We start from the raw sequence: 144,179 nt of genomic DNA, 5'->3' as shown, positions 1-144,179 counted from the left end.
CGGTCTGCCCAACGCATTACCGAGGGCAAAGTACCTGCCCCCCAGGACACCTACAGCACCCGATGTCACAGGAAGGCCAACAAGATGATCAAGGACATCAACCACCCGAGCCACTGCCTGTTCTGCTATCATCCAGAAGACGAGGTCAGTACAAGTGCATCAAAGCTGGGACCGAGAGGCTGTTTTTCAGTCTCTGGGTCCCAGCTTTGATGCACCTGTACTGACCTAAGGAATGGAACACTAGTCACTTTAATAATGTTTACATATCTGGCATTACTCATCTCATATGTATATACTGTATTCTATACTATTCTACTGTATCTTAGTCACTTAATAATGTTTACATATCTGGCATTACTCATCTCATATGTATATACTGTATTCTATACTATTCTACTGTATCTTAGTTTATGCCGCTCTGATATCGCTCATCCATATATGTATATAGTCTTAATTCATTCCTACATAGATTTGTGTGTATTGGGTATATGTTGTGTAATTTGTTAGATATTACTTGTTAGATATTTGTAACGTGTGCGCTGGGAGTCGGAAGCAAGTTCAGCGAGTGAATCAATTAATAAATAAATGAAAACATAATACAAAAAACATGAACAACGCACAGACATGAAACAGAAACAGAGTCAGAGCCAATAACACCTGAGGAAAGATCCAGAGGGACATATATAGGGAAGATAATCAAGGAGGTGATGGAGTCCAGGTGAGTGTCATGAGGCACAGATGCACGAGACGATGGTGACAGGATAATCAGCAGCCTGATGACCTAGAGGCCGGAGAGGGAGTATACGTGACAATATTACTGCACTGTTGGAGCTTGAAGCACAAGCATTTTGCTACACCCGCAATAACATCTACTAATCACATGTATGTGACCGATACAATTTTAATTGATTTTGAGCTCTGTCAGAGTGACCATTGGATTCTTGGTCACCTCCCTGACCAAGGCCCTTCTCCCCCAATTACTCAGTATGGCCAGGCTGACAGCTCTAGGAAGAGTCTTGGTGATTCCAAACTTCTTCTATTTAAAAATGATGGAGGCCACTGTGTTCTTGGGGACCTTCAATGCTGCAGACATTTTTTGGTACCCTTCCCCAGATCTGTGTCTCGACACAATCCTCTCTTGGAACTCTACGGACAATTCCTTCGACCTCATGGCTTGGATTTTGCTCTGACATGCACTCAACTGTGGGACCTTATATAGACAAGTGTGTGCCTTTCCAAATCATGTGCAATCAATTGAATTTACCACATGTGTACTCCAATCAAGTTGTTAAAACATCTAAACAACATTCTATGACTTTAATGTCGGTTGTAAAGTTTCTCTCTCGTGCACTACAGTATAGAGTAATCAAAAATCCTTTGTGTGTAAAGAGAGAATCTTGCCAAACCTTCAAACATCTAAAGATTGGGCATTGGAAGATTAGTTCTCAAATCCACATGCCTGGAATGGTTGGTGGGGATCCAAATGATGCAGCCTGTCAAAAGTGTATTGTTTTGTGATATCATTAAGGACGGTGTAACTTAATAACTGTACCTCTACAAATTAGTTATCAGGTTTACATGTCACGCCCTGATCTGTTTCACCCGTCCTTGTGCTTGATTCCAACCCCCCTCCAGCTGTCGCCCATCTTCCCCATTATCCCCTGGGTACTTATACCTGTGTTTTCTGTTTGTCTGTTGCCAGTTCGTCTTGTTTGTCAAGTCAACCAGCGTTTTTCATCTCAGCTCCTGCTTCTACCCATTCTATTTTTTTCTCGCCCTCCTGGTTTTGACCCTTGCCTGTCCCATCTCTGAGCTCGCCTGCCTGTCCACTCTGCCTGCCCCTGAGCCTGACTGCCGTCCTGTACCTTTGCCCCACCTCTGGATTACCAACCTCTGCCTGACCCGGCCCTAAGCCTGTCAGCACCTTTCCCTCACTACTCTGGTTATCGACCCCTGCTTGCCTTGACCTGTCATTTGCCTGACCTGTTGCCATAATAAACATTGCTACTCCGACACAGTCTGCATCAGGGTCTTACCTTAAAACCTGATAGTACATCTAAATGTTGTAAAACTTATATGATTAAATATTAAACTATTTTTACGAGAAGTTGAAATGTGATTTTAGCCTTCTAAATGAGAATTGTTTTTATATAAACTTTTGCAAAGTCAGTAACCACGCCCACGTGAGCACAGACATTGTGGCAACATGATGGAACCACCCTTCAAGGCGAGTACATAAAAGGACTGCTAACAAAATTTACATTAGACCAGTACATTGCTGGGTTGCTACTGGCGTGTAAAATGGTTGGGAGCTGAACCCTGAATAATCAACTATTGAGACCAAGCAGGCGGATGGTGTTGAGCCTTATGTCACGAATGGTTAGACTTTATCAGACCAACGTGTAGAGGTAGCTACGTGTGGCTACATGTTGAAATGGTTGCAATTTAAATACAGACCAGCGTGAGCTGAATGTTGCGAAATGGTAAGACCCTCTGAAACTCGACGACTGCAGAAGGCGAAGACTATACCAGACATTCTCAGTCTGCAGCTCGGTAATGTAAAGTAGTCTAGAACTTTGACCAAAGCCACAAGAAAGATGTTATCAATGGAATGAACAGTCAGAGACAAAGAGGCCTACAACTGAGGACATTGTGACCTCTGGTAGACAACGAGAGACTTACACAACCAGAGACTTTCTGTCTAACTATTTGTCACAGATGGATCGAGTGGTTTCAACAGAGAGAAGCTAAGCTAAATATATGTTGCATTTCTAAATCCGGATGACTGGTATGATAACATTATATTCTGATATATACTTGAGTTAATTCAGGAAACAGTAACTGATTAAAACTTTTTCCGTGGTACGCCAAGTTACTAATGAATTAATTGTTACATGATTAATTTAATCACGTAATAATTAAACATAGTTAATTTATTTGATAAAATAGCTGTCATCACATTAATGATAGTCACGTCACGACACTGGTCTGATGAAACCAAGATGTGGAAAAAGTCAAGGGGTCTAAATACTTTCCAAATGCACTGTATGTGTGTCACGTTCTGACCTTAGTTCCTTTGTTATGTCTTTGTGTTAGTTTGGTCAGGGCGTGAGTTGGGGTGGGTAGTCTATGTTCTTTTTTCTATGTTGTTTTTATGTGTTTGGCCTGGTATGGTTCTCAATCAGAGGCAGGTGTCGTTCGTTGTCTCTGATTGAGAATCATACTTAGGTAGCCTTTTCCCACCTGTGTTTTGTGGGTGATTATTTTCTGTTTTAGTGTTTTTCGCACCTTACAGGACTGTTTAGTGGTTTACCCACCTTACAGGACTGTTTAGTGTTTTACCCACCTTACAGGACTGTTTAGTGTTTTACCCACCTTACAGGACTGTTTAGTGTTTTACCCACCTTACAGGACTGTTTAGTGTTTTACCCACCTTACAGGACTGTTTAGTGTTTTACCCACCTTACAGGACTGTTTCTGTTTTAGTGTTTTACCCACCTTACAGGACTGTTTTAGTGTTTTACCCACCTTACAGGACTGTTTTAGTGTTACCCACCTGACAGGACTGTTTTAGTGTTTTACCCACCTTACAGGACTGTTTCGGTTTTCGTTTATTTTCACGTTGTTATGTTGTATTTTCAGTGTTCGGTATAATAAATCATCATGAACACATACTACGCTGCGCATTGGTCCGACATTTCATACTCCTCGTCAGAGGAGGACGAAGAATACCGTTACAATGTGTGTGGATATGTGTTTTTGTCCATAGTGGCAGTGGTGTTGACTAGGTAGCCTGTCTCCCACTCTGGCCATGTTATGTTGAAGCAGACAGCTGTGGTGTCATGGACCCTGGGGAGCTTGAAGCTGTTTGGTTTTAATTTGATTTGACAGACCAGTGGTGCTGTGGCTCTCTGCTCCCATCTGCAGCCTAGAATGAGGTAGGGAGGCAGACTGCTAGTCTGGCTGAAAATGAGCCTTTTTTTCAGTGTCGTTTTAAGGGGAACTTTCTGACCCAATCCCAAACGGCCCATTATCAATTATCTGACTGTTCAATCAGCTGACTGTTCAACCTGCTGACTGGTGAATCAAATCAAATCAAAGTTTATTTGTCACATGCGCCGGAAACAACAGGTGTAGACCTTACAGTGAAATACTGTACTTACTTTCAGGCTCTAACCAATAGTGCAAAAAAAAGGTATTAGGTGAACAATAGGTAGGTAAAGAAACAAAACAACAGTAAAAAGACAGACTACATACAGTAGCGAGGCTATAAAAGTAGCAAGGTTACATACAGACACCGGTTAATCAGGCTGATTGAGGTAGTATGTACATGTAGATATGGTTAAAGTGACTATGTATATATGATGAACAGAGAGGAGCAGTAGCGTAAAAGAGGGGTTGGCGGGTGGTGGGTGGCGGGTGGTGGGTGGCGGGACACAATGCAGATAGCCCGGTTAGCCAATGTGCGGGAGCACTGGTTGGTTGGCCCAATTGAGGAAGTATGTACATGAATGTATAGTTAAAGTGACTATGCATATATGATAAACAGAGAGTAAAAGCAGTGTAAAAGAGGGGTTGGGGACACACACAATGCAAGTAGTCCGGGTAGCCATTTGATTACCTGTTCAGGAGTCTTATGGCTTGGGGGTAAAAACAGTTAAGAAGCCTTTTTGACCTAGACTTGGCACTCCGGTACCGCTTGCCATGTGGTAGTAGAGAGAACAGTCTATGACTGGGGTGGCTGGGGTCTTTGACAATTTGCTGACTGTTCAATCTGCTGACTGTTGAATCTGCTGACTGTTCAATCTGCTGACTGTTGAATCTGCTGACTGTTCAATCTGCTGACTGTTCAATCTGCTGACTGTTCAATCTGCTGACTGTTCAATCTGCTGACTGTTCAATCAGCTGACTGTTGAATCTGCTGACTGTTGAATCTGCTGACTGTTCAATCTGCTGACTGTTCAATCTGCTGACTATTGACATTTCTGATGGTTGAATCTGCTGACTGTTCAATCAGCTGACTGTTCAATCTGCTGACTATTCAATCAGCTGACTGTTGAATCTGCTGACTGTTCAATCTGCTGACTGTTCAATCTGCTGACTGTTCAATCTGCTGACTGTTCAATCTGCTGACTATTGACATTTCTGATGGTTGAATCTGCTGACTGTTCAATCAGCTGACTGTTCAATCTGCTGACTGTTCAATCTGCTGACTGTTCAATCAGCTGACTGTTGAATCTGCTGACTGTTGAATCTGCTGACTGTTCAATCTGCTGACTGTTGAATCTGCTGACTGTTCAATCTGCTGACTGTTCAATCTGCTGACTGTTCAATCTGCTGACTGTTCAATCAGCTGACTGTTCAATCTGCTGACTATTGACATTTCTGATGGTTGAATCTGCTGACTGTTCAATCAGCTGACTGTTCCATCAGCTGACTGTTCAATCTGCTGACTGTTCAATCAGCTGACTGTTCAATCAGCTGACTGTTCAATCTGTTGACTATTGACATTTCTGATGGTTGAATCTGCTGACTGTTCAATCAGCTGACTGTTCAATCTGCTGACTGTTCAATCAGCTGACCTTTCAATCTGCTGACTATTGACATTTCTGATGGTTGAATCTGCTGACTGTTCAATCAGCTGACTGTTTAATCTGCTGACTGTTCAATCTGCTGACTGTTCAATCTGCTGACTGTTCAATCTGCTGACTGTTCAATCTGCTGACTGTTCAATCAGCTGACTGTTCAATCTGCTGACTGTTGAATCTGCTGACTGTTCAATCTGCTGACTGTTGAATCTGCTGACTGTTGAATCTGCTGACTGTTCAATCTGCTGACTGTTGAATCTGCTGACTGTTCAATCTGCTGACTGTTCAATCTGCTGACTGTTGAATCTGCTGACTGTTCAATCTGCTGACTATTGACATTTCTGATGGTGGTTGAATCTGCTGACTGTTCAATCAGCTGACTGTTCAATCTGCTGACTGTTCAATCTGCTGACTGTTCAATCAGCTGACTGTTCAATCTGCTGACTGTTCAATCTGCTGACTGTTCAATCTGCTGACTATTGACATTTCTGATGGTTGAATCTGCTGACTGTTCAATCAGCTGACTGTTCAATCAGCTGACTGTTCAATCTGCTGACTGTTCAATCTGCTGACTATTGACATTTCTGATGGTTGAATCTGCTGACTGTTCAATCAGCTGACTGTTCAATCAGCTGACTGTTCAATCTGCTGACTGTTCAATCTGCTGACTATTGACATTTCTGATGGTTGAATCTGCTGACTGTTCAATCAGCTGACTGTTCAATCTGCTGACTGTTCAATCAGCTGACTGTTCAATCTGCTGACTATTGACATTTCTGATGGTTGAATCTGCTGACTGTTCAATCAGCTGACTGTTCAATCTGCTGACTGTTCAATCAGCTGACTGTTCAATCTGCTGACTATTGACATTTCTGATGGTTGAATCTGCTGACTGTTCAATCTGCTGACTGTTCAATCTGCTGACTGTTCAATCTGCTGACTGTTCAATCTGCTGACTGTTCAATCAGCTGACTGTTCAATCTGCTGACTGTTCAATCAGCTGACTGTTCAATCTGCTGACTATTGACATTTCTGATGGTTGAATCTGCTGACTGTTCAATCTGCTGACTGTTCAATCTGCTGACTGTTCAATCTGCTGACTGTTCAATCTGCTGACTGTTCAATCAGCTGACTGTTCAATCTGCTGACTGTTCAATCTGCTGACTATTGACATTTCTGATGGTTGAATCTGCTGACTGTTCAATCAGCTGACTGTTCAATCTGCTGACTGTTCAATCTGCTGACTGTTCAATCAGCTGACTGTTGAATCTGCTGACTGTTGAATCTGCTGACTGTTCAATTTGCTGACTGTTCAATCTGCTGACTGTTGAATCTGCTGACTGTTCAATCTGCTGACTGTTCAATCTGCTGACTGTTCAATCAGCTGACTGTTCAATCTGCTGACTATTGACATTTCTGATGGTTGAAACTGCTGACTGTTCAATCAGCTGACTGTTCAATCAGCTGACTGTTCAATCTGCTGACTGTTCAATCAGCTGACTGTTCAATCAGCTGACTGTTCAATCTGTTGACTATTGACATTTCTGATGGTTGAATCTGCTGACTGTTCAATCAGCTGACTGTTCAATCTGCTGACTGTTCAATCAGCTGACTGTTCAGTCTGCTGACTATTGACATTTCTGATGGTTGAATCTGCTGACTGTTCAATCAGCTGACTGTTCAATCTGCTGACTGTTCAATCTGCTGACTGTTCAATCTGCTGACTGTTCAATCAGCTGACTGTTCAATCTGCTGACTGTTGAATCTGCTGACTGTTGAATCTGCTGACTGTTGAATCTGCTGACTGTTGAATCTGCTGACTGTTCAATCTGCTGACTGTTGAATCTGCTGACTGTTCAATCTGCTGACTGTTGAATCTGCTGACTGTTGAATCTGCTGACTGTTCAATCTGCTGACTGTTCAATCTGCTGACTGTTCAATCTGCTGACTATTGACATTTCTGATGGTTGAATCTGCTGACTGTTCAATCAGCTGACTGTTCAATCTGCTGACTGTTCAATCTGCTGACTGTTCAATCTGCTGACTGTTCAATCTGCTGACTATTGACATTTCTGATGGTTGAATCTGCTGACTGTTCAATCAGATGACTGTTCAATCAGCTGACTGTTCAATCTGCTGACTGTTCAATCTGCTGACTATTGACATTTCTGATGGTTGAATCTGCTGACTGTTCAATCAGCTGACTGTTCAATCTGCTGACTGTTCAATCTGCTGACTGTTCAATCAGCTGACTGAATCTGCTGACTGTTGAATCTGCTGACTGTTCAATTTGCTGACTGTTCAATCTGCTGACTGTTGAATCTGCTGACTGTTCAATCTGCTGACTGTTCAATCTGCTGACTGTTCAATCTGCTGACTGTTCAATCAGCTGACTGTTCAATCTGCTGACTATTGACATTTCTGATGGTTGAATCTGCTGACTGTTCAATCAGCTGACTGTTCAATCAGATGACTGTTCAATCTGCTGACTGTTCAATCAGCTGACTGTTCAATCAGATGACTGTTCAATCTGTTGACTATTGACATTTCTGATGGTTGAATCTGCTGACTGTTCAATCAGCTGACTGTTCAATCTGCTGACTGTTCAATCAGCTGACTGTTCAATCTGCTGACTATTGACATTTCTGATGGTTGAATCTGCTGACTGTTCAATCAGCTGACTGTTGAATCTGCTGACTGTTCAATCTGCTGACTGTTCAATCTGCTGACTGTTCAATCTGCTGACTGTTCAATCTGCTGACTATTGACATTTCTGATGGTTGAATCTGCTGACTGTTCAATCAGCTGACTGTTCAATCTGCTGACTGTTCAATCTGCTGACTGTTCAATCAGCTGACTGTTGAATCTGCTGACTGTTGAATCTGCTGACTGTTCAATCTGCTGACTGTTGAATCTGCTGACTGTTCAATCTGCTGACTGTTCAATCTGCTGACTGTTCAATCTGCTGACTGTTCAATCAGCTGACTGTTCAATCTGCTGACTATTGACATTTCTGATGGTTGAATCTGCTGACTGTTCAATCAGCTGACTGTTCCATCAGCTGACTGTTCAATCTGCTGAATCTGACTGTTCAATCAGCTGACTGTTCAATCAGCTGACTGTTCAATCTGTTGACTATTGACATTTCTGATGGTTGAATCTGCTGACTGTTCAATCAGCTGACTGTTCAATCTGCTGACTGTTCAATCAGCTGACCTTTCAATCTGCTGACTATTGACATTTCTGATGGTTGAATCTGCTGACTGTTCAATCAGCTGACTGTTTAATCTGCTGACTGTTCAATCTGCTGACTGTTCAATCTGCTGACTGTTCAATCTGCTGACTGTTCAATCTGCTGACTGTTCAATCAGCTGACTGTTCAATCTGCTGACTGTTGAATCTGCTGACTGTTCAATCTGCTGACTGTTGAATCTGCTGACTGTTGAATCTGCTGACTGTTCAATCTGCTGACTGTTGAATCTGCTGACTGTTCAATCAGCTGACTGTTCAATCTGCTGACTGTTCAATCTGCTGACTGTTCAATCTGCTGACTATTGACATTTCTGATGGTTGAATCTGCTGACTGTTCAATCAGCTGACTGTTCAATCAGCTGACTGTTCAATCTGCTGACTGTTCAATCTGCTGACTATTGACATTTCTGATGGTTGAATCTGCTGACTGTTCAATCAGCTGACTGTTCAATCTGCTGACTGTTCAATCAGCTGACTGTTCAATCTGCTGACTATTGACATTTCTGATGGTTGAATCTGCTGACTGTTCAATCTGCTGACTGTTCAATCTGCTGACTGTTCAATCTGCTGACTGTTCAATCTGCTGACTGTTCAATCACTGCTTGTTCAATCAGCTGACTGTTCAATCTGCTGACTATTGACATTTCTGATGGTTGAATCTGCTGACTGTTCAATCTGCTGACTGTTCAATCTGCTGACTGTTCAATCTGCTGACTGTTCAATCTGCTGACTGTTCAATCAGCTGACTGTTCAATCTGCTGACTGTTCAATCTGCTGACTATTGACATTTCTGATGGTTGAATCTGCTGACTGTTCAATCTGCTGACTGTTCAATCTGCTGACTGTTCAATCTGCTGACTGTTCAATCAGCTGACTGTTGAATCTGCTGACTGTTGAATCTGCTGACTGTTCAATTTGCTGACTGTTCAATCTGCTGACTGTTGAATCTGCTGACTGTTCAATCTGCTGACTGTTCAATCTGCTGACTGTTCAATCTGCTGACTGTTCAATCAGCTGACTGTTCAATCTGCTGACTATTGACATTTCTGATGGTTGAATCTGCTGACTGTTCAATCAGCTGACTGTTCAATCAGCTGACTGTTCAATCTGCTGACTGTTCAATCAGCTGACTGTTCAATCAGCTGACTGTTCAATCTGTTGACTATTGACATTTCTGATGGTTGAATCTGCTGACTGTTCAATCAGCTGACTGTTCAATCTGCTGACTGTTCAATCAGCTGACTGTTCAATCTGCTGACTATTGACATTTCTGATGGTTGAATCTGCTGACTGTTCAATCAGCTGACTGTTCAATCTGCTGACTGTTCAATCTGCTGACTGTTCAATCTGCTGACTGTTCAATCAGCTGACTGTTCAATCTGCTGACTGTTGAATCTGCTGACTGTTGAATCTGCTGACTGTTGAATCTGCTGACTGTTCAATCTGCTGACTGTTGAATCTGCTGACTGTTCAATCTGCTGACTGTTGAATCTGCTGACTGTTGAATCTGCTGACTGTTCAATCTGCTGACTGTTCAATCTGCTGACTGTTCAATCTGCTGACTATTGACATTTCTGATGGTTGAATCTGCTGACTGTTCAATCAGCTGACTGTTCAATCTGCTGACTGTTCAATCTGCTGACTGTTCAATCTGCTGACTGTTCAATCTGCTGACTGTTCAATCTGCTGACTGTTCAATCTGCTGACTATTGACATTTCTGATGGTTGAATCTGCTGACTGTTCAATCAGCTGACTGTTCAATCAGCTGACTGTTCAATCTGCTGACTGTTCAATCTGCTGACTGTTCAATCTGCTGACTATTGACATTTCTGATGGTTGAATCTGCTGACTGTTCAATCAGCTGACTGTTCAATCAGCTGACTGTTCAATCTGCTGACTGTTCAATCTGCTGACTATTGACATTTCTGATGGTTGAATCTGCTGACTGTTCAATCAGCTGACTGTTCAATCTGCTGACTGTTCAATCTGCTGACTGTTCAATCAGCTGACTGTTGAATCTGCTGACTGTTGAATCTGCTGACTGTTCAATTTGCTGACTGTTCAATCTGCTGACTGTTGAATCTGCTGACTGTTCAATCTGCTGACTGTTCAATCTGCTGACTGTTCAATCTGCTGACTGTTCAATCAGCTGACTGTTCAATCTGCTGACTATTGACATTTCTGATGGTTGAATCTGCTGACTGTTCAATCAGCTGACTGTTCAATCAGATGACTGTTCAATCTGCTGACTGTTCAATCAGCTGACTGTTCAATCAGATGACTGTTCAATCTGTTGACTATTGACATTTCTGATGGTTGAATCTGCTGACTGTTCAATCAGCTGACTGTTCAATCTGCTGACTGTTCAATCAGCTGACTGTTCAATCTGCTGACTATTGACATTTCTGATGGTTGAATCTGCTGACTGTTCAATCTGCTGACTGTTCAATCTGCTGACTGTTCAATCTGCTGACTGTTCAATCTTCTGACTGTTCAATCAGCTGACTGTTCAATCTGCTGACTGTTCAATCTGCTGACTGTTCAATCTGCTGACTATTGACATTTCTGATGGTTGAATCTGCTGACTGTTCAATCAGCTGACTGTTCAATCTGCTGACTGTTCAATCTGCTGACTGTTCAATCAGCTGACTGTTGAATCTGCTGACTGTTGAATCTGCTGACTGTTCAATTTGCTGACTGTTCAATCTGCTGACTGTTGAATCTGCTGACTGTTCAATCTGCTGACTATTCAATCTGCTGACTGTTCAATCTGCTGACTGTTGAATCTGCTGACTGTTCAATCTGCTGACTGTTCAATCAGCTGACTGTTCAATCTGCTGACTATTGACATTTCTGATGGTTGAATCTGCTGACTGTTCAATCAGCTGACTGTTCAATCAGCTGACTGTTCAATCAGCTGACTGTTCAATCTGTTGACTATTGACATTTCTGATGGTTGAATCTGCTGACTGTTCAATCAGCTGACTGTTCAATCTGCTGACTGTTCAATCAGCTGACTGTTCAATCTGCTGACTATTGACATTTCTGATGGTTGAATCTGCTGACTGTTCAATCAGCTGACTGTTCAATCTGCTGACTGTTCAATCTGCTGACTGTTCAATCTGCTGACTGTTCAATCAGCTGACTGTTCAATCTGCTGACTGTTGAATCTGCTGACTGTTGAATCTGCTGACTGTTGAATCTGCTGACTGTTGAATCTGCTGACTGTTCAATCTGCTGACTGTTGAATCTGCTGACTGTTCAATCTGCTGACTGTTGAATCTGCTGACTGTTGAATCTGCTGACTGTTTAATCTGCTGACTGTTCAATCTGCTGACTGTTCAATCTGCTGACTATTGACATTTCTGATGGTTGAATCTGCTGACTGTTCAATCAGCTGACTGTTCAATCTGCTGACTGTTCAATCAGCTGACTGTTCAATCTGCTGACTGTTCAATCTGCTGACTGTTCAATCTGCTGACTATTGACATTTCTGATGGTTGAATCTGCTGACTGTTCAATCAGCTGACTGTTCAATCAGCTGACTGTTCAATCTGCTGACTGTTCAATCTGCTGACTGTTCAATCTGCTGACTATTGACATTTCTGATGGTTGAATCTGCTGACTGTTCAATCAGCTGACTGTTCAATCAGCTGACTGTTCAATCTGCTGACTGTTCAATCTGCTGACTATTGACATTTCTGATGGTTGAATCTGCTGACTGTTCAATCAGCTGACTGTTCAATCTGCTGACTGTTCAATCTGCTGACTGTTCAATCAGCTGACTGTTGAATCTGCTGACTGTTCAATCAGCTGACTGTTCAATCAGCTGACTGTTCAATCTGCTGACTATTGACATTTCTGATGGTTGAATCTGCTGACTGTTCAATCAGCTGACTGTTCAATCAGCTGACTGTTCAATCTGCTGACTGTTCAATCAGCTGACTGTTCAATCTGCTGACTGTTCAATCTGCTGACTATTGACATTTCTGATGGTTGAATCTGCTGACTGTTCAATCAGCTGACTGTTCAATCAGCTGACTGTTCAATCTGCTGACTGTTCAATCAGCTGACTATTGACATTTCTGATGGTTGAATCTGCTGACTGTTCAATCAGCTGACTGTTCAATCAGCTGACTGTTCAATCTGCTGACTGTTCAATCAGCTGACTGTTCAATCTGCTGACTGTTCAATCTGCTGACTGTTCAATCTGCTGACTATTGACATTTCTGATGGTTGAATCTGCTGACTGTTCAATCAGCTGACTGTTCAATCAGCTGACTGTTCAATCTGCTGACTGTTCAATCAGCTGACTATTGACATTTCTGATGGTTGAATCTGCTGACTGTTCAATCAGCTGACTGTTCAATCAGCTGACTGTTCAATCTGCTGACTGTTCAATCAGCTGACTGTTCAATCTGCTGACTGTTCAATCAGCTGACTGTTCAATCTGCTGACTGTTCAATCAGCTGACTGTTCAATCTGCTGACTGTTCAATCAGCTGACTGTTCAATCTGCTGACTGTTCAATCAGCTGACTATTGACATTTCTGATGGTTGAATCTGCTGACTGTTCAATCAGCTGACTGTTCAATCTGCTGACTGTTCAATCTGCTGACTGTTCAATCAGCTGACTGTTGAATCTGCTGACTGTTGAATCTGCTGACTGTTCAATTTGCTGACTGTTCAATCTGCTGACTGTTGAAACTGCTGACTGTTCAATCTGCTGACTATTCAATCTGCTGACTGTTCAATCTGCTGACTGTTGAATCTGCTGACTGTTCAATCTGCTGACTGTTCAATCTGCTGACTATTGACATTTCTGATGGTTGAATCTGCTGACTGTTCAATCAGCTGACTGTTCAATCAGCTGACTGTTCAATCAGCTGACTGTTCAATCTGCTGACTGTTCAATCAGCTGACTATTGACATTTCTGATGGTTGAATCTGCTGACTGTTCAATCAGCTGACTGTTCAATCAGCTGACTGTTCAATCTGCTGACTGTTCAATCAGCTGACTGTTCAATCTGCTGACTGTTCAATCTGCTGACTGTTCAATCTGCTGACTATTGACATTTCTGATGGTTGAATCTGCTGACTGTTCAATCAGCTGACTGTTCAATCTGCTGACTGTTCAATCTGCTGACTGTTCAATCAGCTGACTGTTGAATCTGCTGACTGTTGAATCTGCTGACTGTTCAATTTGATGACTGTTCAATCTGCTGACTGTTGAATCTGCTGACTGTTCAATCTGCTGACTATTCAATCTGCTGACTGTTCAATCTGCTGACTGTTGAATCTGCTGACTGTTCAATCTGCTGACTGTTCAATCTGCTGACTGTTCAATCAGCTGACTGTTCAATCTGCTGACTATTGACATTTCTGATGGTTGAATCTGCTGACTGTTCAATCAGCTGACTGTTCAATCAGCTGACTGTTCAATCTGCTGACTGTTCAATCAGCTGACTGTTCAATCAGCTGACTGTTCAATCTGTTGACTATTGACATTTCTGATGGTTGAATCTGCTGACTGTTCAATCAGCTGACTGTTCAATCTGCTGACTGTTCAATCAGCTGACTGTTCAATCTGCTGACTATTGACATTTCTGATGGTTGATCTGCTGACTGTTCAATCAGCTGACTGTTCAATCTGCTGACTGTTCAATCTGCTGACTGTGACTGTTTCAATCTGCTGACTGTTCAATCTGCTGACTGTTCAATCTGCTGACTGTTGAATCTGCTGACTGTTGAATCTGCTGACTGTTGAATCTGCTGACTGTTGAATCTGCTGACTGTTGAATCTGCTGACTGTTCAATCTGCTGACTGTTGAATCTGCTGACTGTTCAATCTGCTGACTGTTGAATCTGCTGACTGTTGAATCTGCTGACTGTTCAATCTGCTGACTGTTCAATCTGCTGACTATTGACATTTCTGATGGTTGAATCTGCTGACTGTTCAATCAGCTGACTGTTCAATCTGCTGACTGTTCAATCTGCTGACTGTTCAATCAGCTGACTGTTCAATCAGCTGACTGTTCAATCTGCTGACTGTTCAATCTGCTGACTGTTCAATCTGCTGACTATTGACATTTCTGATGGTTGAATCTGCTGACTGTTCAATCAGCTGACTGTTCAATCAGCTGACTGTTCAATCTGCTGACTGTTCAATCTGCTGACTATTGACATTTCTGATGGTTGAATCTGCTGACTGTTCAATCAGCTGACTGTTCAATCTGCTGACTGTTCAATCTGCTGACTGTTCAATCAGCTGACTGTTGAATCTGCTGACTGTTGAATCTGCTGACTGTTCAATTTGCTGACTGTTCAATCTGCTGACTGTTCAATCAGCTGACTGTTCAATCTGCTGACTATTGACATTTCTGATGGTTGAATCTGCTGACTGTTCAATCAGCTGACTGTTCAATCAGCTGACTGTTCAATCTGCTGACTGTTCAATCAGCTGACTGTTCAATCAGCTGACTGTTCAATCTGTTGACTATTGACATTTCTGATGGTTGAATCTGCTGACTGTTCAATCAGCTGACTGTTCAATCTGTTGTTCAATCAGCTGACTGTTCAATCTGCTGACTATTGACATTTCTGATGGTTGAATCTGCTGACTGTTCAATCAGCTGACTGTTCAATCTGCTGACTGTTCAATCTGCTGACTGTTCAATCTGCTGACTGTTCAATCTGCTGACTGTTCAATCTGCTGACTGTTCAATCTGCTGACTGTTGAATCTGCTGACTGTTCAATCTGCTGACTGACTGCTGACTGAATCTGCTGACTGTTGAATCTGCTGACTGTTGAATCTGCTGACTGTTCAATCTGCTGACTGTTCAATCTGCTGACTATTGACATTTCTGATGGTTGAATCTGCTGACTGTTCAATCAGCTGACTGTTCAATCTGCTGACTGTTCAATCTGCTGACTGTTCAATCAGCTGACTGTTCAATCTGCTGACTGTTCAATCTGCTGACTGTTCAATCTGCTGACTATTGACATTTCTGATGGTTGAATCTGCTGACTGTTCAATCAGCTGACTGTTCAATCTGCTGACTGTTCAATCTGCTGACTGTTCAATCAGCTGACTGTTCAATCTGCTGACTGTTCAATCAGCTGACTGTTCAATCTGCTGACTATTGACATTTCTGATGGTTGAATCTGCTGACTGTTCAATCAGCTGACTGTTCAATCAGCTGACTGTTCAATCTGCTGACTGTTCAATCAGCTGACTGTTCAATCAGCTGACTGTTCAATCTGTTGACTATTGACATTTCTGATGGTTGAATCTGCTGACTGTTCAATCAGCTGACTGTTCAATCTGCTGACTGTTCAATCTGCTGACTGTTCAATCTGCTGACTATTGACATTTCTGATGGTTGAATCTGCTGACTGTTCAATCAGCTGACTGTTCAATCTGCTGACTGTTCAATCTGCTGACTGTTCAATCTGCTGACTGTTCAATCTGCTGACTGTTCAATCTGCTGACTGTTCAATCTGCTGACTGTTGAATCTGCTGACTGTTCAATCTGCTGACTGTTGAATCTGCTGACTGTTCAATCTGCTGACTCTGCTGACTGTTGAATCTGCTGACTGTTCAATCTGCTGAATCTGCTGACTATTGACATTTCTGATGGTTGAATCTGCTGACTGTTCAATCAGCTGACTGTTCAATCTGCTGACTGTTCAATCTGCTGACTGTTCAATCAGCTGACTGTTCAATCTGCTGACTGTTCAATCTGCTGACTGTTCAATCTGCTGACTATTGACATTTCTGATGGTTGAATCTGCTGACTGTTCAATCAGCTGACTGTTCAATCTGCTGACTGTTCAATCTGCTGACTGTTCAATCAGCTGACTGTTCAATCTGCTGACTGTTCAATCTGCTGACTGTTCAATCTGCTGACTATTGACATTTCTGATGGTTGAATCTGCTGACTGTTCAATCAGCTGACTGTTCAATCTGCTGACTGTTCAATCTGCTGACTGTTCAATCAGCTGACTGTTGAATCTGCTGACTGTTGAATCTGCTGACTGTTCAATTTGCTGACTGTTCAATCTGCTGACTGTTGAATCTGCTGACTGTTCAATCTGCTGACTGTTCAATCTGCTGACTGTTCAATCTGCTGACTGTTGAATCTGCTGACTGTTCAATCAGCTGACTGTTCAATCAGCTGACTGTTCAATCTGTTATTGACATTTCTGATGGTTGAATCTGCTGACTGTTCAATCAGCTGACTGTTCAATCAGCTGACTGTTCAATCTGCTGACTGTTCAATCAGCTGACTGTTCAATCAGCTGACTGTTCAATCTGCTGACTATTGACATTTCTGATGGTTGAATCTGCTGAATCTGCTGACTGTTCAATCAGCTGACTGTTCAATCTGCTGACTGTTCAATCAGCTGACTGTTCAATCTGCTGACTATTGACATTTCTGATGGTTGAATCTGCTGACTGTTCAATCAGCTGACTGTTCAATCTGCTGACTGTTCAATCTGCTGACTGTTCAATCTGCTGACTGTTCAATCAGCTGACTGTTCAATCTGCTGACTGTTGAATCTGCTGACTGTTGAATCTGCTGACTGTTGAATCTGCTGACTGTTGAATCTGCTGACTGTTCAATCTGCTGACTGTTGAATCTGCTGACTGTTCAATCTGCTGACTGTTGAATCTGCTGACTGTTGAATCTGCTGACTGTTCAATCTGCTGACTGTTCAATCTGCTGACTGTTCAATCTGCTGACTATTGACATTTCTGATGGTTGAATCTGCTGACTGTTCAATCAGCTGACTGTTCAATCTGCTGACTGTTCAATCTGCTGACTGTTCAATCAGCTGACTGTTCAATCTGCTGACTGTTCAATCTGCTGACTGTTCAATCTGCTGACTATTGACATTTCTGATGGTTGAATCTGCTGACTGTTCAATCAGCTGACTGTTCAATCTGCTGACTGTTCAATCTGCTGACTGTTCAATCTGCTGACTGTTCAATCAGCTGACTGTTCAATCTGACTGTTCAATCTGCTGACTGACATGATGGTTGAATCTGCTGACTGTTCAATCAGCTGACTGTTCAATCTGCTGACTGTTCAATCTGCTGACTGTTCAATCTGCTGACTGTTGAATCTGCTGACTGTTGAATCTGCTGACTGTTCAATCTGACTGTTCAATCTGCTGACTGTTGAATCTGCTGACTGTTCAATCTGCTGACTGTTGAATCTGCTGACTGTTGAATCTGCTGACTGTTCAATCTGCTGAAATCTGCTGACTGTTCAATCTGCTGACTGTTGAATCTGCTGACTGTTGAATCTGCTGACTGTTCAATCTGCTGACTGTTCAATCTGCTGACTGTTCAATCTGCTGACTATTGACATTTCTGATGGTTGAATCTGCTGACTGTTCAATCAGCTGACTGTTCAATCTGCTGACTGTTCAATCTGCTGACTGTTCAATCTGCTGACTGTTCAATCTGCTGACTATTGACATTTCTGATGGTTGAATCTGCTGACTGTTCAATCAGCTGACTGTTCAATCTGCTGACTGTTCAATCAGCTGACTGTTCAATCTGCTGACTATTGACATTTCTGATGGTTGAATCTGCTGACTGTTCAATCAGCTGACTGTTCAATCTGCTGACTGTTCAATCAGCTGACTGTTCAATCTGCTGACTATTGACATTTCTGATGGTTGAATCTGCTGACTGTTGAATCTGCTGACTGTTGAATCTGCTGACTGTTCAATCTGCTGACTGTTGAAACTGCTGACTGTTCAATCTGCTGACTTTTGAATCTGCTGACTGTTCAATCTGCTGACTGTTCAATCTGCTGACTGTTCAATCTGCTGACTGTTCAATCTGCTGACTATTGACATTTCTGATGGTTGAATCTGCTGACTGTTCAATCAGCTGACTGTTCAATCTGCTGACTGTTCAATCTGCTGACTGTTCAATCTGCTGACTGTTCAATCTGCTGACTATTGACATTTCTGATGGTTGAATCTGCTGACTGTTCAATCAGCTGACTGTTCAATCAGCTGACTGTTCAATCTGCTGACTGTTCAATCTGCTGACTGACATTTCTGATTTGAATCTGCTGACTGTTCAATCAGCTGACTGTTCAATCAGCTGACTGTTCAATCTGCTGACTTTCTGATTTGACATTTCAATGATGGTTGAATCTGCTGACTGTTCAATCAGCTGACTGTTCAATCTGCTGACTGTTCAATCTGCTGACTGTTCAATCAGCTGACTGTTGAATCTGCTGACTGTTGAATCTGCTGACTGTTCAATTTGCTGACTGTTCAATCTGCTGACTGTTGAATCTGCTGACTGTTCAATCTGCTGACTGTTCAATCTGCTGACTGTTCAATCTGCTGACTGTTCAATCTGCTGACTGTTCAATCAGCTGACTGTTCAATCTGCTGACTATTGACATTTCTGATGGTTGAATCTGCTGACTGTTCAATCAGCTGACTGTTCAATCTGCTGACTGTTCAATCTGCTGACTGTTCAATCAGCTGACTGTTCAATCAGCTGACTGTTCAATCTGTTGACTATTGACATTTCTGATGGTTGAATCTGCTGACTGTTCAATCAGCTGACTGTTCAATCTGCTGACTGTTCAATCAGCTGACTGTTCAATCTGCTGACTATTGACATTTCTGATGGTTGAATCTGCTGACTGTTCAATCAGCTGACTGTTCAATCTGCTGACTGTTCAATCTGCTGACTGTTCAATCTGACTGTTCAATCTGCTGACTGTTCAATCAGACATTGTTGAATCTGAAATCTGCTGACTGTTGAATCTGCTGACTGTTGAATCTGCTGACTGTTGAATCTGCTGACTGTTGAATCTGCTGACTGTTGAATCTGCTGACTGTTGAATCTGCTGACTGTTGAATCTGCTGACTGTTCAATCTGCTGACTGTTGAATCTGCTGACTGTTGAATCTGCTGACTGTTCAATCTGCTGACTGTTCAATCTGCTGACTGTTCAATCTGCTGACTATTGACATTTCTGATGGTTGAATCTGCTTCAATCAGCTGACTGTTCAATCAGCTGACTGTTCAATCTGCTGACTGTTCAATCTGACTGTTCAATCAGCTGACTGTTCAATCTGCTGACTGTTCAATCTGCTGACTGTTCAATCTGCTGACTATTGACATTTCTGATGGTTGAATCTGCTGACTGTTCAATCAGCTGACTGTTCAATCTGCTGACTGTTCAATCTGCTGACTGTTCAATCAGCTGACTGTTCAATCTGCTGACTGTTCAATCTGCTGACTATTGACATTTCTGATGGTTGAATCTGCTGACTGTTCAATCAGCTGACTGTTCAATCAGCTGACTGTTCAATCTGCTGACTGTTCAATCTGCTGACTGTTCAATCTGCTGACTATTGACATTTCTGATGGTTGAATCTGCTGACTGTTCAATCAGCTGACTGTTCAATCAGCTGACTGTTCAATCTGCTGACTGTTCAATCTGCTGACTATTGACATTTCTGATGGTTGAATCTGCTGACTGTTCAATCAGCTGACTGTTCAATCAGCTGACTGTTCAATCTGCTGACTGTTCAATCTGCTGACTATTGACATTTCTGATGGTTGAATCTGCTGACTGTTCAATCAGCTGACTGTTCAATCTGCTGACTGTTCAATCTGCTGACTGTTCAATCAGCTGACTGTTGAATCTGCTGACTGTTGAATCTGCTGACTGTTCAATTTGCTGACTGTTCAATCTGCTGACTGTTGAATCTGCTGACTGTTGAATCTGCTGACTGTTCAATCTGCTGACTGTTCAATCTGCTGACTGTTCAATCTGCTGACTGTTCAATCAGCTGACTGTTCAATCTGCTGACTATTGACATTTCTGATGGTTGAATCTGCTGACTGTTCAATCAGCTGACTGTTCAATCAGCTGACTGTTCAATCTGCTGACTGTTCAATCAGCTGACTGTTCAATCAGCTGACTGTTCAATCTGTTGACTATTGACATTTCTGATGGTTGAATCTGCTGACTGTTCAATCAGCTGACTGTTCAATCTGCTGACTGTTCAATCAGCTGACTGTTCAATCTGCTGACTATTGACATTTCTGATGGTTGAATCTGCTGACTGTTCAATCAGCTGACTGTTCAATCTGCTGACTGTTCAATCTGCTGACTGTTCAATCTGCTGACTGTTCAATCTGCTGACTGTTCAATCAGCTGACTGTTGAATCTGCTGACTTGAATCTGCTTGAATCTGCTGACTGTTCAATCTGCTGACTGTTGAATCTGCTGACTGTTGAATCTGCTGACTGTTCAATCTGCTGACTGTTGAATCTGCTGACTGTTCAATCTGCTGACTGTTGAATCTGCTGACTGTTGAATCTGCTGACTGTTCAATCTGCTGACTGTTCAATCTGCTGACTGTTCAATCTGACTATTGACATTTCTGATGGTTGAATCTGCTGACTGTTCAATCAGCTGACTGTTCAATCTGCTGACTGTTCAATCTGCTGACTGTTCAATCTGCTGACTGTTCAATCTGCTGACTGTTCAATCTGCTGACTGTTCAATCTGCTGACTATTGACATTTCTGATGGTTGAATCTGCTGACTGTTCAATCAGCTGACTGTTCAATCTGACTGTTCAATCTGCTGACTGTTCAATCTGCTGACTGTTCTGAAATCTGCTGACTGTTCAATCTGCTGACTGTTCAATCTGCTGACTGTTCAATCTGCTGACTCAGCTGACTGTTCAATCTGCTGACTGTTCAATCTGTTGACATTTCTGATGACTGTTCAATCTGCTGACTGTTCAATCTGCTGACTGTTCAATCTGCTGACTGTTCAATCTGCTGACTGTTGAATCTGCTGACTGTTGAATCTGCTGACTGTTCAATCTGCTGACTGTTGAATCTGCTGACTGTTCAATCTGCTGACTGTTCAATCTGCTGACTGTTCAATCTGCTGACTGTTCAATCTGCTGACTGTTCAATCAGCTGACTGTTCAATCTGCTGACTGTTCAATCTGCTGACTGTTCAATCAGCTGACTGTTCAATCTGCTGACTGTTCAATCTGCTGACTATTGACATTTCTGATGGTTGAATCTGCTGACTGTTCAATCAGCTGACTGTTCAATCAGCTGACTGTTCAATCTGCTGACTGTTCAATCTGCTGACTGTTCAATCTGCTGACTATTGACATTTCTGATGGTTGAATCTGCTGACTGTTCAATCAGCTGACTGTTCAATCAGCTGACTGTTCAATCTGCTGACTGTTCAATCTGCTGACTATTGACATTTCTGATGGTTGAATCTGCTGACTGTTCAATCAGCTGACTGTTCAATCAGCTGACTGTTCAATCTGCTGACTGTTCAATCTGCTGACTATTGACATTTCTGATGGTTGAATCTGCTGACTGTTCAATCAGCTGACTGTTCAATCTGCTGACTGTTCAATCTGCTGACTGTTCAATCAGCTGACTGTTGAATCTGCTGACTGTTGAATCTGCTGACTGTTCAATTTGCTGACTGTTCAATCTGCTGACTGTTGAATCTGCTGACTGTTGAATCTGCTGACTGTTCAATCTGCTGACTGTTCAATCTGCTGACTGTTCAATCTGACTGAATCTGTTGACTGTTCAATCAGCTGACTGTTCAATCTGCTGACTATTGACATTTCTGATGGTTGAATCTGCTGACTGTTCAATCAGCTGACTGTTCAATCAGCTGACTGTTCAATCTGCTGACTGTTCAATCAGCTGACTGTTCAATCAGCTGACTGTTCAATCTGTTGACTATTGACATTTCTGATGGTTGAATCTGCTGACTGTTCAATCAGCTGACTGAATCTGCTGACTGTTCAATCAGCTGACTGTTCAATCTGCTGACTATTGACATTTCTGATGGTTGAATCTGCTGACTGTTCAATCAGCTGACTGTTCAATCTGCTGACTGTTCAATCTGCTGACTGTTCAATCTGCTGACTGTTCAATCTGCTGACTGTTCAATCTGCTGACTGTTCAATCTGAATCTGCTGACTGTTGAATCTGCTGACTGTTGAATCTGACTGTTGAATCTGCTGACTGTTCAATCTGCTGACTGTTCAATCTGCTGACTGTTCAATCTGCTGACTGTTCAATCTGCTGACTGTTGAATCTGCTGACTGTTGAATCTGCTGACTGTTCAATCTGCTGACTGTTCAATCTGCTGACTGTTCAATCTGCTGACTGTTCAATCTGACTTTGACTGTTCATCTGGACTTTGACATTTCTGATGGTTGAATCTGACTGTTCAATCAGCTGACTGTTCAATCTGCTGACTGTTCAATCTGCTGACTGTTCAATCTGACTGTTCAATCTGCTGACTGTTCAATCTGCTGACTGTTCAATCTGCTGACTATTGACATTTCTGATGGTTGAATCAATCAGCTGACTGTTCAATCTGACTGTCAATGACAATTCAATCTGCTGACTGTTCAATCTGCTGACTATTGACATTTCTGATGGTTGAATCTGCTGACTGTTCAATCAGCTGACTGTTCAATCAGCTGACTGTTCAATCTGCTGACTGTTCAATCTATTGACATTTCTGATGGTTGAATCTGCTGACTGTTCAATCAGCTGACTGTTCAATCTGCTGACTGTTCAATCTGCTGACTGTTCAATCAGCTGACTGTTCAATCTGCTGACTGTTGAATCTGCTGACTGTTCAATCTGCTGACTGTTCAATCTGCTGACTGTTGAATCTGCTGACTGTTCAATCTGCTGACTGTTCAATCTGCTGACTGTTCAATCTGCTGACTGACTGACTTTCAATCTGTTGACTATGACTGACATTTCTGATGGTTGAATCTGCTGACTGTTCAATCAGCTGACTGTTCAATCAGCTGACTGTTCAATCTGCTGACTGTTCAATCAGCTGACTGTTCAATCAGCTGACTGTTCAATCTGTTGACTATTGACATTTCTGATGGTTGAATCTGCTGACTGTTCAATCAGCTGACTGTTCAATCTGCTGACTGTTCAATCAGCTGACTGTTCAATCTGCTGACTATTGACATTTCTGATGGTTGAATCTGCTGACTGTTCAATCAGCTGACTGTTCAATCTGCTGACTGTTCAATCTGCTGACTGTTCAATCTGCTGACTGTTCAATCTGCTGACTGTTCAATCAGCTGACTGTTGAATCTGCTGACTGTTGAATCTGCTGACTGTTGAATCTGCTGACTGTTGAATCTGCTGACTGTTGAATCTGCTGACTGTTGAATCTGCTGACTGTTGAATCTGCTGACTGTTGACTGCTGTTGAATCTGCTGACTGTTCAATCTGCTGACTGTTCAATCTGCTGACTGTTCAATCTGCTGACTATTGACATTTCTGATGGTTGAATCTGCTGACTGTTCAATCAGCTGACTGTTCAATCTGCTGACTGTTCAATCTGCTGACTGTTCAATCAGCTGACTGTTCAATCTGCTGACTGTTCAATCTGCTGACTATTGTTCTGATGGTTGAATCTGACTGACATTTCTGAATTTTCAATCTGCTGACTGTTCAATCAGCTGACTGTTCAATCTGCTGACTGTTGAATCTGCTGACTGTTCAATCAGCTGACTGTTCAATCTGCTGACTGTTCAATCTGCTGACTTCAATCAGTTCAATCTGCTGACTGACATTTCTGATGGTTGAATCTGCTGACTGTTCAATCAGCTGACTGTTCAATCTGCTGACTGTTCAATCAGCTGACTGACTGTTCAATCTGCTGACTATTGACATTTCTGATGGTTGAATCTGCTGACTGTTGAATCTGCTGACTGTTCAATCTGCTTGTTCAATCAGACTGTTCAATCTGCTGACTGTTCAATCTGCTGACTGTTCAATCTGCTGACTGTTCAATCTGCTGACTGTTCAATCTGCTGACTGTTCAATCTGCTGACTGTTCAATCTGCTGACTGTTCAATCAGCTGACTGTTCAATCTGCTGACTATTGACATTTCTGATGGTTGAATCTGCTGACTGTTCAATCAGCTGACTGTTCAATCAGCTGACTGTTCAATCTGCTGACTGTTCAATCAGCTGACTGTTCAATCTGCTGACTGTTCAATCTGCATTTCTGATGGTTGAATCTGCTGACTGTTCAATCAGCTGACTGTTCAATCTGCTGACTGTTCAATCTGCTGACTATTGCTGACTGTTCAATCTGCTGACTATTGACTGATGGTTGAATCTGCTGACTGTTCAATCTGCTGACTGTTCAATCTGACTGTTCAATCTGCTGACTGTTCAATCAGCTGACTGACTGACTGTTCAATCTGCTGACTATTGAATCTGCTGACTGTTGAATCTGCTGACTGTTCAATCTGTTCAATCTGCTGACTGTTCAATCTGCTGACTGTTCAATCTGCTGACTATTGACATTTCTGATGGTTGAATCTGCTGACTGTTCAATCAGCTGACTGTTCAATCTGCTGACTGTTCAATCTGCTGACTGTTCAATCTGCTGACTGTTCAATCAGCTGACTGTTCAATCTGCTGTTCAAATCTGTTCAATCTGCTGACTGTTGAATCAATCTGCTGACTGTTCAATCTGACTGTTCAATTTGACTGTTCAATCTGCTGACTGTTCAATCAGCTGACTGTTCAATCTGCTGACTGTTCAATCTGCTGACTGTTCAATCTGCTGACTGTTCAATCTGCTGACTATTGACATTTCTGATGGTTGAATCTGCTGACTGTTCAATCAGCTGACTGTTCAATCTGCTGACTGTTCAATCTGCTGACTGTTCAATCAACTGTTCAATCTGCTGACTGTTCAATCTGCTGACTGTTCAATCTTGACTGAATCATTTCTGACTGTTCAATCTGTTGAATCTGCTGACTGTTCAATCAGCTGACTGTTCAATCTGCTGACTGTTCAATCTGCTGACTGTTCAATCAGCTCTGTTCAATCTGACTGTTCAATCTGCTGACTATTGACATTTCTGATGGTTGAATCTGCTGACTGTTCAATCAGCTGACTGTTCAATCAGCTGACTGTTCAATCTGCTGACTGTTCAATCTGCTGACTGTTCAATCTGCTGACTATTGACATTTCTGATGGTTGAATCTGCTGACTGTTCAATCAGCTGACTGTTCAATCAGCTGACTGTTCAATCTGCTGACTGTTCAATCTGCTGACTATTGACATTTCTGATGGTTGAATCTGCTGACTGTTCAATCAGCTGACTGTTCAATCTGCTGACTGTTCAATCAGCTGACTGTTCAATCTGCTGACTATTGACATTTCTGATGGTTGAATCTGCTGACTGTTCAATCAGCTGACTGTTCAATCTGCTGACTGTTCAATCAGCTGACTGTTCAATCAGCTGACTGTTCAATCTGCTGACTATTGACATTTCTGATGGTTGAATCTGCTGACTGTTCAATCTGCTGACTGTTCAATCTGCTGACTGTTCAATCTGCTGACTGTTCAATCAGCTGACTGTTCAATCTGCTGACTATTGACATTTCTGATGGTTGAATCTGCTGACTGTTCAATCTGCTGACTGTTCAATCTTCTGACTGTTCAATCTGCTGACTGTTCAATCTGCTGACTGTTCAATCAGCTGACTGTTCAATCTGCTGACTATTGACATTTCTGATGGTTGAATCTGCTGACTGTTCAATCAGCTGACTGTTCAATCAGCTGACTGTTGAATCTGCTGACTGTTCAATCAGCTGACTGTTCAATTTACTGACTGTTCAATCAGCTGACTGTTCAACCTGCCAACTGTTCAACTGTCAGGTGACTTTTCAGTCTGCTAACAACACTACAGTATGTTGTATGTTGTTATTGTATGTTGTTGTAGCAGAGGTGATTTGAAATCACACCATCATGACCTAGCCCTGCCTGAGCCTCAACAGTAAAGCCCAATAGTTGGGCTATTGGTTAAGATGTTGGGTTCCCAAGCGAGAGTGAATCCCAACTGTTGCATACATATCCACTGATTCAATGAAGCAACTTGTCCTATGAGCTATTGGCCATATTTGCCCATCAAATACTGATTCAAATACAATTCCGTTGTGTCTGTCTGCTCCTGTTGCAGTTATATTTGTATTCTACGCTGAGTGGACAAAATATTAAGGACACCTTCTTAATATTGAGTTGCACCCCACCTTTTGCCCCTAGAACAGCCTAAATTCATCAGTACATGGACTCTACAAGGTGTCTAAAGTGTTCCATATGTTGACCCCAATGCTTCTCACAGTTGTGTCAAGTTGTCTCGATGTCCTTTGGGTGGTGGACCATTCTTGATACACACAGGAAACTGTTGAGCATGAAAAACCCAGCAGCGTTGCAGTTCTTCACACAAACCGGTACGCCTGGCACCTACTACCATACCCCATTCAAAGTCGCTTACATTTTTTGTCTTGCCCATTCACCCTCTGAATGGCACACATATACAATCCACGTCTCAATTGTCTCAAAATGTAAGAATCCTAATTTAACCTGTCTCCTCCCCTTCATCTACACGGATTGAAGTGGATTTAAGAAGTGACATCAATAAGGGATCATAGTTTTCACCTGGATTTACCTGGTAAATCTATGTCATGGAAAGAGCAGGTGTTCATAATGTTGTTTACACTAAGTGTATATCGGCAGTTGTTCCAGTATACATATTTACAGCTACATTATATTTGCCCATCATTCAGTTGTCCCCTTCTGGTAGCTTGCTGCTGCTAGCTTGCTGCTACTGCTCAGTGTCTGTAAGGCTGGAGTTAGGCCTGCAGTTCCCTCCATCACCAACAGGTGTCTCTGTGCAGTCTGTGTACTCTACTCAGCACATATTTTTCTCCTCATCCCTTTCACAGCCTTCATTCTAAATGACTTTTTTCTTGCACTACCTTCCATCTCTATCACATTTATATCACATGTCCCTTCGTCACTATTCCATTTATATCACACTTCCATTCGTCTCTATCACATTTATATCACACTTCCCTTCATCTCCATCACATTTATATCACACTTCCATTCATCTCCATCACATTTATATCAGACTTCCCTTCCATCTCCATCCCATTTATATCACACTTCCCTTCCATCTCCATCACATTTATGTCACACTTCCCTTCCATCTCCATCACATTTATATCACACTTCCCTTCATCTCCATCACATTTATATCACACTTCCCTTCCATCTCCATCACATTTATATCACACTTCCCTTCCATCTCCATCACATTTATGTCACACTTCCCTTCCATCTCCATCACATTTATATCACACTTCCCTTCATCTCCATCACATTTATATCACACTTCCCTTCCATCTCCATCACATTTATGTCACACTTCCCTTCCATCTCCATCACATTTATATCACACTTCCCTTCATCTCTATCACATTTATATCACACTTCCCTTCATCTCCATCACGTTTACATCACACTTCCCTTCATCTCCATCACATTTATATCACACTTCCCTTCGTCTCAATTCCATTTATATCACACTTCCCTTCATCTCCAACACATTTATATCACACTTCTCTTCATCTTTATTCCATTTATATCACACGTCCCTTCATCTTTATTCCATTTATATCACACTTCCCTTAGTCTCCATCACATTGATATCACACTTCCCTTCGTCTCTATTCCATTTATATCACACTTCCCTTAGTCTCCATCATATTTATATCACACTTCCCTTCATCTCTATTCCATTTATATCACACTTCCCTTAGTCTCCATCATATTTATATCACACTTCCCTTTGTCTCTATTCCATTTACAGTGGGGGAAAAAAATATTTAGTCAGCCACCAATTGTGCAAGTTCTCCCACTTAAAAAGATGAGAGAGGCCTGTAATTTTCATCATAGGTACACTTCAACTATGACAGTCAAAATGAGAAAAGAAATCCAGAAAATCACATTGTAGGATTTTTAATGAATTTATTTGAAAATTATGGTGGAAAATAAGTATTTGGTCAATAACAAAAGTTTATCTCAATACTTTGTTATATACTCTTTGTTGGCAATGACAGAGGTCAAACGTTTTCTGTAAGTCTTCACAAGGTTTTCACACACTGTTGCTGGTATTTTGGCCCATTCCTCCATGCAGATCTCCTCTAGAGCAGTGATGTTTTGGGGCTGTTGCTGGGCAACACGGACTTTCAACTCCCTCCAAATATGTTCTATGGGGTTGAGATCTGGAGACTGGCTAGGCCACTCCAGGACCTTGAAATGATTCTTACGAAGCCACTCCTTCGTTGCCCGGGCGGTGTGTTTGGGATCATTGTCATGCTGAAAGACCCAGCCACGTTTCATCTTCAATGCCCTTGCTGATGGAAGGAGGTTTTCACTCAAAATCTCACAATACATGGCCCCATTCATTCTTTCCTTTACACGGATCAGTCGTCCTGGTCCCCTTGCAGAAAAACAGCCCCAAAGCATGATGTTTCCACCCCCATGCTTCACAGTAGGTATGGTGTTCTTTGGATGCAACTCAGCATTCTTTGTCCTCCAAACACGACCAGTTGAGTTTATACCAAAAAGTATTATTTTGGTTTCATCTGACCATATGACATTCTCCCAATCTTCTTCTGGATCATCCAAATGCTCTCTAGCAAACTTCAGACGGGCCTGGACATGTACTGGCTTACGCAGGGAGACACGTCTGGCACTGCAGGATTTGAGTCCCTGATGGTAGGCTTTGTTACTTTGGTCCCAGCTCTCTGCAGGTCATTCACTAGGTCCCCCGTGTGGTTCTGGGATTTTTGCTCACCGTTCTTGTGATCATTTTGACCCCATGGGGTGAGATCTTGTGTGGAGCCCCAGATCGAGGGAGATTATCAGTGGTATTGTATGTCTCCCATTTCCTAATTATTGCTCCCACAGTTGCTTTCTTCAAACCAAGCTGCTTACCTATTGCAGATTCAGTCTTTCCAGCCTGGTGCAGGTCTACAATTTTGTTTCTGGTGTCCTTTGATAGCGCTTTGGTCTTGGCCATAGTGGAGTTTGGAGTGTGACTGTTTGAGGTTGTGGACAGGTGTCTTTTATATTGATAACAAGTTCAAACAGGTGCCATTAATACAGGTAACAAGTGGAGGACAGATGATCCTCTTAAAGAAGTTACAGGTCTGTGAGAGCCAGAAATCTTGCTTGTTTGTAGGTGACCAAATACTTATTTTCCACCATAATTTTCAAATAAATTCATAAAAAATCCTACAATGTGATTTTCTGGATTTTTTTTTCTCATTTTGTCTGTCATAGTTGAAGTGTACCTATGATGAAAATTACAGGCCTCTCTCATCTTTTTAAGTGGGAGAACTTGCACAATTGGTGGCTGACTAAATACTGTTTTGCTCCACTGTATATCACACTTCCCTTCGTCTCTATTCCATTTATATCACACTTCCCTTAGTCTCCATCACAGGTATATCACACTTCCCTTCGTCTCTATCACATTTGATTCATACTAGACCTAATCCTCCTTCACTTGTCTTATTCCACTTCAGTTTTCAATAAAAATCAAAACCAAACACAAAGATGATGGGTGATATCTTCAATCTGAGTTTGAATAACACATCTACTCATCAATCTACAATGTGTTTGTGATATCATCAATCTGAGTTTAAATAACACATCTACTCATCAATCTACAATGTGTTTGTGATATCGTCAATCTGAGTTTAAATAACACAACTACTCATCAATCTACAATGTGTTTGTGATATCGTCAATCTGAGTTTAAATAACACATCTACTCATCAATCTACAATGTGTTTGTGATATCGTCAATCTGAGTTTAAATAACACAACTACTCATCAATCTACAATGTGTTTGTGATATCGTCAATCTGAGTTTAAATAACACAACTACTCATCAATCTACAATGTGTTTGTGATATCGTCAATCTGAGTTTAAATAACACATCTACTCATCAATCTACAATGTGTTTGTGACAAGCTGTCTTAGTATTTCCTTTTATTGACCTCCTCCCTACAGAACAAAAGGTTTTAGGGTTCAGTAATGTTTTTGTACAATATATTGTGAGGGGGGTGAATGTTGAATTTTGGTTTTGGTTTTGGTAGCCTATCATTATGTATTGTATTAAGTGCATACAAGCATTATATGCAGTGCAGTGCTCCTGAACATTTGTGGTGAGCAATGGATTTTTTTTCATTTCTGTTTCAGAGTTATAAATCATGTCCTGTATTAAGTGCATACAAGCCTGCTAGTGTGCAGCTGTTCATCAACAGCCTGTGGGTCTGGACTGCTGCATCTGCTGTGTCTGCAATGTAACTGACTACTCAATTTAGATGATACTGGTAGCCTTCTGCAGATCTGTCACTGGCTGATGTTGATGATTGATTATAGAAGTGTCATATCTGGTGAAGATTGCTGATGCATTACTGAGATGTCACAGTATGAATGAGTCATCCATCACTTTTGCTTTGTAAACAAATAAGTCACAGTGATTCCATGCATTATGTAAAAGTGTTCACAATGCAGTAATGGCACTTTACACTGTACAAATGTAACTGTTAGTACACATCATATTTAGGTGCATCGAATGACAGCTGATACCATTTTAAATGATTAGAAAACACATTTGAACACATCCCCCTTTCAAAATCAATGAATAATGTTGCAGCTACAGTTGCAACAAGAGGCGCCAGTCTACTGGGTCGAACGGTTTGACGTTAGGATGACGACTTGAGCAGGCTAAGACGCAACGGAGCACACTTCTCTAAAGGATGGAGTGCTGCTGAATCACAAGAAGCACACAGCACTTTCTCAGAGGATTTAGTAGACTATTGCAGAAAGGAAGGGGAAGTCTACCTTGGTCTTAATTGCAGCGGTAGTGCATTCAGGATGCGGGTTTCACTTTTAGTCGCTGCTGATTCCATTATCTGGTATTGACAAGAGAGAGGTAACATATTGGAAATTCTCCGCTGGAGTTAACTTAGGAGCGGGAGAAGTAAAGATGGCAGGCGCTAAACTCACACCGTCTCCCTCGGAGATAGACCCAGACGTCAAGACCGAGGCCACGAAATCCTCAGAGGAGCCGACTTGGGTCAACCCGTCGATGCCGATACGGACGATGGGTTCTTTTGGGAGTGATGCTGGGCAAAGGTACCCCAGATAGACCCGCATGAAGCCGCTGCATGTCTCAGACTCAAGAGTACCAGTTCGATATCAAACCCGCAGCATCTTCACAAACCGATGTGGTGTCACGAGCGGTAAAGCGCAGATTAATGATCCCATATGACGTTATAGATCCTTATCTTTAGGCAAAGAATGTGCATTTATCATTAGACTAAATGTATATCGTATATATAGATTCAATAATCGACTATAAGGAAAATATTTGAATGACATAACCGTGGCGCGCCGGGAGGTAGCTGTCTCTGTTCTCATGCTGGTAATTTTGACACAGGATATGCTCGGTTCATGAAGCTGATTTGTGACAGATTGTCAACACCGACAGCACACAATGGCACTGTTACAGTAGCTCAAATTGGCTCAGTGTTTGACTGAACCATCCTCTTCCTGTCAGTCATATTTTTCTCAGCATCCTATTTAGGTTTGTCTGAGGTTTTCTTTATGTCTGCAGTACATTCTGTGCAAAGCTTATGTAATTCTGAAGATGCTGCAACTCTAACAATGCAATTATACATGTCAGAAGCAATATCATATATCATGGTAAATGGAGATGTATCGAAGATACAATCGCTGTGTTGGTTGCCACAGGTTGACACTTTGTATGAATATTTAGCTCATTCCAGTGAGTTAATATATTGTTATCAACATTATAGACTAGCTGCTTTGCAATGCAAACCTCAGGTGATTGTGTATGCATGTGAGTGTGTGTGCAGCCTACATGTCTGTCAGAGCAAATCAGAAATGGCACTGGAGTAGTTTACCTGGGTGCTGAACTTCTCAGCGTATTTGTAAGTCAAATGAGATGCAGCTCTCTGTGAATGGGACTACATGGTTTCATTAAGGGGGAGATGCAGCTCTCTGTGAATGGGACTACATGGTTTCATTAAGGGGGAGATGCTGCTCTCTGTGAATGGGACTACATGGTTTCATTAAGGGAGAGATGCTGCTCTCTGTGAATGGGACTACATGCTTTCATTAAGGGGGAGATGCAGCTCTCTGTGAATGGGACTACATGGTTTCATTAAGGGGGAGATGCAGCTCTCTGTGAATGAGACTACATGGTTTCATTAAGGGGGAGATGCTGCTCTCTGTGAATGGGACTACATGGTTTCATTAAGGGGGAGATGCTGCTCTCTGTGAATGGGACTACATGGTTTCATTAAGGGGGAGATGCAGCTCTCTGTGAATGGGACTACATGGTTTCATTAAGGGGGAGATGCAGCTCTCTGTGAATGGGACTACATGGTTTCATTAAGGGAGAGATGCTGCTCTCTGTGAATGAGACTACATGGTTTCATTAAGGGGGAGATGCTGCTCTCTGTGAATGGGACTACATGGTTTCATTAAGGGAGAGATGCTGCTCTCTGTGAATGGGACTACATGGTTTCATTAAGGGGGAGATGCTGCTCTCTGTGAATGGGACTACATGGTTTCATTAAGGGGGAGATGCTGCTCTCTGTGAATGGGACTACATGGTTTCATTAAGGGGGAGATGCAGCTCTCTGTGAATGGGACTACATGGTTTCATTAAGGGAGAGATGCTGCTCTCTGTGAATGGGACTACATGGTTTCATTAAGGGGGAGATGCTGCTCTCTGTGAATGGGACTACATGGTTTCATTAAGGGGCAGATGCTGCTCTCTGTGAATGGGACTACATGGTTTCATTAAGGGGGAGATGCTGCTCTCTGTGAATGGGACTACATGGTTTCATTAAGGGGGAGATGCAGCTCTCTGTGAATGGGACTACATGCTTTCATTAAGGGGGAGATGCAGCTCTCTGTGAATGGGACTACATGGTTTCATTAAGGGGGAGATGCTGCTCTCTGTGAATGGGACTACATGGTTTCATTAAGGGAGAGATGCAGCTCTCTGTGAATGGGACTACATGGTTTCATTAAGGGAGAGATGCAGCTCTCTGTGAATGGGACTACATGGTTTCATTAAGGGGGAGATGCTGCTCTCTGTGAATGGGACTACATGGTTTCATTAAGGGAGAGATGCAGCTCTCTGTGAATGGGACTACATGGTTTCATTAAGGGAGAGATGCAGCTCTCTTTGAATGGGACTACATGCTTTCATTAAGGGGGAGATGCAGCTCTCTGTGAATGGGACTACATGGTTTCATTAAGGGAGAGATGCAGCTCTCTGTGAATGGGACTACATGGTTTCATTAAGGGAGAGATGCAGCTCTCTGTGAATGGGACTACATGGTTTCATTAAGGGAGAGATGCAGCTCTCTGTGAATGGGACTACATGGTTTCATTAAGGGGGAGATGCTGCTCTCTGTGAATGGGACTACATGGTTTCATTAAGGGAGAGATGCTGCTCTCTGTGAATGGGACTAATTGGTTTCATTAAGGGGGAGGAGATACATATACTCTACATGTGCCTGCCTGAATAAAAGTTGGTCTGGGTGTTAAAATCCCCATCTTTATCCCAGAATGGTATGCATTTCCACACACTCACCATTCTCATCTAGTTTCTCGTAGCGCTCAACTGCAAAATTGAAACAATGGAGTTGGTTGGTCAGAAACCTGTAATAATGTTTCGAGTCTGCTACAGTATTTCTGCTGTTTAGCAAAAGCCGGAGGGGCAAAGCCAGGTTGGTGCAGGGTCAATTTAGTTCATTAGAGCGGTTTGCCACAGTTCTATAATGCCAGTGATGTTTAGTTTGATATTGCATCCACATACTGTACATGTACCCAGGTAGGCCTACTATAAAGACCCATGTCCTAAAGACCAGTGACATCATGAACCATTCACTCATTGTCATGCCTGTTAATCATTATCTCTTACCACAAGACTTCTGTGAAAGCTAATTAAATAAGAATGAGGCTATAGTATACTGCTTATATATACTGCCTTTGAATGATAGACAGTGTCCACTCCACATACAGTCCTTCTTATGTTAATTTTTCAAAGGCAGGATCTCACATCAATAATACAGGTAGAAAACGAAAGACACCATGCTACACCAACTCCATCTAAAAATGCTTCAGTGGATTTTTGGGGTCTGAGTGATGTAGCTTGTATACCGTAGAACAACTGTAGCTGTTCACAAAGCCTCTGGAGTACCTCCTCTACTCTCCTCAACCCTCACCTCTCCTCACCCCTCTCCTTTCGTCCCCTCTCCTCCCTTCCCCTCTCCCCTCCTCTCTTCTCTCCTCCTCTCTCATCCCCTCTCCTCTCCTGTCTTCTCCTCTCTTTACCCCTCTCTTCCCTCCCCTTCCCCTCTCCCCTCCTCTCCTCCCCTCTTCTCTCTTCAGCCCTACCCTCACCTCCACCGTCCTCTCCTCTCTTCACCCCTCTACTGCCTTCCCCTCCCCTCCTCTCTCCTCTCCTTGCCTCCCCTCAACCCTCTCCTCCCCTCTCTTCTGTTCTCTACCTCCCCTCCCCACTCCTTTCCTCACCCCTCGCCTCTCCTCCCCTGTCCTGTCCTCTCCAGTCCACCCTGCCTACTTAGTTTGTAACCCCTGTTGTTGTTTATCCACCTGACAGACTCACAGAGATGCAGAGAGATGTCATGGTGTGTTAGAGATCCAGGGATGTCACTCTAAACGGAGATGCAAGAGGCAGAGAGAGAGAGAGAGAGAGAGAGAGAGAGAGAGAGAGAGAGAGAGAGAGAGGAGAGAGAGAGAGAGAGAGAGAGGGAGAGAGAGAGAGAGAGAGAGAGAGAGAGAGAGAGAGAGAGAGAGAGAGAGAGAGAGAAAAAAAAAACTTTGTCAGCCCTAGGATCTGAGACAAGATAACATTTGGGAAGCTTATAGAGAAGCCCGGTCTGTCTGTGCGTGCATGTTTCACACATAGTCCCCATCACAGCTAGCAGGAACAAGATGGTTGTTTTTAGATGATGATGATATTGATGGTGTTTATGACTGGGAGCCCATGCAGCTTTACATACTCAGTCACCAAAGCCTCTTGAGTGAGTTTGATGAAACAAAAAAGACAGAGAAAGTTGGTTTATCTGTATCCCTACAGAACCAATTGAGATGTTACTCAAGTTTGATACATTAGGGATACATTATATAATGATTATGGGAATATGCCATGTGTTATGCTTCCGGAACTTGTGCCCCATGCCTGGTAACTTAAAATACAGATTAAGTTACTCATGTTTCATATGCACCAGGGGAAAATAATGTTCCTAATCATGGAAAAATATATGAAGTGCGTGGACATCTACAAGCTCTGTTGAGATGTTACTTACTCATATTTGTTACGCTATAGGGAGGGATAGAAAAATGTATACTGTAGCTAACTACCTCCTCCAGATTCCTCCTCCAGATTCTAGAGCACCAAGCAACTGGGCTTTTATCTCATTACAATCCTCATCATTAGATCTTCTTTACTACCACTCACCCATTCCCCCACTCACCCATTCACCCATTTACCCATTCCCTCACTCACCCATTCACCCATTCACCCACTCACCCATTCCCCCTTTCACCCACGCACCCATTCACCCTCTCACCCATTCCCCCTTTCACCCACTCACCCATTCCCTCACTCACCCATTCACCCATTCACCCACTCACCCATTCCCCCTTTCACCCACGCACCCATTCACCCTCTCACCCATTCCCCCTTTCACCCACTCACCCATTCCCCCACTCACCCATTCCCCATTCACCCACTCACCCATTCCCCCTTTCCCCCACTCACCCATTTACCCTTTCACCCACTCACCCATTCCCCCACTCACCCATTTACCCATTCCCTCACTCACCCATTCAGCTGTTCCCCCACTCACCCATTTACCCTTTCACCCACTCACCCATTCCCCCACTCACCCATTTACCCATTCCCTCACTCACCCATTCAGCTGTTCCCCCACTCACCCATTCACCCATTCCCTCACTCACCTATTCCCCCACTTACCCATTCACCCACTCACCCAGTTCTACAACTGAACATCAAGAAACAACAAAATGCCTATCCTGACACAAAATTCTGAGTAGCACAGGTTTTTTATATTATTAGAGTTCAGGGCTCTACGCTGACATTTTTGACAAGGAGTACTAAGTACAAGGAGTACTAAATAAATCTAGGAGAACAATTAAAATATTTGAGTGTTTTAATGAAAAGAAATACCAAACATTCATGAATAAAAGTTGTTGGGAGTAATCCATGCTCAATCAAGCGCAATCATTAGGTGAGACAATCATTTTCAGATGCCCATTTAAGGGATGGGTTGTTACCATGGTAACCTGGGGACCAGCTTGTCTGTGATTTAAAAAAATCTGCCTAGCAGCAGACCGTTGCAGCAAACTCAAACTAACATTGAAAAACTACCTAGCGAGTGAACAAAACGATGTAATGCAGTCAATCTGTCCTCTACTTTGAGCCAGGAGAGATTGACATGCATGTTATTGATGTTAACTCTCTGTGTACATTTAAAGGCCAGCCGTGCTGCTCTGTTCTGGGCCAACTATAATTTGCCTATGTGCCTCTTTGTGGCACTTGTATCAAGTTTCAGTACTGCTGTCACAGATCCCTCTGGAACTTTCATTACACACACCTGGCCCCTATTCCCACTGATTGTATTCGTATTTATGTGCCCTTTGGTTTCCATTGGGCGGTCCATTATTGTTACTATGTCCGTTGGTGCGTGTGAGTACCTGTGCTGTGTGTTTTGGGCTTTCGCGCCCTTATGGATTGCGCAGATGATTACGTGTCTCGTCCCGTGTGGTATCATTGAGCGCGTGTGTTATTTATTTGAGGTGCTCCTCACTCTTTTGTTTGGGTTTCTACCCTGTGTTTTGTTACGTATTTGTTTGGTCTTCGTCCCCGTTGCCTTTACACGGCACTCCGTCATTTGGGTATAATAAAAAACCTATTACGCATTCCTGCATCTGTCTCCCTACCCTTCATACCAACATGACAACCGGAGTTTCAGTATCCAGAGTCCAAAAATATCGGAAGTTCCCATTAAAGCCTTTAAAACCAAAATGTGCTCACTATGCCAGGGTTCACCCCAAATAAGAAGGTCACTGTGCCACATTTTCGGCTTGGCTGCACCACTAGTAAAGATTTTAGAGCAAATGAAACTGATAACCTATGTAGTAATGATAAAGTAACTATCTTTGATCGACATTGTTGTGAATTGCGAAACAGGCCGTTCATAAATTCCCATCGTTATCATGTTCCTCAACTAATTCATCACATTTCAGCAGGAAGCTATCACCACACAGAGTGTGCACAGGATGCACATAGCACATCCAACGCATAGCGTTGTCCAATCGTAATAACTTTGTAACGGCACTCAGACAAAATTCAAATGACCGAAGTTGCTAAGCCAGTTAGATAACCTCCTTCAAAATATGATAGAATATCTCTTATCAGAATATCTCTTATTGTTGGAAAAATCAAGTTGATGATTATACGGATAGCAGATCAGCTCATGAATAACAGAGAGAGGACATGTTTTAAATGTCAAGGTATCTTAACGGGGACCAACTGTTTACCATATGGAGAGGGGAGGGGAGGGGAGGAGAGGGGAAGGGGAGGGAGGAGTGGAGTGAGGAGTGGAGTGAAGAGAGGAGAAGAGAGGAGAGGAGAGAGGAGGAGAGAAGAGAGGGGAGGAGAAGCGAGGGAAGGAAAGGAGGAGTGAGGAGAGGTGAGGGTTGAGGAGACGGGAGGGGAAGGGAGGGGTAATATCCATATCTACTCTCATACCGTTTGTTGATTAGAATTTTTATACCAAAGCTCCTCTTATGGGCAGCAAGTATGAGACAGCGCAGAGAAGCGGAGGAAATTAAATTGCGCTATTTTGACATGTATAGTAGGCCAGAGACATGCTTTTATAATGCAACCTATGGATTACAGAAAACAGGAGTCAGGGATTTGTGTTTCAGTAGGATTGGGACTGGAAAGGAAACTAGCCTAGACCTCATGCCTCTGAATTGTTATCAGACTTCATGTCTGTGACAGAGATGCCTGTAGTGAATTGTGCATAGGCCTGTCACATTTGTGACTGTGAAGAGTCACAAGGGCAGCTCAAAGAGGCACATGTTATTTAATAGACTGTATTGTAGGGGTTTCCTGTAGCGTTTATTAACTGCATTTGTGTCCCGTGTGCAGTCTGCTTGGGTCAGTTATGCATGTGGCAACTTTGTGTGAAGACTTCTATTAAAGAACACCCACTCACCCATTCCCTCACTCACCCATTCACCAACTCCCCCACTCACCCATTCACCTATTTCCCCATGGGTGAGTGCACCCATTCCTTCATTCACCCATTCCCTCACTCACCCATTCACCAACTCCCCCATTCCCACACTCACCCATTCACCTATTCCCCCATGGGTGAGTGCACCCATTCCTTCATTCACCCATTCACCAACTCCCCCATTCCCACACTCACCCATTCACCCACTCCCCCATTCCCTGTTTTATACCACAGCCTCAGATATAATAGCCATCTCCTTCACATGGCTTGACAGTTGGCACTGCCTCTCCAACTACAGCCGGACATTGTAATGATAATGATGGTAATGATGATATATTTCATTTTAAGTGTAGAGCTTTTTCGGATCCCAAGGACACTGTGCCCATACATGTCATGACAGTGAAGACTGGCTGGATCACACTGCTCTGGTGTACAAAAGCTTATGTCTAGGAAAGTCTGCAGGGATAGGAAGGGCTGGATGGATGCTGGTGAGGGATTGCAGAGGAATTTTTGTTTGTTGCTCTGCTGGCTGTGGCTGCTCCCTAAGTGAGGAGAGGGCTATGACTGAAACACAATGTCCTTTCTGTTTGTTAATTCTCTGCCCTCCTTTAATATCTTACAACATCACACATCCTTTCTAAGGCCCCTGCACCACAATAAATTATTGCATATTGGCCTATTCTATTCCGATATTGTTCAATATATGGCCACTATCATAATTTACATAATGTACTGTATGTTGTGCCAGTCGGTATACATTAAGGCTCATTGCCTGTACAGTTGGCAGTATGTTTTTTATTTTGCAGATACAAATGATATCCCCACACCTCCAGAGCACCTTGTTAAGGGGTTACCTTGTTAAACACAAGAGCTTCTTCTTAGTCGATTGAACTCAATGCTGTATTTTTTTCCTTTAGAGGGAAGAGAGCGCGACCCCAAGTTATTATATATGATCTCTTCTATGATCAAGGATATATTATCTATGATCTCTTCTATGATCTATTATTTATGATCTCTTCTAGGGTCTCTTCTAGGATCTATTATCTATGATCTCTTCTAGGATCTATTATATATGATCTCTTCTATTATCTCTTCTATGATCTATGATCTCTTCTATGATCTCTTCTAGGATCTATTATCTATGATCTCTTCTATGATCTATTATCTATGATATCTTCTAGGATCTATTATCTATGATCTCTTCTAGGATCTCTTCTAGGATATAGTATCTATGATCTCTTTTAGGATCTATTATCTATGATCTCTTCTATGATCTCTTCTAGGATCTATTCTATGATCTATTATCTAGGATCTCTTCTAGGATCTATTATCTATGATCTATTATCGATGATCTCTCCTAGGATCTATTATCTATGATCTCTCCTAGGATCTATGTTATATGATCTCTTTTATGATCTAGTATCTATGATCTCTTCTAGGATCTATTATCTACGATCTCTTCTAGGATCTATTATCTATTCTATGATCTCTTCTATGATCTATTATCTATGATCTCTTCTATGATCTCTTCTAGATCTATTATCTATGATCTATTATCTATGATCTTTCCTAGGAACTATTATCTATGATCTCTTCTAGGATCTATTATCTATGATCTCTTCTAGGATCTATTATCTATGATCTCACCTAGGATCTCTTCAATGATCTTTTATCTATGATCTCTTCTAGGATCTCTTCTATGATCGCTTCTGGAATCTATTTTCTAGGATCTCTTCTAGGATCTATTATCTAGGATCTTTTCTAGGATCTATTATCTACGATCTCTTTTAGGATCTATTATCTAGGATCTCTTCTATGATCTATTATCTATGATCTCTTATAGGATCTATGATCTATGATCTCTTCTATGATTTCTTCTAGGATCTGTTATCTATGATCTCTTATAGGATCTCTTCAAGGATAGCATGTCTTATCAATTAATCTGTAATCATGTATATGCCTATTAAACTGGCCATTTACTCAATTTAATTGCGATTTTGGTTGCTTCTTTAACTGCCTTAATTAGCCTACAACTTATTTGATATTCAACAAGATCTAGAACTCTTCAACTCAATTACCTGCTGCCTCTTTCCCTCAGTGTTACTGAAGCTACAGCCTTCGACTTGCAACTGAAATGTCCATCTATGTTGCTGTGCTGGTGCATATTTAAAGCGGGTCTTTCTTAATATAACTGTACAGTTATGATGTCCTTGCTTTTGAGCAACTCCATCTTAATGAGCTGTTTTAATGTGGTCCGCTGGGTAAATTATGTAACATTTGTTATCATTAAGGCAATGTTGAACTGGGGCGGAAGCACTTTCTCATCAATTGACTTGAAAGGCGAAGTAGCCCCCATGGAAACATAGTCGTGATTGGTGCGTTGCGACTTCCTACCCACAATCCCACATTCCTTGACGAAAATGTGCTTTTTAAAAAAGGCTTAATGGTCAAGTGGAGCTAAAAGATTGCCACAAATACTCACTCAGTATAGAAGTGTGTGTGTGTGTGCCATGTGTGTGCGTGTGTGTGAGCGTGCGTGCGTGCGTGTAACCCACGTGCGTCTCGGCTGTTTATGTGTGTCCACACAAACTACTGTCTATATTACACCCATCCCTGTGCCTGAAAGCATCCGTCAGAGGAGAATCAATAGAGAGAGAGGGCATGGCGTTGTCTAACTCAGTCAGACACCACAGTGAGGGAGTTTTATTCCCAGCACAGCCAGTTGCAATGTGAGCTGGATTCCAATGCTAACAGGGAGAGCTGAAATCATGGGAAATCATAGGTAGGTAGAACTACACACAGGACATTCTAGGATCTCGAAAGAGCATGGTTATAGACATTGATGTTAAGGAGAGGTCAGAAACACAACATAGAGGAAGGGTACAGTGCATAGCGTTCTGAATTAACGGGACAGCCTACTTATACAAGGGCTATTATGGATTAAGATGGTCTATTTAATGTGTTCTGACAGAGACAAGGAGCTACCGACACATTTCATAAAAGCAAATGCTCTCTTTCTTATGTCTCCGTTCTCTCGCTGTTATCTCTCCCTCTCAGGGACACACACACATGCTCAGACAGAACACATGCATGTACACACTTTATGCATATGCCTTTCATTGCATATTTAGGTCACTGTACTGTGGATGTTCTGTCCCTTTGGACTATAAGAACAGAGAGTCATTCTTCAGAGATGTTGCCAGAGGTAGGTGTGACTTCAGGAAGCCTTGTTCCAGTGGGCATGATGAGCTGTGTCTTTCCCTTGGCTTGTACACCTCTGGAGCACTCAATGCCAAATGCTACTCAGGCTTAGGAAGTGTAGTTTTGGGAAACAGATAGAAAACTACAAGTCCCAGCAGCCCTCTAAATGACTGCAGAGACTCATGTGGTCGGATAACATTTCAATAGGTCCTTGAGAGGACAGGTGACAGAGGACTCAGACAGATTCAGCAGCATGGATCTATGTTATTTCTCCAATACTTGCAGTGTTTAGCACCAGTTTAGCACTAGCAGTTGTTGTTTTTGTATCAATTAGTTTGCCAGATCTACTGTCAAGGTGAGGTGAAAATCAATTTGTCCCTGCGTTGCATGCCTTGGGGGCTAAAGAGTGTGGCAGTGTTTATGATAGGTTACCTGCATGATTACCAAGACAACAGAAACGTGCAGGCTCTTCTATCGCTCTGTGATGCCTCTGATAGCAGAGGCAGAGATAGAGACGGTGTTTGATGCGGTAGCAGCAGATATGGAATCGACAGCGCTAATTACAGTAAGAACATCTCAGGTATTATGTTTATGTTAATTTCAGAGCCCTGAACTACTGCCATCAAACAGACTGACACTCAAAAAGAGTTGGTGACAGCAACACCCTGTTACCATGGTGACATTGGTCTCATTTCATTTAGATAGTTTCAACCTCGATACAGTAGATGGTCTGTACCTTGCTCGGACTATCAACAGACTTTCAGTTTCAGTTGGAATTTTAACTGATTTGAACCAATTTAATAAATCAAACTGACTGTTTTGATTGATTAGGTGAACATCTTCGTTCTATTCCTGGACAAGAACACCTGACTCAATCACTCAGCTGGGTCATTCCACGAATAGAGTGCCTTTTGGCTAGTGTAATTTAGTCGAAAATGACTATTTCACCTAATTTTAAAATTCTGTCACAAAGAGTAATGTTCAACTAAATAAAAAACATGTATTCCCATCTCAAGAGGTTAAATTAAGAAAAATTGCTATAAAAGACCAATGAAAGTAACAGTTAAGCGTAACAGGGTTGACGATTTCACTAAATTAGCCATAACAGGTGCGGTGCCTAGTTGGAACAAGATCCTGCAGTACCTGCAGGACTCCAGGAACAGGGTTGCCCACCCGTGATGCGGGACATGCCAAAATTGGGATTTTCAGGGCAAACAACAAATATATTTGAATGAAAACACTGAAAATCACTGGTGTAATAGATAATATGTTGGAGAATGTGGAAATAAAGAGGTTCAGATAAGTTTTGCAGTGTGTGAAGATGTTTATTTTGGCAGTCACAGATGGCTTAAGAGACTCAGAAGGTCCTGAGTTGTAGTTTAGAGTTGTGTTGGTAAAACGTATTGTCTTCCATCCCTGTTCACACCTGAGTGGTTATTGGCAGCAGGTTGCCTAGTGGTTAAGAGCGTTGGGCCAGTAACCGAAATCCCAGAGCAGGTGAAGAATCGGTTAATGTTCACTTGAGCGAGGCAATTAACCCTAATTGCTCCTGTAAGTCGCTCTGAATAATACTAAAATGTTAAATGTACTGGACCTCTCTTGGGTCCTGAGTACTTCCTGATTGTAATGTGCAGAACGTCATCCTTATCCCGGCTGAATAGAGTGTAGCTCAGGCATTTAGGTTCAGCTCTAAAGAGTTTGGCCTCAGAAATGCTTCGATCAGGAATGGGTTCCAAAAATAGATTTAAATGCTCAATTAACAGTTGAAACAATAACAAAGGGGACACCTCCCAATGTTCCCTCAAATTATTTTGGGGCACTGAGCAAATGTCACGTCTTCTGGCTTACTTTTACTGTGAACACTGAGGCTCTACCCGCTTTAAGTTAGTTATAACAGCCTACATGAGTGGCCTACCATCAGAAACAATGGAGAAAATGCATCCCATAACATTTTAATATGGAAATAGCTGTTCTATCATTCAGCCTGTAGTAGCAGCCAATGTGTGGTGTTCAATGTAGGTTCTACATTCTGTGAGACTATAAGAAGTGACAAATCCAAAAAGGGTTTTATCTCTTTGGATTTGAAGAAGATCATATTTAGTGATGTCACGCTCGTCATCGTAAGGAAGAGTGGACCAAAGCGCAGCGTGGAAAGTGTTCATGATCTTTATTGTCAAGAATCACTCAAACAAAAATAACAAATACGAAACCGAACAGTTCCGTCAGGCACAGATACTAAACGGAAAACAACACCCTACAAAACCCAAACGGAAAATGACAACTTATATATGATCCCCAATCAGAGACAACGATAGACAGCTGCCTCTGATTGGGAACCACACTAGGCAAAAACAACAAAGAAATAGAAAACATAGATTCTCCCACCCGAGTCACACCCTGACCTAACCAAACATAGAGAATAAATAAGGGTCTCTAAGGTCAAGGCGTGACAAGTGAACTGGTCATACAGAGCACTCTTCATAATAATTCAACTGGTCCATATTCATTTATTCTTATGACTGTTTGATCAAAAGTACATTGTAAATATAGGAATGGTGTGGTTGATTCTCGATTCTCATGATTCATATTAGCAAACCGCTAGAGGTTTATAACCTTAACTACCATCTACCTGAGTATGAAGTGTGATACAGATCTAGAAGAATCTGACGTTTTCACGTTTGACAGTGTCTCTGATTCTCAACATGTTCTTAACATGATCATTCTCTGTTTGTTGATTGATTTCAATGTCACCCGATACATCCATTCAAGCTGCTACAGTATGGAATCTGTCCGATTTGTCGTCATTTGAACGTGGAAGCCATTGAGACCGACCCAGTAGGTTTTGCTTCCTGCTGCTGTCCTCTGGTCTCCTGTGGTTTGCATTCAGAGTCTCCCGTCTGTTCCCAAACGAATCAAATCATTTTATCCGAGAATCCCTGTCAATCCTAAAGTGATCCTAATCTAGGGTTGAGTTCTTCCGGGTCGTTATCCTAGATCGACACTCCTACTCTGAGACGCTTCTGTTTCTCTGTTTTTGCATGTCCTCTGTGAAAGCATGCCGCCTTCCCTCCCTTCCTGCCTCCTAATGACCTAACCTGTCCCCTATCTGTCTACTGTGCCTATAGGTATCAGGAAGAGTACAGTATGGACTCTACCAACGCCCAGTAAGTCCCAGGATGCATCCCAAATGGCACCCTATTCCCTATATAGTGCACTACTTTTGACCAGGGCCCAGGTCAAAAGTAGTGCGCTATGTGAGGAATAGGGTGCCATTCGGGACACAGTTCCAGCATCATGCTAGCATGGCATGGCATGTGTCCTGTGACTCCGGCCTCTTACGGGAGGTTGATTAACACACACAGCTTGTTGTTCTTCTATCCTTGGGGTAGCCTAGTGGTTAGAGTGTTGGGCCAGTAACCGAAAGGTTGCTGGATCGAATCCACAAGCTGACAAGGTAAAAATCTGTCAGCCTTCCCCTGAACAAGGCAGTTAACTCGCTGATAGTAGGCTATCATTGTAAATAAGAATTTGTCCTTAACTGACTTGCCTAGTTAAATAAAAGTTACAAATAAAATAATCCCTGGCCTACACTATGGGCCCTGATCAAAAGCAACTGTAAAGGGAACACACACTGCTTGAATCAATGTTGTTTCCATGTCATTTTCAATGAATTTACATCTGTGGGTAGTGTTTCATTTGTAATGCATCTATAGTCTCAGCACCAGATTAAACTACAGCCTTACTCTCAGCACCAGATTAAACTACAGTATTAGTCTCAGCACCAGATTAAACTACAGTATTAATCTCAGCACCAGATTAAACTACAGCCTTACTCTCAGCACCAGATTAAACTACAGCCTTACTCTCAGCACCTGATTAAACTACAGCCTTACTCTCAGCACCAGATTAAACTACATCATCAGTCTCAGCACCAGATTAAACTACAGACTTAGTCTCAGCACCAGATTAAACTACAGCCTTACTCTCAGCACCAGATTAAACTACTGCCTTACTCTCAGCACCAGATTAAACTACAGCCTTACTCTCAGCACCAGATTAAACTACAGTATTAGTCTCAGCACCAGATTAAACTACAGTATTAGTCTCAGCACCAGATTAAACTACAGTATTAGTCTCAGCGCCAGATTAAACTACAACCTTACTCTCAGCACCAGATTAAACTACAGCCTTACTCTCAGCACCAGATTAAACTACAGTATTAGTCTCAGCACCAGATTAAACTACAGTATTACTCTCAGCACCAGATTAAACTACAGACTTAGTCTCAGCACCAGATTAAACTACAGCCTTACTCTCAGCACCAGATTAAACTACAGCCTTACTCTCAGCACCAGATTAAACTACAGCCTTACTCTCAGCACCTGATTAAACTACAGCCTTACTCTCAGCACCAGATTAAACTACAGTATTAGTCTCAGCACCAGATTAAACTACAGTATTAGTCTCAGCACCAGATTAAACTACAGTATTAGTCTCAGCGCCAGATTAAACTACAGCCTTACTCTCAGCACCTGATTAAACTACAGCCTTACTCTCAGCACCAGATTAAACTACATCATCAGTCTCAGCACCAGATTAAACTACAGACTTAGTCTCAGCACCAGATTAAACTACATCATCAGTCTCAGCACCAGATTAAACTACAGACTTAGTCTCAGCACCAGATTAAACTACAGCCTTACTCTCAGCACCAGATTAAACTACAGCCTTACTCTCAGCACCAGATTAAACTACAGCCTTACTCTCAGCACCAGATTAAACTACAGTATTAGTCTCAGCACCAGATTAAACTACAGTATTAGTCTCAGCCCCAGATTAAACTACAGCCTTACTCTCAGCACCTGATTAAACTACAGCCTTACTCTCAGCACCAGATTAAACTACAGTATTAGTCTCAGCACCAGATTAAACTACAGTATTAGTCTCAGCACCAGATTAAACTACAGTATTAGTCTCAGCGCCAGATTAAACTACAGCCTTACTCTCAGCACCAGATTAAACTACAGCCTTACTCTCAGCACCAGATTAAACTACATCATCAGTCTCAGCACCAGATTAAACTACAGACTTAGTCTCAGCACCAGATTAAACTACAGACTTAGTCTCAGCACCAGATTAAACTATAGCATTATTCTCAGCACCAGCCTCAGTCTCAGCACCATATTAATCTGTTGAGCCTCTGTGATTGATTCATTTATAGAAGTACACTATATGACCCAAAGTATGTGGAAACCTGCTCGTCAAACATCTCACTCCAAAATCATGGGCATTAATATGGAGTTGGTCTCCCTCTTTGCTTCTATAACAGCCTCCACTTTTCTGGGAAGGCTTTCCACTAGATTCTCGAACATTGCTTCCATTCAGCCACATTAGTGAGGCCGGGTACTGATTTTGGGCGATTAGGCCTGGCTTGCAGTCGGCGTTCCAATTCATCCCAAAGGTGTTTGATTGGGTTCAGGTCAGGGCACTGTGCAGGCCAGTCAAGTTCTTCCACACTGATCTCGACAAACCATTTCTGTATGGACCTGTCTTTGTGCACGGGGGCATTGTCATGCTGAAACAGGAAAGGGCCTTTCCCAAACTGTTGCCATAAATTTGGAAGCACAGAATCATCTAGAATGTCATGGATATGATGTAGCTTTAAAATGTCCCTTCACTGGAACTAAGGGGACATGAAAAACAGCCCCAGACCATTATTCCTCCTCCACCAAACTTTACAGTTGGCACTATGCATTGGGGCAGGTAGTGTTATCCTGGCATTCAGCATTCGGCGGTCCCGTTCTGTGAGCTTGGCCATTCTACTGTCAATGTTTGCATGTGTGTGTGTGCTTGATTTTATACACCTGTCAGCAACATCTGTTTCTGAAATAGCCAAATCCACTAATTTGAAGGGGTGTCCACATACTTTTGCCGTGGGCAACACCAACGCCTCCAGATTATTGGGTTTAGTTCAATGGTGCAGTCAGTGGATATGGTTTCAAGTTTTAATGTCACAAGTACAGAAATGTCTTTCTTGCAAGCTCTAACCCCAGAAATGCAGTAATCAATAACAATGTAATGCTAAAAATAGCAAGGTAGAACAAAAACACACAAGAGTTAAAAATCTGAAATAAGAAGAATACGATAAAGTAAAGAAGCACACTATATACAGTGTCAGTTCCACTACCATATTTACAATGTGCAGGGATACTGGATCGATAGATGTAGATATATATAGGGGTAAGGTGACTATGTGAGTGTATAAACAGAGTAGCAGCAGTTTGTATGTGAGAGTATAAACAGAGTAGCAGCAGTTTATATGTGAGAGTATAAACAGAGTAGCAGCAGTTTGTATGTGAGAGTATAAACAGAGTAGCAGCAGTTTGTATGTGAGAGTATAAACGGAGTAGCAGCAGTTTGTATGTGAGAGTATAAACAGAGTAGCAGCAGTTTGTATGTGAGAGTATAAACAGAGTAGCAGCAGTTTGTATGTGAGAGTATAAACAGAGTAGCAGCAGTTTGTATGTGAGAGTATAAACAGAGTAGCAGCAGTTTGTATGTGAGTGTATAAACAGAGTAGCAGCAGTTTGTATGTGAGTGTATAAACAGAGTAGCAGCAGTTTGTATGTGAGAGTATAAACAGAGTAGCAGCAGTTTGCATGTGAGAGTATAAACAGAGTAGCAGCAGTTTGTATGTGAGTGTGTGTAGAGTGTCAGTATAAATGTATATGCATTTGTGTGAGTGAGCAGATGATGCAGTGAGTGTTCGCGTGTGTTTTGGAGTATCAGTGTGTGTAGTGTGTTGTGCCCTGTGAGTGTGCATAGAGGCAGTGTAAAAATAATAATGAAATACACGGGTCAACTCAGTCCTTGTAGCCATATTGTTAGCTCTTTAGTTAGTTATTTAGGAGTCTTATGGCATGGGGATAGGAGCTGTTCAGGAGCCTGTTGGTGTCAGACTTAATTCACCGGCACCGCCTTCTGTGCGGGCGCAGAGAGAATAGTCTATGGCTTGGGTGGATTTTCCAGGTCATGCTGATATAGAGCTTGGCCCCAGTTATATACAGGGCTGTCCGCACAACCCTCTGTAGCGCCGTGCGCTCGAGGGCAGCAGTGATGCAGCCAGTCAAGATGCTCTCAATGGTTAAACTGCAGACCTTTTTGAGGATGTGAGGTCCGATGCCAAACTGTTTCAACCTCCTGAGGAGGAAGAAGTGCTGTTGCGCCTCTTCTTCACAACTGTGTGCATGTGTGTTTACGTTCTTAGTGATTTGGACACTTGGTTGGAGTACTTTGACTGCCTGCCTGTTTGCTCTCTGCCTGTTTGCCTGTCTGTCTGTCTGTCTGCTGTTTGTTTGCCTGCCTATTTGCTGTCTACCTGCCTGCCTGTCTGCTGTCTTTTTGCCTGCCTGTCTGCCTGTCTGCTGTCTGCCTGTCTGATGTCTGTCTGCCTGTCTGCTTGCCTGTCTGCTTGCCTGTCTGTTTGTTTGATTGCCTGTCTACTGTCTGTCTGTCTGTCTGTCTGCCTTTCTGCCTGTCTGCCGCCTGTCTGCTGCCTGCCTGTCTGCTGCCAGTCTGTCTGTCTGCTACCTCCCTGTCTGCCAGTCTGCTGCCTGTTTATCTGTCTGCTATCTGCCTGTCTGCTTCCTGTCTGTTTTTTTGCCTGTCTGTTGCCTGTCTGCTGCCTGTCTGCTGCCTGTCTGATGACTGTTTTAGGGATTTGGACACCGAGTACTTGGTTGGAGTACTTTGTCTGCCTGCCTGTTTGCTGTCTGTTTGCCTGTCTGCCAGTCTGCTTGCCTGTCTGTCTCCTGTCTGTTTGACTACCTGTCTGCCTGTCTACTTTCTGCCCGCCTGTCTGCCTGCCTGTTTGCCTGCCTGTCTGTTGTCTGCATGTCTGTTGTCTGTCTGCTACCTGTCTGCTGTCTGTCTGTCTGTCTGTCTGTCTGCCTGTCTGTTGTCTGCATGTCTGCTGCCTGCCTGTCTGTCTGCTGTCCGCCTGTCTGCTGCCTCCCTGTCTGTCTGCTATATGTCTGTCTGCTACATGTCGGCTGTCTGTCTGTCTGCTACCAGTCTGTCTGCTGTCCACCTGTCTGCTGCCTCCCTGTCTGTCTGCTGTCCGTCTGTCTGCTGCCTCCGTCTGTCTGCTACCTGTCTGCTGTCTGTCTGTCTGCTACCTGTCTGCTGCCTCCCTGCCTGTCTGCTTTCTGCCTGTCAGCCTGTCTGCTTTCAGCCTGTCTGCTTTCTGCCTGTCTGCTGCTTGTCTGCTGCTTGTCTGCTGACTGTCTGTCTCTCTGCCTGTCTGCCTGTCTGCTTGGCTGTCTGTTTATTATGTTGTCACCCCAGGCATTGTAATGGTACTTGGTACATACTGTACTATCTGGAAGTGCAAATGATTGATTGTCTTCATTGTGGAATGACAGCCGGTTTGATAGGCGCTTCCTCAGCATTTTATTCAATTATCAAGGTGGCCTAAAGCGTCTATGGACGATGACTACATCTAAAATCAGATCAACACAGTGCCGGTCCGCTCAACAATTGCCAACTCTAAGTCAAAAAGCAATTAGTCTTTAATGTGTGTGTGGTACATTTTTGGGGGGGTTACTATCCCTGGTGGGCTGGAAGTGATAACATGCTCTCTATTCTCTCTGTGGTTTCTGTACTATCTCTGTCGGGGAAATGGATGGTGCATGGGGTTCCTTAGGGATGCTGTAAGTGCTGGTGGTTCAGATTCAGAAGCAAACAGCTTGGCCTACTGTAAGTGTTGGCACGAGTGTTGTCTCATATGTTCTTTCCCCTATGGAGGTGTGGCTGGAAGAGGGAGGGAGGGGAGAGATGGGAGAGGGAGGGGAGAAATGGGAGAGGGAGGGTGGGATGTAGAGAGGGAGAAATGGGAGAGGGAGGGAGGGAGGGAGGGAGGGAGGGAGGGAGGGAGGGAGGGAGGGAGGGAGGGAGAATGGAGAGAGAGAGGGAGAGGGAGAGAGATCTGTTCATAATGGTTGTCATCCTGCTGGATTTGTTTTGAGTGCAGTGTGATCCCTGTCCTGACTTCCTCACCCGAGGCCATAGAGGTCCCTGAAGTGTGTGTGTGCCAAGTGCAAACCTACTGCTGTGGGTAGAAGTTGCCCTTAGGCACTGATTAACTTAGAGCTTGCCCTCGATCTTGCCCTCTATCATGACCTTTAGGGTGAACCCGCAAAACTGACGTTATATCAGTGTCTGCGGGAAACTTCTTCCATACTCCACAGTATGGATTTTTTTTTTGTCTTAGAAAATACTTTGTTGCCACAGCTCAACTTCAGAGTGCAGTCAGTCTGCACAAACACTAGTCAAGCTCTTCTAATCGGAATGTATATGTCTTCATCATATGTCTTCATCATGTCTTCATCATGTCTTCATTATGTCTTCATCATGTCTTCATCATTATGTCTTCATCATGTCTTCATCATTATGTCTTCATCTTTGTCTTCATTATGTCTTCACCATGTCTTCATTATATGTCTTCATCATTATGTCTTCATCTTTGTCTTCATCATATGTCTTCATCATTATGTCTTCATCTTTATGTCTTCATTATGTCTTCATCTTTATGTCTTCATTATATGTCTTCATCATATGTCTTCATTATGTCTTCATCATAGTCTTCATTATGTCTTCATTATGTCTTCATCATATGTCTTCATTATGTCTTCATCATAGTCTTCATTATGTCTTCATTATGTCTTCATCATATGTCTTCATTATGTCTTCATCATAGTCTTCATTATGTCTTCATTATGTCTTCATCATATGTCTTCATTATGTCTTCATCATATGTCTTCATTATGTCTTCATTATGTCTTCATCATGTCTTCATCATGTCTTCATTATATGTCTTCATCATGTCTTCATCATGTTTTCATTATATGCCTTCATCGTATGTCGTCACTATATGTCTTCATCATGTCTTCATGTTTTCATTATATGTCTTCATCGTATGTCTTCACTATATGTCTTCATCATAATGTCCTCATCATATCTTCATTATATGTCTTCATTATATGTCTTCATCATATGTCTTCACTATGTCTTCATCACGTCTTCATTGTGTCTTCATCACGTCCTCATCATATGTCTTCATCTTATGTCTTCATCTTATGTCTTCATCACATGTCTTCATCACTATGTCTTCATCACTATGTCTTCATCACATGTCTTCATCACTATGTCTTCATCACTATGTCTTCATCATATGTCTTCATCATATGTCTTCATCGTATGTCTTCATCATCTTTTCATTCTCAGGTGTCGGCTAGTCCAGCCACAGATTTTATCAGCTTAAATGATCTTTCTTTTATTATACATGTCAATATTTTAGAGTGCTTGCTGTCTTTCTGCAATTTGATCAAACAGAATCTGATGCTTCCTAGACAGACAGAGCTTTTCTGTTAGTGAAAAAATGTTTGTTTGCCATTTATAGAGAGAGAATCAATTAAGCAGTGTGTGGAATTATTTGGAAACAGAGTTTTCCTCACAGTATTTCCATATTATGCTTTTGAGATTTTGAGTAAAAACGGTTTCGCTCTGTAGAAGATGCTATTAAATCTGTTAATTGAATGTACGACTAGTTCAAATTCAAATTACTTTTGGAATGGTAGCTTATGTCATAACAGACATTTGGTTTAAACTAACAACAGCTGTAGTTCACTGATATAGTAATAAAATGGTGTTTTGTTCTTGTGGTCAAAGTGGATAGCTGAGATCCCACAGGATGTGATATGTGACCAGGCTTTGGAATTGACTCAGAAACACCACTCTAGAATGGAAAAACATGATTCTAATCGATCTTGATCGTGTTACCAAAGAGGTGGTAAAAACCAGCTAACCGCTAAACGCAGTAGTGTTTCTTGAGGATGTGTCATCACAGTCTACTGCAGGAGTCTGAACAAGGGAAGATAGATTATGTCATGTATACTGTACATTCCTATTGACTGAATGTGGAGCATGTGGAGGAGTCGTTAATTAGAAGGCAATTCTAATTACAGTACAAGTAGAAGGTGTCAGACATACAGGGGGCGACTGGCTTGTTCTTCCTCAGAGCTGGTGTCTCTGTGTCGTGATACACCTCCAGTTTGGTGAGCTGAAGGATCCACACCATCACGCCCCGCTTTCATCTACTTGCAGTGTCTCTTAACATACTTCGTGTTTCGAGGACGCACCACTATTTTAAGTAGGTTGACTGGAGTGCAGTGGAGCTAGTTGGCTGGTCAGGGAGGGGGAGGGAGGGGGGGGATAAAGAGAACGTGAGAGATGGAGAGATGAAGAGAGATATGTAGAGGGGGATGGAGGGGGATAAAGAGGGCGAGAGAGATGGAGAGATGAAGAGAGATATGTAGAGGGGGATGGAGGGGGGGATAAAGAGAGCGAGAGAGATGGAGAGATGAAGAGAGATATGTAGAGGGGGATGGAGGGGGGGGGGGGAGAGAGAGAGAGTTCCTGTTTTAATATTCATGTCTGTTCTTGATATTTATAGAAGTCCCTGCTGCCCTTACACAGTATCTGAAGTTCAACAGCAGAAACTGATTAGTGCTGCTTGTTACTGGACTGTTTGTGTGTCAAAAGGATAAAAGAGAGCAAGTTTAAAATCTCACATATTGCCTGGACTAATATAGACAATTCATGTAAATAGATTCATAGAATAGTAAGAACGCAAGAACTGAAAGGGAAACTATATTTCTGTAATGATCTGAGAATTGAGATGAAATTGAGTTGAAATAGTATGAGATGTAAGACATAGAAATTGAAATAGTTTCACAGGGAAGAATATGAACGTGAGAGGTCAGATGTTACTGTATGAAGAGGAGTGCTGAGAGGTCAGATGTTACTGTATGAAGAAGAGTGCTGAGAGGTCAGATGTTACTGTATGAAGAGGAGTGCTGAGAGGACAAATGGTATTGCTGTAATGGTCTGAGAATTTAAATGAAATTATGGACAAGTGACTACATTTTGGGTCTCAAATGGTTTGAAAATAGAGCAAGATATAAGACAGAAGAAATGCAAATAAATCACAGAGGAAGATGACAATGTCAATGCATTTATGTAATGGTCAGAGAATTGAAATGGAATTGTGGCCAAATGACAGTGTAAGTCTCAAGTCCAGACGGGCTAAGTGCTGTCATGCCCTAAGCAAGACAACACAGGGAAGTCAACACAGCTGTGTGTCTCATATCAAACAATCTTCAGCCAATGGGATAACTGATCTGATTGTGATTTGAGTAGTTATCCAAGTGTGCAACAACTGTTTGGATGTGTTTCAGTCATTCCCCATGATTACAATCACTGACCTGTGTATGAAACATCTCTCTTCTATTTATCACAGTTTCATTGACTTCTCCCATCAGATAACAGTGAGTCAGATAACAGTGAGTCAGACAACAGTGAATCAGATAACAGTGAGTCAGATAACAGTGAGTCAGATAACAGTGAGTCAGATAACAGTGAATCAGATAACAGTGAATCAGATAACAGTGAGTCAGACAACAGTGAATCAGATAACAGTGAGTCAGACAACAGTGAATCAGATAACAGTGAGTCAGATAACAGTGAGTGAGATAATCATGGTTTCATTGACTTCTCCCATCAGATAACAGTGAGTCAGACAACAGTGAGTCAGATAACAGTGAGTCAGATAACAGTGAATCAGATAATCATGGTTTCATTGACTTCTCCCATCAGATAACAGTGAGTCAGATAACAGTGAGTCAGACAACAGTGAATCAGATAACAGTGAGTCAGATAACAGTGAGTGAGATAATCATGGTTTCATTGACTTCTCCCGTCAGATAACAGTGAGTCAGACAACAGTGAGTCAGATAACATTGAGTCAGATAACAGTGAATCAGATAATCATGGTTTCATTGACTTCTCCCATCAGATAACAGTGAGTCAGACAACAGTGAGTCAGATAACAGTGAGTGAGATAATCATGGTTTCATTGACTTCTCCCATCAGATAACAGTGAGTCAGATAACAGTGAGTCAGATAACAGTGAGTCAGATAATCATGGTTTCATTGACTTCTCCCATCAGATAACAGTGAGTCAGACAACAGTGAGTCAGATAACAGTGAGTCAGATAATCATGGTTTCATTGACTTCTCCCATCAGATAACAGTGAGTCAGATAACAGTGAATCAGATAATCATGGTTTCATTGACTTCTCCCATCAGATAACAGTGAGTCAGATAACAGTGAGTCAGATAACAGTGAGTCAGATAATCATGGTTTCATTGACTTCACCCATCAGATAACAGTGAGTCAGATAACAGTGAGTCAGATAATCATGGTTTCATTGACTTCACCCATCAGATAACAGTGAGTCAGATAACAGTGAGTCAGATAACAGTGAGTCAGATAATCATGGTTTCATTGACTTCTCCCATCAGATAACAGTGAGTCAGATAACAGTGAGTCAGATAACAGTGAATCAGATAATCATGGTTTCATTGACTTCTCCCATCAGATAACAGTGAGTCAGATAACAGTGAGTCAGATAACAGTGAGTCAGATAATCATGGTTTCATTGACTTCTCCCATCAGATAACAGTGAGTCAGATAACAGTGAGTCAGATAACAGTGAATCAGATAATCATGGTTTCATTGACTTCACCCATCAGATAACAGTGAGTCAGATAACAGTGAGTCAGATAACAGTGAGTCAGATAATCATGGTTTCATTGACTTCTCCCATCAGATAACAGTGAGTCAGATAACAGTGAGTCAGATAACAGTGAATCAGATAATCATGGTTTCATTGACTTCTCCCATCAGATAACAGTGAAGCAGATAACAGATGTTAATTTACAGTCCACAGTGCATATATACAGTATGTCTTCCCTATCTTCTCGTAGGCAATGGTGTGTGCATGTATGTTGCATCTTGATAGCTTTTAGCATGTGTGTTAATGTAGACACTAACAGTGCACCTCTACAGTATCAATCCATATGTTCATTTGATAAAAGACAATCAAACTGAACTGCAGGTGGAAGGAAAGAGAGGCGTCTGTGTCTATGGTTACGTGGCCCATTCTAATGAGTACTTTCTTCTGAAGGGGTGTGTCTGCTGCCTCACTATTCCTTTACATGTAGATCATGTTTTCCTACCGTAGTTTATTACTATGGATTGCTTTTGAACCAGGTCTTTTCATGGTTTATCATGTGTGTTGCCACCATATAAACGTGTAATTAGGTCTGTGACGAAGGTGACTAGCTCATAAAGCTGGTTGAGCGAATGCCAAGAGTTTGCAAAGCTATCATCAAGATAAAGGGTGACTACTTTGAAGAATATAAAATATGAAATATATTTTGATTTGTTTAACACTATTTTGGTTACTACATGTTTCCATAGGTGTTATTTCAGAGTTTTGATGTCTTCACTACAATTCTACAATGTAGAAAGAAGTACAAAAAATAAGTAGGTGTGTCCAAACTTTTGACTGGTACTGTAACAACAGGGATGTATGGTAACAACAGGGATGTATGGTAATAACAGGGATGTATGGTAACAACAGGGATGTATGGTAACAACAGGGATGTATGGTAATAACAGGGACGTATGGTAACAACAGGGATGTATGGTAATAACAGGGATGTATGGTAACAACAGGGACGTATGGTAACAACAGGGATGTATGGTAACAACAGGGACGTATGGTAATAACAGGGATGTATGGTAACAACAGGGATGTATGGTAACAACAGGGACGTATGGTAACAACAGGGATGTATGGTAACAACAGGGATGTATGGTAACAACAGGGACGTATGGTAACAAAAGGGATGTATGGTAACAACAGGGACGTATGGTAACAACAGGGATGTATGGTAATAACAGGGATGTATGGTAACAACATGGACGTATGGTAACAACAGGGATGTATGGTAACAACAGGGATGTATGGTAACAACAGGGATGTATGGTAATAACAGGGACGTATGGTAACAACAGGGATGTATGGTAACAACAGGGACGTATGGTAATACCAGTGATGTATGGTAATAACAGGGATGTATGGTAATACCAGTGATGTATGGTAATAACAGGGATGTATGGTAATACCAGTTTTGTATGGTAATAACAGGGACTTATGGTAACAACAGGGACGTATGGTAACAACAGGGATGTATGGTAACAACAGGGACGTATGGTAACAAAAGGGATGTATGGTAACAACAGGGACGTATGGTAACAACAGGGATGTATGGTAACAACAGGGACGTATGGTAACAACAGGGATGTATGGTAACAACAGGGACTTATGGTAACAACAGGGACGTATGGTAACAACAGGGATGTATGGTAACAACAGGGACGTATGGTAACAAAAGGGATGTATGGTAACAACAGGGACGTATGGTAACAACAGGGATGTATGGTAACAACAGGGACGTATGGTAACAACAGGGATGTATGGTAACAACAGGGACGTATGGTAACAAAAGGGACGTATGGTAATAACAGTGATGTATGGTAACAACAGGGATGTATGGTAACAACAGGGATGTATGTTACAACAGGGACGTATGGTAACAACAGGGACGTATGGTAATAACAGGGACGTATGGTAATAACAGGGATGTATGGTAACAACAGGGATGTATGGTAACAACAGGGACGTATGGTAACAACAGGGATGTATGGTAACAACAGGGATGTATGGTAACAACAGGGATGTATGGTAATAACAGGGATGTATGGTAACAACAGGGATGTATGGTAACAACAGGGACGTATGGTAACAACAGGGTCGTATGGTAACAACAGGGACGTATGGTAACAACAGGGACGTATGGTAACAACAGGGACGTATGGTAATAACAGGGATGTATGGTAATAACAGGGATGTATGGTAATAACAGGGATGTATGGTAATGTAGAGCAAGGGGAACAACTACTCCAAGTCTCAGACCGAGTGACGTCACCGATTTGAAACGCTATTAGCGCGCACCCCGCTAACTAGCTAGCCATTTCACATCGGTTACACCAGCCTAATCTCAGGAGTTGATAGGCTTGAAGTCATAAACGGCTCAATGCTTGAAGCACAGCGAGGAGCTGCTGGCAAACGCACGAAAGTGATGTTTGAATGAATGCTTATGAGCCTGCTGCTGCCTACCACTGCTCAGTCAGACTGCTCTATCAAATATCAAATCATATACTTAATTATAACATAATAACACACAGAAGTACGAGCCTTTGATCATTGATATGGTTGAATCCGGAAACTATCATTTAGAAAAAAAAAATCTTTCAGTGAAATACGGAACTGTTCCGTATTTTATCTAACGGGTGGCATCCCTAAGTCTAAATAGTGCTGTTACATTGTACAACCTTCAATGTTATGTCATAATTATGTACAAATCTGGCATATTAATTATGTTTTTTGTAAGGAATAAATGTACTTCACCCAGTTCGCAATGAGCCAGGCGGCCCAAACTGCTGCATATACCCTGACTGCTTGCACGGAACGCAAGAGAAGTGACACAATTTCCCTAATTATAAGAAATTCATGTTAGCAGGCAATATTAAATAAATATGCAGGTTTAAAAATCTATACTTGTGTATTGATTTTAAAGAAAGGCATTGATGTTTATGGTTAGGTTTGGTGCTACGACAGTGCTAAATCATCACCCGTTTGGCGAAGTATTCTGTGAATCGATGAGAAATTAACAGGAACCGCATCGATTATATGCAGCGCAGGACACGCTAGATAAACTAATAATATCAACCATGTGTGCCGTGGAAATTTCCTGTATTTACCAAATCATGAGAGCAAACCACACAAGTCAGAGTTATCATAAAGTCCATCTTTAATTATATGAGCTCCATCACAACCCTGTGACTCTCAGATCAATTCAGTGTCAATCAATGAATTCTCTGAGAGTCCCTTACACATTGCAACTGAGATCCTTTATATCAAAGACACACATAGCCAGACAGCATTGGCCATAATTTATCATTCAGCTTTGTCTCCTAAACTATGTTATTTTCTCAAACTCAGAACCATAAAACAAATCCTCACATCAACAGGCATATATCAAATCCACCCCTCCTTGACAAGATCACAGAGACACATTGACTGGCACACAGACATTGTGGAGCCAAGAGATACACGCTTGACCTCTCCCCTCTCTGCGGCCCAAGTAACTTATTCCTGACAGAGAACAGATAACTGCACAGATAAACAGATAAAGTATTATACAAAAATAAACATTCTGATGAGAAGTAACTTACAAACATATGATGAATATAAAACATCTTACCTATGTTACCAACTAATTCTGATTATTCCCCAACATGTGTAGTTAACTAGTGATTATGTTAAGATTGATTGTTTTTAATAAGATAAGTTTAATGCTAGCTAGCAACTTACCTTGGCTTCTTGCTGCCCTCGTGTAACAGGTAGTCAGCCTGCCATGCAGGCTCCTCGTGGAGTGCAATGTAAGGCAGGTGGTTAGAGTGTTGGACTAGTAAACGGAAGGTTGCAAAAACGAATCCCCAAGCTGACAAGGTAAAAATCTGTTGTTCTGCCCCTGAACAAGGCAGTTAACCCACCGTTCCTTGGCCTTCATTGAAAACAAGAATGTGTTCTTAACTGACTTGCCTCGTTAAATAAAGGTGTAAAAAAAAAAAAAAGCCAAATCGGTGTCCAAAAATACAGATTTCCGATTGTTATGAAAACTTGAAATCGCCCCTAATTAATCGTCCATTAATCGACTTCTCCTCTATATACCTGTGTCTTAGTGCCTCTGTGTCTCTATGTACCTGTGTCTGTGTCTCTATGTACCTGTGTCTGTGTCTCTATGTACCTGTGTCTGTGTCTCTATGTACCTGTGTCTTAGTGTCTCTATGTACCTGTGTCTGTGTCTCTATGTACCTGTGTCTGTGTCTCTATGTACCTGTGTCTGTGTCTCTATGTACCTGTGTCTTAGTGTCTCTATGTACCTGTGTCTCAGTGTCTCTATGTACCTGTGTATCTTTGTAATTGTGTTTCTGTTTCTCTATTTACTTGTGTCTCTATGTACCTGTGTCTCTATGTACCTGTGTCTCAGTGTCTCTATGTATCTGTGTAATTGTGTTTCTGTTTCTCTATTTACTTGTGTCTCTATGTACCTGTGTCTCTATGTACCTGTGTCTATGTGTCTCTATGTACCTGTGTCTCTATGTACCTGTGTCTCAGTGTCTCTATGTACCTGTGTATCTGTGTAATTGTGTTTCTGTTTCTCTATTTACTTGTGTCTCTATGTACCTGTGTCTCTATGTACCTGTGTCTATGTGTCTCTATGTACCCGTGTCTCTATGTACCTGTGTCTGTGTCTCTATGTACCTGTGTATCTGTGTAATTGTGTTTCTGTTTCTCTATTTACTTGTGTCTCTATGTACCTGTGTCTATGTGTCTCTATGTACCTGTGTCTCTATGTACCTGTGTCTGTGTCTCTATTTACCTGTGTATCTGTGTAATTGTGTTTCTGTTTCTCTATTTACTTGTGTCTCTATGTACCTGTGTCTCTATGTACCTGTGTCTATGTGTCTCTATGTACCTGTGTCTCTATGTACCTGTGTCTGTGTCTCTATGTACCTGTGTATCTGTGTAATTGTGTTTCTGTTTCTCTATTTACTTGTGTCTCTATGTACCTGTGTCTCTATGTACCTGTGTCTATGTGTCTCTATGTACCTGTGTCTCTATGTACCTGTGTCTGTGTCTCTATGTACCTGTGTATCTGTGTAATTGTGTTCTGTTTCTCTATTTACTTGTGTCTCTATGTACCTGTGTCTCTATGTACCTGTGTCTATGTCTCTATGTACCTGTCTCTGTGTCTCTATGTACCCGTGTCTGTGTCTCTATGTACCTGTGTCTGTGTCTCTATGTACCTGTGTCTCTGTGTCTCTATGTACCTGTGTCTGTGTCTCTATGTACTTCTGTCTGTGTCCCTATGTACCTGTGTCTGTGTCTCTATGTACCTGTGTCTTAGTGTCTCTGTGTACCTGTGTCTTAGTGTCTCTGTGTCTCTATGTACCGGTGTCTGTGTCTCTATGTACCTGTGTCTTAGTGTCTCTGTGTCTCTATGTACCTGTGCCTCTGTGTCTCTATGTACCTGTGTCTGTGTCTCTATGTACCTGTACCTTAGTGTCTCTGTGTCTCTATGTACCTGTGTATCAGTGTATCTGTGTCTCTATGTACCTGTGTCTGTGTCTCTATGTACCTGTGTCTGTGTATCTATGTACCTGTGTCTTAGTGTATCTGTGCCTCTATGTACCTGTGTCTCTGTGTCTCTATGTACCTGTGTATCAGTGTATATGTGTCTCTATGTACCTGTGTCTCTGTATCTCTATGTACCTGTGTCTCTATGTACCTGCGTCTCTATGCACCTGTGTCTCTGTGTCTCTATGTACCTGTGTCTCAGTGTCTCTGTATCTCTATGTACCTGTGTCTCTATGTACCTGTGTCTCTGTATCTCTATGTACCTGTGTCTCAGTGCCTTTGTGTCTCTATGTACCTGTGTCTCTGTGTCTCTGTGTACCTGTGTATTAGTGTCTCTGTCTCTATGTACCTGTGCCTCTGTGTCTCTATGTACCTGTGTCTCTGTGTCTCTATGTACCTGTGTCTTAGTGTCTCTGTCTCTATGTACCTGTGCCTCTGTGTCTCTATGTACCTGTGCCTCTGTGTATCTATGTACCTGTGTCTTAGTGTCTCTGTCTCTATGTACCTGTGCCTCTGTGTCTCTATGTACCTGTGCCTCTGTGTCTCTATGTACCTGTGCCTCTGTGTCTCTATGTACCTGTGTCTCTGTGTCTCTATGTACCTGTGTCTTATTGTCTCTGTCTCTATGTACCTGTGCCTCTGTGTCTCTATGTACCTGTGCATCTGTGTCTCTATGTACCTGTGTCTTAGTGTCTCTGTCTCTATGTACCTGTGCCTCTGTGTCTCTATGTACCTGTGCCTCTGTGTCTCTATGTACCTGTGTCTCTATGTACCTGTGTCTCTGTGTCTCTATGTACCCGTGTCTTAGTGTCTCTATGTCTCTATGTACGTGTGTCTTAGTGTCTCTGTCTCTATGTACCTGTGCCTCTGTATCTCTATGTACCTGTGCCTCTGTGTCTCTATGTACCTGTGCCTCTGTGTCTATATGTACCTGTGCCTCTGTGTCTCTATGTCTCTATGTACCTGTGTCTCTATGTACCTGTGCCTCTGTGTCTCTATGTACCTGTGTCTCTATGTATCTGTGTCTCTATGTACCTGTGTCTTAGTGTCTCTATGTCTCTATGTACCTGTGTCTCTATGTACCTGTGTCTCTGTGTCTCTATGTACCTGTGTCTTAGTGTCTCTGTGTCTCTATGTACCTGTGTCTCTTTGTACCTGTGTCTCTGTGTCTCTATGTACCTGTGTCTTAGTGTCTCTGTGTCTCTATGTACCTGTGTCTTAGTGTCTCTGTGTCTCTATGTACCTGTGTCTTTGTGTCTCTGTGTCTCTATGTACCTGTGTCTTAGTGTCTCTGTGTCTCTATGTACCTGTGTCTTAGTGTCTCTGTGTCTCTATGTACCTGTGTCTTAGTGTCTCTGTGTCTCTATGTACCTGTGTCTTAGTGTCTCTGTGTCTCTATGTACCTGTGTCTTAGTGTCTCTGTGTCTCTATGTACCTGTGTCTTAGTGCCTCTGTGTCTCTATGTACATGTGTATCCATGCTGTGATATTGATTATGTCAACATGCATATCAAGTCAAATCAAATTGTATTAGTCACTTGCGCTGAATACAACAGGTGTAGACCTTACAGTGAAATGCTTACTTACGAGCCCCTAAACAACAATGCAGTTTTAAAAAATACAGATAACAATAAGAAATAAAAGTAACAAGTAATTAAAGAGCAGCAGTAAAATAACTGCTAGTAGTGAGACTATATACAGGGGGGTACCAGTACAGAGTCAATGTGCGGGGGCACCGGTTAGTTGAGGTAATATGTACATGTAGGTAGAGTTATTAAAGTGAATATGCATAGATGATAACGGCAGCGGTGTAAAAGAGGGGAAGGGGGCAATACAAATAGTCTGGGTAGTCATGTGTAACCTTTATTTAACTAGGCAAGTTAGTTAAGAACTCATTCTTATTTACAATGACGGCCTACCGGGGACAGTGGGTTAACTGAACGATAGATAGATTCATAGCTTGTCAGCTCAGGGATTTGATCCAGCAACCTTTCGGTTACTGGCCCAACTCTCTAACCACTAGGCTACCTGCCACCCCAGCTACCAGCCATTTGTTTAGGTGTTTAGGAATCTTATTGATTAGAATCTGTTTAGAAGCCTCTTGGACCTAGACTTGGCGCTCCGGCACCAGAGGAAGCAGTCTATGACTAGGGTGGCTGGAGTCTTTGACCATTTTTAGGGCCTTCCTCTGACACCGCCTGGCATAGAGGTCCTGGATAGCAGGAAGCTTGGCCCCGGTCCCTCTTTCTTTGCTGGGTGTTTCTATTGTGAGCATGTGTGTGTAATGTGTACGAGTGGTTCCTGGCCTTTACAGCACCTATACAGTTATTGGTTTACCACATGAGAGTGGAGTGTACGTTTCCTGCCTGGAGGCAGTCTCCATGTGGTAAAGAAATAGAGGGATGGAGGGAGGGAGGGAGAGAGAGAGAGAGAGGAAGGCCAAAAGGAGAGGAGGATTGGACAGCAGGTTAAGCTACACATTTCTTAGTATGCAGACCCTCCCTCTCTCTCTCTCTCTGCTTCCCTCAGGATAAGGCTCCAGTAATTGCTCTCCTCCTTTTCTCTCCTCTTCATACCTTCCTCTCCTCCCTATTAATCTTGTCAGAAGGCTCCAAGGGCCCTGCAGGAGTTTTACAGCCCTTTATCGCTGTCATTAGGGGAGGCAACCACACATCAAATAGATCACTTTCACCCTCACTCTATTCGTGATAGAGAAGTCAAAGTTAGCTCTCCCTTCATTTATAACCACCCAGACACACCCCAATATTCAGTTTATGGGCCTTTATTAATGTACTTGCTTTAACATCAAAGTGTTTCATTAGATTGCGTAGACCAGTGTTTCCCAACCCCAGCCCTTGTCTACCCCCAACAGAACACATTTTTGTTGTAGCCCGGACAAAAAAACTTGATTCAACCTGTCAAGGGCTTGATAATTAGTAGACAAGTAGAATCAGGTGTGCTTGTCAGGGGCCACAACAAAAATATGTAATGTTGGGGGTACAGGAGGACCGTATAAAATGAAATATATATTTTAAAGTGACAAGCTTGTCAAGAATGAATTAATTGCACCACAGAGGTGATCCATAAGTCACAGTCACTACACTGTTCCTTTTGACTTATTCATGAAATGATTGAATAGGATAGTCCAATCAGGAATATATGGAATAGCTGAGGGACCAATGAGAGTGCAGGATATAAATATTTAGAACCTCTGGTCTGTGGTGATGTCACACACAGGAAGTGGTGGGTAGGTAGGGAGGGGCTTTCTACAGCTAGAATCTACAGTCTATGTGATGTGTTTATAAATAGCATTATGAGGAGAATATGATCTAATGTTGACTCAAATGATTAATGAGCATTCCTACTTCCTACATGATTAAAGCTACACTGCTATGTACAGTATCTAAGTTGCTGGGGGATATTGTACTGTAGGCCTACTAAGGGGTTGGATGGGTGCTTAGTGAATTGCATCATGGGAGAAGAAGTCAACTATAATTATGCTCGAAGCAGCAATGTAAAATAACTCATTTGGTTGGAGGAGCCTTCGCAGTTTAGAGGCATACATAATTTAAGGCTCTTTTAAAATCCTCCATGATAATGATATCACCATAGCTACGTAGCTATCAGAGCTTCAAATGGAAGTTGGTGTGGCTTTAACCTCAGCTGCACATCACACATTTCAACAGTCAGGCAGCAGTCTTCTCCAACCAGACAGACAGTGGTGTTGAAACAGATTGCGTGCCTCGTGTCACATCAGAATTTCTGCTTGGTTATCTTCAGAGTCATATCAACACAATATTCACTCTCTAATAGATAGTTCCAAATTACTATGGTTACTCTACATCTCCTTGTTGTCATGAGTAATTGGTAATCAGTAATTGGCCACTGTGGGTAATATAGGAGACTATAAAGGGGTAATTTATGATTGACGTTTTTTACACTAAACCCAATCCAGGAAAGGGGTCATTACGATTGTTTTTTGGTTTTTACACTAAACCCATTCCAGGAAAGGGGTCATTACGATTGTTTTTTGGTTTTTACACTAAACCCATTCCAGGAAAGGGGTCATTACGATTGTTTTTTGGTTTTTACACTAAACCCATTCCAGGAAAGGGGTCATTACGATTGTTTTTTGGTTTTTACACTAAACCCATTCCAGGAAAGGGGTCATTACGATTGTTTTTTGGTTTTTACACTAAACCCATTCCAGGAAAGGGGTCATTACGATTGTTTTTTGGTTTTTACACTAAACCCATTCCAGGAAAGGGGTCATTACGATTGTTTTTTGTTTTTTTTACACTAAACCCATTTTACACTAAACCCATTTTTTCATGTTACATGTGATGAAGTATCCTGTTTTACCTGTACCTCTGCTGCTGTTCTTCATTTTGGCTGTTGGAGCACTGTGTTCAGTGTCTCACACTGCTGAAGGCCTTCGAGGTAACAGATAAACAAAGAGACCCGAGCCTTCCAGCATTCAACAACACAATGCATCATGGTTAAGCTTGTCTACTTACTGATATCTCAAAACAGTTCAATCAAATAACCATGGTCCTTATATATGGATGCATGAGTACTTCTATGGTAGATGGGCTGATTGTCTCTGTCTCTGTCTCTCTCTCCAGGGTTCAGGTGGAATTCTATGGTAGATGTTCTGACTGTCTCAGTTTCTCTCTCAAGGGTTCATGAGTTCTATGGTAGATGTACTGACTGTCTCTGTTTCTCTCTCCCGGGTTCAGGTGGAGTTCTATGGTAGATGTACTGACTGTCTCTGTTTCTCTCTCCAGGGTTCAGGTGGAGTTCTACGGTAAATGTACTGACTGTCTCTCTCTCTCTCTCCAGGGTTCATGAGTTCTATGGTAGATGAACTGACTGTCTCTGTTTCTCTCTCCAGGGTTCAGGTGGAGTTCTATGGTAGATGAACTGACTGTCTGTTTCTCTCTCCAGGGTTCATGTGTTCTATGGTAGATGTACTGACTGTCTCTGTCTCTCTCCAGGGTTCATGGGTTCTATGGTTGATGTACTGACTGTCTCTCTCTCCAGGGTTCAGGTGGAGTTCTATGTGAATGAAAACACCTTCAAGGAGAGGCTCAAGCTGTTCTTCATCAAAAACCAAAGGTCAAGTAAGTAGAGCACAGAGAAGTTTGGACTTTATTACTGTCTCATGTAACACAACAGACCTAGGAAGTCATAAAGGTCCTCCTAATGCAGGGTAATACTGTAACGTAAGTCATTAAGGTCTATTGCAGATCCAATTTCAGCTCCAGTCTGGGTCTTTAATTAGTTGTCTTGACGCATGGTGCTGTGTCTCAGGTCTGCACACCATGTTGCTGTGAAGAGGACAATGCTTTAGGTATTTTGTTAACTGATAGGGTATTATCATTTCTTATTAGGACTTAAGGCATGGATACAGCCAGCGTGGGATTTCTCCTGCATTCTGAAAAAGACATTGGAACTGTGTGTGTTTGTAAATACGCGTGTGTGCCTGTGTGTGTTTTCGTGTGCTGTGTGTGTTTTTACATGTGTGTATTTGTGTGTGTGCGTGCGTGTTTTTGTGTTTTTACATGCATGTGTGTGTGCGTGGGTGTTTTTGTGTTTTTACATGTGTGTGTGTGTGTGTGTGCGTGTTTTTGTGTTTTTACATGTGTGTGTGTGTGCGTGCGTGCATGTGTAATGGCTGCAGTATGTTGTTAGTGCTTCCTATGTGCTTGTCAATATCTCTGAACAACTTCCCATCAGTTACAGAGAAAACATTAGGGCCAAATAAGAAAGGCCAACCCAACTCTATAGAGCTTCCTGCTGAGTCAGATTGTTTTGGCCCCTGTACAATACAAACTCATTGTGAAGCATTTGATGTGGGTGTTTTTCTTGCAACTGTGTCACTGCTGTGTTAATACTGCAAAGAGATGAAATGGGAGGCTTGGTTGATTGAAATGTGAACAATGTTTAAGGCAGCTGGCGCCACCCTCTGACTGACATGTGTATCTGCAGTCAGGTAAATTGTGTGGGTGATGATTTGTGTGTGTGTGTGTGTGTGTGTGTGTGTGTGTGTGTGTGTGTGTGTGTGTGTGTGTGTGTGTGTGTGTGTGTGTGTGTGTGTAGGCTGTGTTGTTGTAATGGCTTTACTGACAGCATGTCGTGTTATTGGGTCTTAATCCTTATATATCACAATAAGCCGTCCTCTATTCCACTGCTTTATATACCTGCCACAACATCCAGCATCTCCCCCCACAGGGTGTCATATCGTTGTGGATCTGACACATAGCTGTTCACTGCACAACTGAATGCATTCAACCAAAATAGGTCTTCCGTATTTAACCCAGCCCCTCTGTATCAGAGACATCAGTTGTGATGGTCTGCCAGACCAGCATGAAGCCTGATAGTCACGGCTCTGTGCATAGCCAGATATAGTCACTTTAGACCTGACAGCAACACAGCCTGGACAACACCATGACACTTAAACAGGTAGGGTTGTGGTATATAGAGATGTCCAGTAGGGTAGAGACACCAGTTCTGAGGAGAGATGTACAGTAGGGTAGAGACACCAGTTCTGAGGAGAGATGTCCAGTAGGGTAGAGACACCAGTTCTGAGGAGAGATGTCCAGTAGGGTAGAGAGACCAGTTCTGAGGAGAGATGTCCACTAGGGTAGAGACACCAGTTCTGAGGAGATATGTCCTGGTGTAGGGTAGAGACATCAGTTCTGAGGAGAGATGTCCAGTAGGGTAGAGACACCAGTTCTGAGGAGAGATGTCCAGTAGGGTAGAGACACCAGTTCTGAGGAGAGATGTCCAGTAGGGTAAAGACACCAGTTCTGAGGAGAGATGTCCAGTAGGGTAGAGACACCAGTTCTGAGGAGAGATGTCCAGTAGGGTAGATACACCAGTTCTGAGGAGAGATGTCCAGTAGGGTAGAGACACCAGTTCTGAGGAGAGATGTCCAGTAGGGTAAAGACACCAGTTCTGAGGAGAGATGTCCAGTAGGGTAGAGACACCAGTTCTGAGGAGAGATGTCCAGTAGGGTAGAGACACCAGTTCTGAGGAGAGATGTCCAGTAGGGTAGAGACACCAGTTCTGAGGAGAGATGTCCAGTAGGGTAGAGACACCAGTTCTGAGGAGAGATGTCCAGTAGGGTAGAGACACCAGTTCTGAGGAGAGATGTCCAGTAGGGTAGAGACACCAGTTCTGAGGAGAGATGTCCAGTAGGGTAGAGACACCAGTTCTGAGGAGAGATGTCCAGTAGGGTAGAGACACCAGTTCTGAGGAGAGATGTCCAGTAGGGTAGAGACATCAGTTCTGAAGAGAGATGTCCAGTAGGGTAAAGACACCAGTTCTGAGGAGAGATGTCCAGTAGGGTAGAGACACCAGTTCTGAGGAGAGATGTCCAGTAGGGTAAAGACACCAGTTCTGAGGAGAGATGTCCAGTAGGGTATAGACACCAGTTCTGAGGAGAGATGCTTTACCTGTCGGACTCACTAGCCAGCTCATTTCATTGGTCTGTGATAAGTTCAGTTTCTGGGCAGTTAAAAACAAACTTTCTAGACATTCCCATACCAATGTGTCTTGCATTACAAAAACATGACTGTAAACATTAGCCAGATTTACTCATATGAGCCTGATTAAACAGATTCGTTTTTCAATATAAATCAGCACAAATTCAGTTACACTTTTCTTTTCCATGGTATGTTATTCCTTCCCATAAGCTTTATTTGACCTTTGTCAACTATAATTGTTCAAATCCCTCTTCAAATCCCCCCTCTACGATTTACTCCCAATGCAATTACTTAGTAAATCTGGCCTTTAGTGTTCTCTATTGCGTTTGTTTCCATGTAGGCCTGAGGATCCGTCTGTTTAACTTCTCCTTGAAGCTGTTGACGTGTGCCCTATACGTCCTCAGAGTGTCTCTGGACGATCCCGAACAGGTCACTGGTGTATGGTGAGTAACTGCTAATTTAACCTCCTGATAAAGTCCTGTTATTTAATTTATTACTAGTGACCGTAGCATTTCTTAAACTGTGATTTCTAATTTGGGTGTTTGAGATTGAGGGCAGAATAAGTGCATCAGCATCTCGTATTATAATATGGACAATAATATGGAAATGACCAAATTCTCCTCTGATATATTGATATATACTGAACAAAAATATAAATGCAATATGAAACAATTTCAATGATTTTACTGAGTTACAATTCATATAATGGAACTTGGTCAACTGAAATAAATAAATGAGGCCCTTATCTATGGATTTCACATGACTGGGCAGGGGCACAGGCCTTCCCACTGAAGAGCCAAATCCAGCCAATCAGAATGAGTTTTGCGGGCTTTATTACAGACAGAAATACTCCTCAGCACCCACCATCCCCCTCCTCAGACGATCCCACAGGTAAAGAAGCCAGATGTGGAGGTCCTAGGCTGGCATGGTTACATGTGGTCTGTGGTTGTGAGACCAGTCGGATGTACTGCCAAATTCTCTAAACGATGTTAGAGGTGGCTTATTGTAGAGCAATTATCATTCTCTGGCAAATTCTCTGGCAACAACTCTGTTAGACAGTCATGCAGTCAGCATTCCAATTACACGCTCCCTCAAAACTTGAGACATCTGTGCCATTGTGTTGTATGACAAAACTGCACATTTTAATGTCCCCAGTTCACAAGGTGCACCTGTGTAATGATTACCTTAACAAAGGAAAAATGCTCACTAACAGGAATATAAACAAATGTGTGCACAACATTTTAGAGAAATATGCTTTTTGTGCGTATGGAATATTTCTGGGTTATTTTATTTTAGCTCATGAAACATGGGACCAACACTTTACATGTTGCGTTCATATTTTTGTTCAGTAGTCAGATCAATTCTAAAAAAGATGGTATCTATTCAGGTATTGTATGATTCAGAGAATCTACCTCTGACTTTTACCCAAAGTTGAAAATAAAATTGTATTTGGCCATGATAAGATAGATCCAGAGTTTGGAATTCATTTAGTATCTGTCTGAGACACAAAGGGCTTTAAATAGCAGCAGCGATGGTCTCTCTCAGTGTAGTGATATGGAAGCAGCATATGGTCTTTATTGTATACACTGCTGCCGGCAGCTCTTAAAGAAACTGTCCCTCTGCCTCCCGTCCGTCACCATGGCAACATGCAGAGTGGAGGATAAATATTTCACCACACATTCTGTCTGAACGACTTCCCTTTGCTATGGATTTCCTCTGCAGTGTGAACTGTCAGAACCGAACAAGCACCACAGCAGAATCTACAGAAAGCACCGAAATCAACTGGTGAGTTGTGAGGGTCTAACATTGACGTGCTGTCCCGGGCTTCGAGTGTGTTTCTGATTGTGGTCATCTCATAGCTATCAGGTGGTGTTTGAAATGAGTCTTGTCTAACCCATACAGTGTAATTCATCATCAATAACACTGTTTTGTCTTATGAAAGGGATCTGATTTTCTGGGTGAACAGAAGGGTTCCTGTATGGGCGATACAGGTAAAGGAATACTGACATTCACTAACACTGCTTTGGTAATACAGTACTGGATTCTCAAGTCTTCCATTCAACAGTAGCCACTATGGGACAAACTCACAAGTGAACATTTCATTGACAATCTCCCCCTTCCCCTGTGGCCAATACATTAGAAAAACAAGAAATATTTGACAACAGAAAACACTTTACAGCACATCTTTTCCCCAGTGATATGTAGATTGCCTGAGAGGTTATGTGGCCAGATTGCAGCCCTGGTAATGTGTGTGCCTCCACTCTGCTCTGCTCCAGGTGATCGTGGCCTTAATCAGTTTCCTGGAAGCCATGCTCCTTACATATCTCAGCTACAAAGTAAGACACCTCAGCTCTACTCCTTTCACACTGATCACCGCCACAAAGGAAGTCATTTCATTCATTCTATCAGGCAGAGTCGTGTGGCGTGTCTGTGTGAGATTGCAATTAATTGGCAAATTTTCTGGCATGTGTTTTAACCGCGAGCCTCCGCTCTAGCCTGAGCCAGAAGAACAGGTCATTAATACACTTTACAAATGAATCAAAAATGAGGTGTCCGTCCTACTTTCTTTCCTTAAATAACTCATTAGTGCTGCAGTGCTACTTCCCTTCTTTTCTTTAAATTGGGCTCTTTCCTTAAATAACTCATTAGTGCTGCAGTGCTTACTTCCCTTCTTTTCTTTAAATTGGGCTCTTTCCTTAAATAACTCATTAGTGCTGCAGTGCTACTTCCCTTCTTTTCTTTAAATTGGGCTCTTTCCTTAAATAACTCATTAGTGCTGCAGTGCTACTTCCTTCTTTTCTTTAAATTGGGCTCTTTCCTTAAATAACTCATTAGTGCTGCAGTGCTACTTCCCTTCTTTTCTTTAAATTGGGCTCTTTCCTTAAATAACTCATTAGTGCTGCAGTGCTACTTCCCTTCTTTTCTTTAAATTGGGCTCTTTCCTTAAATAACTCATTAGTGCTGCAGTGCTACTTCCCTTCTTTTCTTTAAATTGGGCTCTTTCCTTAAATAACTCATTAGTGCTGCAGTGCTACTTCCCTTCTTTTCTTTGATCAATTAGCCTGTTTTACTTTTACTTTAGGAAGACAAATAACAGTCTGTTTTTTGTTTTGCTTCGTTTTGGCAGATGGCTTCAATTCCTAATTGTTTTAACGAATCCTGTCATTGTGTTCTCGCCTGTCTGGAGCGCCAGATGGGCGGGATTAGCAGAATTAGTTCCATTGTGCCAGGCACACTTAGAACCGAGGTCTGATTATTCCAACAATATTGACCTCGTTTTTGGGGAATTCGTTTCATATCACTATCATTGTAATTAGTCCACAGACAGAGCCAGTAGCTTATTGCCTTGACTCACACGTTGATTGTGTTTCTCTCTTTCAGGGAAACATCTGGGAGCAGATGTTCCAGATCTCCTTCATCCTGGAGATGATCAATACCGTGCCGTTTATAATCACTGTGAGTCTTCTTCCACCTGATCTCACACACACACACACACACACACACACACACACACACACACACACACACACACACACACACACACACACACACACACACACACCTTGTTTTCCATCTGTGCCATATTCAATTATTATTATTTCAAATAGTCTATATACCTTCTTAAATGAATGGGCTTCAGGCATGCTGATAATACATGTACATGAGGAATGTGACAGGATACACCATGAGGAATGTGACAGGATATACCATGAGACATGTGACAGGATACACCATGAGGAATGTGACAGGATACACCATGAGGAATGTGACAGGATACACCGTGAGGAATGTGACAGGATACACCATGAGGAATGTGACAGGATACACCATGAGGAATGTGACAGGATACACCATGAGGAATGTGACAGGATACACCATGAGGAATGTGACAGGATACACCATGAGGAATGTGATAGGATACACCATGAGGAATGTGACAGGATACACCATGAGGAATGTGACAGGATACACCATGAGGAATGTGATAGGATACACCATGAGGAATTTGACAGGATACACCATGAGACATGTGACAGGATACACCATGAGGAATGTGACAGGATACACCATGAGGAATGTGACAGGATACACCATGAGGAATGTGACAGGATACACCATGAGGAATGTGACAGGATACACCATGAGGAATGTGAGGAATGTGACAGGATACACCATGAGGAATGTGACAGGATACACCATGAGGAATGTGAGGAATGTGACAGGATACACCGTGAGGAATGTGACAGGATACACCATGAGGAATGTGACAGGATACACCATGAGGAATGTGACAGGATACACCATGAGACATGTGACAGGATACACCATGAGGAATGTGAGGAATGTGACAGGATACACCATGAGGAATGTGACAGGATACACCATGAGGAATGTGACAGGATACACCATGAGGAATGTGACAGGATACACCATGAGGAATGTGAGGAATGTGACAGGATACACCGTGAGGAATGTGACAGGATACACCATGAGGAATGTGACAGGAAACACTATGAGGAATGTGAGGAATGTGACAGGATACACCATGAGGAATGTGAGGAATGTGACAGGATACACCATGAGGAATGTGACAGGATACACCATGAGGAATGTGAGGAATGTGACAGGATACACCGTGAGGAATGTGACACGATACACCATGAGGAATGTGACAGGATACACCATGAGGAATGTGACAGGATATACCATGAGACATGTGACAGGATACACCATGAGGAATGTGACAGGATACACCATGAGGAATGTGATAGGATACACTATGAGGAATGTGACAGGATACACCATGAGGAATGTGACAGGATACACCGTGAGGAATGTGAGGAATGTGACAGGATACACCGTGAGGAATGTGACAGGATACACCATGAGGAATGTGATAGGATACACTATGAGGAATGTGACAGGATACACCATGAGGAATGTGACAGGATACACCGTGAGGAATGTGAGGAATGTGACAGGATACACCGTGAGGAATGTGACAGGATACACCATGAGGAATATGACAGGATACACCATGAGGAATGTGAAAGGATACACCATGAGGAATGTGACAGGATACACCATGAGGAATGTGACAGGATACACCATGAGGAATGTGAGGAATGTGACAGGATACACCATGAGGAATGTGAAAGGATACACCATGAGGAATGTGACAGGATACACCATGAGGAATGTGACAGGATACACCATGAGGAATGTGAGGAATGTGACAGGATACACCATGAGGAATGTGACAGGATACACCGTGAGGAATGTGACAGGATACACCGTGAGGAATGTGACAGGATACACCGTGAGGAATGTGACAGGATACACCGTGAGGAATGTGACAGGATACACCATGAGGAATGTGACAGGATACACCATGAGGAATGTGACAGGATACACCATGAGGAATGTGAGGAATGTGACAGGATACACCATGAGGAATGTGACAGGATACACCATGAGGAATGTGACAGGATACACCATGAGGAATGTGACAGGATACACCATGAGGAATGTGACAGGATACACCATGAGGAATGTGACAGGATACACCATGAGGAATGTGAGGAATGTGACAGGATACACCATGAGGAATGTGATAGGATACACTATGAGGAATGTGACAGGATACACCATGAGGAATGTGACAGGATACACCGTGAGGAATGTGAGGAATGTGACAGGATACACTGTGATGAATGTGACAGGATACACCATGAGGAATATGACAGGATACACCATGAGGAATGTGAAAGGATACACCATGAGGAATGTGACAGGATACACCATGAGGAATGTGAGGAATGTGACAGGATACACCATGAGGAATGTGATAGGATACACCATGAGGAATGTGAAAGGATACACCATGAGGAATGTGACAGGATACACCATGAGGAATGTGACAGGATACACCATGAGGAATGTGAGGAATGTGACAGGATACACCATGAGGAATGTGACAGGATACACCGTGAGGAATGTGACAGGATACACCGTGAGGAATGTGACAGGATACACCGTGAGGAATGTGACAGGATACACCATGAGGAATGTGACAGGATACACCATGAGGAATGTGAGGAATGTGACAGGATACACCATGAGGAATGTGACAGGATACACCATGAGGAATGTGACAGGATACACCATGAGGAATGTGACAGGATACACCATGAGGAATGTGACAGGATACACCATGAGGAATGTGACTTGATACACCATGAGGAATGTGAGGAATGTGACAGGATACACCATGAGGAATGTGACAGGATACACCATGAGGAATGTGACAGGATACACCATGAGGAATGTGACAGGATACACCATGAGGAATGTGATGAATGTGACAGGATACACCATAAGGAATGTGACAGGATACACCATGAGGAATGTGACATGATACACCATGAGGAATGTGAGGAATGTGACAGGATACACCGTGAGGAATGTGACAGGATACACCGTGAGGAATGTGACAGGATACACCATGAGGAATGTGACAGGATACACCATGAGGAATGTGAGGAATGTGACAGGATACACCATGAGGAATGTGACAGGATACACCATGAGGAATGTGACAGGATACACCATGAGGAATGTGAGGAATGTGACAGGATACACCATGAGGAATGTGACATGATACACCATGAGGAATGTGAGGAATGTGACAGGATACACCATGAGGAATGTGACAGGATACACCATGAGGAATGTGACAGGATACACCATGAGGAATGTGGTGCTGACAAATAGATTCATTTCAGTGGCTCAAACCATATTCCACAAAGCAAACAAGGCCAATTAGTGAACATCAAATCAAATTGTATTTGTCACATGCGCTGAATACAACAGGTGTAGTAGACCTTACTGTGAAATGCTTACTTACAAGCCCTTAACCAACAATACAGTTCAATAAATAATGTTAAGAAAATATTTACTAAATAAATTAAAGTAAAAATAAAATAAATAGTAACACAATAAAATAATAATAAGGAGGCTATAAACAGGGGTACCGGTACAAAGTGGATGTCATTTGTACATGTATGTAGGTAGGTAGGTAGGTAGGTAGGTAGGTAGGTGTAAAGTGACTGCATGGATAATAAAAAGTGAGTAGTAGCAGTGTAATAACAAAAAGGGGGGGGGGGCATTTGATTAATTGTTCAACAGTCTTATAGCTTGGGGGTAGAAGACAACAAATGACCTTTGCAATGTTTATGTTTATATTATGAGTATAGCTCTAGAGACCTGGGAGGATGGTAATGTGGGACTGTGAGTGTTGAAACCTGATGATGGGAGTGTACACTGCACACTGTGCATATGAATTCATCCCAATTGTCTCTTCAGATCTTCTGGCCTCCATTGAGAAACATCTTCATCCCAGTGTTTCTCAACTGCTGGTTAGCCAAGTGTGCCCTGGAGAATATGATTGTGAGTATATGCTACAGCCACGACGCAGCAGTCAAAACTGGACAGAACTGGTTGCAATGATGTCATAATGATGTAGTTTTGTTGGCAGGGAATACATGGGTTCTTCCTATTAAAATGCTTCAGTTTTCAGATTATGCTGTATATAGCCTGCTTGCAGAATAGTTGCTATAGAATAACTTAACTCTGCATTATGTGGGTGTAGAAGCGCCCTGGTAAGAATTCCCTGGTTATGAATAGTCTGTAGATTCCCTGTCAGTTTAAGAAAAAAAGTTTTAGGAAGGCAATGAGTATAGATTTGAGCAAGAGCCTGCATGTATCTCTGTGGACAGATGGTTAGGTCCAGGGCCGAGGAGACCAGTTCTGAGAGGGAGAACAGGTCCAGCCTGGAGAGGTTGAAGGGGAGGCTTCAACCAAACAGAAACATTAACAAGGGACATGGTGGATAGGTAGCTTGAAGAGACTGAAGTGGGGCTTCAGCCAAACAGAAACATTAACAAGGGACATGGTGGGTAGGTAGCTTGAAGAGACTGAAGTGGGGCTTCAGCCAAACAGAAACATTAACAAGGGACATGGTGGGTAGGTAGCTTGAAGAGACTGAAGTGGGGCTTCAGCCAAACAGAAACATTAACAAGGGACATGGTGGGTATGTAGCTTGAAGAGACTGAAGTGGGGCTTCAGCCAAACAGAAACATTAACAAGGGACATGGTGGGTAGGTAGCTTGAAGAGACTGAAGTGGGGCTTCAGCCAAACAGAAACATTAGCAAGGTATGAAGGGGCATGGTGGGTATGTAGCTTGAAGAGACTGAAGTGAGGCTTCAGCCAAACAGAAACATTAACAAGGGACATGGTGGGTATGTAGCTTGAAGAGATTGCAGTGGGGCTTCAGCCAAACAGAAACATTAACAAGGTATGAAGGGGCATGGTGGGTATGTAGCTTGAAGAGATTGAAGTGGGGCTTCAGCCAAACAGAAACATTAACAAGGTATGAAGGGGCATGGTGGGTAGGTAGCTTGAAGAGACTGAAGTAGGGCTTCAGCCAAACAGAAACATTAACAAGGTATGAAGGGGCATGGTGGGTATGTAGCTTGAAGAGACTGAAGTGGGGCTTCAGCCAAACAGAAACATTAACAAGGGACATGGTGGGTATGTAGCTTGAAGAGACTGAAGTGGGGCTTCAGCCAAACAGAAACATTAACAAGGGACATGGTGGGTATGTAGCTTGAAGAGACTGAAGTGGGGCTTCAGCCAAACAGAAACATTGACAAGGTGTGACATGGGCTGCATGTTCACTGCAGCCCATGTATGCTGTATGTAAGGTTGACTGCATCAGTATCAAAGTAACCAGCAAGGCAGATAGGTTTTAAAGCGAGATAAATAGACAGATAGATGGTGCAGACTGACAGACTGACAGACTAGCCAGGACAGCAGACCAACTGACTGACCAACCGATTTAACATGAACCCTAACCCTCTCTCTGTATCTCTCCTACCCTCGCTCTGCTTCTATCCCTCCCCCCTCTTTACCCTCAGAATGATCTCCATCGTGCCATTCAGAGGACCCACTCAGCCATGTTCAACCAGGTTCTCATCCTCATCTGCACCCTACTCTGTCTGGTCTTCACTGGGTATGTGTCCTCTGATCCCAGCCTCTCTTCCCTGGAGCTTCCTAAATCTGGGCTCATGGGCCGCAACTCATTCCACAAAGCTGTTCCCTGCCATCTGCCCTTTTTCATTCCCACTCACAGATCTGATAGAATCTGGTTAAGGGTAAGTAACATTGAAAAAAGGAGGTGGACTTGGTTGTTATGACAACATCAACAACCATCATGGCACACAGATAGTTTTCTCATGCCCAGTTGTTTCAGATCTGTGAAGGGGAGTGAACAAGGGTATCTAGGAGGAAACAACTTTCTGGAATGAAATACAGCCCCTGATCTCCCCCTTCATCCCTGGGACCTTCTCCTCTCCTCTCCTCCATCCACTGACATCTTGACTCCTCATTATCCAATACAGGAAATGAACTGAGGAAGTCAGGCAGAACAGATAGCAGAATCAATGGTGTGATTCTCACTGATTCAACAGGTCAGAGCAGAAGTGTTGTGGTGCATCGATCGTTGGGAATGTAGGGTGTTGATCCTTAATCTGCCAGGCTGAATTTCAATGTGGATAGTATATGTATGTCTAACTGTCTGTTTAAATATCACAAGTGATGAGATCAGTAGGACTCAGGCCAAGTTGTAACAGTAAGTTAGGTTACATTGGATCATCATTATGTGTAATTCACCTTTCTCTTAGACTTTTTGATTTGTAATTTTATTTCACCTTTATTTAACAAGGCAAGAAAGTTAAGAACAAATTCTTATTTACAATGACGGCCTACACCGCCAAACCCGGACGATGCAGGGCCAATTGTGAGCCGCCCTATGGGACTCCCAGTCACAGCCTGTTGTGATACAGCCTGGATTCAAACCAGGGTGTCTGTAGTGACACCTCAAGCGCTGAGATGCAGTGCCTTAGACCGCTGTGCCACTCGGGAGCCATTGATCATTCAATGTGTCCATGTTTTAATTGAACCAGTCCTTATTCAAATAAGCTCACTGCTCTTTCCTCGTGCAAACAGATGCCGGATCTTCCTCACAGGAGGAAAATAATCCTGCTGCAGGAGGATTTGAATAAAGCCAGGGGGCAACTGGAAGCAGTGTTTGTTATACAATGCAGTAGCGTACCTAGGGGGCTATACAGGCTATACAATGCAGTAGCGTACCTAGGGGGCTATACAGGCTATACAATGCAGTAGCGTACCTAGGGGGCTATACAGGCTATACAATGCAGTAGCGTACCTAGGGGGCTATACAGGCTATACAATGCAGTAGCGTACCTAGGGGGCTATACAGGCTATACAATGCAGTAGCGTACCTAGGGGGCTATACAGGCTATACAATGCAGTAGCGTACCTAGGGGGCTATACAGGCTATACAATGCAGTAGCGTACCTAGGGGGCTATACAGGCTATACAATGCAGTAGCGTACCTAGGGGGCTATGGTTCGGGGAAGGCTCCGCTAACCAACCGACCTCATACCATCCAGTATCCTCAAGGCTTGCTAGAGCGTTGTGACCTGACATAGTGCAGTGGTCTGAGCAGCAAGCTTCAGTGCCGAGTATCAGAAGTTCACGCCCGGTTCTGGCCAATCATTTTAACACTTTGTGTGAAAGGAAACTAATGTTGGTGTAGCCTACTGACTCTCATCATTCTATTCGTTCCCTATTTAAGTTATCCAACAGTGTCTGATACGGTCATTTCTTATCAAGATCGGGGTATAATAACCTTGGACTGTCCATATTTGAAATGTGTAACTACATCAAGTCTATCTGGGGATTGAGTTATTTGTGCCAGAAGGCCCGTGGGCCGGAATCAAACCCACGCAGACACAGTAGGCCTATATGTTTGCACTGAAGGCAGCAGCCCTAACTGCTAGACCACCCCAGGCCACAATTGAACTCCATTTTGACAGTTCATTCGTAACTTTGACAGTTCATTCGTAACTTTGACAGTTCATTCATATTGCCTACCTCCTCATGCCATTTGCACACACTGTATATAGACTTTCTTTGCTCCATGTGTAACTCTGTGTTGTCTGTGTCACACTTCTTTGCTTTATCTTGGCCAGGTTGCAGTTGCAAATGAGAACTTGTTCTCAACTAGCCTACCTGGTTAAATAAAGGTGAAATAAATAAATAAAATAAAATAAAAAACTTGAACATACACTTGACACTGTATATGAAACGACGGTTGTTGATGTGTATGGCTGTGTTTCAGATAGATTTTATAAGTTTGAATGTTGCAGTAGTAGGAGCTAGCGTTAGCGTTTGAGCGAGCGAGAGAGAGAGAACATCATTTTGATAGCAAACCCTGATCCCAATGACTCGACTGCCCCCGCATGGAGAGAAAGAGAGCTGTTCATTTTCAGCCACGCACGGAGCTCATTTAAAATTGCATCTGGAAAATTCCCTGTAACTTAAGGATCGATCAAGTCCAGATCCGACATCTGAAGCTCTGAGTTCCGGCATTATAGTGGTTCTCCATAACGCAAATTCAGCAACATACGATGTCAATCATCTGTGCTCGCGAGACTACCTTGTGCAAAATGTCACCCCTAAATGTGAAATCCCTCTCCTCCTTCCAGGGCGTGTGGTATCCAGCATCTTGAGAGAGCATCCAATCAGAACCTGACTCTGTTCAACTCTCTGTATTTCTGCATCGTCACCTTCTCTACCGTGGGCTACGGTGACGTTACACCTCATATCTGGCCCTCTCAGCTGCTGGTGGTTATTCTCATCTGTGTGGCTCTCGTGGTCCTCCCGCTACAGGTATGACACTGTATATAACAGTGCTTACACAATAGCCTATTACCACAGCTGTTTTCCAAGGATAATTGAGGCTGAAAGATTTCACAAGATTTAATTTGTTTTTGTATTTATTAGGGTTCTCCATTAGTTCCTGCCAAGGCAGCAGCTACTCTTCCTGGGGTTTATTATGGATCCCCATTAGTTCCTGCCAAGGCAGCAGCTACTCTTCCTGGGGTTTATTAGGGTTCTCCATTAGTTCCTGCCAAGGCAGCAGCTACTCTTCCTGGGGTTTATTATGGATCCCCATTAGTTCCTGCCAAGGCAGCAGCTACTCTTCCTGGGGTTTATTAGGGTTCTCCATTAGTTCCTGCCAAGGCAGCAGCTACTCTTCCTGGGGTTTATTATGGATCCCCATTAGTTCCTGCCAAGGCAGCAGCTACTCTTCCTGGGGTTTATTATGGATCCCCATTAGTTCCTGCCAAGGCAGCAGGTACTCTTCCTGGGGTTTATTAGGGTTCTCCATTAGTTCCTGCCAAGGCAGCAGCTACTCTTCCTGGGGTTTATTATGGATCCCCATTAGTTCCTGCCAAGGCAGCAGCTACTCTTCCTGTGGTTTATTATGGATCCCCATTAGTTCCTGCCAAGGCAGCAGCTACTCTTCCTGGGGTTTATTAGGGTTCTCCATTAGTTCCTGCCAAGGCAGCAGCTACTCTTCCTGGGGTTTATTATGGGTCCCCATTAGTTCCTGCCAAGGCAGCAGCTACTCTTCCTGGGGTTTATTAGGGTTCTCCATTAGTTCCTGCCAAGGCAGCAGCTACTCTTCCTGGGGTTTATTATGGATCCCCATTAGTTCCTGCCAAGGCAGCAGCTACTCTTCCTGGGGTTTATTAGGGTTCTCCATTAGTTCCTGCCAAGGCAGCAGCTACTCTTCCTGGGGTTTATTATGGATCCCCATTAGTTCCTGCCAAGGCAGCAGCTACTCTTCCTGGGGTTTATTAGGGTTCTCCATTAGTTCCTGCCAAGGCAGCAGCTACTCTTCCTGGGGTTTATTAGGGTTCTCCATTAGTTCCTGCCAAGACAGCAGCTACTCTTCCTGGCGTCCAAACGCATTAAGGCACATTATATAAGATACAAGATAAATCATATAACATTATTACACCACTACATATCTACAATACAACAGGTATAATACCACCATACAACAATATTACAATGTACGTGTGTGTAGAGTGTGGGTGCTAGCATGTGTGTGCGTATACCTGTGTCTGTTCCTGTGTGTGTAGAGTGTGGGTGCTAGCGTGTGTCTGTTCCTGTGTGTGTAGAGTGTGGGTGCTAGCGTGTGTCTGTTCCTGTGTGTGTAGAGTGTGTGTGCGTATGCGTGTGTCTGTTCCTGTGTGTGTCTCAGTCGCTGCTGTTCCATAAGGCTTATATTTTTTTATCTGAGTCTATTGCTTCCCTCAGTTGCCTGATGTGGAATAGAATTCCATGCTCTATGTAGTACTGTGTGCCTCCCATAGTCTGTTCTGGACTAGGAAGTTCGGGGTGGCAGGGTAGCCTAGTGGTTAGAGCGTTGGACTAGTGTCCGAAAGGTTGCAAGATCAAATCCCCGAGCTGACAAGGTAAAAATCTGTTGTTCTGCCCCTGAACAAGGCAGTTAACCCACTGTTCCTAGGCCGTCATTGAAAATAAGAATGTGTTCTTAACTGACTTGCCTAGTTAAATAAAGGTTAAAAACAAAGAATGGCCTGATAAGTACTGTTTTGAAATTATAGATGTATAGTAGTAACCAGTCATGAAGTAACATCCTCAACGCTAAGACTGCTTGAACAAACTTCATGTTCTTCATGTTCTAGAACAAACAAACAGACGTAGACGTCCTGTGTAAACAATGCCAACGTATGACGGCAAACTTTCTGAGAATGAACATCATTTGCTTGTCATGCTCCGACCTCACATGCACCGTCCATCGTCAGTAATGAGAACACAACTCAAAGCTTTGTTCTCGCTGAGAGTGAGGCACAACAACACCTTGTTAGTTATCCTCCTATATCTTAGTTCCAGCAGCAGCCCTCCTCATTAAACCTTTTTATACAGTATGTGGACTAAATCCCCACAGTATAAATTAACTGATGAATAGAATCCATAGAAATACATTTGATGAACCTTCCTGCAGCATCAGCAGTTTAACTCCCCACTCTGTCACCCTTCTCTTTCTGTCACCCTCCTACCTCTGTCACCCTCCTACCTCTGTCACCCCTTCTCTTTCTGTCACCCTCCTACCTCTGTCACCCTCCTACCTCTGTCACCCTTCTCTTTCTGTCACCCTCCTACCTCTGTCACCCTCCTACCTCTGTCACCCTTCTCTTTCTGTCACCCTCCTACCTCTGTCACCCTCCTACCTCTGTCACCCTTCTCTTTCTGTCACCCTCCTACCTCTGTCACCCTTCTCTTTCTGTCACCCTCCTACCTCTGTCACCCTCCTACCTCTGCCACCCCTTCTCTTTCTGTCACCCTCCTACCTCTGTCAACCTCCTACCTCTGTCACCCTCCTACCTCTGTCACCCTTCTCTTTCTGTCACCCTCCTACCTCTGTCACCTTCCTACCTCTGTCACCCTTCTCTTTATGTCACCCTCCTACCTCTGTCACCCTCCTACCTCTGTCACCCTTCTCTTTATGTCACCCTCCTACCTCTGTCACCCTTCTCTTTCTGTCACCCTCCTACCTCTGTCACCCTCCTACCTCTGTCACCCTTCTCTTTCTGTCACCCTCCTACCTCTGTCACCCTCCTACCTCTGTCACCCTCCTACCTCTGTCACCCCCTATCTCTGTCACCCTCCTACCTCTGTCACCCTTCTCTTTCTGTCACCCTCCTACATCTGTCACCCTCCTACCTCTGTGACCCTCCTACCCCTGTCACCCTTCTCTTTCTGTCACCCTCCTACCTCTGTCACCCTCCTACCTCTGTCACCCTCCTACCTCTGTCACCCTTCTCTTTCTGTCACCCTCCTACCTCTGTCACCCTCCTACCTCTGTCACCCTTCTCTTTCTGTCACCCTCCTACCTCTGTCACCCTCCTACCTCTGTCACCCTTCTCTTTCTGTCACCCTCCTAACATGTTATGCCGTAAGTGTATTACAAACCGTACAGTAGATTGTTGTAACCTCAAATATGTGTGTGCGTGTGTGTGTGTGTGTGTGTGTGTCAGTTTGAGGAGTTGGCCTATCTGTGGATGGAGCGTCAGAAGTCAGGAGGGAACTACAGCAGACACCGTGCCCAGACAGAGAAACATGCCGTCCTGTGTGTCAGCTCTCTGAAGATAGACTTGCTCATGGACTTCCTCAATGAGTTCTACGCTCATCCTAGATTACAGGTCGGTCTACAGTAATAGAGAGGCAATGATATAGGTAGGTCTCTACAGTAATCGAGGAAGACTATGATATTGGTAGGTCTCTACAGTAATAGAGGAAGGCAATGATATTGGTAGGTCTCTACAGTAATAGAGGAAGACTATGATATTGGTAGGTCTCTACAGTAATAGAGAGGCAATGATATTGGTAGGTCTCTAGAGTAATAGAGAGGCTATGATATTGGTAGTCTCTACAGCAATAGAGAGGCTATGATATTGGTAGGTCTCTACAGTAATAGAGAGGCAATGATATTGGTAGGTCTCTACAGTAATAGAGAGGCTATGATATTGGTAGGTCTCTACAGTAATAGAGAGGCAATGATATTGGTAGGTCTCTACAGTAATAGAGAGGCTATGATATTGGTAGGTCTCTACAGTAATAGAGAGGCTATGATATTGGTAGGTCTCTACAGTAATAGAGAGGCTATGATATTGGTAGGTCTCTACAGTAATAGAGAGGCTATGATATTGGTAGGTCTCTACAGGAATAGAGGAAGACTATGATATTGGTAGGTCTCTACAGTAATAGAGGAAGACTATGATATTGGTAGGTCTCTACAGTAATAGATAGGCTATGATATTGGTAGGTCTCTACAGTAATAGAGAGGCTATGATATTGGTAAGTTTCTACAGTAATAGAGAGGCTATGATATTGGTAGGTCTCTACAGGAATAGAGAGCCTATGATATTGGTAGGTCTCTACAGTAATAGAGGAAGGCTATGATATTGGTAGTCTCTACAGTAATAGAGGCTATGATATTGGTAGGTCTCTACAGTAATAGAGAGACTATGATATTGGTAGGTCTCTACAGTAATAGAGGAAGGCTATGATATTGTTAGGTCTCTACAGGAATAGAGGACGACTATGATATTGGTAGGTCTCTACAGTAATAGAGGAAGACTATGATATTGGTAGGTATCTACAGTAATAGAGAGGCTATGATATTGGTAGGTCTCTACAGTAATAGAGGAAGGCTATGATATTGTTAGGTCTCTACGGGAATAGAGGAATACTATGATATTGGAAGGTATCTACAGTAATAGAGAGGCTATGATATTGGTAGGTCTCTACAGTAATAGAGGAAGGCTATGATATTGGTAGTCTCTACAGTAATAGAGAGGCTATGATATTGGTAGGTCTCTACAGTAATAGAGAGGCTATGATATTGGTATGTCTCTACAGTAATAGAGGAAGGCTATGATATTGGTAGGTATCTACAGTAATAGAGGAAGGCTATGATATTGGTAGGTCTCTACAGTAATAGAGGAAGGCTATGATATTGGTAGGTCTCTACAGTAATAGAGGAAGGCTATGATATTGGTAGGTCTCTACAGTAATAGAGGAAGGCTATGATATTGGTAGGTCTCTACAGGAATAGAGAGCCTATGATATTGGTAGGTCTCTACAGTAATAGAGGAAGGCTATGATATTGGTAGTCTCTACAGTAATAGAGGCTATGATATTGGTAGGTCTCTACAGTAATAGAGAGGCTATGATATTGGTAGGTCTCTACAGTAATAGAGAGGCAATGATATTGGTAGGTCTCTACAGTAATAGAGAGGCTATGATATTGGTAGGTCTCTACAGTAATAGAGAGGCTATGATATTGGTAGGTCTCTACAGTAATAGAGAGGCTATGATATTGGTAGGTCTCTACAGTAATAGAGAGGCTATGATATTGGTAGGTCTCTACAGGAATAGAGGAAGACTATGATATTGGTAGGTCTCTACAGTAATAGAGGAAGACTATGATATTGGTAGGTCTCTACAGTAATAGATAGGGTATGATATTGGTAGGTCTCTACAGTAATAGAGAGGCTATGATATTGGTAAGTTTCTACAGTAATAGAGAGGCTATGATATTGGTAGGTCTCTACAGGAATAGAGAGGCTATGATATTGGTAGGTATCTACAGTAATATAGGAAGGCTATGATATTGGTAGGTCTCTACAGTAATAGAGGAAGGCTATGATATTGGTAGGTCTCTACAGTAATAGAGGAAGGCTATGATATTGGTAGGTCTCTACAGTAATAGAGAGGCTATGATATTGGTAGGTCTCTACAGTAATAGAGGAAGGCTATGATATTGGTAGGTCTCTACAGTAATAGAGAGGCTATGATATTGGTAGGTCTCTACAGTAATAGAGAGGCTATGATATTGGTAGGTCTCTACAGTAATAGAGAGGCTATGATATTGGTAGGTCTCTACAGTAATAGAGAGGCTATGATATTGGTAGGTATCTACAGGAATAGAGAGCCTATGATATTGGTAGGTCTCTACAGTAATAGAGGAAGGCTATGATATTGGTAGTCTCTACAGTAATAGAGAGGCTATGATATTGGTAGGTCTCTACAGTAATAGAGAGGCTATGATATTGGTAGTCTCTACAGTAATAGAGGAAGGCTATGATATTGGTAGTCTCTACAGTAATAGAGAGGCTATGATATTGGTAGGTCTCTACAGTAATAGAGAGGCTATGATATTGGTAGGTCTCTACAGGAATAGAGAGCCTATGATATTGGTAGGTCTCTACAGTAATAGAGGCTATGATATTGGTAGGTCTCTACAGTAATAGAGGCTATGATATTGGTAGGTCTCTACAGTAATAGAGAGGCTATGATATTGGTAGGTCTCTACAGTAATAGAGGAAGGCTATGATATTGGTAGTCTCTACAGTAATAGAGAGGCTATGATATTGGTAGGTCTCTACAGTAATAGAGAGGCTATGATATTGGTAGGTATCTACAGGAATAGAGAGGCTATGATATTGGTAGGTCTCTACAGTAATAGAGAGGCTATGATATTGGTGGTCTCTACAGTAATAGAGAGGCTATGTTATTTGGTAGGTCTCTACAGGAATAGAGCTATGTTATTTGGTAGGTCTCTACAGGAATAGAGCCCTTGTTCAGGGCTATGTTATTTGGTAGGTCTCTACAGGAATAGAGCCCTTGTTCAGGGCTATGTTATTTGGTAGGTCTCTACAGGAATAGAGCCCTTGTTCAGGGTTATGTTATTTGGTAGGTCTCTACAGGAATAGAGCCCTTTGTGACGGCTTTCTTCCTGGGAAGGAGAGGCGGACCAAAAAGCAGCGTGGTTATAGTTCATGTTATTTTAATATGGTAACTCAACATGAACAGAATACAAAACAATAAACGTGAAAAACCGAAACAGTCCTAACTGGTGAGGAAACACAAAGACAGGAAACAACCACCCACAAATCCCAACACAAAACAGGCTACCTAAATATGGTTCCCAATCAGAGACAATGACTAACACCTGCCTCTGATTGAGAACCATATCAGGCCAAACATAGAAATAGACAAACTACACACACAACATAGAATGCCCACCCAGCTCACGTCCTGACCAACACTAAAACAAGGAAAACACAAAAGAACTATGGTCAGAGCGTGACACCCTTGTTCAGGGCTATGTTATTTGGTAGGTCTCTACAGGAATAGAGCTATGTTATTTGGTAGGTCTCTACAGGAATATAGCTATGTTATTTGGTAGGTCTCTACAGGAATAGAGCTATGTTATTTGGTAGGTCTCTACAGGAATATAGCTATGTTATTTGGTAGGTCTCTACAGGAATAGAGCTGTGTTATTTGGTAGGTCTCTACAGGAATAGAGCTATGTTATTTGGTAGGTCTCTACAGGAATAGAGCTATGTTATTTGGTAGGTCTCTATAGGAATAGAGCTATGTTATTTGGTAGCTCTCTACAGGAATAGAGCTATGTTATTTGGTAGGTCTCTACAGGAATAGAGCTATGTTATTTGGTAGGTCTCTACAGGAATAGAGCTATGTTATTTGGTAGGTCTCTACAGGAATAGGGCTATGTTATTTGGTAGGTCTCTACAGGAATAGAGCTATGTTATTTGGTAGGTCTCTACAGGAATAGAGCTATGTTATTTGGTAGGTCTCTACAGGAATATAGCTATGTTATTTGGTAGGTCTCTACAGGAATATAGCTATGCTATTTGGTAGGTCTCTACAGGAATAGAGCTATGTTATTTGGTAGGTCTCTACAGGAATAGAGCTATGTTATTTGGTAGGTCTCTACAGGAATAGAGCCCTTGTTCAGGGCTATGTTATTTGGTAGGTCTCTACAGGAATAGAGCCCGGTATCTACCCTGCTCTCCTGATGTTAGGTATCTAACAGGTATCTACCCTGCAGGACTACTATGTGGTGATCCTGTGCCCTACGGAGATGGACATCCAGGTGCGTCGTGTCCTCCAGATCCCCCTGTGGTCCCAGAGGGTCATCTATCTCCAGGGCTCAGCGCTCAAAGACACAGACCTCATGAGGGCCAAGTGAGTGACCCACCGCCCACTGGGCCTAAAGAGTCTCAACGGAAGAGAAGTGCAGTGTTCCGCAGGGAAACGTTGTGGAATACATAGAACGAAATATCTCTTTGACAGCTCCATTCTATAACATATTTATTTGCAAAAAGAGGGTTCCAAAACGGTTCTTCGGCTGTCCCCATAGGAGAACACTTTTTGGTTCCAGTTAGAACCCTTTGTGGTTCCAGGTATAACTATTTTGTGTTCCATGTAGAACCCTACGACAACCTGGAACCCAAAAGGTTCAAGTTCTAAAAAGCATATTTTTTTCTAAGAGTGTAAAGGGAAGCAAGGGGTATCAGAGAAGATCATAACACCATTAGTTGAGGTCACAGAGGCCTGAGTTGGTAATTGCAGATCAGATTAAACCTCTAATGAGCCTGTTGAAGATCATAACACCATCAATTGAGGTCACAGAGGCCTGAGTTGGTAATTGCAGATCAGATTAAACCTCTAATGAGCCTGTTGTTGAGTCCTCACAGTTCAGTTACTGGTTGATAGACTTTCTGATCTGTGAGTGAGTTTGTGCACCTTGTGCTGCTGACAGATAAGAGAGTGGTAAAGTCAGGAAAGGTCAGTCAAAGGTGTTAATTCAGTTGGCTGTCCTCTCCTAGTATATCAGTGTAATGGGATTTCTCCGTACGGCTCACTCTCATCACAACAGCCAAGTTCATATGCATCAACACAAATCATAGCTGAGATCGATCACATCAAATCGTGTTGGCAGTGTTGGCAGTGGCAGAAGTTGCCCTGTCAGGAACACAATACAGGAAGCCATTGATATATGCAGCTGCTCTGATTTTATTGTAGTCGTAGGGTGGATGTTAAGGGGTGGTGATGGATGGTTGAATTGTGGTAATACTGCTTGTCCCCATGAGAGGAAACTGGGATGGCATGACATTTACCCTGTCCACTGCAGCACAGGACTGCATGGTCGTTCAGTGATAACAGTCATAAATTCACCCAGCAGCTCACCCATCCACTCTGCCGTTATCACATGAAAATACTCTGATGAAAACCATGACAGTAATGCAGTGTGACAATACGGTGAACATTACAACAGCATGCAGATTTAGCCTCTTAGCTTTTCTCTCGGACAGTTCTCACTAATATTACCTGTCCGAAGCTTCCCTGGCCCTGGTGTGTGTGTGTGTGTGTGTGTGTGTGTGTGTGTGTGTGTGTGTGTGTTTCTGTTAAACCAGTTTGTTTCCTACAGGATGGATGATGCAGAAGCTTGTTTTATCCTGAGCAGTAGGAATGAGGTGGACCGCACTGCGGCTGTAAGTTCATTATCAGGCTCATGACTTCATAATTAGCGCATTGCAATCCTTACTCAATACATTAATTGAGTTGTGATTGCAATGAACTGAATATTTCCACTCTAACTCAGTGAGATTGTGCGTATTGGACCTGTGGCTTAAGAACTAGTTTACTTTTCCACTCAGCTGATTTTACAAAATGGACAGAAATGAAAAATAAGTATTGGATTTATAAACTCATATTGTATGCACATAACAGTCCAGCTGGCCTAATAAAATGACTCATAAAATCAGAATTACATTTCCGGTTGAGTGAGGGTGAAAGTGTTGGAAGTAGCAGATGGAAATGAATGTTGTTTTGTCCTGCAGGACCACCAGACCATCCTCAGAGCCTGGGCTGTGAAGGACTTTGCCCCAAACTGCCCCCTGTATGTCCAGATCCTCAAACCAGAGAACAAATTCCATGTGAAGTTTGCTGGTGAGCTTTCCTTGCTTTCTTTGTCTCTGTCTCTTTCTATCAGTCTCCCTGTCCCTCTCTCTCTCTGTCTCCCTGTCCCTCTGTCTCTTTCTATCAGTCTACCTGTCCCTCTCTCTCTCTGTCTCCCTGTCCCTCTCTCTCTTTCTGTCAGTCTCCCTGTCCCTCTCTCTCTCTCAGTCTCCCTGTCCCTCTCTCTCTTTCTATCAGTCTCCCTGTCCCTTTCTCTCTCTGTCTCCCTGTCCCTCTGTCTCTTTCTATCAGTCTACCTGTCCCTCTCTCTCTCTGTCTCACTGTCCCTCTCTCTCTTTATATCAGTCTCCCTGTCCCTCTCTCTCTCAATCTCCCTTTCCCTCTCTCTCTTTCTATCAGTCTCCATGTCCCTCTCACTCTCTCAGTCTCCCTGTCCCTCTCTCTTTCTATCAGTCTCCCTGTCCCTCTCTCTCTCTCTCTCTCAGTCTCCCTGTCCCTCTCGCTCTCTCTCTCTCTCTCTCAGTCTCCCTGTCCCTCTCTCTCTTTCTATCAGTCTTCCTGTCCCTCTCTCTTTCTATCAGTCTTCCTGTCCCTCTCTCTTTCTCTCAGTCTCCCTGTCCCTCTCTCTCTTTCTATAAGTCTCCCTGTCCCTCTCTCTCTCTCTGTCTCCCTGTCCCTCTCTCTCTTTCTCTCAGTCTCCCTGTCCCTCTCTCTTTCTATCAGTCTCCCTGTCCCTCTCTCTCTCTCTCTCTCAGTCTCCCTGTCCCTCTCGCTCTCTCTCTCTCTCTCAGTCTCCCTGTCCCTCTCTCTCTTTCTATCAGTCTTCCTGTCCCTCTCTCTTTCTATCAGTCTTCCTGTCCCTCTCTCTTTCTCTCAGTCTCCCTGTCCCTCTCTCTCTTTCTATAAGTCTCCCTGTCCCTCTCTCTCTCTCTGTCTCCCTGTCCCTCTCTCTCTTTCTCTCAGTCTCCCTGTCCCTCTCTCTTTCTATCAGTCTCCCTGTCCCTCTCTCTCTCTCTCTCAGTCTCCTGTCCCTCTCGCTCTCTCTCTCTCTCTCAGTCTCCCTGTCCCTCTCTCTCTTTCTATCAGTCTTCCTGTCCCTCTCTCTTTCTATCAGTCTTCCTGTCCCTCTCTCTTTCTCTCAGTCTCCCTGTCCCTCTCTCTCTTTCTATAAGTCTCCCTGTCCCTCTCTCTCTCTCTGTCTCCCTGTCCCTATCTCTCTTTCTATCAATCTCCCTGTCCCTCTCTTTCTCTCACTCTCCCTGTCCCTGTCCCGCTCTCTCTTTCTCTCAGTCTCCCTGTCCCTCTCTCTCTTTTTTACTCTCTTTCTCCAACTCTGTGTTTTGCTCCCTCCCCTCAGTCCCCCCCAGTCTCTCCATCTCTGTCCGGTGCACTCCTTTCAAAACAAAGTTGTTACATCACCTATTTGCACTGATTGCAGTATTCTGTTTTATTTGTTAGATCACGTAGTCTGTGAGGAGGAATTCAAGTTCGCCATGCTGGCCCTGAACTGTGTGTGTCCAGCCACATCCACACTGGTCACACTCCTGGTGCACACTTCCAGAGGACAGTGAGTACACCCATTAAAACACTGATGATTCTCTCCTCCTACTGAAAACCCCACAATGAGGTATCACTATTGAAACCATAAACCTCAATCTTTGGGTTTGTGAGAAAGCGTTCTACAAATAAAATGCCTTATTATACAGAGATCGTTGCAGGTTTTGTTTTGTGAAACAGTAACCTATACATTGAGGTCAGTGGAGGCTGCTGAGGGGAGGACGGTTCATAATAATGGCTGGAACAGAGCTAATGGAATGCCATCAAACACATAGAAACCATGTGTTTGATGTACTTGATACCATGCCACTCATACCTCTCCAGCAATTACCACAAGCCCATCCTCCCCAATTAAGGTGCCACTACCTCCTGTGAATGAGGTGTCCTCCTTTGTAAACAAGTCCCAAGTTGCTACGACAACAACAACAGGCACATTTGTCATTAGTCTAAAGCATGTACCTAATTAATGACTCCTCCCTGAAATCTACTGCGTTGCCATAAACTTTACCTTGGGCCTCCACACTCATCAATCTCACAGCGCGCTGCCATCAACACCAAGCCAAGATGATAAAATCTGTTCAGCATCGTTATAATATCAACAGCTTGACGCAGCAGAGAATCCATTCTTATCCTCTTTATGGAAATAATTAGAAAGGCTATGTCATAAATGGTGACAGGTTTTTGGGAAAAGACAACTCCAATAAATGAGTTTTCTCTGAAGTCATCAGATTGATTAAAAGGTAGAGAGAAAGAGAAGAGAGAGAGTGAGAGAGAGTGAGAGAGAAAGAGAGAGTGAGAGAGAGTGTGAGAGAGAGAGTGAGAGAGAGAGTGTGTGAGAGAGAGTGAGAGAATGAGGAGAGAGGAGGAGAGAGAATGAGAGAGAGAAAGAGAGTGAGAGAGAATGAGAGTGAGAGAGAGTGAGAGAGAAAGAGAGTGAGAAAGAGAGAGTGAGAGAGAGTGTGAGAGAGAGAGTGAGAGAGAGAGTGTGTGAGAGAGAGTGAGAGAATGAGGAGAGAGAATGAGGAGAGAGGAGAGAGAATGAGAGAGAGAAAGAGAGTGAGAGAGAATGAGAGTGAGAGAGTGAGAGAGAATGAGAGAGAGAGTGTGTGAGAGAGAGAGAGAATGAGGAGAGAGAATGAGGAGAGAGGAGGAGAGAGAATGAGAGAGAGAAAGAGAGTGAGAGAGAATGAGAGTGAGAGAGAGTGAGAGAGAAAGAGAGTGAGAAAGAGAGAGTGAGAGAGAGTGTGAGAGAGAGAGTGAGAGAGAGAGTGTGTGAGAGAGAGTGAGAGAATGAGGAGAGAGAATGAAGAGAGAGGAGGAGAGAGAATGAGAGAGAGAAAGAGAGTGAGAGAATGAGAGTGAGAGAGTGAGAGAGAAAGAGAAAGAGAGTAATTGCTGTGTTGGGATGACCTTATTCTCAACAAGGTAATTATTGGTTGGAGATTTAGATGGCGGGACTTACAAGCTCATAAAAGTTCAGAAGCAATTTGTTTGATGGAGCTGTCAATCAAGACAAGGAAAGGTGCTGAGTTGCAAATCAAGTCAGGAATTACAATGAGTTGGGAGATAACTGGTCTAACTTAATTGATAGCCTGAAATGACTTCTTGGTAGCTAGTTATGAGGTTGGGAGATGGGTAACCTATCTGGGCTAAACACAACTTCATACAATTCATATGTGGCTTGTAGTATTACAGAGAAACAACAACAAAAAATTCTACCAGAAAAGACTAAATATATATATTTTTACATTTAACGTTTTTAACAGGACAAATTTGAGGGGCCACGTGCCCCTACGCCCCATATGGGCATGACCTCTGACTATAGTTCCTGGAAATGTGCTGGAAAGAACAATGTGAAAATAAAATATCTCAAACAGCACATTACGGGTCAGGTGGAGACAGTAATGTGAAAAGGGTATCAGAGTCTCTACATGATAGCTAAGTAGTTCATCACTGTCACAGGCCCTCACATTGCTCTAACAGTCCTTCAGTCCTTCAGTCCTTCACGTTTCTTTAACATCTCAGGTCAAGGCTTCATCACTCATCTTCATCACCTTACTTAATCAGTCATCTTCATCCCCTTACGTCATCAGTCATCTTCATCCCCTTACTTCATCAATCATTTTCATCACCTTACGTCATCAGTCATCTTCATCCCCTTACTTCATCAGTCATCTTCATCCCCTTACTTCATCAATCATTTTCATCAACTTACGTCATCAGTCATCTTCATCCCCTTACTTCATCAATCTTCTTCATCACCTTCATCAGTCATTTTCATCCCATTACTTCATCAGTCATCTTCATCCCCTTACTTCATCAATTATTTTCATCCCCTTACTTCATCAGTCATATTCCTCCCCATTGGGACATAAGGCCACAATGAGTTCTCCACTTCTTCTGTTTTTGACTACAGGGAAGGCCAGCTGTCTCCAGAACAGTGGCAGAGGACGTACGGACGGTGCTCGGGGAACGAGGTCTACCATATCCGCCTCTGTGACAGCAAGTTCTTTGGGGAGTATGATGGGAAGAGTTTCACATATGCCTCCTTCCACGCACACAAGAAGTGAGTAGACTTCCTCCCATGGCTTGTATAAGACCTTCTTGCTGTTCTCTGACACTCTGCAAACCTTGATGACAGCAGGCTTAGTGTCCGTTTACCCTGGGACTTGATTAATACATCTGTAAATATGTGGCATATTCTTGGGTTTCGATTAGATAGGCTCTCTGGGTATTTGTCTCTTGGTTCATGGCTTCGAGGTTAATCACTCTCTGTCAAACCAAGGCAAACCGGCATAGCCTGTAGCCAGAAGCCCTTTAGAACCAGAGTTGTGCACCACTGGATTACACTAAGCACAGCATACCAGATGGCTGTTCTTCATCTCCCCTCAGGTATGGTGTGTGTCTAATCGGGGTGAAGAGGGAGGACAACAAGAGCATCCTGCTGAACCCTGGTCCTCGCCACATCATGGCTGCCCCAGACACCTGCTACTACATCAACATCACCAAGGAGGAGAACAGCGCCTTCATCTTTAAACAGGAGGAGAAGGACAACAAGGGCCTGCCGGTGGCCGGGCTGTACGATGCCCCCTCCAGGGTGCCTGTACACAGCATCATCGCCAGTATGGGTGAGGAACGAAGGGAAGGGAGGGAGGGATAGCTTAGTAAAGGGGAGCAGGTGAGGGGGAGGAGGGATGGGTGAGCCTCAGTGTTGGGAGGTAATGAACTACATGTAATGTAACAACTAGTCATTTAATTACAGTACATTTTGCACTAGCTTGGTTGTAGTTGATCTAAATTCTAGTCTTTGTAGTGTTTTGTTCAGTAATTAATAACTTGTTTTGCCATGTAGTGGTGTAGCTAACTATTTGAAATACACACAACTTTTTGGGGGAATCGGGGCTACCTAATTCTCACTTTCTGTGTTTTTTAGGCTAAATCACACATTATGTTGACATCTGACTACAGAGTGATCTGTTCTTGCAATTTGTAGTCTATGACATTTTTTATAATTTTTCTTAAGGGTAGCTTTAGTGTAGCTTAACTTATCCCAGTGTAAAGTAATTGGTAGCTTGGTAAACTATATTTTCAGAGTAGCTTCCCCAACACTGGTGAGCCTAATGCAGAATGAGAGTCGAGTAGGGAGTGATGAAGAATGGCAGAGTCTTATAAAGATCAGGGAGGGAGGGAGGGAGTGAGGAGGAATGGCCGAGTCTTATAAAAATCAGGGAGGGAGGGAGTGAGGAGGAATGGCCGAGTCTTATAAAGATCAGGGAGGGAGGGAGGGAGGGAGTGAGGAGGAATGGCCGAGTCTTATAAAGATCAGGGAGGAAGGGAGGGAGGGAGTGAGGAGGAATGGCTGAGTCTTATAAAGATCAGGAAGGGAGGGAGTGAGGAGGAATGGCCGAGTCTTATAAAGATCAGGGAGGGAGGGAGTGAGGAGGAATGGCCGAGTCTTATAAAGATCAGGGAGGGAGGGAGGGAGGAGGAATGGCCGAGTCTTATAAAGATCAGGAAGGGAGGGAGGGAGGGAGGAGGAATGGCCGAGTCTTATAAAGATCAGGGAGGAAGGGAGGGAGGGAGGAGGAATGGCCGAGTCTTATAAAGATCAGGGAGGAAGGGAGGGAGGGAGGGAGGAGGAATGGCCGAGTCTTATAAAGATCAGGAAGGGAGGGAGTGAGGAGGAAAGGCCGAGTCTTATAAAGATCAGGAAGGGAGGGAGTGAGGAGGAATGGCCGAGTCTTATAAAGATCAGGAAGGGAGGGAGGAGGAATGGCCGAGTCTTATAAAGATCAGGGAGGGAGGGAGGAGGAATGGCCGAGGCTTATAAAGATCAGGGAGGAAGGGAGGGAGGGAGGAGGAATGGCCGAGTCTTATAAAGATCAGGGAGGAAGGGAGGGAGGGAGTGAGGAGGAATGGCTGAGTCTTATAAAGATCAGGGAGGAAGGGAGGGAGGGAGGAGGAACGGCCGAGTCTTATAAAGATCAGGGAGGGAGGGAGGAGGAATGGCCGAGTCTTATAAAGATCAGGGAGGAAGGGAGGGGGGGAGGAGGAATGGCTGAGTCTTATAAAGATCAGGGAGGAAGGGAGGGAGTGAGGAGGAATGGCCGAGTCTTATAAAGATCAGGAAGGGAGGGAGTGAGGAGGAATGGCCGAGTCTTATAAAGATCAGGGAGGAAGGGAGGGAGGGAGTGAGGAGGAATGGCCGAGTCTTATAAAGATCAGGAAGGGAGGGAGTGAGGAGGAATGGCCGAGTCTTATAAAGATCAGGGAGGGAGGGAGTGAGGAGGAATGGCCGAGTCTTATAAAGATCAGGGAGGAAGGGAGGGAGGGAGGAGGAATGGCCGAGTCTTATAAAGATCAGGAGGAAGGGAGGGAGGGAGGGAGGGAGGGAGGGAGGAGGAATGGCCGAGTCTTATAAAGATCAGGAAGGGAAGGAGTGAGGAGGAATGGCCGAGTCTTATAAAGATCAGGAAGGGAGGGAGGGAGGGAGGAGGAATGGCCGAGTCTTATAAAGATCAGGGAGGGAGGGAGGAGGAATGGCCGAGTCTTATAAAGATCAGGGAGGAAGGGAGGGAGGGAGGAGGAGCGGCCGAGTCTTATAAAGATCAGGGAGGGAGGAGGAATGGCCGAGTCTTATAAAGATCAGGGAGGAAGGGAGGGGGGGAGGAGGAATGGCTGAGTCTTATAAAGATCAGGGAGGAAGGGAGGGAGTGAGGAGGAATGGCCGAGTCTTATAAAGATCAGGGAGGAAGGGAGGGAGGGAGGAGGAACGGCCGAGTCTTATAAAGATCAGGGAGGGAGGGAGGAGGAATGGCCGAGTCTTGTAAAGATCAGGGAGGAAGGGAGGGGGAGGAGGAATGGCCGAGTCTTATAAAGATCAGGGAGGAAGGGAGGGAGTGAGGAGGAATGGCCGAGTCTTATAAAGATCAGGAAGGAGGGAGGGAGGGAGGGAGGAGGAATGGCCGAGTCTTATAGAGATCAGGGAGGAAGGGAGGGAGGGAGGAGGAATGGCCGAGTCTTATAAAGATCAGCGAGGAAGGGAGGGAGGAGGAATGGCCGAGTCTTATAAAGATCAGGGAGGAAGGGAGGGAGGAGGAATGGCCGAGTCTTATAGAGATCAGGGAGGAAGGGAGGGAGGGAGGGAGGAGGAATGGCCGAGTCTTATAAAGATCAGGGAGAAAGGGGAGGGAGGAGGAATGGTCGAGTCTTATAAAGATCAGGGAGGAAGGGAGGGGGGGAGTGAGGAGGAATGGCCGAGTCTTATAAAGATAAGGGAGGGAGGGAGTGAGGAGGAATGGCCAAGTCTTATAAAGATCAGGGAGGGAGGGAGTGAGGAGGAATGGCCGAGTCTTATAAAGATCAGGGAGGAAGGGAGGGAGGAGGAATGGCCGAGTCTTATAAAGATCAGGGAGGGAGGGAGGAGGAATGGCCGAGTCTTATAAAGATCAGGGAGGAAGGGAGGGAGGAGGAATGGCCGAGTCTTATAAAGATCAGGGAGGAAGGGAGGGAGGGAGTGAGGAGGAATGGCGAGTCTTATAAAGATCAGGGAGGGAGGGAGGGAGGGAGGGAGGGAGGGAGGAGGAGGAATGGCTGAGTCTTATAAAGATCAGGGAGGGAGGGATGGCGTGAGGAGGAATGGCCGAGTCTTATGACGATCAGGGAGGAAGGGAGGGAGGAGGAATGGCCGAGTCTTATAAAAGTCAGGGAGGAAGGGAGGGAGTGAGGAGGAATGGCCGAGTCTTATAAAGATCAGGGAGGGAGGGAGTGAGGAGGAATGGCCGAGTCTTATAAAGATCAGGGAGGAAGTGAGGGAGGGAGTGAGGAGGAATGGCCGAGTCTTATAAAGATCAGGGAGGAAGGGAGGGAGGAGGGAGGGAGGAGGAATGGCCGAGTCTTACAGAGATCAGGGAGGAAGGGAGGGAGGGAGGAGGAATGGTCGAGTCTTATAAAGATCAGGGAGGAAGGGAGGGAGTGAGGACGAATGGCCGAGTCTTATAAAAGTCAGGGAGGGAGGGAGGGAGGAATGGCCGAGTCTTATAAAGATCAGGGAGGGAGGGAGGGAGGGAGGGAGGGAGGGAGGGAGGGAGGGAGGGAGGGAGGAGGAGGAATGGCCGAGTCTTACAGAGATCAGGGAGGAAGGGAGGGAGGGAGGAGGAATGGTCGAGTCTTATAAAGATAAGGGAGGGAGTGAGGACGAATGGCCGAGTCTTATAAAAGTCAGGGAGGGAGGGAGGAGGAATGGCCGAGTCTTATAAAGATCAGGGAGGAAGGGAGGGAGGGAGTGAGGAGGAATGGCCGAGTCTTATAAAGATCAGGGAGGGAGGGAGGAGGAATGGCCGAGTCTTATAAAGATCAGGGAGGGAGGGAGGCAGGGAGGGAGGAGGAATGGCCGAGTCTTATAGAGATAAGGGAGGGAGGGAGGAGGAATGGTCGAGTCTTACAGAGATCAGGGAGGAAGGGAGGGAGGGAGGAGGAATGGTCGAGTCTTATAAAGATAAGGGAGGGAGGGAGGACGAATGGCCGAGTCTTATAAAAGTCAGGGAGGGAGGGAGGAGGAATGGCCGAGTCTTATAAAGATCAGGGAGGAAGGGAGGGAGGGAGTGAGGAGGAATGGCCGAGTCTTATAAAGATCAGGGAGGGAGGGAGGAGGAATGGCAGAGTCTTATAAAGATCAGGGAGGGAGGGAGGCAGGGAGGGAGGAGGAATGGCCGAGTCTTATAGAGATAAGGGAGGGAGGGAGGAGGAATGGTCGAGTCTTATAAAGATCAGGGAGGAAGGGAGGGAGGGAGTGAGGAGGAATGGCCGAGTCTTATAAAGATCAGAGAGGGAGGGAGGGAGTTAGGAGGAATGGCCGAGTCTTATAAAGATCAGGGAGGAAGGGAGGGAGTGAGGAGGAATGGCCGAGTCTTATAAAGATCAGGGAGGAAGGGAGGGGGAGTGAGGAGGAATGGCCGAGTCTTATAAAGATCAGGGAGGAAGGGAGGGAGGGAGGGAGGGAGGGAGGAGGAATGGCCGAGTCTTATAAAGATCAGGGAGGAAGGGAGGGAGGGAGGAGGAATGGCCGAGTCTTATAAAGATCAGGGAGGAAGGGAGGGGGGAGTGAGGAGGAATGGCCGAGTCTTATAAAGATCAGGGTGGGAGGGAGGGAGGGAGGGAGGGAGGGAGGGAGGGAGGGAGGAGGAATGGCCGAGTCTTATAAAGATCAGGGAGGAAGGGCTGAGTCTTATAAAGATCAGGGAGGAAGGGAGGGAGTGAGGAGGAATGGCCGAGTCTTATAAAGATCAGGGAGGAAGGGAGTGAGGAGGAATGGCCGAGTCTTATAAAGATCAGGGAGGAAGGGAGGGGGGGAGTGAGGAGGAATGGCCGAGTCTTATAAAGATCAGGGAGGAAGGGAGGGAGGGAGGAGGAATGGCCGAGTCTTATAAAGATCAGGAACGGAGGGAGGGAGGGAGGGAGGAGGAATGGCCGAGTCTTATAGAGATCAGGGAGGAAGGGAGGGAGGGAGGAGGAATGGCCGAGTCTAATAAAAGTCAGGGATGAAGGGAGGGAGTGAGTGAGGAGGAATGGCCGAGTCTTATAAAGATCAGGGAGGAAGGGAGTGAGGAGGAATGGCCGAGTCTTATAAAGATCAGGGAGGAAGGGAGTGAGGAGGAATGGCCGAGTCTTATAAAGATCAGACGGAGGGAGGGAAAATCAGAGGAGTGACACCCAGTGTTGCAAGGGCGTGAGAGAATACTTCCTTTCACAGTGCAACGCTACCTTTCACAGGTCAATGCTACCTTTCACAGTGCAACGCTACCTTTCGCAGTGCAACGCTACCTTTCACAGTGCAATACACCCTTTCACAGTGCAACGCTACCTTTCACATTGCAATGCTACCTTTCACAGTGCAATGTTACCTTTCCCAGTGCAATGCTACCTTTCACAGTGCAATGTTGCCATTAACATGTTGGTGGTGATGGTTGTTTTGTATTCTTGTGACTTCATGCATGTGTTCTTGTCTGACTATAGTTTTTTTTCCTTTTCTGGGTTGACTTGTTTTCTGTTGTTGTTGTTGTTTTTGTTGTTGTTGTTTTGCTACGACGTGTTAAAGTTGATCAGGCCACTTCGTATGGTAAGTTTGTGCATGTTGCTACTATTGAATTGTCCTGTTGTAAGGCAACACCGTAGTGTAGTTGGAGAAGGATTTCTGTCAACACAGTTGTTCTGTTGTATTGGTATAGGTTGATGTTTTCCGTAAATGTGTTGCAGTGGAGGCTGCTGAGGGGAGGACGGCTCATAATAATGGCTGGAACGGAGCCAATGGAATGGCATCAAACCATGTGTTTGCTGTATTTGATGCCATTCCAGCTATTCCGCTCCAGACATTATCACAAGCCCGTCCTCCCCAATTAAGGTGCCACCAACCTCCTGTGATTTGCTGTTAATCAGTTCTTTGCAGGCTTTTTGCACATAGTTTGGCATCGTTTTAGTTCTGTTTATCAAAAAATGTACTTGTACTTGCGTTGGATGCTGCTACCTCCCAGTACAACAAGATTAAGATATGCCCGATGTTTAACCTTTCAGAAATGAGATACAAGGTAGACACATCGAAATGGATTGAAGGCTTTAGAATATGTAATTTATCACGAGGACAAAAAACTCAAGGACATTCATTCAGTTGACACAATCTATGAAAAACATGTTGTATTCAACTGCTCGTTGTCCAGGTACTGTATAGTACAGCTGTCTTATATGGATACATGTACTTTTTGTTCAACTAGATGGGGGGTAGATCGGATAGTGTTGAATAGATAACATTGAGGACATTCGTCTGTAAAGTCTAATAAAATTCAGTGCATCGAGGACACATGAGTTTGATGGATGAGTGTGCTGCTTTGGACAAGGACAAAAGACTAAGTGACTTCACTAATTCAACCAGAAGCAATGACAGTGCAGTTAGCACGTCAGCTGGTTCATTTCACACGAAAAGATGATTAGATAATGAATCATGCAAGGCAAGGCAACATAAAATGTGCTTACACTGCACTATAGAGTATAGAGTATTCATAGGAAATCATAGTATATCAACTTAAGGTTTCTGTAAACAATTACAACAACTAATCTATCTATCTATCAGTGGTGCCCAATTCCATCACACTACCGCCCCATTGTACCGACCAACTATCTTACCAACCATTCAACCACCTCTTTCAGGGACGGTCGCCATGGACCTCCAGAACCCGACGGACCCCCCAGAGGACAGCAGCAAGCTGACCCTGCCCACAGAGAATGGGTCTGGAAGCAGACGGCCCAGCATCGCCCCCGTCTTGGAGATCGCTGACTCCTCCTCCATCCTGCCCTGCGACCTGCTCAGTGACCAATCAGAGGACGAAACCAACCAATCAGATGAGGAGAGCTCGTCGGTGTCCGAGTGAGTGTCCAATCAGAGATGTCGTGGAGGGCAAAGGGAAGTTGGAAGGGCTTGGGCTGTGTTTCCGAAATGGTGTATCAGCCCTCACTGGTTTCAACGCTACAGGCCATGGCTTATGGCTGGGCTGTAGCTAGAATGATTGTTTTCATTATTAACTGACAGTCAATATGATAACAGTCAATATGGCTTTTATAACGTCTGTTCAGCTCAATGTTGAGTCACACAGCTACTCTATCCATTCCATCACCAAAGGAAAGAGAAGATGTGTGGGGGGGTTAGAGTGGATCCTTTCTTTCTTTCTTTTCTTATTTTCTCTCTCTCACTCTATTTCTTTCTCCCTTTCTTTACATCTTTCAATGCATACCATTGAAGCCCTTAGACAACAGTTACATAAGTAACACACTGTGGTATGGCAGACTGCTGCATGGAAGAGAGAGAGAGAGAGAGAGAGAGAGAGGGGGAGAGAGGGAGAGAGAGAGAGAGAGAATTTTATATTGTGTTCTGGTCATGAGCCATACAGTCATCTCTTGAAGTCCCACAGTGCCCCTGTGTGGTCATGATAAACAAGCCTTTGAGAAAAGGCTACACTCGGTCTCGATACTGTATGTAACAATCCATCAATCCTTTGTGTTAACCTTCAACATGTGTGCAATACTTTACACTGACAAATAGCTGTGTCAATGACACAATGACAAATGGATGGTGTCAATGATTGACATTGAAACATTATTCAATAGATTGCCTTGTCGCTAAAGTTTTTGGTTCATTGCCTCTTCTAAAGTCTCTCTGACTGAAAGTGTGTGTATTTGTTGTTCATTTAAATTTTTCAACTCAGTTTTGTGAAAGGATATCCTCCCAACTCGCCCTACATTGGCAGCTCTCCAACCCTGTGCCATCTCTTACCCCAGAAAGCCTCGTTCTGCTGCCTTCGTCTGGACAAGGTGAGTAGAGACAAGGATGTAATGAAGTCTATAGTTGACAAACAAACTTGGTTTTGTTCTCTCATGTAGTAACTATTAAGCCACACAGTCTTGTTCCAAAGACAGCAAACAACATATTATATCTTATTGTGTTGAGCTGTGTTGGTTGTACCATGTCTTAACAATGGTTACATTAGCTTGTAAACTTGACTGTATGAATAGAAAGTGTACGTATCTTTGAATAATAGAATACAGCAGACAAACCTAACTGTTTAGTGTTGTCACAATAGTTCATGGAATATCATATGTTTATGGACAAAAAAACGTGCCTTAGACTTCACTCAGTAACACTGACAAACATTTAAATCATTATAACAAACCTGAAACATAATGACCTTTTACCTAACTTTCCATGACATCCAGGGTTGCAGGCACAACAGTTTTGAGGATGCCAAGGCCTATGGTTTTAAGAACAAGCTGATCATAGTATCTGCAGAGATGGCAGGGAACGGCCTCTATAACTTCATCGTCCCTCTGCGGGCCTACTACCGCCCCAGGAAAGAGCTCAACCCTATCGTCCTGCTATTAGACTACCCGTAAGTAGTTTCACGCACCGGACTGCACTGGGCGAAATAGCTTGAGGGTGAGGTTACACCATAAGCAACCACATGACTGGTCTGTGCCTCTTTATAATGGTTTTAGATAACATATCATGTATCCACCTGTGTGTAATGCATTTAATCAGACTAAATGCATAATAACACCTATACATGTTTTCATAATGCATTACACTTGCTGAGTAAGACTTGAAAAGGTATATGACTTGGTATATGATGTGGTATATGATGTGGTATAGGTCTTGGTATATGACTTGGTATATGATGTGGTATATGATGTGGTATATGATGTGGTATATGATGTGGTATATGATGTATAGGACTATATGATGATGGTATAGGATATGATTGGTATATGATGTGGTGTGATGAAGTGGTATATGATGTGTATGAAGTGGTATATGATGTGGTATATGATGTGGTATATGATGTGGTATATGATGTGGTATATGATGTGGTATAGGACTTGGTATATGACGTGGTGTATGAAGTGGTATATGATGTGGTATATGATGTGGTATATGATGTGGTATATGATGTGGTATATGATGTGGTATAGGACTTGGTATATGACGTGGTGTATGAAGTGGTATATGATGTGGTATATGATGTGGTATATGATGTGGTATATGATGTGGTATATGATGTGGTATATGATGTGGTATATGATGTGGTATAGGACTTGGTATATGACGTGGTGTATGAAGTGGTATATGATGTGGTATATGATGTGGTATATGACTTGGTATAGGACTTGGTATATGACTTGGTATATGATGTGGTATAGATCTTGGTATAGGATGTGGTATAGGACTTGGTATAATAATGGGTATAGAATGTGGTATAGGACTTGGTATATGATGTGGTATATGACGTGGTGTATGAAGTGGTATATGATGTGGTATAGGGCTTGGTATAGGTCTTGGTATATGACTTGGTATATGATGTGGTATAGGATGTGGTATATGATGTGGTATAGAATGTGGTATAGGACTTGGTATATGATGTGGTATAGGTCTTGGTATATGATGTGGTATATGATGTGGTAGAGGACTTGGTATATGATGTGGTATATGATGTTGTAGAGGACTTGGTATATGATGTGGTAGAGGACTTGGTATAATAATTTACATTTACATTTAAGTAATTTAGCAGACGCTCTTATCCAGAGCGACTTAATAATGGGTATAGAACTTGGTATATGATGTGGTATATGACTTGGTATAATAATGGGTATATAATGTGGTAGAGGACTTGGTATATGATGTGGTATATGATGTGGTATAGGACTTGGTAAATGATGTGGTATATGATGTGGTATAGGCCTTGGTATATGATGTGGTATATAATGTGGTATAGGACTTGGTATATGATGTGGTATATGATGTGGTAGAGGACTTGGTATATGATGTGGTATATGATGTGGTAGAGGACTTGGTATATGATGTGGTATATGATGTGGTAGAGGACTTGGTATATGATGTGGTATAGGACTTGGTATAATAATGGGTATAGAATGTGGTAGAGGACTTGGTATATGATGTGGTATATGATGTGGTAGAGGACTTGGTATATGATGTGGTATATGATGTGGTATAGGACTTGGTATATGATGTGGTATATGATGTGGTATATGATGTGGTAGAGGACTTGGTATTTGATGTGGTATATGATGTGGTAGAGGACTTGGTATATGATGTGGTATATGATGTGGTATATGATGTGGTAGAGGACTTGGTATATGATGTGGTATATGATGTGGTAGAGGACTTGGTATATGATGTGGTATATGATGTGGTAGAGGACTTGGTATATGATGTGGTATATGACTTGGTATAATAATGGGTATAGAATGTGTTATAGGACTTGGTATAGGACTTGGTATATGATGTGGTATATGACTTGGTATAATAATGGGTATAGAATGTGTTATAGGACTTGGTATATGACTTGGTATAATAATGGGTATAGAATGTGTTATAGGACTTGGTATAGGACTTGGTATATGACTTGGTATAATAATGGGTATATGATGTGGTAGAGGACTTGGTATAGGACTTGGTATATGACTTGGTATAATAATGGGTATAGAATGTGGTATAGGACTTGGTATATGATGTGGTATATGATGTGGTAGAGGACTTGGTATATGATGTGGTATATGATGTGCTAGAGGACTTGGTATATGATGTGGTATAGGACTTGGTATATGATGTGGTATAGGAGTTGGTATAATAATGGGTATAGAATGTGGTATATGACTTGGTATAATAATGGGTATAGAATGTGTTATAGGACTTGGTATAGGACTTGGTATATGACTTGGTATATGATGTGGTAGAGGACTTGGTATATGATGTGGTATATGATGTGGTAGAGGACTTGGTATATGATGTGACTTGGTATATGATGTGGTATATGATGTGGTAGAGGACTTGGTATATGATGTGGTATATGATGTGGTAGAGGACTTGGTATATGATGTGGTAGAGGACTTGGTATATGATGTGGTATATGATGTGGTAGAGGACTTGGTATATGATGTGGTATATGATGTGGTATATGATGTGGTAGAGGACTTGGTATATGATGTGGTATATGATGTGGTAGAGGACTTGGTATATGATGTGGTATATGATGTGGTAGAGGACTTGGTATATGATGTGGTATATGATGTGGTAGAGGACTTGGTATATGATGTGGTATATGATGTGGTAGAGGACTTGGTATATGATGTGGTAGAGGACTTGGTATATGATGTGGTATATGATGTGGTAGAGGACTTGGTATATGATGTGGTAGAGGACTTGGTATATGATGTGGTATATGATGTGGTAGAGGACTTGGTATATGATGTGGTATAGGACTTGGTATAATAATGGGTATAGAATGTGGTATAGAACTTGGTATATGATGTGGTATAGGACTTGGTATAGGACTTGGTATATGACTTGGTATAATAATGGGTATAGAATGTGGTATAGGTCTTGGTATATGATGTGGTATATGACTTGGTATAATAATGGGTATAGAATGTGGTATAGAACTTGGTATATGATGTGGTATATGACTTGGTATAATAATGGGTATAGAATGTGGTATAGGACTTGGTATAGGGCTTGGTATATGAATTGGTATAATAATGGGTATAGAATGTGGTATAGAACTTGGTATATGATGTGGTATATGACTTGGTATAATAATGGGTATAGAATGTGGTATAGAACTTGGTATATGATGTGGTATATGACTTGGTATAATAATGGGTATAGAATGTGGTATAGGACTTGGTATATGATGTGGTATATTACTTGGTATAATAATGGGTATAGAATGTGGATATAGGACTTGGTATATGATGTGGTATATGACTTGGTATAATAATGGGTATAGAATGTGGTATAGGACTTGGTATATGATGTGGTATAGGACTTGGTATAATAATGGGTATAGAATGTGTTATAGGACTTGGTATAGGACTTGGTATAATAATGGGTATAGAATGTGGTATAGGACTTGGTATATGATGTGGTATATGATGTGGTAGAGGACTTGGTATATGATGTGGTATATGATGTGGTAGAGGACTTGGTATATGATGTGGTAGAGGACTTGGTATATGATGTGGTATATGATGTGGTAGAGGACTTGGTATATGATGTGGTAGAGGACTTGGTATATGATGTGGTATATGATGTGGTAGAGGACTTGGTATATGATGTGGTATATGACTTGGTATATGATGTGGTATATGATGTGGTAGAGGACTTGGTATATGATGTGGTATATGATGTGGTAGAGGACTTGGTATATGATGTGGTATATGATGTGGTAGAGGACTTGGTATATGATGTGGTATATGATGTGGTAGAGGACTTGGTATATGATGTGGTATAGGACTTGGTATAATAATGGGTATAGAATGTGGTATAGAACTTGGTATATGATGTGGTATAGGACTTGGTATAATAATGGGTATAGAATGTGGTATAGAACTTGGTATATGATGTGGTATAGGACTTGGTATAGGACTTGGTATATGACTTGGTATAATAATGGGTATAGAATGTGGTATAGGACTTGGTATATGATGTGATATATGACTTGGTATAATAATGGGTATAGAATGTGGTATAGAACTTGGTATATGATGTGGTATATGACTTGGTATAATAATGGGTATAGGATGTGGTATAGGACTTGGTATAGGCCTTGGTATATGACTTGGTATAATAATGGGTATAGAATGTGGTATAGGACTTGGTATATGATGTGGTATATGACTTGGTATAATAATGGGTATAGAATGTGGTATAGAACTTGGTATATGATGTGGTATATGACTTGGTATAATAATGGGTATCGAATGTGGTATAGGACTTGGTATATGATGTGGTATATGACTTGGTATAATAATGGGTATAGAATGTGGTATAAGACTTGGTATATGATGTGGTATATGACTTGGTATAATAATGGGTATAGAATGTGGTATAGGACTTGGTATATGATGTGGTATATGACTTGGTATAATAATGGGTATAGAATGTGGTATAGGACTTGGTATATGATGTGGTATATGACTTGGTATATTATGTGGTAAATGACTTGGTATATGATGTGGTATATGACTTGGTATAATAATGGGTATAGAATGTGGTATAGGACTTGGTATATGATGTGGTATATGATGTGGTATATGACTTGGTATAGGACTTGGTATAGGACTTGGTATATGATGTGGTATAGAATGTGATAGAGGACTTGGTATAGGACTTGGTATATGATGTGGTATAGAATGTGGTATATGATGTGGTATATGACTTGGTATATGATGTGGTATATGATGTGGTATATGACTTGGTATATGATGTGGTATATGATGTGGTATAGGACTTGGTATATGATGTGGTATATGATGTGGTATATGATGTGGTATATGACTTGGTATATGATGTGGTATATGATGTGGTATAGGACTTGGTATATGATGTGGTATATGATGTGGTATATGACTTGGTATATGATGTGGTATATGATGTGGTATATGATGTGGTATATGATGTGGTATAGGACTTGGTATATGATGTGGTATATGATGTGGTATATGACTTGGTATATGATGTGGTATATGATGTGGTATAGGACTTGGTATAGGACTTGGTATATGACTTGGTATAATAATGGGTATATGATGTGGTAGAGGACTTGGTATAGGACTTGGTATATGACTTGGTATAATAATGGGTATAGAATGTGGTATAGGACTTGGTATATGATGTGGTATATGATGTGGTAGAGGACTTGGTATATGATGTGGTATATGATGTGCTAGAGGACTTGGTATATGATGTGGTATAGGACTTGGTATATGATGTGGTATAGGACTTGGTATAATAATGGGTATAGAATGTGGTATATGACTTGGTATAATAATGGGTATAGAATGTGTTATAGGACTTGGTATAGGACTTGGTATATGACTTGGTATAATAATGGGTATAGAATGTGGTATAGGACTTGGTATATGATGTGGTATATGATGTGGTAGAGGACTTGGTATATGATGTGGTATATGATGTGGTAGAGGACTTGGTATATGATGTGGTATATGATGTGGTAGAGGACTTGGTATATGATGTGGTATATGATGTGGTAGAGGACTTGGTATATGATGTGGTAGAGGACTTGGTATATGATGTGGTATATGATGTGGTAGAGGACTTGGTATATGATGTGGTATATGATGTGGTATATGATGTGGTAGAGGACTTGGTATATGATGTGGTATATGATGTGGTAGAGGACTTGGTATATGATGTGGTATATGATGTGGTAGAGGACTTGGTATATGATGTGGTATATGATGTGGTAGAGGACTTGGTATATGATGTGGTATATGATGTGGTAGAGGACTTGGTATATGATGTGGTAGAGGACTTGGTATATGATGTGGTATATGATGTGGTAGAGGACTTGGTATATGATGTGGTAGAGGACTTGGTATATGATGTGGTATATGATGTGGTATATGACTTGGTATATGATGTGGTAAATGACTTGGTATAGGACTTGGTATATGACTTGGTATAATAATGGGTATAGAATGTGGTATAGGACTTGGTATATGATGTGGTATATGACTTGGTATAATAATGGGTATAGAATGTGGTATAGAACTTGGTATATGATGTGGTATATGACTTGGTATAATAATGGGTATAGAATGTGGTATAGGACTTGGTATATGATGTGGTATATGACTTGGTATAATAATGGGTATAGAATGTGGTATAGGACTTGGTATATGATGTGGTATATGACTTGGTATATTATGTGGTAAATGACTTGGTATATGATGTGGTATATGACTTGGTATAATAATGGGTATAGAATGTGGTATAGGACTTGGTATATGATGTGGTATATGATGTGGTATATGACTTGGTATAGGAATTGGTATAGGACTTGGTATATGATGTGGTATAGAATGTGGTAGAGGACTTGGTATAGGACTTGGTATATGATGTGGTATAGAATGTGGTATATGATGTGGTATATGACTTGGTATAGGACTTGGTATAGGACTTGGTATATGATGTGGTATAGAATGTGGTAGAGGACTTGGTATAGGACTTGGTATATTCATTGTTATAGGACTTGGTATAGGACTTAAATGCATTACACTCAGATGGTTATTGTAATATAAAGTTTTGCCAAGATTTAGTGTTGCATGAAATCTAGTGACATAAAGTAATTGTAGAGAGAGTAAGGTGATTATACAGCTGCAGCCTGAAGTTAACTTAACTGCTGCAGGATGAGAAATCATTTCTTCATTATTCATATTGCTGGCTGTGCCTCTCTGTTGGATAAATGGAGCTCTGGGAAGCTTCAGGGGTGTGTGTTTGTGTGATGTTTTTGCCTATAATAATTCAGTGTGGATTTCATTACAGTAACTTCAGAGGACTCTCCAGGGAAGTGTGTGTAGCTAAACAGAAAGCCATGGAGCTCTGTAATCCCATATAGTCTGGGGCAGAGACTAACATTTCACACTGGTGGCGTATCTATCCTAGTCCCACTATACAGTTATCTACTTCCTGAGGAGTTACCATGGCAACATGTTATATTGCATATCTGGAGGAGTTATCAGGAAGCAGTATTTTGTCATAGAAACAAAAAACAGAATACATATTTGCTGCATATGTACAGTATTTTAGGACATTATGTAGTTAAAAATTGTTTTAAGGAAAATTGTTTGTCTGCAAAATTTGCTGAGGCTTCTAATAGTTTAATACCCATTAGTATGTATGTACTGTACTTTATGTGTGGTTGCAGTTGTCTATGTCCTGCCCCTTGTCATGGAATTATTCTAATCAAAAGAGAGAGGCTTAGATTTCTTCAAAACAATGCAACTTTATAATTTAATTACTACACTAACGGAGTTGGTCGGTAACCACCCTTAAGGTAATCACTGAGAACTCTAAGAGCAGAACTAAGCCACAGCATTTCATAGTTAAGACATATTCTCCTGAATATGTGACAAACAACAGATTTGTGAAATTATACAAAGGTACATTGTGCTATCATGCAACATTTACATTGCACCAGGTTTCTGTCTCTAGGTCATTTAACTACTTTGTTAAACAAACATACTAATGCAACATAGGACACCAGGTCCTTCCCTTAATTCATGAAGTCCAGTATTCATCTGCCACGTGGGAGAAATAAACTGGAGGGAGGTTCTGCCTGGCACCGGCAGTCAGGCACACAGACACTAATCATGGATTGGAATGCAGTCTTTAGGTTTTATCACCTAGGCATCTTAAATCAACTGTCAACGTTAATCCTCAGAGACTCATTTCAGAAGAACAGACATTGTGAAAATACTAATATGAATACATTGTAATATAAAAGTAATGTGATTAACATAATGATGTAATTCTACTACACCCTATTGATATAGTGTTGTGATTCCTGCAGGCCTGACAACCACTTCCTAGAAGCCATCTGCTGTTTCCCAATGGTCTACTTCATGGCCGGAACTATAGATAAGTAGGTGTTCATTACTCTTTCGTTACTGGAACGCCTCACTTCACAGAATTCCAATGACCCTGGTCAATTCCAATGACATCCCAATGACATTATGCAGTGCCCCCTCATTTACACATTAATTAGCTATACAGTGCATTTGGAAAGTATACGTTACAGCCTTATTCTGAAATTGATGAAGTTGTTGTTTTTCCGAATCAATCTACACACAATATCCCCTAATGACAAAGCAAAAACACAAATTGTTGCAAATGTATTCAAAATAAAACATTTAAAATATCATATATATATTAGTATTCAGACCCTTTACTCAGTACTTTGTTGAAGCACCTTTGGCAGCGATTACAGCCTCGAGTCTTCTTTGGAATGATGCTTCAAGCTTGGCACACCAGTATTTAGGGAGTTTCTCCAATTAACATTAACATTTAACATTTAAGTAATTTAGCAGACGCTCTTATCCAGAGCGACTTACAAATTGGTGCATTCACCTTATGACATCCAGTGGAACAGTAGTGCATCTAAATCTTTTAAGGGGGGAGAGGGATTACTTTATCCTATCCTAGGTATTCCTTAAAGAGGTGGGGTTTCAGGTGTCTCCGGAAGGTGGTGATTGACTCCGCTGTCCTGGCGTCGTGAGGGAGTTTGTTCCACCATTGGGGGGCCAGAGCAGCGAACAGTTTTGACTGGGCTGAGCGGGAACTGTACTTCCTCAGTGGTAGTGAGGCGAGCAGGCCAGAGGTGGATGAACGCAGTGCCCTTGTTTGGGTGTAGGGCCTGATCAGAGCCTGGAGGTACTGAGGTGCCGTTCCCCTCACAGCTCCGTAGGCAAGCACCATGGTCTTGTAGTGGATGCGAGCTTCAACTGGAAGCCAGTGGAGAGAGCGGAGGAGCGGGGTGACGTGAGAGAACTTGGGAAGGTTGAACACCAGACGGGCTGCAGCGTTCTGGATGAGTTGTAGGGGTTTAATGGCACAGGCAGGGAGCCCAGCCAACAGCGAGTTGCAGTAATCCAGACGGGAGATGACAAGTGCCTGGATTAGGACCTGCGCCGCTTCCTGTGTGAGGCAGGGTCGTACTCTGCGGATGTTGTAGAGCATGAACCTACAGGAACGGGCCACCGCCTTGATGTTAGTTGAGAACGACAGGGTGTTGTCCAGGATCACGCCAAGGTTCTTAGCGCTCTGGGAGGACACAATGGAGTTGTCAACCGTGATGGCGAGATCATGGAACGGGCAGTCCTTCCCCGGGAGGAAGAGCAGCTCCGTCTTGCCGAGGTTCAGCTTGAGGTGGTGATCCGTCATCCACACTGATATGTCTGCCAGACATGCAGAGATGCGATTCGCCACCTGGTCATCAGAAGGGGGAAAGGAGAAGATTAATTGTGTGTCGTCTGCATAGCAATGATAGGAGAGACCATGTGAGGTTATGACAGAGCCAAGTGACTTGGTGTATAGCGAGAATAGGAGAGGGCCTAGAACAGAGCCCTGGGGGACACCAGTGGTGAGAGCACGTGGTGTGGAGACGGATTCTCGCCACGCCACCTGGTAGGATCGACCTGTCAGGTAGGACGCAATCCAAGCGTGGGCCGCGCCGGAGATGCCCAACTCGGAGAGGGTGGAGAGGAGGATCTGATGGTTCACAGTATCGAAGGCAGCCGATAGGTCTAGAAGGATGAGAGCAGAGGAGAGAGAGTTAGCTTTAGCAGTGCGGAGCGCCTCCGTGATACAGAGAAGAGCAGTCTCAGTTGAATGACTAGTCTTGAAACCTGACTGATTTGGATCAAGAAGGTCATTCTGAGAGAGATAGCGGGAGAGCTGGCCAAGGACGGCACGTTCTCCCATTCTTCTCTGCAGATCCTCTCAAACTCTGTCAGGTTGGATGGGGAGCATCGCTGTACAGCTATTTTCAGGTCTCACCAGAGATGTTCGATCGGGTTCAGGTCCAGGCTCTGGCAGAGCCACTCAAGGACATTAAGAGACTTGTCCCAAAGCCACTCCTGTGTTGTCTTGGCTGTGTGCATCTCAAGGATGATCAATGGAAACAGGATGTCCAAAACCTTTTTTCGCTTTCTATTTATGTTAAATAGTTTTAATTCATCCATTTTAGAATAAGCCTGTAACTTAACAAAATGTGGAAAAAGTCAAGGGGTCTGTATACTTTCCGAATGCACTGTATATTATGTATATTACTATCCAGGGGATTTGCAATTAACGAGTGTCATTAATGACATATTATAGGTCAGGTAAAAGTCATGAATGTCATAATATGATATATTGTGTCTGTTTCTCTTTGTGGCAGCTTGTCACGATGTGTTGTGTTATGATGGGTTCTCTTTGTGGCAGCCTGGACAATCTTCTGCAGTGTGGCATCATCTATGCTGATAACCTGGTGGTGGTGGACAAGGAGAGCACCATGAGTGCTGAGGAGGACTATATGGCAGACGCCAAAACCATAGTCAACGTACAGACCATGTTCAGGTATGCTGTGAGATGCCTGCTTCTATGTTTAATGATATACAGTAAATGCGCTGCACACAGATTGGTTGCAGGTCTTCATTTCAAGTAACCTATTACGGCACAGTGTGGACTACTTGCAGTATAGTACATCATTATAAATACTCTGTCTTTAAAATTCAAGAGGGAAAATCATTTTTCAAGCATGGAACTGACATAAAACAATGAAATACACTCTGGAAATTCAAAGTCATTTGAAATTCAGATGAAAGTATCAGATGAAAGTCTCAGATGAAAGTCTCAGATGAAAGTTAGATGACAGTCAGATGGAAGTGTCAGATGAAGGTGTTAGATGAGAGTCAGATGGAAGTGTCAGATGAAGGTGTCAGATGACAGTCAGATGAAGGTGTTAGATGAAAGTCAAATTAAAGTGTTAGATGAGAGTCAGATGAAGGTGTTAGATGAGAGTCAGATGAAAGTCTCAGATGAAAGTCAGATGACAGTCAGATGAAGGTGTTAGATAGGAGTCAGATGAAGGTGTTAGATGAGAGTCAGATGAAGGTGTTAGATGACAGTCAGATGGAAGTGTCAGATGAAGGTGTTAGATGACAGTCAGATGGAAGTGTCAGGTGAAGGTGTTAGATGACAGTCAGATGGAAGTGTCAGATGAAGGTGTTAGATGACAGTCAGATGGAAGTGTCAGGTGAAGGTGTTAGATGACAGTCAGATGGAAGTGTCAGATGAAGGTGTTAGATGACAGTCAGATGGAAGTGTCAGATGAAGGTGTTAGATGACAATCAGATGGAAGTGTCAGATGAAGGTGTTAGATGACAGTCAGATGGAAGTGTCAGGTGAAGGTGTTAGATGACAGTGAGATGGAAGTGTCAGATGAAGGTGTTAGATGACAGTCAGATGGAAGTGTCAGGTGAAGGTGTTAGATGACAGTCAGATGAAGGTGTTAGATAGGAATCAGATGAAGGTGTTAGATGAGAGTCAGATGAAGGTGTTAGATGAGAGTCAGATGGAAGTGTCAGATGAAGGTGTTAGATGACAGTCAGATGGAAGTGTCAGATGAAGGTGTTAGATGACAGTCAGATGGAAGTGTCAGATGAAGGTGTTAGATGACAGTCAGATGGAAGTGTCAGGTGAAGGTGTTAGATGACAGTCAGATGGAAGTGTCAGATGAAGGTGTTAGATGACAGTCAGATGGAAGTGTCAGATGAAGGTGTTAGATGACAGTAATTCAAGAGGGAAAATCATTTTTCAAGCATGGAACTGACATAAAACAATGAAATACACTCTGGAAATTCAAAGTCATTTGAAATTCAGATGAAAGTATCAGATGAAAGTCTCAGATGAAAGTCTCAGATGAAAGTTAGATGACAGTCAGATGGAAGTGTCAGATGAAGGTGTTAGATGAGAGTCAGATGGAAGTGTCAGATGAAGGTGTCAGATGACAGTCAGATGAAGGTGTTAGATGAAGGTGTTAGATGAGAGTCAGATGAAGGTGTTAGATGAAAGTCAAATTAAAGTGTTAGATGAGAGTCAGATGAAGGTGTTAGATGAGAGTCAGATGAAAGTCTCAGATGAAAGTCAGATGACAGTCAGATGAAGGTGTTAGATAGGAGTCAGATGAAGGTGTTAGATGAGAGTCAGATGAAGGTGTTAGATGACAGTCAGATGGAAGTGTCAGATGAAGGTGTTAGATGACAGTCAGATGGAAGTGTCAGGTGAAGGTGTTAGATGACAGTCAGATGGAAGTGTCAGATGAAGGTGTTAGATGACAGTCAGATGGAAGTGTCAGGTGAAGGTGTTAGATGACAGTCAGATGGAAGTGTCAGATGAAGGTGTTAGATGACAGTCAGATGGAAGTGTCAGATGAAGGTGTTAGATGACAATCAGATGGAAGTGTCAGATGAAGGTGTTAGATGACAGTCAGATGGAAGTGTCAGGTGAAGGTGTTAGATGACAGTGAGATGGAAGTGTCAGATGAAGGTGTTAGATGACAGTCAGATGGAAGTGTCAGGTGAAGGTGTTAGATGACAGTCAGATGAAGGTGTTAGATAGGAATCAGATGAAGGTGTTAGATGAGAGTCAGATGAAGGTGTTAGATGAGAGTCAGATGGAAGTGTCAGATGAAGGTGTTAGATGACAGTCAGATGGAAGTGTCAGATGAAGGTGTTAGATGACAGTCAGATGGAAGTGTCAGATGAAGGTGTTAGATGACAGTCAGATGGAAGTGTCAGGTGAAGGTGTTAGATGACAGTCAGATGGAAGTGTCAGATGAAGGTGTTAGATGACAGTCAGATGGAAGTGTCAGATGAAGGTGTTAGATGACAGTAATTCAAGAGGGAAAATCATTTTTCAAGCATGGAACTGACATAAAACAATGAAATACACTCTGGAAATTCAAAGTCATTTGAAATTCAGATGAAAGTATCAGATGAAAGTCTCAGATGAAAGTCTCAGATGAAAGTTAGATGACAGTCAGATGGAAGTGTCAGATGAAGGTGTTAGATGAGAGTCAGATGGAAGTGTCAGATGAAGGTGTCAGATGACAGTCAGATGAAGGTGTTAGATGAAGGTGTTAGATGAGAGTCAGATGAAGGTGTTAGATGAAAGTCAAATTAAAGTGTTAGATGAGAGTCAGATGAAGGTGTTAGATGAGAGTCAGATGAAAGTCTCAGATGAAAGTCAGATGACAGTCAGATGAAGGTGTTAGATAGGAGTCAGATGAAGGTGTTAGATGAGAGTCAGATGAAGGTGTTAGATGACAGTCAGATGGAAGTGTCAGATGAAGGTGTTAGATGACAGTCAGATGGAAGTGTCAGGTGAAGGTGTTAGATGACAGTCAGATGGAAGTGTCAGATGAAGGTGTTAGATGACAGTCAGATGGAAGTGTCAGGTGAAGGTGTTAGATGACAGTCAGATGGAAGTGTCAGATGAAGGTGTTAGATGACAGTCAGATGGAAGTGTCAGATGAAGGTGTTAGATGACAATCAGATGGAAGTGTCAGATGAAGGTGTTAGATGACAGTCAGATGGAAGTGTCAGGTGAAGGTGTTAGATGACAGTGAGATGGAAGTGTCAGATGAAGGTGTTAGATGACAGTCAGATGGAAGTGTCAGGTGAAGGTGTTAGATGACAGTCAGATGAAGGTGTTAGATAGGAATCAGATGAAGGTGTTAGATGAGAGTCAGATGAAGGTGTTAGATGAGAGTCAGATGGAAGTGTCAGATGAAGGTGTTAGATGACAGTCAGATGGAAGTGTCAGATGAAGGTGTTAGATGACAGTCAGATGGAAGTGTCAGATGAAGGTGTTAGATGACAGTCAGATGGAAGTGTCAGGTGAAGGTGTTAGATGACAGTCAGATGGAAGTGTCAGATGAAGGTGTTAGATGACAGTCAGATGGAAGTGTCAGATGAAGGTGTTAGATGACAGTAATTCAAGAGGGAAAATCATTTTTCAAGCATGGAACTGACATAAAACAATGAAATACACTCTGGAAATTCAAAGTCATTTGAAATTCAGATGAAAGTATCAGATGAAAGTCTCAGATGAAAGTCTCAGATGAAAGTTAGATGACAGTCAGATGGAAGTGTCAGATGAAGGTGTTAGATGAGAGTCAGATGGAAGTGTCAGATGAAGGTGTCAGATGACAGTCAGATGAAGGTGTTAGATGAAGGTGTTAGATGAGAGTCAGATGAAGGTGTTAGATGAAAGTCAAATTAAAGTGTTAGATGAGAGTCAGATGAAGGTGTTAGATGAGAGTCAGATGAAAGTCTCAGATGAAAGTCAGATGACAGTCAGATGAAGGTGTTAGATAGGAGTCAGATGAAGGTGTTAGATGAGAGTCAGATGAAGGTGTTAGATGACAGTCAGATGGAAGTGTCAGATGAAGGTGTTAGATGACAGTCAGATGGAAGTGTCAGATGAAGATGTTAGATGACAGTCAGATGGAAGTGTCAGATGAAGGTGTTAGATGACAGTCAGATGGAAGTGTCAGATGAAGGTGTTAGATGACAGTCAGATGGAAGTGTCAGATGAAGGTGTTAGATGACAGTCAGATGGAAGTGTCAGATGAAGGTGTTAGATGACAATCAGATGGAAGTGTCAGATGAAGGTGTTAGATGACAGTCAGATGGAAGTGTCAGGTGAAGGTGTTAGATGACAGTGAGATGGAAGTGTCAGATGAAGGTGTTAGATGACAGTCAGATGGAAGTGTCAGGTGAAGGTGTTAGATGACAGTCAGATGGAAGTGTCAGATGAAGGTGTTAGATGACAATCAGATGGAAGTGTCAGATGAAGGTGTTAGATGACAGTCAGATGGAAGTGTCAGGTGAAGGTGTTAGATGACAGTCAGATGGAAGTGTCAGATGAAGGTGTTAGATGACAGTCAGATGGAAGTGTCAGGTGAAGGTGTTAGATGACAGTCAGATGAAGGTGTTAGATAGGAATCAGATGAAGGTGTTAGATGAGAGTCAGATGAAGGTGTTAGATGAGAGTCAGATGGAAGTGTCAGATGAAGGTGTTAGATGACAGTCAGATGGAAGTGTCAGATGAAGGTGTTAGATGACAGTCAGATGGAAGTGTCAGATGAAGGTGTTAGATGACAGTCAGATGGAAGTGTCAGGTGAAGGTGTTAGATGACAGTCAGATGAAAGTGTTAGATGATGTTGTTGTTTTTCATGAAAGTAAAATGAATAAACCATTGGGTGAAACTGTATTAAACAGCATCTATCAGGGTAGAAACGTTTCATTCAACATCCCAAAACTGAAACCATGCATCACTGCTAGATTGGTACTTACCCATGAGCCCAAAGCATTGAATCTCTTTGACTCCTTCCTTCCTTCCTACTCTCAATTCAATTCAAGGGGCTTTATTGGCATGGGAAACATGTGTTAACATTGCCAAAGCAAGTGCGGTAGATAATATACAAAAGTTAAATAAACAATAACAATTAACAGTAAACATTACACATACAGAAGTTTCAAAACAATAAAGACATTACAAATGTCATATTATGTACCGTAATTGCTGGACTATTAAGCGCACCTGAATATAAACCGCACCCACTGAATTATTAAAAAATATGTATTTTGTACATAAATAAGCCGCACATGTCTATAAGCCGCAGGTGCCTACCGGTACATTGAAACAAATGAACTTTACACAGCCTTTAAACGAAACACGGCTTGTAACAAAAATTAAACAGTGGCCTACCAAGAAAGTCATTGGTCACTATCTTCCTCCTCCTGTGCACTGAAACCACTGAAGTCATCTCCTTCGCTGTCGGAGTTGAATAGCCTCAGAATCGCTTCTGTCATGTTATGTCTTGTCCCTGTGCTTTCCCTTCTCTTCGTTTCCCCCTGCTGGTCGTATTGGTTACTCTCTCTCGCTATCGTTCCGTTCCTGCTCCCAGCTGTTCCTCATTCTCCTAACGACCTCGTTTACTCTCTCACACCTGTCCCCTCTTTTGCCCTCTGATTAAGTCTCTATTTCTCTCTCTGTTTCTGCTTCTGTCCTTGTCGGATTCTTGTTTGCTTTGCCCTTGTCCCGTCCTGTCGTAATCTGCCTCTTCTTCAGATGCTGCGTGTGAGCAGGTGTCTCTGTCCTCTACGGCCCGCGCCTACCCAGAGGGACCTGCAGTCGGTTGCCGCTAGCCCTGCAATTCTCCTCTACTACTAGAAGGAGGACTCTCCTGCAAAGATAGAGGATTTATGTTTTCCCTGTTTGGACATCTCCTGTAAAGATTGAGGATTTATGTTTTCCCTGTTTGGACATTAAAAGACTCTGTTTCTGTTGAATCGCTGTTGGGTCCTTACTCATCTGCATAACAGAAGAATCCGACCAAGAATGGACCCAGCGACTTCGGATCCTCTCTACTCAGCCGTCGAGATCCAGGGAGCGATGCTAGGCAGACACGAGCAGGAATTGTCTGCTGCTCGACATGCCGTTGAGACCCTGGCCGCCCAAGTCTCCGACCTCTCGAAACATATTCACAATCTCCGCCTTGATCCACCGGCTACTTCCAGGGCTTCCGAGTCTCCGGAGCCCAGAATTAATAACCCACCGTGTTACTCTGGGGAGCCTACTGAATGCCGCTCGTTCCTCACCCAGTGTGATATTGTGTTCTCTCTCCAGCCCAACACGTACTCCAGGGGTACAGCTCGTATCGCCTACGTCATATCTCTCCTTACAGGACGGGCTCGTGAGTGGGGCACGGCAATCTGGGAGGCAAGGGCTGAGTGTACTAACCAGTATCAGAACTTTAAGGAGGAGATGATACGGGTTTTTGATCGTTCAGTTTTTTGGGAAAGAAGCTTCCAGGGCCCTGTCTTCCCTATGTCAAGGGAATCGATCCATAACGGACTACTCTATAGAGTTTCGCACTCTTGCTGCCTCCAGTGACTGGAACGAGCCGGCGTTGCTCGCTCGTTTTCTGGAGGGTCTCCACGCGGAGGTAAAGGATGAGATTCTCTCCCGGGAGGTTCCTTCCAGCGTGGATTCTTTGATTGAACTCGCTATTCGGATAGAACGACGGGTAGATCTTCGTCACCGAGCTCGTGGAAGAGAGCTCGCGTTATCCGTTTCCCCCCTCTCCGCATCACTACCATCTTCCTCCAGTGGCTCAGGTGCTGAGCCCATGCAGCTGGGGGTATTCGCATCTCGACTAAGGAGAGGGAACGGAGAATCACCAACCGCCTCTGTCTCTATTGCGGTTCCGCTGGTCATTTTGTCATTTCATGTCCAGTAAAAGCCAGAGCTCATCAGTAAGCGGAGGGCTACTGGTGAGCGCTACTACTCAGGTCTCTCCTTCAAGATCCTGTACTACCTTGTCGGTCCATCTACGCTGGACCGGTTCGGCAGCTTCCTGCAGTGCCTTGATAGACTCTGGGGCGGAGGGCTGTTTTATGGACGAAGCCTGGGCTCGGGAACATGACATTCCTCTCAGACAGTTAGGGAGCCCACGGCCATGTTCGCCTTGGATGGTAGTCCTCTCCCCAGTATTCAGCGTGAAACGCTACCTTTAACCCTCACTGTCTCTGGTAATCATAGCGAAACCATTTCTTTTTTGATTTTCGTTCACCTTTTTCACCTGTTGTTTTGGGCCATCCCTGGCTAGTGTGTCATAATCCTTCTATTAATTGGTCAAGTAATTCTATCCTCTCCTGGAACGTCTCTTGTCATGTGAAATGTTTAATGTCTGCTATCCCTCCTGTTTCTTCTGCCCCCTCTTCACAGGAGGAGCCTGGTGATTTGACAGGGTGCCGGAGGAATATCATGATCTGCGCACGGTCTTCAGTCGGTCCAGGGCCACCTCCCTTCCTCCTCACCGGTCGTATGATTGTAGTATAGATCTCTTTCCGGGTACCACTCCCCCCGGGGTAGACTATATTCTCTGTCGGCTCCCGAACGTAAGGCTCTCGAAGATTATTTGTCTGTAGCTCTCGACGCCGGTACCGTAGTCCCTTCCTCCTCTCCCGCCGGAGCGGGGTTTTTTTGTTAAGAAAAAGACGGGACCCTGTGCCCCTGCGTGGATTATCGAGGGCTGAATGACATAACGGTTAAGAATCGTTATCCGCTTCCCCTTATGTCTTCAGCCTTCGAGATCCTGCAGGGAGCCAGGTTTTCACTAAGTTGGACCTTCGTAACGCTTACCATCTCGTGCGCATCAGGGAGGGGGACGAGTGGAAAACGGCGTTTAACACTCCGTTAGGGCATTTTGAATACCGGGTTCTGCCGTTCGGTCTCGCTAACGCTCCAGCTGTCTTTCAGGCATTAGTGAATGATGTACTGAGAGACATGCTGAACATCTTTGTTTTCGTTTACCTTGACGATATCCTGATTTTTTCACCGTCACTCCAGATTCATGTTCAGCACGTTCGACGTGTCCTCCAGCGCCTTTTAGAGAATTGTCTTTATGTGAAGGCTGAGAAGTGCGCTTTTCATGTCTCTTCCGTCACATTTCTCGGTTCTGTTATTTCCGCTGAAGGCATTCAGATGGATTCCGCTAAGGTCCAAGCTGTCAGTGATTGGCCCGTCCCTAAGTCACGTGTCGAGCTGCAGCGCTTTCTCGGTTTCGCGAATTTCTATCGTCGTTTCATTCGTAATTTCGGTCAGGTGGCAGCTCCTCTCACAGCCCTTACTTCTGTCAAGACGTGCTTTAAGTGGTCCGTTTCCGCCCAGGGAGCTTTTGATCTCCTCAAGAAGCGTTTTACATCCGCTCCTATCCTTGTTACACCTGACGTCTCTAGACAGTTCATTGTCGAGGTTGACGCGTCAGAGGTGGGCGTGGGAGCCATTCTGTCCCAGCGCTCCCATTCTGACGATAAGGTCCATCCTTGCGCGTATTTTCTCATCGCCTGTCGCCGTCGGAACGTAACTATGATGTGGGAAACCGCGAACTGCTCGCCATCCGCTTAGCCCTAGGCGAATGGCGACAGTGGTTGGAGGGGCGACCGTTCCTTTGTCGTTTGGACTGACCATAAGAACCTTGAGTACATCCGTTCTGCCAAACGACTTAATGCTCGTCAGGCTCGTTGGGCGCTGTTTTTCGCTCGTTTCGAGTTCGTTATTTCTTATCGTCCGGGCTCAAAGAACACCAAGCCTGATGCTTTGTCCCGTCTCTTCAGTTCTTCAGTAGCCTCCACCGACCCCGAGGGATTCTCCCTGAGGGGCGTGTTGTCGGGTTGACTGTCTGGGGAATTGAGAGGCAGGTAAAGCAAGCACTCACTCACACTCCGTCGCCGCGCTTGTCCTAGGAACCTTCTTTTCGTTCCCGTTCCTACTCGTCTGGCCGTTCTTCAGTGGGCTCACTCTGCCAAGTTAGCCGGCCATCCCGGCGTTCGGGGTACGCTTGCTTCTATTCGCCAGCGTTTCTGGTGGCCCACTCAGGAGCGTGACACGCGTCGTTTCGTGGCTGCTTGTTCGGACTGCGCGCAGACTAAGTCCGGTAACTCTCCTCCTGCCGGCCGTCTCAGACCGCTTTCCATTCCCTCTCGACCGTGGTCTCACATCGCCTTAGACTTTATTACCGGTCTTCCTTCGTCAGCGGGAAGACTGTTATTCTAACGGTTGTCGATAGGTTCTCTAAGGCGGCTCATTTTATTCCCCTCGCTAAACTCCCTTCTGCTAAAGAGACGGCACAAATCATCATTGAGAATGTTTTCAGAATTCATGGCCTTCCGTCAGACGCCGTTTCGGACAGGGGTCCGCAATTCACGTCTCAATTTTGGAGGGGAGTTTTGCCGTTTGATTGGGGCTTCCGTCAGTCTCTCTTCCGGTTTTCACCCCCAGTCTAACGGTCAAGCAGAACGGGCCAATCAGACGATTGGTCGCATCTTACGCAGTCTTTCTTTTCGAAACCCTGCGTCTTGGGCAGAACAGCTCCCCTGGGCAGAATACGCTCACAACTCGCTTCCTTCGTCTGCGACCGGGCTATCTCCTTTTCAGAGTAGCCTCGGGTACCAGCCTCCTCTGTTCTCGTCCCAGCTCGCCGAGTCCAGCGTCCCCTCCGCTCAGGCTTTTGTCCAACGTTGTGAGCGCACCTGGAGGAGGGTCAGGTCTGCACTTTGCCGTTATAGGGCGCAGACTGTGAGAGCCGCTAATAAGCGTAGGACTAAGAGTCCTAGGTATTGTCGCGGTCAGAGAGTATGGCTCTCCACTCGTAACCTTCCCCTTATGACAGCTTCTCGCAAGTTGACCCCGCGGTTCATTGGTCCGTTCCGTATTTCTCAGGTCGTTAATCCTGTCGCAGTGCGACTTCTTCTTCCGCGACATCTTCGTCGCGTCCACCCGGTCTTCCATGTCTCCTGTGTCAAGCCTTTTCTTCGCGCCCCGTTCGTCTTCCCCCCGTCCTTGTCGAGGGCGCACCTATCTACAGGGTTTCGGAAGATTATGGACATGCGTCCTCGGGGCCGTGGTCATCAGTACCTAGTGGATTGGGAGGGTTACGGTCCTGAGGAAAGGAGTTGGGTTCCATCTCGGGACGTGCTGGACCGTTCGCTGATCGATGATTTCCTCCGTTGCCGCCAGGTTTCCTCCTCGAGTGCGCCAGGAGGCGCTCGGTGAGTGGGGGGGTACTGTCATGTTATGTCTTGTCCCTGTGCTTTCCCTTCTCTTCGTTTCCCCCTGCTGGTCGTATTGGTTACTCTCTCTCGCTATCGTTCCGTTCCTGCTCCCAGCTGTTCCTCATTCTCCTAACGACCTCGTTTACTCTCTCACACCTGTCCCCTCTTTTGCCCTCTGATTAAGTCTCTATTTCTCTCTCTGTTTCTGCTTCTGTCCTTGTCGGATTCTTGTTTGCTTTGCCCTTGTCCCGTCCTGTCGTAATCTGCCTCTTCTTCAGATGCTGCGTGTGAGCAGGTGTCTCTGTCCTCTACGGCCCGCGCCTACCCAGAGGGACCTGCAGTCGGTTGCCGCTAGCCCTGCAATTCTCCTCTACTACTAGAAGGAGGACTCTCCTGCAAAGATAGAGGATTTATGTTTTCCCTGTTTGGACATCTCCTGTAAAGATTGAGGATTTATGTTTTCCCTGTTTGGACATTAAAAGACTCTGTTTCTGTTGAATCGCTGTTGGGTCCTTACTCATCTGCATAACAGCTTCATCCGATGTTGGATTGTTTTCATTGTCGCTCTCGTCACTTTCATCCGGAGGCAAATACCCCGCTGAGCTCATGCTGCCCCTTCAACATGCAGCAGTCCAGCCTTTTTGAAACCCGTTGATGATAGTGAATTTTTTGACAATGCTCCACGCTGTCAGGACCCACTGGCAGACTTGACCATAAGTTGCTCTTCGCATGCGGCCCGTTTTAGTGAAGGATTTCTCCCCACTTGTCATCCAAGCCTCCCACTGAACAAGGAGCGCCACCTTAAATGCACGATTTACACTGATGTCGAGTGGCTGCAAATACTTTGGGCCATCTGCTTTTCTACCCTCTGATAGCTGTTGTTGTCTTTTTGCACTGAGTCAGTTCCTCACGCTGCTTTCCAACGTCTTATCATCGACTCATTAAGGCCAAGCTCCCGTGCAGCAGCTCTATTTCCTTTTCCAACAGCCAGATCGATCGCCTTCAACTTGAAAGCTGCATCATATGCGTTTCTCCGTGTCTTTGCCATGATGAGGGTGACAAAATTACTACTGTAATCAGAATTATGGGAAGTTTGAGCACGCTCGATTTACGTCACATTATGTGACGGTGCTCAGTTTTTTGGCGGCATGAATCTTGTGAAAGTGGGAAAAATCCATAAATTAGCCAAGTCATTGTATAAACCGCGAGGTTCAAAGCGTGGGAATAAAGTAGCGGCTTATAGTCCGGAAATTACGGTATATATACAGTGTTGTAACAATGTATAAATGGTTAAAGTACACAAGGGAAAATAAATAAGCATAAATATGGGTTGTATTTACAATGGTGTTTGTTCTTCACTGGTTGCCCTTTTCTTGTGGCAACAGGTCACAAATCTTGCTGATGTGATGGCACACTGGAATTTCACCCAGTAGATATGGGAGTTTATCAAAATTGGGTTTGTTTTCAAATTCTTTGTGGATCTGTGTAATCTGAGGGAAATATGTGTCTCTAATATGGTCATACATTTGGCAGGAGGTTAGGAAGTGCAGCTCAGTTTCCACCTCATTTTGTGGGCAATGTGCACATAGCCTGTCTTCTCTTGAGAGCCATGTCTGCCTACGGCGACCTTTCTCAATAGCAAGACTATGCTCACTGAGTCTGTACATAGTCAAAGCTTTCCTTAAGTTTGGGTCAGTCACAGTGGTCAGGTATTCTGTCACTGTGTACACTCTGTTTAGGGCCAAATAGCATTCTAGTTTTTGTTAATTCTTTCCAATGTGTCAAGTAATTATCTTTTTGTTTTCTCATGATTTGCTTGGGTCTAATTGTGCTGCTGTCTTGGGGCTCTGTGGGGTGTGTTTGTGTTTGTGAACAGAGCCCCAGGACCAGCTTGCTTAGGGGACTCTTCTCCAGGTTCATCTCTCTGTAGGTAATGGCTTTGTTATGGAAGATTTGGGAATCGCTTACTTTTAGGTGGTTATAGAATTTTTAACGGCTTTTTCTGGATTTTGATAATTAGTGGGTATCGGCCTAATTCTGCTCTGCATGCATTATTTGGTGTTCTACGTTGTACACGGAGGATATTTTTGCAGAATTCTGCGTGCAGAGTCTCAATTTGGTGTTTGTCCCATTTTGTGAAATCTTGGTTGGTGAGCGGACCCCAGACCTCACAACCATAAAGGGCAATGGGCTCTATGACTGATTCAAGTATTTTTAGCCAGATCCTAATTGGTCTGTTGAATTTTATGTTCCTTTTGATGGCATAGAATGCCCTTGCCTTGTCTCTCAGATCATTCACAGCTTTGTGGAAGTTACCTGTGGCGCTGATGTTTAGGCCAAGGTATGTATAGTTTTTTGTGTGCTCTAGGGCAATGGGGTCTAGGTGGAATTTGTATTTGTGGTCCTGGCGACTGGTCCTTTTTTGGAACACCATTATTTTGGTCTTACTGAGATTTACTGTCAGGGCCCAGGTCTGGCAGAATCTGTGCAGAATATCTAGGTGCTGCTGTAGGCCCTCCTTGGTTGGTGACAGAAGCACCAGATCATAAGCAAACAGTAGACATTTGACTGCAGATTCTAGTAGGGTGAGGCCAGGTGCTGCAGACTTTTCTAGTGCCCGCGCCAATTCGTTGATATATACAGTGCGAAAAGTATTGCGGCCCCCTTGAACTTTGCGACCTTTTGCCACATTTCAGGCTTCAAACATAAAGATATACAACTGTATTTTTTTGTAAAGAATCAACAACAAGTGGGACACAATCATGAAGTGGAACGACATTTATTGGATATTTCAAACTTTTTTAACAAATCAAAAACTGAAAAATTGGGCGTGCAAAATTATTCAGCCCCTTTACTTTCAGTGCAGCAAACTCTCTCCAGAAGTTCAGTGAGGATCTCTGAATGATCCAATGTTGACCTAAATGACTAATGATGATAAATACAATCCACCTGTGTGTAATCAAGTCTCCGTATAAATGCACCTGCACTGTGATAGTCTCAGAGGTCCGTTAAAAGTGCAGAGAGCATCATGAAGAACAAGGAACACACCAGGCAGGTCCGAGATACTGTTGTGAAGAACTTTAAAGCCAGATTTGGATACAAAAAGATTTCCCAAGCTTTAAACATCCCAAGGAGCACTGTGCAAGCGATAATATTGAAATGGAAGGAGTATCAGACCACTGCAAATCTACCAAGACCTGGCCGTCCCTCTAAACTTTCAGCTCATACAAGGAGAAGACTGATCAGAGATGCAGCCAAGAGGCCCATGATCACTCTGGATGAACTGCAGAGATCTACAGCTGAGGTGGGAGACTCTGTCCATAGGACAACAATCAATCGTATATTGCACAAATCTGGCCTTTATGGAAGAGTAGCAAGAAGAAAGCCATTTCTTAAAGATATCCATAAAAAGTGTTGTTTAAAGTTTGCCACAAGCCACCTGGGAGACACACCAAACATGTGGAAGAAGGTGCTCTGGTCAGATGAAACCAAAATTGAACTTTTTGGCAACAATGCAAAACGTTATGTTTGGCGTAAAAGCAACACAGCTCATCACCCTGAACACACCATCCCCACTGTCAAACATGGTGGTGGCAGCATCATGGTTTGGGCCTGCTTTTCTTCAGCAGGGATAGGGAAGATGGTTAAAATTGATGGGAAGATGGATGGAGCCAAATACAGGACCATTCTGGAAGAAAACCTGATGGAGTCTGCAAAAGACCTGAGACTGGGACAGAGATTTGTCTTCCAACAAGACAATGATCCAAAACATAAAGCAAAATCTACAATGGAATGGTTAAAAAATAAACATATCCAGGTGTTAGAATGGCCAAGTCAAAGTCCAGACCTGAATCCAATCGAGAATCTGTGGAAAGAACTGAAAACTGCTGTTCACAAATGCTCTCCATCCAACCTTACTGAGCTCGAGCTGTTTTGCAAGGAGGAATGGGAAAAAATTTCAGTCTCTCGATGTGCAAAACTGATAGAGACATACCCCAAGTGACTTACAGCTGTAATCGCAGCAAAAGGTGGCGCTACAAAGTATTAACTTAAGGGGGCTGAATAATTTTGCACGCCCAATTTTTCAGTTTTTGATTTGTTAAAAAAGTTTGAATATCCAATAAATGTCGTTCCACTTCATGATTGTGTCCCACTTGTTGTTGATTCTTCACAAAAAAATACAGTTTTATATCTTTATGTTTGAAGCCTGAAATGTGGCAAAAGGTCGCAAAGTTCAAGGGGGCCGAATACTTTCGCAAGGCACTGTATGTTGAAGAGGGTGAGGCTTAAGCTGCATCCCTGTCTCACCCCACAGCCCTATGGGAAGAAATGTGTGTTGTTTGCCTATTTTAACCGCACACTTGTTGTTTGTGTACATGGATTTTATAATGTCATATGTTTTACCTCCAACACCACTTTCCATCAATATGTATAGCAGACCCTCATGCCAAATTGAGTCAAAGGCTTTTTTGAAATCAACAAAGCATGAGAAGACTTTGTCTTTGTTTTGGTTTGTTTGGTTGTCAATTAGGGTGTGCAGGGTAAATACATGGTCTGTTGTATGGTAATTTGGTAAAAAGCCAATTTAACATTTGCTCAGTACATTGTTTTCATTGAGGAAATGTACAAGTCTGCTGTTAATGATAATGCAGAGGATTTTCCCAAGGTTGCTGTTGACGCATATCCCACGGTAGTTATTGGGGTCAAATTTGTCTCCACTTTTGTGGATTGGGGTGATCAGTCCTTGGTTCCAAATATTGGGGAAGATGCCAGAGCTAAGGATGATGTTAAAGAGTTTTAGTATAGCCAATTGGAATTTGTTGTCTGTATATTTGATCATTTCATTAAGGATACCATCAACACCACATGTCTTTTTGGGTTGGAGGGTTTTTATTTTGTCCTGTAGCTCATTCAAGGTCATTGGAGAATCCAGTTGGTTCTGGTAGTCTTTAATAGTTGGTTCTGAGGTTTGTATTTGGTCCTGTATATGTTTTTGCTCTTTATTCTTTGTTATAGAGCCAAAAAGATTGGAGAAGTGGTTTATTCACACATCTCCGTTTTGGATAGATAACTCTTCGTGTTGTTGTTTGTTAAGTGTTTTCCAATTTTCCCAGAAGTGTTTAGAGTCTATGGATTCTTCAATTACATTGAGCTGATTTCTGACATGCTGTTCCTTCTTTTTCCGTAGTGTATTTCTGTATTGTTTTAGTGATTCACCATAGTGAAGGCGTAGACTCAGGTTTTCCGGGTCTCTATGTTTTTGGTTGGACAGGTTTCTCAATTTCTTTCTTAAATCTTCATCAAAACATTTGTCATTGTTGTTCATTTTCTTCAGTTTTCTATTTGAGATTTTTAGATTTGATAGGGAAGCTGAGAGGTCAACTATACTGTTAAGATTTTCTACTGCCAAGTTTACACCTTCACTATTATAGTGGAACGTTTTACCCAGGAAATTGTCTAAAAGGGATTGAATTTATTGTTGCCTAATTGTTTTTTGGTAGGTTTCCAAACTGCATTCCTTCCATCTATAGCATTTCTTAATGTTACTCAGAGGAACTGAGTAACATTAAGAAATGCTATAGATGGAAGGAATTTGATGCCTCATGATTGAGATTTGCTCTGTTCAAGTAGACTGTGATTTTGCTGTGGTCTGATAAGGGTGTCAGTGGGCTGACTGAGAGACTCTAGGTTGAGGTCAGTGATAAAGTAGTCTACAGTACTACTGCCAAGAGATGAGCTATAGGTGTACCTACCATAGGAGTCCCCTCGAAGCCTACCATTGACTATGTACGTACACAGCGTGCGACATAGCTGCAGGAGTTGTGACCCGTTTTTGTTGGTTATGTTGTCATAGTTGTGCCTCGGGGGGCATATGGGGAGGGAATGCTGTCACCTCCAGGCAGGTGTTTGTCCCTTTGTGTGCTGAGGGTGTCAGGTTCTTGTCCGGTTCTGGCATTTAGGTCACCACAGACTAGTACATGTCCCTGGGCCTGGAAATTATTGATTTCCCCCTCCAGGATGGAGAAGCTGTCTTCATTAAAGTATGTGGATTCTAGTGGGGGGATATAGGGAGCACACAGGAGGACATTTTTCTCTGTTAATAATTTCCTTTTGAATTTCTCTCTCTCTCTCCTCTTCCACCACCCTCTCCCTCTATCTACCCATCTATCCCTCCAGGCTGTTCCCCAGTCTTAGTATCATCACTGAGCTGACCCACCCCTCCAACATGAGATTTATGCAGTTCAGAGCTAAGGACTGCTATTCTCTGGCTCTCTCCAAACTAGAGAAGGTGAGTTCAGCGTGGGGGCATATAACTCCTCCATCTTTAGATCTGAGGCTTCAGCCCTCATTACTGACTCTCTGTCTGTGTGGATGTCATGTGGGAGGTGAACTCTGTTACACAGACTCAGACATGAAGATATAAAGCTCTGGACTGGGTTAACAAGCCAGCTGATGACATTTCATGTGCTCTCTCTCCTCTCTTCCCCCTCCCTCCCCCTCTCTATCTCCTCCCTCTCCCCTATCTGCTCTATCCTCCCATTCTCTCTCTCTTCTCCCTCCCTTTCTCTCTCCTTCCCTCCCTCTCTCTCTGCTCTCTCCTCCCTCTCCCCCTTATAGATAGAGCGTGATAAGGGTTCCAACCTGGCCTTCATGTTCCGTCTGCCGTTCGCTGCAGGCAGAGTGTTCAGTATCAGTATGCTGGATACGCTGCTCTACCAGGTGGGTATAAGGGGCTATATCCCAAATAGCAACCTTTTCCATATGTAGTGCATTACGTTTGACCAGGGCCATAGGGACTGAAGACATTTCTGAATATGTAGGGAATAGGATACCATTTGGGACTTAGCTAGGGAGTTTGTCCGCGGTGTATCACCTTGTCTCAGCCAGCAGAGTGTAAATGGACTGTATGATCAGCTTAGTCTCTCCCGTAGGCACAGATCTATGATCAGCTTAGTCTCTCCTGTAGGCACAGATCTATTATCAGCTTAGTCTCTCCCGTAGGCACAGATCTATGATCAGCTTAGTCTCTCCTGTAGGCACAGATCTATTATCAGCTTAGTCTCTCCCGTAGGCACAGATCTATGATCAGCTTAGTCTCTCCTGTAGGCACAGATCTATGATCAGCTTAGTCTCTCCCGTAGGCACAGATATATGATCAGCTTAGTCTCTCCCGTAGGCATATATCTATGATCAGCTTAGTCTCTCCCTTAGGCACAGATCTATGATCAGCTTAGTCTCTCCCTTAGGCACAGATCTATGATCAGCTTACCTTCTCTAAATCTGAACTATTAGGTGGAGAACCTCAAAACTGATCTTAGATCAGTGTCTCAAGGCAATACTAATCAGAAAAAAATTGAGAGAGAGACCTACCGTATGTTTAAGTGTGATCATGTGATCATTCAGTAGTTTCTTACCCCTACTCTATAATGTTTCCTCTGGACCTAGAAATTAGTATTTTCAATCTATGGTTTCTCCTGTTTGTTAATGCATTCTCTTGTTTTTTACAGTCATTTGTGAAGGACTATATGATTCCCATAGCAAGACTTCTACTAGGCCTGGACACCACACCAGGGTCGGGTTACCTGTGTGCAGTAAGTATGGATATCTACAGTATGTTAGGATGTGTGTACTGTAAGTGTGTCTGTGTGTGTGTCTGTGTGTGTGTGTGTGTGTGTGTGTGTGTGTGTGTGTGTGTGTGTGTGTGTGTGTGTGTGTGTGTGTGTGCGTGTGTACTGAATGTGTCTACTTCCCTGCTCTTCCCCAGATGAAGGTGACAGAGGAGGGTGTGTACTGAATGTGTCTACTTCCCTGCTCTTCCCCAGATGAAGGTGACAGAGGAGGACCTGTGGATCAGGACGTACGGCAGATTGTTCCAGAAGCTGTGTTCCTCCAGTGCTGAGATTCCTATAGGCATCTACCGTACAGAGTCTCACATGTTCCCCTCTTCTGAGGTAAGACAGAATGGACACAGACCCTGTTCAAATACTTTATAGATGCATCCTTCCTTCCGTTCTGCCTTTCTTCATTCCTTCCTACCTTCCTTCATTCATTCCTAAATTCCTTCCTTCCTACCTTAATTCCTTTCTTCCTTCCCTTCTTTCTTCCTTTTTGGCCTCAGAAGGATACTTCAGGGTTTTTTCATACTTGACACAGAGACATAAAAATGGTATCTAACAGTTGATCTGACTCTGGGGAAGTAGATAAAGGGCCCCGTTGCCAAAATCCACAAGCATCTCTTATTTTTGTTCCTTCCTTGTTGAGGTAAGTGAAAGCAATAGGGACAGTAACCTTGCTTTCACTTGTCAAATCACATAATGATCAGTGATTGTCTCAAGGGTGAGAAAAAAGATAGGATGCATTCTGAAAAAGTATTTGAACAAGCCCGCCTCTGAGTCATCCATAGATTATGGCCAAAATATTTGTGCTATAATTGTGCTGCTATTCATTGTAATGATGCTTCATATGCATCAATTCGTTATTTGGTGCTGCAATTCACACACACAAACATTATTGGTCAAGTAAATTATATTTACTATTGTCAATGCTACTCTGTTCAGTTTTTTTTACTTCATCCATGGTGTGTTTTTGTTTGTTTGGTCTGTCTCATTCCTAGTTAAAGGATGGGTACCCACAGGTAAGATGGCATTATGGTCACATAACTGTCATTATCTGCTGAAATGTGCAGTGCATCAAAAAAGACCAGCAATTATGTAGCTATTCTGTTTTATTCAGCATTAAACACTTTGGTGAAGCTGTCACCCATAATGCATCATAATTGCTTCCAGTTTATATAACTTCTATCGCTGATGCAAAGTGTTAACAAAACATCCTATTGGATCCTCATACTGTCCACACAGTTGATATGGTATTAACCCTTCACCCTCCCTCTAGTCTCATCACAGTTGATATGGTATTAACCCTTCACCCTCCCCGTAGTCTCATACTGTCCACACAGTTGATATGGTATTAACCCTTCACCCTTCCTCTAGTCTCATACTGTCCACACAGTTGATATGGTACTAACCCTTCACCCTCCCTCTAGTCTCATCACAGTTGATATGGTATTAACCCTTCACCCTCCCTCTAGTCTCATCACAGTTGATATGGTATTAACCCTTCACCCTCCCTCTAGTCTCATCACAGTTGATATGGTATTCACCCTCCCTCTAGTCTCATCACCCCTTCACCCTCCCTCTAGTCTAATCACAGTTGATATGGTATTAACCCTTCACCCTCCCTCTAGTCTCATCACAGTTGATATGGTATTAACCCTTCACCCTCCCTCTAGTCTCATCACAGTTGATATGGTATTAACCCTTCACCCTCCCTCTAGTCTCATACTTGATATGGTATTAACCCTTCACACAGTTGATATGGTATTAACCCTTCACCCTCCCTCTAGTCTCATCACAGTTGATATGGTATTAACCCTTCACCCTCCCTCTAGTCTCATCACAGTTGATATGGTATTAACCCTTCACCCTCCCTCTAGTCTCATCACAGTTGATATGGTATTAACCCTCCACCCTCCCTCTAGTCTCATCACAGTTGATATGGTATTAACCCTTCACCCTCCCTCTAGTCTCATCACAGTTGATATGGTATTAACCCTTCACCCTCCCTCTAGTCTCATCACAGTTGATATGGTATTAACCCTTCACCCTCCCCCTAGTCTCAAGTCTCCATCAATGTAGAGGACACCGGCGGTGACGATCAGAGGGACAACAGAAGCGAGTCATGGAAGGAGAAGACCAGAACACACCGGATGTCCACCACCAGCGAATCAGAACACCCGTTACTGAGGAAGAAGAGCCTCCAGTGGGCGCGGCGTCTGAGCCGTAAGAACACCAAACCTCCAAGCCGCACCGAGCGGTTCTCACAGCAGCGCCTCAATCTGTACCGGCGCTCAGAGAGACAGGAGCTGTCTGAGCTGGTTAAGAACCGCATGAAGCACCTGGGACTGCCCACTGTCGGATATGGTGAGCAGAATGTAACAGGACACCCTGATAGTACTTAGTAACTGAGGGGCATTACAGGGTGCTGTGTCATATTTAGTAACTGAGGGGCAGTACAGGGTGCTGTGTCATTTTTAGTAACTGAGGGGCAGTATAGGGTGCTGTGTCATTTTTAGTAACTGAGGGGCAGTACAGGGTGCTGTGTCATTTTTAGTAACTGAGGGGCAGTACAGGGTGCTGTGTCATTTTTAGTAACTGAGGGGCAGTACAGGGTGCTGTGTCATATTTAGTAACTGAGGGGCAGTACAGGGTGCTGTGTCATTTTTAGTAACTGAGGGGCAGTACAGGGTGCTGTGTCATTTTTAGTAACTGAGGGGCAGTACAGGGTGCTGTGTCATTTTTAGTAACTGAGGGGCAGTACAGGGTGCTGTGTCATATTTATTAACTGAGGGGCAGTACAGGGTGCTGTGTCATATTTATTAACTGAGGGGCATTACAGGGTGCTGTGTCATATTTAGTAACTGAGGGGCAGTACAGGGTGCTGTGTCATATTTAGTAACTGAGGGGCAGTACAGGGTGCTGTGTCATATTTATTAACTGAGGGGCAGTACAGGGTGCTGTGTCATATTTAGTAACTGAGGGGCATTACAGGGTGCTGTGTCATATTTAGTAACTGAGGGGCAGTACAGGGTGCTGTGTCCTATTTAGTAACTGAGGGGCAGTACAGGGTGCTGTGTCCTATTTAGTAACTGAGGGGCAGTACAGGGTGCTGTGTCATATTTAGTAACTGAGGGGCAGTACAGGGTGCTGTGTCATATTTAGTAACTGAGGGGCAGTACAGGGTGCTGTGTCATATTTAGTAACTGAGGGGCAGTACAGGGTGCTGTGTCACATTTAGTAACTGAGGGGCAGTACAGGGTGCTGTGTCATATTTAGTAACTGAGGGGCAGTACAGGGTGCTGTGTCATATTTAGTAACTGAGGGGCAGTACAGGGTGCTGTGTCATATTTATTGAGGGGCAGTACAGGGTGCTGTGTCATATTTAGTAACTGAGGGGCAGTACAGGGTGCTGTGTCATATTTATTAAAGGGCAGTACAGGGTGCTGTGTCATATTTATTAACTGGGGGGCAGTACAGGGTGCTGTGTCATATTTAGTTACGGAGGGGGCAGTATAGTATATGTGTCATCTTTCATAGTTTGGCTATTGGTGTTGTATGGAATGAGAATGATACGGGATTAGTTGGAGAATTTAGGATGGACATTATTGTTAGAGATGTTTGCAGTATATTTTGCTGTAAATTATTATTGTTTGTCAATGACTAATTACTGTTCTCAGCAGATGGAAATACTATCGTAGTAATATTATTAAGTGGTGTTGGTTTTTTAAAGACAGTTGTTTTCACCGTACAACCTTGCCATCCATTCACCTCACTTCATTGAACATTTCAAGGGGTGTACAGAAGTGTCATAATGCCTCATAACATCAGTAACCATATAAACATCCCACAATGCCTTACATTAACATTGAGGAGTATCCCATGCTCATTCCTCATTATTCAAAGTATTCTACATGACAGTATGACAATGAACCTGCATAACCTGTTATGGATGTGCTTAACCTCTCTATGAATGTGCATAACCCTTCACTTGGATGGAAGGACGACTGAAGCATATGAAGCATTTTGCCTGCATCTCTTCCCTTTCTTTTCCTCTCTCCTCAGCTTCCTTCGCCCTCTTTTTGCAAAATAAAAAATGATTTCTCTATATAAACGTAATAAAGGATTACCGTTATTTTGAAATTGGATGCTTGAGCCAGAAATAGATATTTACATTATAAATAATCAAATAATTCTACCATTATTAAAAAATAAAGATTTAATAGCCTAACGTTTAACATGGGAACATGATTTTTTCTTTCTTTGAATATTAGTTTGTTTTTACTTCCCCATTTGAAAACTGCAATTTGCATTTTTGCTGCTTGCCTGACCTTTTCTTTCTTCTCTCCTTTCTGTTTCCTTTCTGCCTTTCCCGTCTGGCTTGTAGAGGATGTTGCTAATCTTACCGCGAGCGATGTCATGAACCGAGTAAATCTAGGATATTTACAAGGTAATCCCACATACAGTAGTGGTCACATACAGTATGCAACACATTTAATGTAGTCATCACTCTCTTAAACGTGTCAAGTGTTCTGAAAGCATTTGAAAGACATCCTATATGTTGGAGAGTAGTGCTATTCTGCGAACTATGGTCAGGTAAGAATGTTAGGGGAATGTTTTCACCTAATATCTCAAATAATTATATTTTGTAACAAAGTGGTGAATATAGGCCTACCACCATCCCTCTAAAAGGGGAGGCAGGTTGAGGATTGAACCAGTAGTAGTTTAGTATCTGTTTTGCACATCTATATGAGTAACAGAGTAAGAATACTGTGCTATTGAATGGCAGTACTACAGTCAGTGGCGTAACACAGTTTCTCTGGACCCCCGCAAGGTCGGAGTTCGCCTCTCCCCAAGTAAAATCGAAGTACAGACTACCGATCACTGTCCACGGTGCTGAAACTGCAACATGTCTATGCGGCTGCATGCCTATCGGATCAATGGAGGTCTTTCTGTGGTTCCAGGGCTTAGCTTAGCTTTAGGTAATAGATAAATGTTTATTGGTAGGCCTGTCTGGTCGTAATTTTCTAATTTTCTAATTTTCTCAAGCTATACACAGTGTCGCAAAACTGCCAGTTAGACTGCTGACTCGCGGCAAAAATGTAATTCAAGTTTGAAATTCAAATAAATGTTCGATGCAACTGTATACTAATCAGCTACCAATTGATTATTTTTTAAATATACAACTGTCCTGTATAGCCTACCTGAACCTGACTGCATGACATGAGCCATCCTCACACTCTATTAACAGTCTATTAATGCTAAATAATACAGTCAGTCCACCCTCAAAACACTAACTCACTAGAGATCGCTTCATTATGCAGTGTAGGCTAATATCTATAGCTGTGTACAGTACTTGTCTGCTATTTACTATAAAGTTGTAATACAAATGACACATCATCTAGCCTAACAATGAGGGAAGAATTTGTTGGCTGGAGGGTAAATTTAGCCACAGTTAATGTTAGAATTTTTCGTATGTCTAAAAGCCTAAACAAATGGGCTGCAATATTCAAGGTAAATTAAATTAATTCCAGACTCCCCTGGTCTCCTGAAGTCCTTTTTTGTGTGAAAATGTTTTCACCACGGCCTGTAGGTCCAGATTGCGGGCCAGACTGTTTTCTATAGTGAGTACTGCCAACCCAGACAGTCTTTCCTGAGACATTGTGCATTATATGTCCATTGCGCTGCACACAATTTTAACTTAGTCTTGAGTGATGCATGCCAATATATGCCAGAGAAAGGGGACTGTTGATATTGCAAGCACACAACTTAAATGCTGGTTCACCGGTATGAACACTATCACAAACATATATTTATTTGTACCAACCCTCAAGAACTGTTGTCCTCCGCTAAAGATGATAATCTGTTTGCATCTGCCAATTTATTGTCTGTCCAGTGTCCAGACGACCTGTTCCCAGAGCTTCCTTTACAGTTCATCTCTTTCTGTAATGTTTGGAGTCTGGCAATTAAGGAGAATGAGAGGCTCAATTAAAGATGTTGCAGAACTTCTTATTTGAAGCACCACTCCCTTCGGCCCAGTTTCCCTGATGTTGCTATGGCAATAAAGCTGTGTTTAACCATCCCTGTAACTGTCTCTTCTGCGGAAAGGTTGTTTTCTAAACTAAAACTCATAAAGAACTACCCAAGAATCATTAGGCTCTCGGTCTGATATGAGCTCTTGAACACCTGAGTAAGCTCCACTCATTACACTGTCCCCGTCGTAGATTTGACAACGACATTTGTTCACCGATATCCCCTTACTTTTAATCAGTTCAATAATACATTTTTCAAGGCCTGAGGCACTTTGATCAGTCACATTCTTTAAGCCCAGGAAACAAACACTTAGCATCCAAGTACATATGGACATTAAAAAGGTTTATGAATGACGTTTTGAAGGGTTAATGTCAAAATAATTTCTAAATATATATATAAACCTCAATGACAGGCGCATGGCCCTCCAGAGTTCGTGGCCCCCTGTCTTGCGGGGGCTGTGGGGGTGTCTGGTTCGCCAGTGACTACAGTAGCCTGTGAGTGACAGAGTAAGAATGCTGTGTTATTGAACAAGACTACAGTAGCCTGTTGGTTAACAGTGTTGGCCGTCTTAGAGTTACAGGGCATTTCAGAGCAGCCGTTAGGAGAGGAGACCAGAACAGGTTAGATGGAGACTCATGATCAAACATTACTACTGCATGACTTTGTGTGATGATGGCAGTGGTGGGTGGCAGACACAGTCTTTCTTTCTCTCTGTCCTCTGCATTGTGTGGACTGAAGTGGGAGACATAGGCCTAGTTCACACTTAGGTTGAACAACTGATGTACGGTAGTCAAATATGTTGTAGGCTCCATCAGTTTTACCTGTGTTAACTAAGCCTTGTTGACTGGCGATGGATGAGGAGAGATGGCCAGACGAAGTACCAAGTTACTGCAGGGCAGGACAGTGGTTAGATACATTACAGGGCAGGACAGAGTGGAGCAGAAAGCATTATGCCTGTGTTGTTCAGAAGGCCAACAGTTCATAGCTATCCACACACCAAAGCTACACTGGGAATTGTGTAGAAATATAACTGTGGTTGTTAACAGAGAATCCCATTTAGCATTTGATTAGCCTAAATACCAAATCATTAATATTCAGCACATTTTAGTCCCTCTGAATTACATTACAAGACGATCCTAGATGCTATATTTTGACCCCTTCCAATCCCACACTACCAATGTATTTTGCTTCACTCTGATTAGTTGAGCCTTACTTCGTTTGGTTGAACCTCACTTTGATTGGTTGAGCCTCATCTTGTTTGGTTGAGCCTCACTTTGATTGTTTGAGCCTCACCTCGTTTGGTTGAGCCTCACCTCGTTTGGTTGAGAATCACTTCGATTGGTTGAGCCTCATCTCATTTGGTTGAGCCTCACTTCGATTGGTTGAGCCTCACCTCGTTTGGTTGAGAATCACTTCGATTGGATGAGCCTCACCTCGTTTGGTTGAGCCTCACTTCGATTGGTTGAGCCTGTCCTGCCGGATGCCAGAGCATGTCCTATTTGTGTTTGTGGGTCTGTCTACATTTCTATATGGGGGGCTGAGTGTCATTGGCATGGCAACCATGGTGACGTGTTGACGTGAGTGACCAGGCAGACGTCTAGAATGTGCAGAAGGTGAATCTATACAGTCGGACAGTGTCTGCATGTCTTTCTTAAACCGCGCATGGAGAGATACGCTTGCCTTGTGGCAGCATGGGCCTACCCTGTACCAGCCATGCCCTGTCAGTAACGGTTAGACCTTCTCTCTCTCCTGCCCACTCCGCCTGGCATTATAAGGGGCAAACACAGGTGGGTTTGGAGAAGCAGATGCACTTTACCCCCCAACCCCCAAGCTTGAGCCCCATTCTGTCCCAGGTACACAGCTTCTCACTCTTACACACAAACAGGTAAAACACACACAGCTCTGACCTTAGAATAGTGACTAGGGGCAACTTGATCCTACTTCAAGACAAGCACAGGACGTCAGGGGATGCTATATCAAGGGGTACACAGTTACACACCATTGATTATATTTGAATAGACATTAAGAAAATGAACACAGAACTCGTAGCAAACAAGATATATACGGTAGACTTGCTTTATATGCATTTTCATTTTTATACCAGTCTACACCCTTACTGAAGATCAAGGAGTCAGGGAATCCTATAGTTTCAGTTGCTAAACAGAGCATTATTGGGCTGATGTTGACTAGTAAAACCAGGCCATCTGTGAAGACCTGCCCTGTTCTGTTGCAGATGAGATGAACGACCACCAGAACACTCTTTCCTACGTTCTCATCAACCCCCCTCCAGACACCATGCTGGAGCTCAATGACATTGTGTAAGTACCGACAAGAGAGGTGGGATCAGTGGCCTCTTCTTCTCTTTTCAGTATGTACTATACTGTACCAAGCTGTGTCGACTGTACACAACCTTGGGTATGGTATACAATATTGTTCCCGATTGGGCACAGCAGTCTATTTTGGACAGTACAGTTCTCTAGTAGTGTGTTCTATAAAAATGTGGATGTGACCCAATAGAGTTGGTTTTGCCCTCGTCTCTCTCCAGGTACATTATCCGGTCTGACCCTCTGGCGGGCCCTAATGTGCCGGAGGATCCAGCCCAAGGGCAGAGCAGCGGTGGCGGCCGGATGAGGCAAGACTTTGGCACTGAGACCAGGGACGAGACCCACCTCTGAAACTCCCTCACCTCACCCCGATTGCCAACCCCCGGCACAATATATATATATATATATATATAATATATATATATATACACACACATATACACATACACACACACACACACACACAAAGCTGCTATGGAAGGATGCATAAAGACTGCCTCATCATTAATGAACTACTTCACCTCTTGGAGAGCATCAGACAGACGCGGCCCTCTTGGAGAGCATCAGACAGGCCCTCTTTGCAACAGATTAAACAGAAAGAGTGCACCAGTCACTGGAGGGAGAGAGAGACGGACTGGAAGCACGCCCCTTCCGGACAAGTAAGCACGCCCCCTTCCGGACAAGTAAGCAACCAGAAGAGACGATGATGTCAGAGGTCCTGTGACGCTCTTAATATTTAGAGGTTAGTTTGATTTAGCTCGTTCACACGCTTGGTGGATGGAGCTCGCACTTTAGGACCAATGGAAAGGTGTCACAAGAGCAAACTCTGCCTGTATGGTATGCTGGTGAGCTCGACCAAGCACACCTGGTGTGTGTGTGGGGACTGTGTAGTTATCAGTTACGATAGCAAGTCATGTACGGAGTTTGGTACAGAAATGGTTATTTATTATCTCAATGTTATGGCAGTATTCTTACAAATCAATCATGATAGTACATAAGCACTTTTTAAATTACATTGATTTTCGTTTTTTAATTTCCTATTTTCAATGTAGAAAACATTGTATCTTATATAGGGACCCTTTTACTGCTCATGCTGGATGTTTCCCCGTTTTGTTTTATAACATGACATTTCTTATTAAAAGTCTAGAATAGTAAAGGAATTGAAGAACCTATATAAATTCTTCCATGCCACTACAATATGTCGCTCTATTTGTGCCATATGGTATCTGGATATGTATTTTATATCTGTCAGTGTTCTAGTTAAGCTAATGTACAACCATTCCTTATTTCTGACAGGATTTGATTAATTATTGTACATTACAGTACAATGATCCTGATTTTCCGTGGAAAACCTATGTTGTTTTGCACAATAAGAGACAGGCACAGTAAAAGTGAACGTTGACTACAAAATGAAAGTTTGTTTTATGTTTTCAGATGTTAAAAGTCATCTAATGTAAAGATGAGTTGGAGTTAACTATCACTTGAAGTCTGTTAGTATGGCCAGTACATGGGCTTGGATTGGAGTACAGTGTTGCAAGCTGGATTCAATATGTCCTTTCACTTATACAGGAATCACTTGTACAGTAAATGTAGTATTGTGTGTGCTTTAGATATTGAATCATTATTTAAGGGTTAGGAGATGTATTTATGGGGGGGGTTCGATACTGTTGGACTAATATGTGTGGTTTTATCATTGTAAATAGTCTAACACTTTTAATCTTCATTGTTTCGTTACAAAAAGAATCTGGGTCATTTTTACAGAAATTATAACAAGAAGGTCTTGAAATACTTTTGCACTAAGCTCTGTGGTCGTTAAGAGCATTATAGCATGACCCTTTAATAAAACAGACTACAGTATTCACACCACAGTATGAGTCAGTCTCCATACATTCAGAGAAAGGTGGTATAAACACAATATCAACTTAGTTAAGTTTGCAAAGTTTAAGGTTCATTGTCATTGTAAATGATACAATATACTTTGTCCATTTAGATGGAATTGTTGGGGGTGAAGCCACCATACAAATACACACAAAAAGAGTACACCATAATACATGCATTTCCTGACTGCATGAATACGATTAGGTTGTTGAGAAAGTTTGTTATGATGAAGGAAAGGCAACTGCTGATACTTTGATATCAGGACTGAAGTTGTTTAATATATATTTCTTGCTGTGTTTGAGATGTATAGTATTCCCACGTTGTCCATTGATTTACTGTAAGTGTAGATAGAGTATGTTTGATTCTAGCCAGGCCCCCACAGAAAGGCCGTTTACAGATCTGGAGGACTAAAGAAGAGTACAGTTGATCACCATGGAAACAATGAGCGTGTACAATCCCATCAGTCACCATATAATTAGAATCCATAGAAAATCTGTTTGTGGTTTTTGAAGTTTATACTGTAGTTTAGAAAGGGGCATGCAAACACAAAAAGCATGTTTCTAAATAAAGCTTGCCAAACCAGATATGTTTTCTTACAGCTAGATTGCCGATCTGTGTGAAGTATCACACCTAGAAAATGAATCTGATAATATTCCCCGCTTCTTTTTCGTAAGCCTGTCATTTGATATCTTTATATGGAACCACGCATGTTCTCCAAAAACCTCTGTTCACTTTATCATGTTCTTCATTCCTGGTGAAAAGGTCCATTTTCTACTATTTCTTATGATGAAGTCTGTGTACTTCTCTACCATGATGTGAAATATGAAACAATAAATGCTACATGCAGCAGGGAACATTGAAATGGATAAACACTCCTGTTGTTTGTTTGAATCACAGAGAAAAATGATCACTCAGAAACAGCATTGAGATAGCATTGCTGTTAATCATTATTAACAGGGTGGTGGCGTTGGTTGGGGTAACACTTGTTCAGTATTGATTCACTCTAATGTTGACAATGTACACAGTTATGAAACATAAACCAATAGAAGTAAAAAAATAAGATCACACCAGTATCATATAAAAAGACTACATAGTGCTTTAAAATTCTTAAAGCCACGGCCGGTCCTGTCCCTTCCTCTGTTTACTGGTGTCGTTTACCGCCTGTCTCTGGTCCATTGGGCCTGGTTCTGAACCACCCGGTTCTGAACCACCTCCTGCAGCAAGTCAGTAAAGGTGTATTCATTCTCCAGCAGCAGGTGGTCATCACTGGGAGAACCACCACTAGGTGGATCACCACTACACTCTCTTCTCTCCCTGCTGCGACTCTTTGGCACCCCCTTTGGGTTGGATTGGCCTCTACTCTGTCTGGGAACTCTGTCTGAAGAAAACTGTGGGGTTTCTTGAGGTTTGTTCTCCAATTCTTCAGACTTTTCTAGAGCAGGAAGAATCCTGGTCTGGGTAAGGATCTCACTGGACGTGAGTAGCATTGACCAAGCTTGACAAGGACTCAATTGTCCAGTTGGACTACATCATGATCTGGAGAGATTGTTTCAGAGTCTACTCTTGAACTCCTCACCAGTCTCACCTCTGTCCTCTTCTGGGGGTGAAGATTCCAGAACACTGACAGTAGTGTTGCCCCCCAGAGAAACATCAACTGAGATAGTGTCCATTTCATATTCGACCTCTTGGTCAGGATCAGGTGATTGGTTGTCTGCTTTGACTTCGATCTCTTGGTCAGGGTCGGGGTCGTCTGATTGGTTTTCTGCTTCACCTTCAACTTCTTGGACAGGGTCACGATCAGCTGAGAGATCGATTGGTTCTCTCTTTCATCTTTGACCTCTTGGACAGGGTCGGGGTCAGTGAAGAGTGTGGCATTGTGGACCTGCCCCCGATGTGTGGCATTGCTCCTGTGTGGCATTGTGGACCTGCCCCCGAACCAAGATGGGGGAGACCCTCACTATGGCTTTCTTTGACCTTTGTTGTGGTCAGGGTTAGGTTTGGTAGAGTCAGGGGCAATAGTCAGATAAGGTATGATCTCTGTATCCTCAGAAGCCTGGGTTGTATTTCTGCTGCCATTTTGTAGATTATAAATCCTTCCATCATCACTTTCATGTTCCTGACTCGCTTTATCAGTAAGATCATCTTTTCCTGTCAGGTTTCTAATTCCCACCTGGACTCATTACATCCTGGCTCTTTGCTGCTCTACCTCTGACGTCTTCATATATTCATACAGGTTTTCTCCATCAGTCTCCACCCTGTGTAGTTCCTAATCAGTCTCCACCCTGTGTAGTTCCTAATCAGTCTCCACCCTGTGTAGTTCCTAATCAGTCTCCACCCTGTGTAGTTCCTAATCAGTCTCCACCCTGTGTAGTTCCTAATCAGTCTCCACCCTATGTAGTTCTCCATCAGTC

At 43.1% G+C, this 144,179-nt stretch overlaps 1 protein-coding gene across 1 annotated transcript; it reads left to right on the top strand.

The window, feature by feature from the left end:
* The first annotated feature begins 31,802 nt into the window (after positions 1 to 31,802).
* Positions 31,803 to 142,630, top strand: LOC115140707 (potassium channel subfamily T member 1-like). Its single transcript, XM_065027009.1, has 43 exons — positions 31,803 to 31,951; positions 60,226 to 60,278; positions 60,436 to 60,444; positions 61,357 to 61,475; positions 61,621 to 61,677; positions 61,789 to 61,901; positions 61,995 to 62,049; positions 62,395 to 62,545; positions 62,705 to 62,793; positions 63,001 to 63,057; positions 66,373 to 66,392; positions 66,629 to 66,708; positions 69,416 to 69,518; positions 70,798 to 70,860; positions 71,018 to 71,066; positions 71,352 to 71,411; positions 72,457 to 72,531; positions 76,441 to 76,524; positions 78,055 to 78,149; positions 80,710 to 80,893; positions 84,079 to 84,243; positions 88,461 to 88,597; positions 89,844 to 89,907; positions 90,256 to 90,364; positions 91,793 to 91,901; positions 94,308 to 94,457; positions 94,784 to 95,019; positions 101,591 to 101,807; positions 102,643 to 102,748; positions 103,151 to 103,323; positions 111,325 to 111,396; positions 113,736 to 113,870; positions 130,098 to 130,209; positions 130,539 to 130,640; positions 131,429 to 131,512; positions 131,744 to 131,872; positions 132,535 to 132,555; positions 133,594 to 133,900; positions 135,921 to 135,983; positions 138,139 to 138,186; positions 139,342 to 139,419; positions 139,800 to 139,884; positions 140,112 to 142,630. The coding sequence occupies exons 1-43, from the start codon at positions 31,803 to 31,805 to the stop codon at positions 140,239 to 140,241; spliced, it is 4,497 nt and encodes a 1,498-aa protein (XP_064883081.1). The 3' UTR covers positions 140,242 to 142,630.
* The last annotated feature ends 1,549 nt before the right edge of the window (positions 142,631 to 144,179 follow it).

This window comes from Oncorhynchus nerka, linkage group LG13 (assembly GCF_034236695.1).
Source record: "Oncorhynchus nerka isolate Pitt River linkage group LG13, Oner_Uvic_2.0, whole genome shotgun sequence".
NCBI lineage: Eukaryota > Metazoa > Chordata > Actinopteri > Salmoniformes > Salmonidae > Oncorhynchus > Oncorhynchus nerka.
The sequence above is the reverse complement of the archived record's forward strand: the minus strand, read 5'-3'. Positions and strand labels throughout refer to the sequence as shown.

Coding starts and splice junctions, on each gene's coding strand:
- LOC115140707 (XM_065027009.1), top strand. CDS start 31,803: ATGGCAGGCGCTAAACTCACACCGTCTCCCTCGGAGATAGACCCAGAC. Junction 62,050..62,394: donor CTATGTACCTGTGCCTCTGT/GTATCTATGTAC, acceptor CCCGTGTCTTAG/TGTCTCTATGTCTCTATGTA. Junction 139,420..139,799: donor TGAGCCCCATTCTGTCCCAG/GTACACAGCTTC, acceptor GTTCTGTTGCAG/ATGAGATGAACGACCACCAG.